Genomic DNA, 144,179 nt, shown 5'->3' with positions numbered 1-144,179 from the left:
CTTGTCTGTTCTCAACTCAATATTAACTGCACAAGCTTGGAGAGGGAGTCAGACTGGGACCACAGATCCAGGCTTCGGGGCAAGTTTTCTTCAGCCCCAGATGCTGTAGATCTCTGCAGAATTCAGATACACTTGATTGTCAAGGCATTTAATATTCCTGACAGGAGAATACTAAAAGCTAAGGAGGTGGATGCACGTTTTTATTAGAAGATTTTTAGCACAAGCATGTTCTTGAGCTGATGCAAGAGGAGAACCTTAATGAGAGCAGTTGTGCCTGTGCGAGAGGGTGAATTATAGAGGCTGGTAAGGAATGGCACAACCTTTTCTTTAAACTAGGAAGTGTCTGCAGTAACTTTGTCCTTCTACCCTGCCCCTGTGTAGATGTGTACATGAGTATGCATAGGAAATGAATGCCTTATTTTTTTTCCCAGGCAAACGTTTTGCAGAGCTTTGAGAGGAACAAAGCTAATACCTTCTCAAGCCTCCCTGAGTAATCCTAAATAGTGCTGCTCTCTGGGTTGTTGTTTAATGTGGGAAGGAGAAGGATTTTTACAACCAAACTTCAAAGGTTGGAACTAGTGAAGTCAGCAGGAAAACATGTGAATTTAACCTTTGGCTATATAAACAACTTAATTTCATAAAGCTTGCACTGGAGTGACAGAAGGTTTGTATTTTCTGCTTGTCAGAAGGACATAAACTCTGAGCGTGGGGAGGAAGAGCAAAACCACTCAGTAAAGTGTTCTTCAAAGGTCGCTTGTGAGCGTGCTTGCTGTGAGTTCATTTGAAGGCAATGCATATACAGTTATGCAGCCTTCTTCAGGACTCCCTCTCACGTAGGATTCTGCTCCCATCCTGTTTGCTGGCAGGGCAGCGTAAGAAGTGGAAAAGTCCTTGGCTTTGTGCAAGTGCTGCTCTGCAGCAACTAAAACACTGGCACGGTGTCACCATTGATTTCGTAAAAAAATCCAAAATGTGGCATTGCACAAAGAAACAATACAAAGAAAAATAACTCTCTCTGTGCCAGAACTCTGACAGTCAGCCATGGGATAGTGTGGTTGCTTTAGTGCATGTAGACAATAACACAGTTGTTGTTGACTGTATTGCAGCGGTAGTAAATTTAACAGGTGCCACTGAAGTGGTTAGAGTGCTCTGCTGCAGCCATATCGCCAGTCTAGCAGCTAAAAAACTCCATCAACAACTGCAGGTCTGGTTGCTGTGACCACGTTATTTTAGGCAAATCTCAGCTTTCATTAAAAAATGAAAAGGTTAAACTATCGCTTTCCTGATCCAGAGAAAAGTTTAAAATGTTAACCAAATACGACCCTGGATTTCAAAGATCAGAAGTCAGTTCCTACCCAGAGAGCAAACGCCATCCACAAACAATTAATGCTGTTATTGTTTATGGGATTTTTTTTTTTTAACTTCATGATTTTAAAGGCAGCCCTGTGATGCCGGGAAAACCGCAGTCAAGATTTTGCTCGCTGAAGCTTGGCAGCGCTTTGTAAACTGTTGTGCAGTCAATGAAGATGCTTCACGGCAGCTGGGAATATCAAGAGAGATCTTGAATTAACCTTGCTTAATTAGTGCTAACTACAAAAAGCATATGCACAGAATGCCTTGCTAAATTTTCATATCTAGATAAGGGAAAGTGTGCTGCTATTCCTGTTGCTTTCTGTTCTGCTTGCTGCCTCTGTGCTACCAAAGAAAGATAATCAAAGATACTGGTGTTTGTGCTGATTATACAGATTCTCGTGGTGTGTATTTTTTATGCAAATGATTGTATTTCCTTATCCTTGCTGCCTGCATTCGTATTCATAGGGATGGAAGGTCCTCTACGAAGCTGAAGTTTCTAAAAGGGCTTGTTGAGGGATGTGGGTGAGAACAAGATTGCGTAGATGTGTCTGGGACTGTGGTTCATTGTTAGGATTTATACATTCTGCACCCTATCTGGAGGTTACTTAACCATGTGGTTGTCATCGTTGCATTCATTGAATAGCAAATGGGTGAGATGTGACACAAGCCACCTTTGCTTGTGTGTGTGTGCTGCCCCATGGCAGAGCCTGCAGCAGGCGGCTGCAGCTGGAGCAGCCCTGGCTCCGGGCAGTGCTGGCACGGCTGCATGGCTGAGCTCCTGTCATTAGGAAGCGGCAACTTTGGGGAAGCTGGGGGTGGAATCGTACCATGAAACCGCTGACACGCAGCTGAGGGGAGTGTTGTCAGGAGTGTTGGAGGTGTTGGAGGGTGAGGGCGTCTTTAGAGGAGATTTGTTTTGCCAAATAAGCACTATTTAGAGTCTCAGTCAAGTGCCTGAGATCGGATAGGATGGGTTCAGGCTGAAGTGCCAGAAATACCCTTAAAAGCGGGCACTTCTTTGCACTGTTATTCCTCTGTATAGCGAAGGCAGCACAGATGTACCTGCCTGACTGGAGAGTGGGGAAGTTAAAGCCATTCACATCTAAGAGTCTCATTCTCACCGCGCATTTGGGCACCTAATGTCTCTCAGCATCTCTGCACCTGAATTGCCTCATTCATAACTCAGAGGTGTTTTGAGGTTCAGATGTTCCACTGTCCTGTACAACTTCTGCATACCGCTATTGGTGAAGAGGCTGTGAGCAAGTGTTGTTTTTTTCCGTGGTGCTTAGAAAAATGAACCCACGCCCCGACCACGAGACAAATTGGTTGTAACAATAATTCCACCAATGTAATGACAGGCTCAGCTTCTGCTGGCGTTTGCACTAGCGTAACTAATAGTAGAGCTTGCTCTTCGCTCTTCTCTTGGCTGTAACCATTCAGCTATATTGCTGTAGGGAAGGGAAGCAATTCAGGATGGCTGGCTCGTACAAGGACAATAATGATAGCTGTAATATTTTACGTGTCTTCTGTTAACAGTGCTTGTTGGCAGGAGGGAAGAGGGAGGTTGATTTCTTTAACTGATACCTTTTGAAGAGGAGAAGTGTAACTAAAAAGTGAGTGAAGCTTACCAACAGCGAGTTCGGGTTCATTATTAGTGTTTATTAGTTTTGTTCTTTCAGGTTTTAGTGTGTGTGGCTGAGTGATAAGGGACATGCATGAATGTTTATTTGATTACAGCCAGCAACTAAGTCCAGAGGGTGGTTGCTTTTGCTTGGTGTTTTTAATAACCAAATAATTTCTTTGGTATGGTTTCACAGACCGCCAATATGAGTCGCATCGTTTAAGGCTATCATCTACCTCCTGGGGTCATTTCCAATGATGTGATGATGCTTTCCTGGCTTAATTGCTCGTTTTTCTTCATGATGAGAAGTGGACTGTTGCCCTCTGACTGGAAAGCATCTCTGAAATATCTGGCTCCAGCTTCTTTAGGAGATATGTAGTAATTAAAAGCTGGCCAACCCAGTTAGGCAATAGTATGGAAATGTTTTACTCTGATTTCTACATGAAATATAGCAGATTACTTTGTGGCTGAATTGAATGGTGAGATGCTGAAAATTATGCTCCTTCTGGGGTAACCAGTAGATCCCTGTCTGCAGACACTTAATGTCTGGCTATGCAAAGAGAGCTGCTCCCAAAAATGGGGTTTGGAAGCAAAAGCTTGACAAGACGTGACTCCCCACAGCTGCATGCAGTGAACCATGCTCCTGGAGGGAAGTTACTGTGTCCGTGGACTTCAAGATGCACTCTCATTCAAGGGAATTTGTCACGTGCTTGTCACACTCCCCTCCTTTCCAAAATACATATACTAGCCCTTTTAAGATATATTCTAAGTCCACTGCTGTATGCATATCAGTAATCACATTTTCTTCAGCAGAACTCCATGGCTAGATAAAATTACTTCTGTATGTATGTGGAGGATTTGGATTGGAACACTGACAGAAGCTATATGCTCAGAACAGTTCTACAAGGAAGTCTGTTTTCTATTCTAGAAATGGGGTTGATTGTATCCTGGGCTGGGCTATGTCTCTGCACTCAGATATGGTTTTTGAACCTTTAGAGGTTTGCACGTTTCCGTGTCTCAGGATGCTTGCACAGGTTGTCTTGTCAGCTAGAGGCAGAAAAGGCACTTTGCAATTGCAGAGAAAGGCAGAAGGATCCAGGTAAATTAGAAGAAGAATGCATGTACCTGGCCCTTGAAGATAGCTGTCATTTGCTGGGTGCTGCTCTGCTGGGAGCCTCTCTTCATTTTGCCCAGGGTCAATAGTTCTGATTTCATCTTTATTCAAAATAACACAGGATGGAGAAATTGAGATAACCTAAGTAAGGGTTTCCCCAGCATGCAGGGTTAACTCTCATTGTGGATATCCCTCTGTACAGATGTTTCTCAGGTATTAAAAAAATCATTTTTCGTATGATTTTGAGTAAAAACAAGTTGTGTTTCAGTGTCTAATGGGGTTTTCTCTTGGGGCGCAATCCACTGCTTCTTATTCACTCTTCAGTAAGATGTACCAGATCCTTCAGCTTCTTTAAGGTGAACACTTCTACATCTCCCTTTTCCTTCCATCTCTTGAAGGCAAACAAACCCTCTCGATCCAGTGTCTTCCCATGGTCACCTTTAGCCATGGGATTGCTGTGTGTGGTTCTGTAAGCATGGAGTGCCCACTGCCATCTCTGCACTGCAGAGATCTCTCCTGATCTCACGCTGACCTCTGCTGCAGCTGTGACACTTGGATCGTCTGATGGACAAATCTGCAGACTGTCATCATTATGTTTGCTCATATAAAGTGCTTTATACTTTAGGAACAATTTGGCCGAGAGAGCAGGGATACTTATGTGTAAATATGTCAGGATTTCAAGCGTTTTAATGTTCATAAAAAGACAGGATGTCAATTTAAAGTCTCATCTGTCCCACGTATCTTAGATCTGCTGATTTATGAAGTACTGTAAATTGCGATCATAAAAGTCTGTAACGCTCTGGCAGCTATTTAAATAGCAAAACTTTCTTCCAAAAACATGATATATAGAAGACATAAAAGTTTCAAAGGAGTCTGTCTTAATAGGAAAAGAGCATTAGCATTCATTTACTGACAGGAAAGCTGATTATCTTTACAAGAAACGCTCACTCCATAACCACCTGATAGCTTGTCTACTGTCAAGACCCTGGGTAAAATTCTGCTTCCAAGAGGGCTGGAAGAGGTTAATATTCTTGGAACGCCTCTGTGACAGAGCAACCAGCACGAGCGATGAACTTCTCAACCCCGGTAAGACCAAAAGCCAAATGCTCATTTTCCTGGTGAAACCAAACACGTGCTCACAACAAGGAGTGGAGCAGAATGGCAAAATTAATCAAGCTGGAAAATCCAAGGCCCAAAATTCAACCTGGGCATGCTGCCCTTCACGAGGGCGTTCTGCTGAACCCCGTCTGCCTCTGGCTGTTGTTCCAGGCGCTTCCCGTGGGAGCAGGATGCCAGCAGGCAGCGGTGCAGGCGCCTGCCAGGTCTAGGTGCATTAGATTGGCACTTCTGAGATGATAAAAGACACACGAGTCTCATGAGATGGGAATAGGGGATTCGAGCAGTCTGGCTAACTTGCTCAAGTTGGCACAGAACCCTTTGTTTGTGAGTAAGCTGAAGTCTTCAGCATTTAAAATAGCTCTTATCTTGAAGGCCACAATGAGAAGGAAATGACTGTTTATGGGCAGCTGTGCGCCAGGAGGCAATGAGCAGTAGCAGAGCGCAGGGCAGGAGTGTGCACTGATGTGATCTTAACATCAGAGGGTAATTGCAGCTCAGAATAAGAAAGGGAGCGTAATGATTTCCTATATAACAAATTTCATAGATAGTAAAGATATTTATGGAGAGAAAAGCATAACTAAAAGGTAATTCTTGCTTCTTAATGCTTCACTATAATTGGTCCCCAATCAATGTTGAAAATGAAATTATTCTACTTGACTGGATCTTGCTTGGTTCACTACATCAGCTCATAATTTTGAGTACCTGAAGATGGAAAGGGTATAATTCTTGTTATTTTATAGACGAGCTACGTGTGCTCATCATCCTAAATGGCTGGCCCCAAACTGCACGAGACATCTGTGACAGAGAGCAGAAAACACACCTCTCAATATAGAGAGCAATGTGCTGTGGTTGTGGGGTCATTCTGGTCTAAATGAGACCAGCAGGCTGAGCTGTGTCATAAAAGGATGAATGGGGCTGCTGGAACCTCTAAAATAATTGTTCACTAACAATGCAAGGAGCAGTGTGCATCTTATCAAACAACAAACCTGTCTCTTTTATACACATAAGATTTGCATTTAATTTCCTTTAAGCCAAAGTCCCTATTATAGCACTGTCTTTCCAGTATAACACGAGATAACATGCTGATTTTAGGACTTGGAAGGGCTGCCGAGAGGCCTCTTGAAATCATGCTTTGAAGGAGAAGGAAATATCTAATGCGGGGAGGGTCCACACTTACTAGCTCAGCATTTTGTATAGGCAGGTATCATCAAATTCATTAAGCCTCTCACTTACTCTGCTTTCTTGTGCTGAAGAGGAAGGAGCTGTCGTATATGGAAGTGTGCTTTATTTCACACTGGCTTTGGATGTTTGTAAGAAACCCAGCTGCAGGGAAGACACACCTGCCTGATGTGGTGTTCCTGGGACCTACAGCAGTGCTTGTTTGAACTGCGGGTTGGCTGCTGGGCTGCCGGTGTGCACTGTCCCATGTGCCACGTGCACGCTGCACCTTATTTAATTCTGATCTTAAAGGTAAGTCCAAGATCCCTGAAAAGGAGTTGCAACACGTTAGACTGAACATATGGTGCTCTCTGTGGAGTCTGATTATTTCTACATCTCATGGCCAGATTTTCAGTGAATATTAATTTCTATACACCATCTTAACTTGTGGATGTAGGAATTTGATTCCTGAGTTTGAACTTCTGTTCCAGCCTGGGAATTCTGTATCAGTACGAACCATCAGTGTTATTGGATTACAAAAGTTGAAGTGTGAATTTTAAATGGATTTCTACTCTAGCAGTATGCTGCAGAGTTTAGTAAGCATTACCATGTGATATGCAACAAATCTTTATCATGGTCATGTCAGTACAGGCTCCTGTGCTTTAGGCAGGGTTTGGAGAAGAGCCCATCTCCTGCGTGGGCATTGCACTTGGAGCCAGATCTCACCAGTGGCCTGGATACATGTGATGCCATGGTACTGACAGCACCTGTGAAGCCTGGCCCTAGGCAGTCACTGGTGGGCTTATTGTACTTCCAAAGCTGGTTTTACCGAGATTATTGAGATTTTTGTGCTGTAGGAGGTGAAAATTTACCAAAAGCCTGTCTGGTCGTGTAATGTTTTGGTTGTTTTTCTAATCTTTCTTGAAATATGTTTTCAGTTTTTTTATAATGATGATCCAAATCCGTCAGAATACTAAAGAAATATTTTCAGAAGCTATTTTAAGTTTGTATTGTTACTGTGTACTGTCAGTACGAATCCTGATCCCTGCCATAGACCCAATCCTGAAGGAGCAGGTGGACCACTTTAACAAAACGGTGGTGTTTCCCCTAGATTTGTTAGGAACGAGAACACTGTTTTGGTGAAGTGGCTTTCTTTTAAATCTGTAGGACAACTTTTAGTGTTTCTTTTCTCTCAGAGGATTTATGTCTTGGGCCCTTTCAAATTTGTACAAAGGTCTTCCCATCAAAATGAGTGGGCTGAACGTGGAACGGTTTCTGAGGCGCAGTCTTCTGAAGCTTTGCATTTTCTGCTTTTTGAGCTGGTCTTCCAGTTGGCAACAGAAGGCAGCACAATAGTGCTTTAACTTCACTGTCACAAGAAATAGCATCTCTTAAAAGCCTGTTCTCACAGCTAAATTCCCAAGTTGGAGGCTTGGATAAAATATGAGATTTCTACATTTGGAGCCAAGTACAGTGTCATTGTTTGCAAATACATTTTAGTTACTAATGTATTGTTTGTGCATGAGAATGTATAAATTAGACCATAAAGGCAAATCAAAGTGCTTATGCTTGGGTAGAACTATAGCTTTGCACTGCAAATCGTAAGTTATCACATAACTTTACTGCCATTGGTCATGTTGTTGGCTCCCTGACGTTCTGAGTTTTGCTGTGGCAGCAAGTGAAGTTTTGCACTCTGGATCCTCAAGCCTCTAACACTAAATCAAGGAGCGCCTCTGGTAGCTGAGACAGCAAAGGTTTGTGACGCACAGCTGCGCCTTGTGGCTTGATTTTGCAGAGATAGTGTCTGTGAAAAATAAATCCCTTCACGCTGGACAGCGTCAAGCTATGTTATACACACAGCCATTACATCCCAGGAGTTGGACTCGATGATCCTTATGGGTCACTTCCAGCTCAGAGTATTCTATGATTCAGCTCTGTTTAGGTGTAGTGTTGGTTTCAGTTGGTATACACTGTTAAATTTAAAGTTTCCTGTGACTCTGAGCAATAGTTGGGAATGCCAGTGTGGGGACAGCTCTCAGCTGGCGCAGCAAAGTTCGTGTGTGTGCTAGTGCAAGACGCTTGCTTACGTAGCAAACAGTGTGCGCTGTATTGGAGTTAGATGTGGGAGAACTGCCGCCATTAAAAACATGTCTAGATGTTTTTCATTCCTAGGTAGAGCCAAAAAAATGCTTCAATTGAAACTTGGATATTGCGAGTTTGTACTCGAGATGCTGAAAATCTCTGTTAGTAACCATAGAGATAGCTCAACTTGGAAAGGATTCACTGTGCTTCAGCTTAATCATTCTTATGCAAAATTTGGACCCACGGAGAAGCTGCTCTGCTTCTCTCTGCCTCAAAGCTTATGGTGCTTTGGACACATTCTAGAAATGTTGTTTTACAGGTAGTCCAAATCCCTCTTGGCACAAACCACAGCCAGGATGGCACCACTGTGATACTACTTACAGAGAGCAGAGCCTAAATTCTTAGAAGAAAAAGAAAAATTTCCTCGGGGAGAAAAGTGTATCACTTGCTCCATGTGAGAAAGTGTGTTTGTTAGGAAAGGAGCCTGATGTTGATGTCTCCAGCAAGGACGGGGCTATTTGTGATGCTTGACCCTTTAGCTCATGATTACGCTACAGGATAGCATGTATCCCTGTGATAAATCTATGCCATTGACTTTGCTTTCAGGTTGTTCTGTGTTCATCCAAAAGGGAGGATTAGTATGCTGCTGTACTGCTCTAGTGATTTACACTGGACTTGGAATAATAAGACTCAGAGCAAGGTGTTAGGCAGTTCTTAGTTGCTTTCAAAACCTGACAGAACTGAGTAATTCGTTTGCACCATGGTTGCTTCGCACATCGGTAGCTCAAGTCACACGCTGGGTTTGTGCTTCTTCTAAATGTGAGCATTGGTTTGTATCTGGACTCCTGGCATTATCACATTCTCTGAAAGACCATTCTTGAAAATTCTTTTGCTGTTTTCCAATAACGCTTTGTTTGCATTCATTTTCAGCCAGCTCATTCATTTTCTGTCAGTTTGGAGTTAACAACAGACACATCTCCCAGAAGATAAGCTGTCCTTGGGCTGTGACAACCCTCTGAGAGGGAGCTGAGGATTGTTGCAAATGAGTGGTCTGGGGACCACAGCACCAGTCAGTGTATGTGGAGCAGCTATTGGTACTCAAGCAGAGTGAGACAGAGAAATGATTTGCTCCCAAGTCAATGCTGGTTTATGCTTTACCTGTGCTAAAAACAAATCTTGAAGATTTGTTGGGTTTTGCTTGTTTTTTTTTTTTTTTTTATTTCATCAGGTTTTTATAGCCTTTCAAATAGTATTAGTTCAGAGGAGGGGAAGGCAACATGCCCTCTCACCAATGTGATGAGGACCATTATCTGCAAAGTCTGCATGGGATGTAAAATGAACACGGTGCTCTCAGCATTCAGGGGTATTACTGCTTGGTTAATAGGCCTGATACTGAGACATCCTTCACTACTGTATGTAGTCTCTCTAGATAATATCAGATCAGTCAGAGGATGCAAGCGTTGGCTTTTCTCTTCTCATTGCACACGTGTTCAAGCAAAATCTGCTGGATTAAGAGTTTGTGACAAGTGTATCTGCCGAATGGCTCAGGAGGTTGGTTAGTGACCCATGTGCTAAGGCTGATCAGTTCCATCAGTGCTACTTAGAGGTTGTCTAGCAGCCTTAAAGGTATCCAGTGAAAATATTACAATTCTCCTAGCAGCCTATTTCAGTGTTTTATTTTTCCCATCAGAGAGCTTCTTAACATTCAACGTGAATCTGCTTTGCTGCGATTTAAATCTATTACCTCCAGGTCTATCCGCTGCAGCGGAGACTCTTCTTCAGTGGGGAAAAACTCACACAACTCCTTCTTTCTGAAATATTTTTCTTCGACCCTTGGTCATTCTGGCCTTCTTCTGACCTTCTATCTGTTGTTATCCACGTTGTGAAATTCTGGACACAGTGCTCTAGCTGAGACCTTACTAATGCTGAGCATTAGTATCGAGAGGAAGGATTACATGGAATACAGTTTGTACTGTATTCTCCTGTTAAACCCTTCCAGTAAGGTGATTGCCTTTTCCAAGGCCCATCTTCAGCTGGTAGTCCGCAGCTTTTCAGCTTCACTTCCTTAAATAATTTCATAAGTGAATTCAGCAACTGATTATTCCCACCTAAGCTTAGGAGCAGTGTACTTCTCTTGATTGAATGCTGAATGTCCAGACTGTTTTTTCCATTTCTTAAAACTGTTTTGAATTCTGCACATGTCATTTGGTATCACTGCAGTCCTTCCAAACTTCATCTCATTTGAAAACTTAATAGCACAGTCCCCATTCCATCACTTCAATAATTAATGGAAATACTGAACAACAACAACCTGCAGCAGAGCCCCGCAGTACGTCTGTATGTACTGAGATCATACCAAGTGTAATCACTCTTTGGATACAGCCCCTCCATAACCATCTGCTTCCCTATCCCATGGAAAGAAGTTAGAACAAGATTTTTGCCCTGTTTTGTTTCTGGTGAGTAAAACAGTGTTGAAAGCCTGACTTTGTCTGAGATCAGTAGTGTCTGCTGTTTCTCACCCCCAGAAAGTTTGTTACATGCGGTAGAAGTAAAATATATTTCTTCGGCATCCTTTCTCTTAACAAATCTACCCCCAGCTGCATCTCACCTCCTTGTTATCTTACTGATCCTGACAAATTGTTTGATTTGTTTCTGCAGGATCTGGAGTGAATCTGATTGATTTACAAATCTCCCAGCTACTCTCTTTACAGAGCTGCGCTACGCTGCTCTTTTTTCAGTTTTCCCGACTCATACTCCTCCTCTGTAGAATCACAAAGACGAATGCTAGTAGTTCTTCAACTGATTGAGCCAGCTGTTTCAGCACCCTCAGCTAATGTTCATCAGCTCCTCTCTGTCTGAAGGTTTGCTCTTGAGAGCACTGATCACGCTGACTGTTTACTCACAAGGTGGCATTTTAAGATTGATTCAGAAAAGCCACCAAAATGGTGGGGCTCCCCTCTTTAAATAGCTTTCTGCTGTTCATTGTTGGCAAATCCTTTTTCATTGGTCTCTTTTCTTTCCCAGCCTTTCTGAAGCTGTCCCAATTTGTCCTCTTCCCACGCTTCTTTCAGCCCACGTGGTGCAGACATCTTCCTGACACTTTACCCTCTATAATCTTTCTTCTCCACTCCCTCCTTCCTCTCCACCAAGAGTCAGAAGGTTCCAGTCATGGGCAGCTGCTAAACTGGGCAACTGTGGTGCCTGTCAAATTCTATATTTTAGTGATCAGGCTTTTCTAAAAATGTCTCTCTGCTTTAATTTGGCAGGATCAATTCCCTGAACTGGGAGTGAATTTATGAGTAGCTCTGTGCCCCTAAAGCCATGCTCTCTAATGGTTTTACTGCTTTCTGAAAAATTTCACCCAGATCTAATTGCGTTATTGGAAATGGTTGAAGCACTGTAATATATGGGGGGAAGTTTTGTGGTCCTTGAGAAATCCTTTATTCATAAAGAGCTAAAAAGTCCATCTAATGCTTTCAGGAAAGGAACTTTGAAGAGATTTTTCTGGTTCAAGAGAGTGGGAGTCATGCAAATACTTAACTCTAGGTGCATTCAAGGGAGAGATGCGGGCTGTGGAGGTGGAAACTGTGCTTGTTGGGAGGCAAAAAATAATTAAAGGTCAGGAAATAATTTGTAGTTCAACAGGAAAATCTCTTGAATGCTCTTCATTCCTAGTGTTATTGCCCTCTGTGAAGCAGGCATTAACGCTCCGTGTTGCCCTCATTAGTTTATTAGGCCACGTGTTCCAGGTAAACTCTACTTGCAGTTGACCCGGTGTGATTAACGTGGCATTCAGATGAACAACTGAATGTCATGTAAACACTGCTGCGGGTCAGTGAATGTCAGGAAGCAAAGACAGGGTGGGAGCAGCAGCCAAAAATAAGGAATAAAAGTATGAGCTGTGTGTGAGAAAAGCTTTGTAGAATTTCTGGCCCAGATGAAATGGGTATGGAAGCAGAGAGTCTAGTCAGGAACTGTAACTTAAAATATTAATACTGACAAAGAACAGAAGAACAACTCCACTTACTTTATCTCAAGCCATTAGCTTTGATTTAGTGCAGCCATGGAAGCCTTTCAGTAGTTTCCTTGGTATCTTCACACTCTGCCTTAATAGCATTTGTTTAAATGAGGAGTGGACCCTCAAGCAATATTTCTCTTTAACAGGCAAGTTCCAGCGCAGGGTAATAAGTAAACTGGGAACAATATATTTTAAAAGAAGAAATAGATTCTGCCAGCTCAATTTAAGGAAATATTTATTACACATAATTTCTCAACTGTTTTCTGAGTAGGCAATAGAAAATGATCCTTACGAGCAGCAAAATGGAAGGAAGGAGAAAGTCTGCATCATTATGGAGACTTTAATCTTCTGTGTGATTGCTTGTCATTGTAAGTGATGTCTTTATGTACCTGAACTGAGGGCATCAGAAATCTGAGTCCCCAGAAGACCTCTTTTTAAAAACACTAGCATGCACCTGCATCCTCCCTTTCATGTGTTAATTGTGGACCACAGGCTCCACAGATGTAAGGAAAGGGAAACATTGCTGCTGCGAGGACATTAGAACAAACGTTTGAACATCTCTGTGTGTGGGGGGGGGGGGGGGGCAGGGAAAAAGGAAAGATTTGTGTGAAATACAAAAAGAAAAAGTAGTTGTATAATGTACACATCAGAGTGTGAAGAAAGGACTGGTCCAGAAACTAACCAATGAAGGAGAAAGACACAGGTGTAAATTTGAAGCTGGCATTGCTTTTCATGACCTCGCATAGGTTCTTTTTTGCGGTGCTTTTCTTGTTTTTCTTTCCTCTTTTCAGTCCTTTTCCTTTCTTCTCTTTTTTACTTCTCCTACAGATCTGCTGTTTGTTTATATAGAAAGTGCTGCTTCTAACTTTCGAAGCCCTCTTAATGTTTTTTCTTAATGCATGTTTTAGGGAAAATAAAAAGGAGTTGCTGGCAGAAATAGTGCCCTGTTAGGAAAGGTAACTTGATTGCCTAGAGATCTGTTCTTTCTCCCTCTCCCTTTCTATTGGGCTTGTCTTGGCAATCCAAGAGCTGCCCCAGTGTTTTCTGTCCCTCTGAGCTGTGAGTGTGCTGACACTTGGCAGAGTGGAAATGGACTTGCTCCATTTTGTGTTTGCATTACGACTTTGTTCCCAAGTGAGAGCGTCTTGTTTGGTGTAGCGTAATGAAACCCACCGGCACCAGTTCCTTGGAGATCGTGATTCCTTGCAACTGAGTGTGCTGCTGGTGATCTCTGAGAAGCAAAAGGCTGTGTGCAAAAAACATAGGCTTAAAACATATTCGTCACATAGAAGTAACATACTTCAACAACCCTAAAATAACTGCTTTTTTTTCTTATCACATATCACACTGACACTGAGTTTCAAGGTTATCATTTTATCCGTAGCTAAAAAACCAAACCAATGTGCCACATTTTGGAAGACTTCTCTCCGCAGAATTGCTTATATAAGAAGTGTGTCCTACGTGCATCACAATCAGTGATTTTGTTTGGCATGTGTCACCCCATTGAACCAAAACACTCTGCTGTGGAAGGTGATGTCTCTTCCTCCTCTCTTTCCTGTCACTATGAGCCTGGTAATCTCTTTGCAGACCCGGATCCAGATATTTTGCAGCTGCGTTACTAAATTATCATGGTGCTTCCTTTCTCTTCCCTCCATAGAATTACGATAGAGTGCTCCCTGTCTTGTTCCTTTTTGTATAACTTTTATTAGTCACAAGAACTTAAATGAATTGATAGTCACAATTTCTAGGAAATCGATACGGTATTTTTTTTATTTTTTAATCCAGTTACCTGTGGCATTAAACTTTATTCTTTTTGTTAATCTGATCAAGCATGCTGTTTGCTTTATTTTGCTTCTTGGAAGAGCGGTTGCTTGCACTGCTTGCATTTTTTTTCATCTCCTTCTTTTATGGGAAGACTTTCCAATGAGCTTATCTTTCTTAGCTTAGTTCTTTGCAGAAGAACTTGAACAAATTGTGTAAGGACAAAGTCTGGTCCAAGGTCTAAAGGTGAATTTCACTCACTTTTCTCTTACTGAAAATGCTTTTCCAGTAGAGAACAGCACTGAGTCATTTAAATAAGGAAAGAGAGAGTAATGCATAGAAGGAAGTGTTCTTCTGGGGAGTATTTGAAGCATTTTGCATAATGATCTATCAAGCAACGAGCTGCAGATTAAAGGGAAAAGAAAATAAAAATGTTCACATAGTTTGCCCTTGGTATTGCAAAGAAGCTGTAGTCATTACACTGGACGTGCTATAAATACACAACAGAAAACATCCCATTGTGCCTGAAGAACCTGTGGTAGAAGGCAGATGAGGATGTGATGGAAAGTGGGAGAGCTGCTGCTGGCAGGACAAGTGGTATCCCAGCCGGGCTGGATTCCTGGTCAGCGGGAGACGAGTGGGATGTTGTAGGATGGGAATTTCAGGAAGGAGAACATTGACGCAGTTTTGCAAATACATTCAAAGAAGTGCAGCACAGAAGGAGCCAGCGATCTCTACTGACTTTTACTGAGTGAAGTGTAATAGAAGAGACTCGAGTGTTTTCTCCTCAAATGCTGGGTTCTCAGGGAAATGTAAGAGCACAGTGCATGAGCTAGCAATGGCATGGGTGAGAGAGGTGGGAATACAAGGCTAAAATGAGGATAAAGAGTATCCTTGTATTGCCAGAACTACATGGAAGAAATAGAAACTGAGAATGAAAAATTTGGGACTGGGTAGTGCAGTTTCCAGATGAAGGTCCTGGGCCTGGATCAGAGAAGGATCAGCCCTCTAGAGCGTGGCTGGTGCTTCAGGATTACAGTGTTTGGGATTCAAAAGAGATGAGGAGGAGGCACTTCAGTAGAAAATAACAAATTGATTGAATTAACAGTTCAGGAGTAGCATAGAGTTCTGATCAAGAATGTAGACGGTTGAGAGGGGCGGATTGTGGTTTGGACAGGAGACATCCTAGATTGCTGGAAGAATGATCCTGAACTTGTGATGTCTGTTGCATGGGAGATGTCTGCATCTGTTTCCCTGCTGCAGTAACAATAACAAATGGATTTTTGGACCCCAGGCTAGGGACCCAAATTGATTAGGAAGGACAACATACATAGACTCAACTGTGGTGCTTCACTGAAGAGCTTTGCTCATTAGAGTGATAGGTTGGTAGCCACAACTTTCTGCTGTTTGTGGTGAGGCACTACAAGCTCTCAGCACAGTGTAGTTGGGAAAACACAGCAGGCAGTGCTGTGCTGGAACAAGTCAGTGCAGATCCAGGGTACAAAACCAGGCACGTTTTGATGTAGAGGTGCTCATGCGTTTGTGCTTTAATGAAAGGGAAAATAGAACCTGAAACCACTCAAATACACGGTTTTGGATAGTTTGCTTTTGTCTGGGCTAAGCTACTTTACTGAAAAACAAAATCAAACGAGAGCTTTGGCAGAAGAGCATTGTACATATACAGCTTCCAAGAGGAGCACTGAGGGAGCTGACCTGCACAACTCTGATGTAGCTGTCCTGCTCACAATTCTCCCACTGGGTTAAGTAAAATGGACAGTGTAAGGGAAAAGGTGGTTTTAAGCCCGCTTGAATTCATGTTTTTTTCCCCTATGTTGTTCTGTGCTGGCCTGGCATGCAGTGACAGAACATAGAATCACAAGTTAGAAGAGACCTTAAAGATCATCTAGTTCCAGCTCCCTTGCTACAGACAGGATTGCCGTCCACTAGATCAGCCCAGGGCCCCATCCAACCTGGCCTTGAAGGCCTCCCAGGGGTCAGGCACCCCCAGCTCCTCTGGGCAACTTGTTCCCATGCCTCGCCATGCTGAAAAAACTCCTCCTGAAACAATGTTTTGGCCTGGGATTGAACTATGTTCCTTTCATGCATGAAGCAGTTGTGGCAACTGCTATACTACGGAAACCCGGCTCCTATTCACCTTGGGCTCCACTGGCTTCTGAGTAGCACAGGTATGAAGTGGAGATGTAACTGTGCACAGCTTTGGTGGTATGGGGCCAAAGCAACATCACTGTGCAGAAATGCAGTGGTTTTCTTTGCATCCCTTACATCTGACTGAATGTCAGACATGATGGAACTTGCCATTCCATTCTGGATGATCCTACCAAAGGAAAAGCCTGTATCCAATGCATAGTATGTTAGGTGAGAGATTAGGGGAGAGCAGATCAATAGTTTTATAAACAGTTTGGGGTTATAAGCAAGTTGAGGACATCTTCAGTAAACTTCTGCAGAGAAAAATGTTAAAAGCACATAAGAAGCAAGGGCATTCAGTACTGTTATGTGACTGCTTTAGGGTATGTGATTTCTGTAAGGCTTGATGAAAGTCTCTGCTGTAATTGGTATTCAGCACAGAAGTAGGAAAAGTACTTGGAGTGCAAGCAGTCTGACCTGTGGAGGAAACCATATGTCATGACTTGTTGAAGGTTCCCTTGAGTGAAACGCAGGAAGAAGCAGGGTGCATCCAGTATGTCACTGTCACATCATCTTTCTGCCCTGCTAATGTAACCAAGAATCAGCTGCAGAATGTCTTTTATGCTCAGTTAAAGAATTATTGGCCGTGGCCTAAGCATTTTTTTTTTTTTCTGAAGAAGCATCGTGGGTTGAAATGTTGACATTGAAGGTTTAAATTCCTATGCAGAGTTGGAAGTGCTTCCAAACGGCCCCTGATGGATTCAGGCCTATGTTGTTGTTGCTAATAAAATCAACATTTTCCCTGACAGAGAGACCTCAATTTCAGACAAATCATCTCCATAGTAACTGGTGATACCGCAGCAGCAGGATTTCCCTGACATGCAAAATGTGGTATGTGTACTCTCAAGTTGTTTGGTTCTATCAGCTCGATTTAAATAACTTGAATTATAAAGTAAAAAGCATCTTTAAGTTTGAAAAGTTAAACATCCAGATGAGAAATCTCAGAACTAAAGATGCACGTGAAACTTCAACTCCTACTTCCTTGTGCTGTCTCTGGTCTTCAGTTAAATCATCACTTACTGCCCTTTCTACTCACTTCCATGTCATGGCTTTCTCTGGGGACTTAGACAGTATTTCCTCTTGCTCCCCACAAGAAACTGACTGCTAGCTATGCAAATGCTGCTCTGAGTAAAACCTGACTTACTTGTGGCATTTCTTGAGTGCTTTCAGTATTTTTTTCTAAATCTTTTATGGATATAAATGAACTGATCTTCATATAACATTTTTCAGAGTATTGGGTGACATTGCTGCTTTATGTCAGTGGAACCGGAGCCCAGAAAGGTAAAGTTTAAATGTGTAGAAAATGTCACCTAGTCTGGGCTGACATGGAGATTTTATTTTAAAGACATCTTAGCATTTAAAGCTCAGCTCTAATTGATCTCAGCTGCAGCTGATGGCACTCAGCAAGTCCTGCCAATCTGCCTGCAAGTGCCCAGACGCCAGCAGCTGGAAAGTAGAAGTGATCCCACTTGAGGTGATTGCTTGCAGAGAAGTCTTGGGTCAGGAGATGAGCAGAATTCCATTCCTGGAGGTGGTATTTAAGGACTGAACGGGGAGAGAACCATTTTTCCTCTATCATCCTCCTCCTCATTCAGTATGTCCTACAGTTAGGCACAGTGCAGATTCTCTGTGTGGGCAGAAGGTTTTGTCACATTTATTTGTGTTTAGGAACTATTAATTAGAGGGGGTTGTTTTTAAAGTTTTTTTTTTTTAATTGATCTCCAAATACTTTATTTTCTGAATTCAAAGGATTTGTAAAAGTAGGTGCAAAGCATTTCCCATTTTCTCTCTTTGCACCAGATTAAATGACGTTGGCTTACTGCATTGTATGCTGGAGTAAAAGCATCTTTGGGAGCACCTGTCTATTCATTTTCTTCATTCAATTAATCAACAGAAGTTGTTTCAGATACGCTTATTTCTTTCAGTTTCCCAGGAGCTTTCTTGTTCTTTCCTCCATGCTAGCTGACACGAGTCACATGAAAAATCAAAAACAAACCCCAAAGCAATAGTGAAGCTGCAATCACAAAGGTAGAACAACAATTAAAATCAGGCTCATTGCAAATGACGAAGGAGACAAATAAGCCATGGAGAAAAACAACACTTTATACACACCTGAAACATCGCCAGAGGCAAATCTTTAAATTATGTTTTTAGAAGGTAGCTTTAAAAGGCTGTTTCAAGTCTTTCTGAATGCAGTCATCCAGGCTTGCTTGATGGTTTAATTGAAGATCCTGCATAAAACCTTTTCTGTTGATAAGTGAAGGTACTGGGAGCGGGGCCAGCAGCATCTCTGAGCAGAGGCCTGCATTGCTTACTAAGTCTCATAACTTGCATGGTAATAGAAGTTCTGGGAAAATCTTGTAAAATGTGCATGTGCTGGCATGAGCACACGCAGGTGTGTCTGAGTATGCGCATCTATTTGCTGTTATTGATTTTATTTTTTTTTCTGATGGTGTAGCAGCATCTAAATGTGGAAGAGAAATGGATGAAAACTGCTATTACATGAGTTAAATTGTGCTGAAAATTTTAGATCTTCATTAGCAGACAAAATTCTGGAACATCATTTTCCCTGATGGGAGTGGGGAGGTACAGTGGCAATTAATCGAGGGACAGGATGGCACTGAGTACTTGCTTGTGCATGGTCTTGGTCCACTGATTCTCTAAGGAAAGAATGGTCTCAGTATGTGGCAGGATTACAGTACACAGGATTGTTACGGTATTGAGGAACACAAGTTTTTCGGTAGTGTTTTTTCTTTTCTTTTTTTTTTTTTTTTTTAGATTTTAAAGCTCTCCAGAATTTTTTTTCTAATTGGCAGTAAAACAATAAGGCACTTAAAATGCAAACTATAACCATAAACAGGGCTTTGTTTTATATTTATGGCTTGTGAATAAAGATTGCACAAAGTGGTAACTTTTAATTTTGCATTTACCCAGCCTCGTTCTGCAGTGAGCGAGGCTCTGAGGTGGTGTGATAGCTCAGCGAGGCTCACGTGCAGGGAGAGGTGAATCCATTACTGCCTGTGCTTTGCACTGGGTCGTTCCCAGTGAAATAACCCAGGCCTGTCAGGTGGCGACAGCTTCCTCTGCCTGCACAAATAACACCATTTTAAGAAATCAAGGACTCCTGATAGTGCTGTAATAGATCTTAAAGTTCACGCCGATGCGATCTCCCATTTCCTGCAAGATGGCATTTCAAGCTGCCAGTTTGCTGAATATTTCTGCTGCATCAGCTGTCATCTGAGGAACGTGGGTCTGATTTTTTGGAAGAGTTCAGCATTGAACAAATCTTCTTCTTGTCTAGCTCTGATACTTCAGTTCCTAGTACAAGAAAACCTGTAAAAAACCTTTCCTACTTTCAGAGCCACAGCAGGCTTAAACAACTGCCTGGAGAACATCCTGGCATATCCCAATCCTATGTTGTACTGAAATGTTATGTCCTCATGCTCTGTTACAGCGTGTACGAGTCTATTGGAGCACTTCTCAGCTTTCAGAGTCCTGAGAGGTTCCCCGAGCACTCAGCCTTATCCTTTGTCTTTGAATAGAGCTTTGGAAATCTTTTTTTTTTTTTTTTTTTGCCAGGGAGGCCCAAATGAAAACTGAAGGGAAAAAACTCACTTTGGACCAAAGCAACGTGGCTGTCGTTGGTGTTTTTTAGTTTTGCAATTAACAGAGAAGCAGTATTTGGAGAAGGTTTGCTTTGATTAACTTGAAGCAGTTTGTTCAGTGCAAATTAAGTACTTAAATTTCGTGGGAGTTTGGTTTAGTCCTTTCTAACCATTAAAAGAGCTGTATTAAATTGGAAAATGCCACATAAAAATAAAAAGCTGACAAATCTGATTTTGAAGTATTTTGAAAAACAAATCCATTTTTCTGACTGGCATTATTTTTCATTGTGACCACATTTGGCAAGTAGATTTAGGTAGCTGTGTTGAATTGCCATTTTGGGATGAATTCACTTTTTCTCAAGGTGTTTTTTGCCCAACAGAGCTGATGAGAGATGGACAAATGTTGCTCTTACTGTCCTATTGAGAAAAGGATCATAGAGCCTTTAATACCTTCTGGTTTTTTTTTAATATTATGCAACAGATGAGTGAAGGAGCTGTGTTTTCAGCCAAAACAGAATATGCATTCATCAGCTTTAAGGGGACATTGGCAACAAAACGAGACTTAAAGATCTGTGAAATATCTTTCCAAAATTGTCCTTTCTCATTACTTCTTTTTATGCTTTGAGCACAACTGTAAATCCAAGGGAATGTGTCTAGTTTTGTCTTGCTCTAAATAAAGTGCACCAAAAAGTGAAGTTTAATTTCTCCTTAAGATCTCTTGAGACTTAAGGTAACATTTTTAGAACTTCTCTGGTTGCCCCGACCCCATGGCAGTAGCCAGTGGTTTTTTTAGGGGGTCATTTTCTTGCTTAGAAGTGCACCTTGATACTTGCTTAGTTGACCTTGATACTGCAGTGGTCTCGCTAGGAAAGGATGGTTGGACTACGTGATCTCGGAGGTCTTTTCCAACCATAATGCCGGAGGGTACAATGATGGCTGACATAGGATGCAAAGGCAATCTGTAAAGCTAAAATTTCATCATATTTAGCATTCTGATAAATGTGGAGAAGCAATACTAAAGTGAACGATCTGCAAAACTGAGGTAAAGAGTGAGCATAAGCAAGTAAGGAAATGTGTGTTGGGTCATTGCAGCCTGCCTCTTTGAGTTACAACGTGTTGCAGCCCAACAAGGCTGCGCTTCTACCGCACTGTGTGTTGCTCTTGATATGGGATGAAAGGCTCTTCCTTGAAGAATTTATCATCTCAAATGACAACAGGCGGAGCTAATGCGGTATTTGTCTTCACATTTGACATGGAGCTTTATCACAAAGGATAGAACAACGTGCCCAGAGCACGAATGAGGCAGAGATGGAAAATGACCAGATTTGTTGAGATTCAGTTCATTGCTTTTTATGCCGAGGTAATCTGTCTTCCTGTTTGACTTATGCTGTGCATTTAATCAGGTGCTGAGTGAATATGGTACTTTGAAAATCTAAACTAATAATGGACATAAAAATCCTGGTAAATAATAAGATGCAATAAGACAGTCATATCTTCCCTAATGACAACATAATGAACTGAATTTAAAGTGAAATCCTATCACGAGCAGTCACGGCCCATTAGACAAAGAAATTTCATGTTAAACTGACTTTTTAAAAGCTCTTTACAAAAACTGAAAATGAAACAAAATTACATGATATTGTAGGAAGCCACTTGCAGCCAGATCCCAGTGATCTCTCAGGGTAAAAACAAACAGTTTCAGTGTCTTGCTTGAGCAAGGATGTAACCTCTAAAAATGTCAGCTGTGAATTACGTGTCATCCAAATCATTTCTGCAAGATTTAACAGCTAATATCATCATTTATTGTTTATAATAGTATTCCCAGCAAGAAAAGACAGAAAGAAAGAGGGAGGGAGAGATTCTTTGCTGTGATGATTGCTGCTCTATATCCATCAGATAGAACAGGGAGAAACATGAGGTTTTCGGATGTTAAATACTACAAATTTTGAACAAAACATTTCAAAAACAGCAAGTGGGATGACTTCCCAAAGACAGCCAAAAGGCAAAAGGAGGTGCAGGGAATGGAAACGAATGAGGAGGGGCTTGTTTTAGTTGGTAAGTGTTCCAGAACAACCCTGTATTAGATCCCCATGCTGTTGTATTTATCCTCTTCAAAGCAAATTAAACACAGCTTTCTAATCAGCAATGATATTGCAAACTGCACTTGGCATGGAAATTTAAATTGTAGGAAAATAATAACTGTAAAGGCCCAAATTTTATGGAAGACCAGCAGGATGTAGGTTCCCGTGTAGGTTCCTATCATCGCTCACTTTGGAATCATCTATATGAAGGTGATTTGAAAATGGAATCATAAACTCAGAAGTCCCCCAAGCACTTGAAAAATTGTGTTATACTTTGTATTTCCTTTATTTGAAGTTTGAATGTTCCATGTTGTTTTGACTTCTTCTATGGTAGGTATTACTGATATTTTAGCTATGAGAGAAATACATTTCAATACCTTTTTAAAAGAGTTCCTTTGCTTGCTTCCTTTGGAGAAATAGGTGCATTTCTAATGAAAGATTATTATTCTAGCAGTTTTTGCAAAAATAAGGTATAGAAACAAAGCATATTACATTATAGTACAATGTGTTTTGTTGTTTCCTCCCCCCCTCACCCCTTTTCTCTTTAGGAAGTAGCATCTGTTCTATGGTTATTTCAGTGCTTGGGTAATTCATCTAACAGTTACATAGATGTTGGCTGGAAGGCAACACAGTACATTGTAGAGGAGGCTGTAGAGAGGCTAGTAAACACAGGCTTAAGTAGTTTTAAGGGAGGTAAAAACAAAAAAATGCAGTGTTCTGAATGATACGCAATGTTGGGTATCATCAGTCTGCGTTTTCAGAAGAGCTGCACATTTAGTTGCTGTCATTGTTCCCAGGAGGGGCTCTCACACTGACTTCTTTTGAAATCTGACCATTAGAGATTATTTTGATCCATCCTTGAGTGAGAACACAAAAGCTAAAGTAAATTGTTTCATCAATACAAGTTTATAATTTTAGTCTAAAGATGTCTAGGGCACTTGAACACTGAGAGGAGCTCTGAATGGAAGATAATTGTGTGTCTTATTCAGTGTACCTATCTGGCATATGCAGTTTAGAATTGATTGGCTTGGGGAAGTAAAACTGAGATGGAGAGGATGTTGTCTGGAAGACACATGTGGTTATAAAAAATTGGTTAAATTTTAACTCGTATTATTTGGACCGACATAAAATGGGACAGATGGTTTTTTTTCTCATTTAAATGTGATGAAAATAGACCTTGATTCAGGTGTTTCTCTTCATGCTAATCTGCTTACTTTACTTTTGTTATTCTTGGTTTACAGCAAAGGAAAGAGAATTGGTGCAACACCACTTGTGTCAGCTGGTAACATGGGCTCATAGTCAGAGAACATTTTACTGGTCAACCATAGCATTTACCAGTAAATTATCAAATGCTTAGTTCTTTGGACCTTGAAACTAGTTATTCAATTTCCATAGTGAGAGCTGTGGAGCAATGAAAGAGCAAATTGTCGTTTCATTTTGCTATCAGTTACGGTTTAAAAAAAAAAAAAAAAGGTAACCGTTTTCCACCTTCAGCAGATCTTAGGAAATAATGAGCTGGTACTGAAATAAAGCTCCCCAGCAGGGCTAAGGACACAATATCAATGTGGTAATAAAAACACGCTAAGCATGTTAAACAAAAGCAAGCTCTGCTTTGGCAGGAGTCCTAGAGGTAGTGAACTGTGCTAGGTCAGCCTTGGCTAAAAGACCAAACGCAGTCAGCAGTATTCCCTGTAAATAATAATCCCTATTGTTCCCGTTGCAGCCTTGGAGGGAGCTTTTAAAACCCTGCCTGTCCTGTAAGTATCTTCCTGCTCACGAGTCGAATTTCACTGAGAAAGACTGAGCTTTTAAAACAAAGAACAAAAGGGCAAATAATAAAGAATCCATAAAAGCCTATTTATTCAGTGAATTTTTGGTTGCATATTACAGGTTAAGTGGAGGGAAATGAAAGAAGGACCACACGAGCATTTGCAAATGACAAGGTTGTGCATGGAAGGAAAATAAGTCACAATTAGGAGACAATCTTCACTGTATTTCTGCAAGTACTCCCTCGTATAACATTGTGTGTAAGGTGTTGAAGCTCAGGCTGGCATCTTTAGAACAAGCTATTTGGACGGGTCAAATCCCAGTGTGCTTCATTCATTAAAGCATAAAAAAGTAATAATGGTATAGTTGTGTGTGGCTGTGTGTATGCTTTGGATAAGAGCCTTAACAACTGCAGAGCGGTATCGAAGGAAGCAGCTGATAAAAGATTTTGCAATAACATACTAGCTGATGTACCAGGTAACATGGCAGAATCACTTCAAAGCAGCTGCTGGGAAGTTTCCCTCACTTATCTGTGGCCACCAATGATGTGTAAGGAAACCCCAGATCACCAGCGTGTTGTGATTTTCTTGTGTAGCAGTTGTACCCCTGACACGGGTGAAGAGGCAATGATTGTTAGTGGGAAGAGATGACTTTTTCTGAGGGATGTATGAATGCGTTGTCAAGACGGGCAGGCTATGAAGGAGAGCACCATGAATGTCTGATTGTGCTTGGCAGGATGGGAGTGGGGAAGTGGAGTTCACGAAAGAGAAATTGGAAGATTTCTTTTGAATAGACTGAATTGAGTAGAAACTTGATTGAAGAGGAGTAACAGATTTCTGAGAGAACGATTTGGAAGTAATGGGGTTTGTGTGTAGAGCTAAATAATTGGTAATATGTATCCGAAAGCATGTACAGTCAGCTTTCAAAAATGGAGAAGAAATGTCAATGAAGTCAAAGCTATTCCTCAGGCTTCAGTAGCTGCAGAGTGACATGGGGTCCAGTAAGTGGGATAAGTGAAGAAGGAATTAGCAGACCAGCCGGAAATCATTTAGGCAGCTGCTTCATCCCTTCACCTGCAGTAATTCGTGCAGGGAGTACTGCTGCCCTTATTTCCCACTGTAGAAATCTCAGGAGGCAGCAAAATTTCAATGAAGAAGTGATGACAGCTCTGGGAATGGAGTTGATAATGGAAGCGACAAAGCAACCTCATCTTCAGCACGTATTTGTGCTCCCATAATATAGATGTCCTGTTTCATTTTATCTACATTACTGAAAAATAGTGTCTGAAATTTATTTTTAAACTAGTTCCTGAAAGAAACAATACATGTGTGATTGCTGAGTCGTCTTCCTCCCCAGTTAGCAGCTGGCAACTTTTGAAATAAAGATAGAAAGATAATTATGCTCCTACAAGCTAATTGTAAAAAATTGGCATCAGATGGGGAAGGAGAGACCCAGATTAGTCCTGGAGGAAAAGACTCAGCTCTGGCACTGTACGCTTTGGCTTAGCACGGCTGCAGGGAAGTCATTTGCTGGGGAGCGTTTTTGTCTGTAGGCTGGCTGCAACAGAGATTGGTTCTTACCTGCAGAGTTAATTCCCGGGGCAAGAGGAATGGGGGACAAAAAATGGCGCTGTTGCTAACAGGGAGTGTCATAGGAGAAGAGGCACTAATCTGTAGGGAACCAGGATGATGGGTTCTGCTGCTTGAGGAACGTATTATTTACCTGTGGGGTAACACCTCAGAGTAAATGTGTGTTTTCTCTATGGAACAGGTGAAAATAGAAATGACTCCTTTGGATTTCTCCAGAGCCCAGCATAATGTTACTGAACCAACTCTTTATGCTCACCAAAGGGTTTTTTTCAGGTTAATATTCTGTAGCCAAAATGATTACATCTGGGGGCCTTGAGTTAGTCTCGATTTGAGCCTTAACTTCTAGCTTGGCACATAATGAACTGAAGTCAGCGGAGATGATCAGCATATTTGAAATTTGCATCACATTTATATGAAAACATAGTCTAGCCTGATGGCAACAACAACCATCCTTTTTATCTAGAGTAACATTTTTATGGTATTTATCTTCTGGCATGTCACTCCATCTAGTTTGAACTGCTGTAAATTGAGGTTTACAAGGCTCTTTCACAAGGCTATCGCATAGTCCAGTGTCTGAGACAGAAACCCTCCCCTTTTTGATGTCTCTCTGCTGAAACTGGACCAAAATGTTTTTCTCAGTTTCTCCCACTATTCTGTGTTTATATTAAGCTGTACATCTGATTAATTCTCTCGGTGCTGAAAAATTTCCTTTGCCTGGGAAAACTTAAACATGACTTTGTCCTAATTATTCCTTATACATATACTTCATTTCCAAGAAAATTCACGTAAGTTTTACTGAAACAAGTCTATTTCTGTTATTTTGCTGGAACTTCTGGGGAAAGGGAGCTATCTCACGTAAACACTTTCTACTAACTGTAGAGTGAATTTTTAACATCAGGATGGTAATAACAGATTCCTGCTAAGAAAACATCCCTCCATCCTCAGCCCCCAAATGGCTAGTAACTAAAATGTTTACATGCCTGTTATTGCCATCACTTATACAGTCTAATTCTTCAGTGCTGGTCCCATCACTCTATAAATTTCAATTATGTTATTAGCAATAGCTCTTCAGTGCAGTAATTGGTACACTCACTTTATCTAATGGAGTATTTTTCATCTAATTGACTTCAAATTTATCATATAAATGTCAAAGCCAAATTTTTCTATAATAACCTATTATCTCTGCTGTTCTAGCTCACTGCACCCGCAAGAAGCAGAGCAATAATAATCTTTGGGAATAATGAAGGACAGTAGTTTAATTCACAAGGTGCTGAGAAGAGTGACAGCTACTTCTTACCTGTCAAAAACAGAAACTTTTAATATATTCATTTAATTAGACTGCAGGTCCTATTCAGATGGTATTTTCATCCCACTATGGATGAATCTGGCTTTTGCTAGAAAATGAGAATATCTATTGTTTAGATGATGGACTTACTATGAACATGTTTTTAGACATGTATTCCCATTATCAGAAGCTTTCAACTTTCTCTTTCCATAGTGCAATCAATTTTAGCACAAGAAATAGGCTATTATACCATGACACAGAAATGGCAAAGATACAAAGAAAGAGGCTTTTTAATGTGTAAATGACTTTTTGAGAATAAATATGTGGGGGAGAAATGATGCCAGAGTAACCATCAATCCCATAGATTTTACATAGGTTCAGCTAAAACTGAATTACCGTATCAGGTTCCAGAATTGAGATTTATTGTTAATTAATTCTGGAAGTTGAGGCAGCTGTATGGAAAGCCTTAATAGTGAACCTGAGTAACAAAATCGTAAACTTGGACTTAGAGCTGTTTCTCTTTTTAAATTTCATATCTTTTTTAAGACTTTTAAGGACACTTTCTCTAAGATACGTGGCTTTGATACTTCTCGTTCTAGCATAAGGCAGGAGGAATGCAGTAGCAGGGGCAGGATGGCAATCTAGTGAGGACAAACTGCTCCCATAGCAGCTATTTATGGGAGTAGCATGCCATTGTTTACCAGTATTGTTTTCCACCACTGGAAAGCAGATACTGGTGACAAGCTTGCCTGCACCTTCTCCCTCAAAAGGAGGAACCACAGAGAGCAGTTCTCTCTATTCCTTTTCTTTATTACCTTCTTGTGCATATGGATGATAACTGGATCTTGATGGATTCATTTTTGGATATGAATTGATGAGATGCAAACTCTTCCTCCTAAGAAATTCATTTATGCTGCAATTATAAACTTTTTAGTTTTGCATGCATCAAGCAACATAGACAGTGAATTAAGTTCAGGGAAGAGGCTAAGCTTTAATGTTGAGAATTGATGGGACAACTTCCCAGCTTGCCCCTTTAAGATGTAATTAAAATTACCATATTTCTCATTGTGATTTTTTTGGACAGAAGTGTCACACATGAACAGAGTAGCAGAATTCAGCATGCTTGCAGAACTGAGCTATACGTGTCAAAGAGTCTTGAAATGTTACTAAGGCAGAAGTTCCAGCAAGAAAAAAAGAGAACAATCATGAAACTGGAAGCCATGATACACTTTGATGTATGCCATATGGCAAACATTTACATGGCTTTACTTGAGAGGTAGGAGTTTAACCCACATAAATTGAATTTGTTGCCTAAAAATATTTCTTTACAGAAATGTACTAGGTGTAAGCAGTGGATGGATTCTTATGTGGAACCGGAGAAGGAGGTATACTTTCCTAGAGTGGGTTGGAAGCGTAGGAAGATTAGTCCTGCAGGTGTGATCTTGACCATACAAATGCAATACCGAAGAAATCAAGAATTAAGTAAGACGTCAAAGTGTTCTACAGAAGTGTGCCCCTGGAAGGTTGCACCTTCACAGTGTGAGGAGAAGTTTTTTGGTAAGGGCAAAGTAACTTTCCCCAAACTTCTCTCCACCATCTTGGCAGAAAATCTAAAGAAGCTGCAGAAGCACCGTAATTCTGCTAAAGGCTTCAAGGGGAGGGACGGGTGACCAGATAGCTGACTGTGGCATGTGGGTGGCTGTAAATCATTTGCAAATGGGCTGACAAGTGACTCTTCTATCTAATCAAGTCTTTTATTTGCTAAAACCTGTGAGAAGCTGACGATAGTCCTTTCTTGAATGGGTTCCACTATATAGCATGTATCTTAACTAGCTTGAATTATATCTTTTGTACTCCGTACTTCAAAAAGTGAATAGTTATGCCCCAGGGAAGCACAATAAGATTTTAATGTTCACTGTTATCAAAAGAAAATCCTAAATAAATGCCTCAAATATTTTAGATAATTATGTACAAAAATAAAGATGAGTTGAACTCCAGGAGCTCCCCACTGAGTCTGTTTCAAATATTTTCAGGAGCTGTATTTTCCTATATCCCCATTATTTTACTGCATAATGCATGTCTGTCACTCTAATGATATGTTAAAAATTTTAAGGGAAATGTTCATCAACACAATTTCTTTGCATTGTAAAAAAAAAAAAAAAGAAACTAAAGTGCACGTTGATTTTTTTAAATGGTAAATGTTGAGAATATTTTTCAGAGTGCTTGAAAATATAGAAGGAACACTTTCCATGTATTCAATACATAAATGTCTTAAAGTTCAAAGGTTTTGTTTAATGTGGACTTGTCCAGATATATTAGGTTGTGGATGGGAGGTTTACATGATCTTTTGAGATCTCCTCCTTCACTTGCCCTTTCAGCCTTGGCTCTCTTGGGATTTCATTGTTTCATATTCTTTATAAAACCAAGAATGGGGTGAGGGGAGCTCCTAGCAACCTTCTCTAGAAATATAAATGAGTAGTGGAATTATTGAGGAGTTGGTGTATGGTGTTCAGAGGAAGAATTTTTGACGTGAGAAATGGGGGGGAAAAAAGAAAAAAAAGGTAGGTGTAGGACATGAAAAACTTTAGAGAAAATATAATAGGAAAAAAAGAAAGGCAAGGAATGAGGCATCCCTATGAAAATGGTTTCTAGCTTCTCCAATAAATCTCTGTAGTGGTTTAAAAGCAATAAATCTCTGTAGTGGTTTAAAAGCCACTAGAGAAGACAGTTTGACAAGTAGAGAAAAACGTTATTTGTTAAGAATTTAACAAAAGTAACTGTGCAAAGCCTTGAAAAAACACGTAGCATGACTGTACAGAATGAAGGCATGTAACTGCTTTGTGAGTTCTGACTGGTATACCCAGGCTGGAATCCGATTTGTCTTTGAGGTAGGTATCCTGTTCCCAAATGCCCTCCCTATTACCAGTTAACAGATACTTGTTACAAGGCCTCATAGTCACTACTGAGGACTAGTAATAGGAAAATCATGATTTGGCCTTTTGGTCATGTGTTGATGCTTGAAGTTCCCTTTTGGATTCCGACCAAAATATGATAATAGTTTAACTGAAAAAATGTATAGAAAGCATTCATCAATTTTCCTTTCAAGGAACAGAAATAAAGTTATCTAAGAGTTATCTCGCGGTTCTGAAAATGTAAATATATGACACAACATCAAAATAATTTAAACCTCTGCTCAGAGCAATGTATTTACAGCAGGGCTGGACTGATCATTATTACAGATAGCTGTGTTTTCGTACAAGGTCTGCTCATAGCTCAAGGATATGCTGTAGGTTTGGCGTAGGTTTTTTACTTATTCACGACTGTAGCTTCAGATAAATTAAAATGGAAATTGTATACCTAAATGCTTCATGCAGCTTTAGAAATATCAGTTGTCTTTTATTCTTACTTTGCCAGAGGGCCAAACGTCTTCCATCAGTAGAAAAATGACAGTTTCTCAGTGTGGGTTGGAAAGACAATTTGAATTGACATCTACTTTCTTTAAAGTTTCAGCTCCTTAAAATAATTGTCCTTTTACAGAAAGAGTCCTGTCTCAAACGAGTCAGAAATGAGAATTCCAACTTCTCACATTTAAAAAAAACCTAAACACAAAGTCAAACCGAAACAAATAGCCCTACAGAGAATGAATTAGAATTGTTGCAGCTGAGCCATTCTGATTTTAGATTACCTTACTGTTTGTGGTGCAGTAAGAGGTATCACTGCTCTGAAGTATAAAACATAGTCTGTCTTTTCAGGCTGGTTCAAAGAACTTTGGTCTGCTTTGTCTGCCTGTGCAAGTACTGCAATGAGCATATGATGTAAGGTAACCAAATTTAATACATCTATTTTTTCATATCAATGAGTTTTCCAGATTAAAGAGACCTTATACTTCAAAAAGCTGCATAGACACGTGAGAGAATAAAAAAAAAATCCATTTCTGTGCACTGAGGAGGCTGAATTAAGTTTATGCAATTAAATAAAGGAATCCATTAATACATTTCCTACTGTTCCAGTTCTGTATGCATTATTAAATGCAAAACCCAGTTTTAGAAAAAGTGGTTTACAGGTATCTTTTTATCAAAGATCTTCATGAAGAGTGAAATAGGGAAAAGTTCTTCAGAAAAGATGTGTCAGATAGCCAGTCAAAACACTTCCTTTTTATAGTGCTGAAATGAAGAAGAAATTACAATTTTCCACGGAAGAATGGGAAGTATACCAGGCTAGATATCCAAAGGCTACACATGTACACACGTAAGATCTTACCTAATCTGGGAGAAATGTGCACAAGCACAGCTTTTGGAAGTGTCAGACAATTGAGATTATGTGGAAGATTTTACCAACTTTTGGGAGAGAAAGGAAGCCAAAAAGGAGTATGTGAATCTGGATAGACCCTGCAACTGTATGGTACGATAGGGCTTTCCTCCTGCTTGTTGTCTTCTTTGTTCGTGCACGGATGTTTCAGCAGCCGGGTAAGGAGTTGAACTTGGTGATCCATGTGGGTCCCTTCCATCTCACGATATTCTATGATTCTATGGTTTGCCATCAGAAGTGCTTGGTCAGATTCTCTGGCTCACTAGAAAATAGCAGTGTTGGGTTGGTGTTGCCGTTCCTGGTTCAGGATATTCCTGAGTAGTTTTGGTTCCAGCTGTGGCACTGCTGATCACCTCATGGCTTCTCTGTTTTGGTGAGGCTCCATCCCCTCTTGGGTCCCATACTCTGCAATCTTGTGCCTATGAGTATGTTTACATAAGTATTTTTCTTTAGCAGCGTGAAGAAAATATACTCTTGTGTAAGTATTTGCCAGATTGAGCCTTAAATCTGCAGTGTAGTATTTCCCTGTGCTGTTAAATATTCATCATGCTTTACCCTAGAGATGGCTGCATCCAGAACTTCGCTATGATAGTCCTACTGAATATAACTGGGCTGCAACAGTGCTAAACTTGCTCACCTGGGTAGCAACTGATGGATCAATTTCTATTTCTACGAATGTTCAAGGAAGGATATATTAGATTTTAAAGAGATTTTGTGACGAAAAGAACTCACCAATTACCTAAAAATAGTTGTAAAAATTACTTCCCAAATGAATGAGAAAGCAGTATCTGAAACGGTTGGAGTTTCCCAGCGTGTGCAGATGTAGTAGTGTCCTGGATCTATCCGGTTCCTCAGTCATCTGCTATCAGAGCCAGGGTGCAAGATAGACCTTTGTTCTTATTCTCTACTTGAAATCCTTTGATGCTTTTTTTGAGTGTAAGTAAATGCCTAAACAGTGAGGGAACTTTCGTATCTCCTCATTGGTTCTCATCTTCCTAATCAAAATACTTTGAGGAGAGAGCTCTTGAACTCTAGGAATCAGTAGAAAACACGCACTGACATGAGCAGTATTGAATCAAGTCTCAAATGGCTGTGTCAGTGATACCATGAGTAAGAAAAGGAAACTGTACTGTGCTGGGTTTTTAACTGCCCGCAGTGATAAAAAATACTCAGTATTTTTCTCTTCCATTGACTCTCTGAGTTGTTTATGGGCAATTCCAGTTAATGATAAGCGGGTTTCAGATATGTATTTGAAATGTGTATGTTTCCAAGTATTTATTTAAAGTTTTATACTGATTGCATAGAAATCTAGAGCAGAGTCTCCAGATGTTGAATACGCTGCACAATGCAATGAAGTACTCGTGTATATTAGCGTCATTGTCAATTGTTATGAGCACAAACAAATTCAGTCTTTCATTGCCCATTGTGCTCGAGTACTTTGACTTAATGAACCCCATCCTAGAGAGAACTCTATTAGCGCTTGCAGATGTCGCTGTAAATGTAGGGGTGAAAAAAAAGCTTTAGGATGTGAAATAATCAGGCTGTATACTGCCAGTCTCTTGCTGTTAGTGGAGTATTTGAAATTCTCAAATTGGTTTCTTTTGAATGAATACTGAATTTTAAACTCCTGCTTACAATTCTTTGTCACTGAGTTAATAAGACATGCTTGAGGGTGACTAAATTCCATCTCCAAGAAACTTAACCGTTTTTAGAGATTCTAATCTACATCACATAATTAGAGTATCGCAAGGACTCTGAAAGGGTGATAAAGCTCTTAGAATGCTTGATCAATAACATTGCACCCTAACTGTTGTGAAGAAAGGACTGCTCTTTGTTAGCCCAGGTGTTTTATGAACAGTTGCCTCTTTTTAGGATCTACGCTGGGCGCTATTTTTTTTTCCTCTTTGGATACAAAAATCTGTTATAAATTTTCATTGACCTCATAACTATCTGTCTGTTCCACTGAATGGACTGAATTAATGGAACTATGATGCTCAAGGTCGAAATGCTGTAAATAGTAATTCAGTGCTCTGTAGAGTCCTCGATGATGTCTGTGTGCAATAAGGCGCAAGGAAACTCAAATGATGACATTTTGCCCAAACAATCTGCTCAATTCTATTACTTTATCAGGGTCTTTTGATGTCTCTGCAATGTCATCTAAAGTTTCCTGCACTGTTTTAGAGCGTTTTTTTGTGTGTGTGTTTCAATTATAGCTTTTATTCAGCAATACCGTTTAATTCCTGACACTTACTTCAGTTTGACAATCTCTGATTTAGCTGTTATCTTTTTTTCTGCAGTGTCAGGAGTGGCATGATAAACTGGGCTACTTTGATTGACTATAAACAGGATCTGGACAGTTCAATAAAAGTTCCTTGCATGTTTAATTCCTTGCTGTCACAGCATCAGCAAAAAGCATATAAGAAGATTTAAGGTGATCTTAGTTCACTTCCTTTAGCTCACCTAAACACAGTCCATTAATGGGTTTATGCTCTGTGCATATTAATTGTGATGCGTGCTATTTTTGTGTGGCAAGACAAATTAGAATTCAGCTGAAAAATTCTGCCATGCTTTTGCGTTATAAGGGAATTCTCACTACACAGAGGGCCCAGATGAGCTCTGCATGTAACTGAAATTATAACTACTCAAAGCCAAGTCAGTTTGCTGAGGTTGTCATATTATCAATTATTTCATGTGTATGATGAGGATACAAAATTAACTTGTTCTCTTTATGTCAAATGTTTAGACTGTTGATATCTATGGCCTCTGAGGAGAGAAAGTCTGAAGTTCACATCTCCCTCCATTCATATAATTTAAATTCACTTTTCAATAATGTAAGTAAAAAAGAAAAATCACTATCCCACACAGTTACCCATGGATAAATGTTTTATTTAAGTAGATGTATACAGCATATGCAAAAAAAGCCCTCTAAACTTCTCTGTGAGCTCTAGCTGTAAGGTTTCCTTGAAGATATAGCCTGTGCTGTTACCATTGTGTTCTTTGTTTTGAACTTTATTTGGCACCATTTTTGAGTTAACTCTCAACAACAGCGGGTGGTAACTTCCAGATCTTTTCTTCTGTGTTGTTGTTATAGCCTTAATGGGAGATGAATTCCTGTTTGTTAAAATTTTCTGGTTTTAATAGCGAGAAATGCTGGGATCAGTCAACAAATACAACCTCCTAAGCAACATGGGCACAGTGATAATTCCAGACTTAACTAGCCTGCTTGCAATAGCTGCTTAATGAGAAGTTACAGCTGCATGGAAAGGGGTTGGGTTAAATGGCCAAGGTACAATTTTCATTTCCTTGTGGAAACCAGACCGTGGCCTATGTTTTCCTTATTACTAGCCAGTATGGAATGAATTTTGAAGACAGAATACTTAGAAAGTATGGAAATCCTGGTAGAAGTATGACTTAGAAAGCAATGTGCCCGTGAATAGTCTTGGAATGCTGCTGGACTTTGGAACCAAAGAAACGAACACCTCTATACTGTCATTTTTCTACTGGCTGCGTATCTGTTTCTCTCATTTCATGGGATGTGCTGCCACTGAGGAGAAATGTCCAAGGTACAGAAATATAAAATTTCTGCATTCTGTTCTTACTTAATTTCTCCTTCAGTAACAGTAGAAGCTTATAGGGTTGGATTTCAGGCTGATAACTCCATCTAAATCCTGTCCCAGCAGGGCTTAATTGTAAAATAATCGCAACAGATGCATTGTTTGATCTGTTAGGCATATAATTTTCATTATTTTGTGTCCTTGTTAGTGTTTAAATACGTGGGCCTGATGAAAATGAACATAAGCAATAGGTCTTGAAATAAATTTTAATTCTCTTTTTGCTTAGTCAGCTCTTTATTTAAGGCAACAAAGTTACCGGTTGATTGCAAGTAGATTTGAGAAGTCAGTTTAAAGACCTTTTCTCTGAATTTGGCCTTTTCTTCTTGCCTTCCATTTTTAGCTGACCGCAATCCATGTTGCAAACGAGCTCGCTGCTGGGGGGGGGGGGGGGGGGAAGGCAAATTCAGCCTTAAAAAAAAAAAACCCAAAATTAACCTGGGAAGAGAAAAGGCTATTGCAATTTTAGTGAAAAGTAGAGCTCAAGAAATGGATAGGTAAGTCTTGAGACACTGTCCTCTAGGCACACTGTAGCTTAATAGCCAGCATGTGTCAAGGTAAGTAGTGCATCAGAGAAATGTTCTTAATGGGAAAGAGTAAATCACCTCCAGCTTCAGCAGAGCTTACTCAGAAAAGAACAACTATTTGTGATTAACTTCCTCCAACTTTAAAAAAAACAACAAAACAACACAAAAACACGATGGGCCTGATTCTTGTCTCATCTCTCTTTAGAGTGGTTTAAGTCCATTGTCTATGAAGGAAGTTGCTTCTGATTTCCACCAGAGAGCTAAGATGACATAGGCTCACAGCCTCTGAGCACAGCAGTGGTACTGACATGCAGAAGGCTCCCAGGATCACAGCTCAGAGCCTCCGTGCTTTCCCCTGCTCTTGGTACATTGTTGAAATGCAGAACTGCAGTAAACTGTGTCGGAGCGTAGTTCTTTGTTGCTGTTCTCTCGTTACTGACTTGTAGTTTGGCTGCAAAGGAGAGGAAATAGCTATTCTTAGAGTACTTAGACCATCATTTCAGCTTTACTTGGACAGATAAAATTCCCCTTCCTGTCTCCCTCTGGACTCTCCATCTGTCTTTGATATTGAACTGCCTAGTAAGAACCTTGGTGCCTGCGGGGTCATGTATCCTGGGACTCAGTGTGGTTCAGGATCCAGCTTCAGTGATGGCAACAAAAGCTATTACTTGAAGCAGGTATATGAACCGAAGCACTTTGTGCAGTCCAGTCTCCTTGTACATCCTCAACATCCACAGTCGTGAATGTTGATACTCTTTTTAGTATCTGGCTTTGGACTTAATGACCATGAACTTGCTTAATCCATTTTTAAACCTACGGATACCATTTGCTTTGATAGACTCACGTCAAAAGCAGTCCAGTAGTAGTTTTAGCTTGTAACCAAGTACCTGCTTTGGTCTGCATGTCTCATGCTGATTTGAGTACTTCTCATTATGCTGTTGCAGAGTTTGGTGAACAACAGTTCCAGTTTCAGCCGTACCTGTCTCCAGGACAGTTTGGAATACTTTTTATTTTTTAATTGATGTTACAGGCAGTGGTATCAGGGCTCGTTAGATGACAGATTTTAACTTTCAGCAGCTCTTACTTTAATTCAGTAATTAGAAGCAAGAGTCTGGCCGAACAGTCCACTGGGCATCAGGATGGAAAGCTTAACAGTGATGTGCAAGGGGACTTGTTTGTTAGAGAAAAGTTCCTGGAAGAATTCCTTAACAACCATGCCCAGCTAGAATTCAACCTGGACAGGGAAAACTGGCAGCTCAGCAGTTTGTGAAAGTCGTCATCATATAATTTTGTGAAAAAGGCTTAACTGATGTCTGATTAAACAGTTGAAGATCCGCGTCTTCATTCATACCTCTTCCTCTGCTCTTCTGGTCTGTCCTGGCAAGCTGCATTTCTCTTTGCAGAATCCCCTTCCCGTTGATACTTGGTCTGTGTGCCTATTGCCAACCATGGACCTAGTTTCTCAGCAGCAGCACTGAGTAGGAAAGACAGAAAATAATGAAACAAATAGCTTGGTAGCAACGAGAAAGAAGGTAGTTAGAAGGTAAGAAGACATCATTTTTTAAAATCCTTCTTCAAGTTGAAGGCAATTCTATATTCAGAAAGGTAGAGAATGTGAGGAAGCAGTTAAAATCAAGTGTTATTAAGGGATGAATAAGGCTGCACGATTTCTTAAAGTTTGTTACAGAGAAGTTCTCCATCTGCAGCTCACAAACCACCTGTGAAATGTAGGAGGTTTCAGCTGAGTTACAGCCAGAAGCTCTTGTACGCTGAATATGATGTACAATACTCCCACTCCTAAAATTGTCTCAAACGCTGTGTCAAAAAATTCATGAAAAATAGAAAAGCAATGAAGCCTCCATGGCTGCGTTTATGCGGTGACAGAATGCAGTCAAAATGGGATTCCTCTTCACAGCAAACCTCCCTCCAAACCACAGGCCTGGCATCATGGGAAAGGGTCATCTCATTGAGATCCAAAGGGATGGGGCAGGGGTTGAGTTTAGATAACGCCCTGGGATAGCAATTGGGATGTGAAAAGAGTTAAAGAGGGTGAACAGAGATAATGAAAAAGCAGAGGTAGGAATTCATCTTATTTGATAATGGCATTTGAGATAAGGTTGAAAATCCTAAGAAGAGGAAATGAGGAGCAGGGACATGCCCCAGAGAGGGGCAGAGACATGAAGGTGAGGCACAGAAGGATACTTCCAATACCATGAGGCAGCTCAAGAGAAAAGAGTTCATTGCTTCTATTGTCTGCAAGTATCTGTGAAACCTGAAAACAAATATTTCTCGTGCAATTTTAACAATGGCTCCCAAGGAGGACAGCAGGCTGCCACTGTTGTAACTATACTGCCTCTCCATGGGAAAGCTCTGCATGGTGGAGTGGGGCAGCAGTCCATATGTGAGCCTCTGCTGGTTGTCACTTCGTAGTTTAATTTCAATTTGCTTTAAAAAATAATCCCAGAAAACAGTATCAGAAGGCAATCAGTAAACCATTAGAAATGTTAGACAGTGACAAACTCATGTCTGTCTTCATATGAATATTATGGTACAATTATGAACAAAGTGATTATGCTTTATCATTATTTTGTGCATTTTGCTGACTGACATTCTGTAAGACTCACAGTCGACAGGGAATATCTTACCCAAAGCCTCAAACTCAATTTCTGCTGAAATGCAGCAGAAGATGCTCATTACATCCCTCTGTCATCTAGCCCCAGTAAAGTGCTGGCTCCTTATGTATGGATGCCGCTGCACGAAGAGATTGCGTCCTATCTGCTGGAATTCATACAACTATATCTGCAGTTGGAAATGATTTTCCAATAAGATTTAATAACTAGAGGTACAGGAGAGAAGCTGCTGGTTGCATTTACATGTCTTACGCTCGTGTCACATGCTTGCTCTGACAAATGCAGAGGATCTTCCTCGTGCTGTCAGCTCCTAGTTATGTGCATTTAATAAGATAAGTTACTCTTGATCTCCCCAACCAACCTGCTTACTGCAGCATATGCAAAACATTAGGTGGAGGAACACACAGAGTAGCTGAAGCTACCAAACCTTTTAAAATGGATGCCTGTCTCTTGGTTGTTTTTTTGTGGGTTTCTTTTTTTTTTTTTTTTTTTGATAGTCTTTTGCTATGGCCGTATTTACTATGAACTAATGAAGGAGGTGTTTGTGGCTGGGGAAGGGATGTCACGACAACGCAATCACAGGAGTCTGCCTGGGTGACAGCTCCATCTATTTGCTTCTCTAAGAGTGTCACATGAGCTCTAATGAGGGAAAATGCCCATCAAACTCCGCAGCTTCAATTGGACTTCGGGAAGAAAATGAACGTAGGTTCACAGCGGAAAAAATATCAAGGTTGTTCAGTCATTCTACAAATTTTATTATTATTTATTTTTTTTTACTAACTGTATTAAGGCTCTTTTTTTTTTTCCTCTTTGATAGAATCTTCTTATTCTGTGCATTTCACAGCGTAACGCTCCACAAAACCCAGAAGGAAAAAAAAAAAAAACCCTCTGTGATAAAATTTTAAAGTGGAATGTTTTCAGAAGCCGGGGGGAGTAATGGTGGGGGGGAAGTGATGCGAAATTTCTTTTGACAAAAAGATGACAAGAGACGCGACTGAAGAGATTTATGCATGCTTTGGGAGGAAAAACCTAAACTGATACATCTGATAGCTGACTTGGGATGAGTCATTCGCTCTTTATTTGCAATGAAAAACTGCTTTAATGATTTTAACATTTACCCATTAAATTTTTTCTCCTTGATCTATAATTCAAAATGCTATACCGACTCCTTGAAGGTTAGGACACATTTATTTTAATGTGGAAGTGGATCACCGGGTTGTTCCATCACTGTGCTAATCTCAGCGCTGGGTGGAAGGTTTTAGTCGGGACCTTCTGTGGAAAAAGCTCCTGCCAAGGCAGTTCTGGTGGAAGATATTTAAAATAATGATTTCTGGTGCTGAGTCACAGTGTTGTCGTAGCGTTATTAATAATAAACTGGGAGAGCATTTGTCTTGCCATATGGGATGGAGTCTAAATAGTCCAACGTCTGCCTCTGGAATTGGATGGCATTATATAATGTTATGGCGTGAAGCACATACATTGCCACTTCCTTCTGCACTGCCTAAATGCATAAGACAGATTTTAACTATTTGAAGAAATGGAGTGTTGTTAGAGAAAGCTGTCTTGATTTCATTTGAAGGCTGTGGCAGTTCCTTCTCTGCCTCAGTCACTGGGAAGGAAATCTGGTTAAATTGTGTTAAATTCTGTGTACATGCTCATATTCAGAAATAAAATGTCTTCAATTTGATTTTAACTTAAATTGCTTTGGAAGTCAGGTAAAGAAATTGAATCAAGGCATTTTTAATTCCGAATACAAATATCTGAATAATGGCTTAATGCAATTTAACTAAACTACTTCAGAAACTCATTCAGATTAACCCTTTTTCTCCCATGCTGACAAACCTAGGGCGTGCTTTGTAGTCTCTCTATATGGCGTTTTAACAGGGCGGTAATTGGGAATTTGGTAGCAGTTTGGGATTAACATTGAATCCTGTGTACTTGATCTTAGACATCTTTTCCAGTCTTGATGATTCTATGATTTTATGATTCTGTGATACACACAGGAGCACGTTTACCTGCATGCTGATGTGTAAGGAATGCTTGGGGTTTAGCGCTGGCTAAATTTGAATGCAGTCAGCTGCAGTGCACTGAGCGCTGTAGGGATAACAGGCAGCTCTTTGACCTTAGACAGAATCTCAAACCTCCTGTCAGGCCAGAGAAGAGCACAAAGTTATCCTGCCAGGATGGGCAGTATGTGGCAGATAGGAAAAAGTCCTATTTTTTAGTGAGACCCACACCAGCTGTGCCAGCACTGAGCAAATTGCTGCACAAGCAGTTCTTGACAACTTGTATCACACAGCTGTTTAGGTTTAAATTAGGCTTTGGTCCCCTTGCAAAGCTCAAGGGTGCTTAAATGTGGTCAGCTGGCTTCTCTTTCCAGCCAAATGCCTCAGCAGTACATCTCTTTGAGTTTATTGTCTCCAGCAGTGTTTTGTATATGAGAAAGTAGAATTTCTGTGTTGTTTTATGCCATCTGATTTTGTCATCCTCACCTGCCAACAGGTAACATTACCTTGCTTCTCATCTCCTCACACGTCTCTTATCCTAGTCACCTTCATTGTGTCACCTTTCACTGGAGGAAGACTTGGACTTTTCCTTTGTCTGCTAAACTTTCTCAAATTTAATGCCCTTCTCAGGAATGTGTCAGTGCCAAATGTATTTCGTAGCCTTCCTGTCCCAAGTCATTTAAATACTACCTCAAAAATGAGATTGTATAAGGAGTAGGAAAGTCAACTACTAGTAAATATTCTCAGCGTCTTAACTAATGGGGAAGATACAAAGCAATGCAGTGACTTAAGCAATTATTTAATATATAAAAGCAGTAGAGTTGCTTTCTTACTGCTATCTCAATCAAATAAAATTGTTAAACAGCCATCCCAGCAAATTAAAAAAACAATACAGTGTATTCTTGTGCTAAGATAAGATGAGGGAAATAGATTTTAAGCTGAGGAATTTGGTACTGTAACTTAAACCATAACATTCTCCTTTTTTGGCTAATGTTGTCGATGTCTTTGTTTAGTTGAGGACTGGAGCATCACACTGTTGCCAGACATGAATAACTCTAGCTTGCCTGTCTGAAAACCGTAGTGGGGAAAACCATTAAAATAAGGAAAACTGAATTAGGATTTTATGATGTCTGAGAAGGCTGCAAACCAGAGATAATGAATTAACATTTTTTTATGAGCAGCCAGAACGTGCATCTCAGGACAAGCCTCTATGTTTGCTTCACTGAAATGTGTACTAAAATGTGTGGAAGGGAAATGGAAAAATATCTCCATTTCTAATCATGCTACTGTCTCATTAAGGATAGGCAACATCCTGATTCTAATTGTGAAACTATTATTTCTCTGTTACAGAAGTAAGAACCTCAGGCTGCCTGAATGAAGTTTTTCTTATAAGAATACTCCAGTGCTAATGACGACAACAATGAAGGAACCAGCAATTCAGTACTGGAGGATGCTGCTGAGGGAACACTGACATAAGGGCAGGTAATTAGTGCTGCTGTTTCTACTAAAATTAGGGGAAGGAAAAAAAGAAGTTTAGTCACTAGAGCAAAGGGATTTTTAAATTGCCAAGAAATCTTATTTACTGTGTGAATCCAGCTGAACTAAGTAAGCTAATCAGTATGGTGGGCAAATTCTATTAACAGTATAAAAATACCAACTGAATAATTAAATTGTAGTAAGGAAGAGTAAATACTTTGAGGAAAAGGGCAAAACTGACACAGCCTGAGTAGATCCATGGAGTTACTCCTCTTCAGATGTTTTCTGCCCCTCTCAAATAATCAAAGACATAACACTGTGTACTGGTTCTAGCTGTATAGAGCCTTTCACTATTGCCCGAATGAGATGAGTCATACGTGTTAGAAATGAGAAAAATGAATCTGTTTGAACACCAAAAAGAATTTGATTCAGCAGAAGTTGGAAGAAAAATTTCAGGTCAGATTTACAGATCCTTGATGAATAACTGAAATGGACCTCGGTGGACTCAGGTTTTGGTTTTGATGTAGCAACAGTGGAACCCAGTGAGTTAGAACAAGGATGAATTCGGTGCAGACTCCTCAATGAAGATATGTGGAATTAGGTAAATAGTAAGGTTTGGGTGTTAGGGTGTTTTGTTTGTTTGTTTGTTTGTTTTCAAATTCCAAATAGTCTTTTTAATAACAGAATGACTAGTCAGGGATGGGCTATTGCTGTTTTTATATAGTGCCTAGAATAATGGATTCTTTATCTTGATTGGAACCTTTCATAGCTTCAAATAAATAGAACTATTTTTCTTGCTTATACCTTTGCAGGGATTTGGGAGTTAGGAGTGGTTTTAGCAGTGGCCTGCATGCTGGGCAGTGAAGGAATGAATAAATGAGAGTTAATATGGTTGGTGAAGCATAGTGATTTCTCTTGCAGTGTTACCAGTTGCAGAAAAAAAATCTATTTAGTTAATCTGCTTTCTTTTTTTCTCTTCATACTGCAATCAAATAAACTGAGGGGTTTAGTTTTGTGTCAATATGAAAATTAATTAGCATAAATTGTAACCCACTCTCTTTCTGAGAGTGTTAGGTTTTCTTGTTATTCCCTTTTAAATGGAATCCTAAAGGAGAAAAAAATCAGATACCATGGCATAAATATTGCATTATACTTAACTGATTTATATTTATGAAGCTAATTCCACTTCTTAGCGCAATTCAAACAGGAAAAATGCTTCTCTGGTAAGGCTGTTGTAAGAGTTGGATCAAGTATGCCAATGCAATCAAAATGAACAGGGGCTTCTGGCCTGATTGTCTCATTTTTTACATGGCCTCTTCCCATTCTCTCACGTTATTTTTCTCAGTTTAGTAACATACTCTAGTGAATTTCTTCTTGGCTCAGAAAATAACTGTGCAAAATACACATCAGAGGTGACAGCTGCATCTGACCTTCATGTAAATTATATAAAAGAGCTGGTCAACTTGGAGCTGTAGCATATTGGAAATTTAGCCCTTGACATTGTCACTCTGTTGAGATGAGGATTCCTGGAAACTGAGGGGCTTTTCACAGGATGACAAAAATGGCAACGCAAGGCCAGTCCTTCATAGTCACTTTGGAATTGAGTAATGTCACAGGAGATCAGGTGTATTCTCTGATGTAATGCAAAGTGCATCAAGTTACAGAAGGGATTAATAAGGGCCTCTAGGAGCTCGGTTTTCCATGGTCTTTTTTTATTCTGAAAGGGATTTGGTTATTTGCTGTCAGAGATTAAATTAGGAAAATCTTTGATATATCTGGTATTTGCAGCAGTTGTTGAATATGAGTTAGCTATAACCATGCATTTGAAACTCATCATCACGAGGGAGGGAGGAGCTGGTTCGTTAAACTTCCTCAGAGGAAAGACAGGAAAGTGCAAAGATGAAATAATTCCTAACTGTTTGCAACTTGCAGAAGAATGAGGGAATAAAGATGGGGTCTGACACCTGACAGAGCAGCCTGTGCTGGTGAATTAGGGCCGTTTGTTCTGTGTGATGGGTTCAGGCCATAGTTTCAGGTTCCAAGGCAAGGCAACTCACATTGTTGGTTCTGCAAACGTGGATAGTGCTGTCTTGTGAAATAGGTGAGTTAGACTGAGAACTCTGAAAATTTTCCTTAACAGGACCTGATGAGGGCTGAACATTGCTCCCCATGTCTGCCACAGAGAAACAATGGCTCTTTTTTGTCTCTGGAATTGCACTTCCTACACGTAAAGCTGTGAAGCTGCCCACCTTGAAGGCTGCTGAGGGAAAGAACATTTGCTGGGAGCTGTCATTGATTAGACAGAGAACAGTATCGTTGTGCAGTGCATCTCTGCCATAAAAACAACTGTTCACCCAAAATGAAGGAAGTACAGTCTTTCAGGCTGCAGTATATGGGGTCTTGTTGTAGCCTGTTCCTACCACCTGTAGTTAAATGTGCACCCTGTCTCCCCACTGACCCATGCTGCTGTCTGGTTCTTCTGTGACAGGGAAGCTGCATATTCATTCGTGATAAGGCAGGATCAGGTGGAGCTGTGAATATCCAAACTCAGTCCATTATTTTTTATCAAACTGTAATGTCTCTGAGTGGGCGTAAATCTGAAGTCTTAACCATTGTAGTGTAGAGCCTTGTGTGCCTTGTTACAGCAGTATTCCTGGAGGTCTGTCTGGATGAACTTTTATTCCGAGGAGAGCTGTTTACATGTGGTCATGTTGTTAGAGGAGGCAGAGAATAAAGGAAAGCTGAGCACAGACATGCCTCAGCTTAAAGCTGCTAAAGATGTCAGAAGGCAGACAGGGACCATCTGTTACAGAGCAGGTTCTGCTCCCCACAGGCACTGAAAGAAAGGTTTCCTTTGGCTCACTGCTTTTAGGCTCCCTGGGGTTTCTGTTTAGGACTGTCCTTTTGCTCCTCGTCTGAGGCTGTCTTTGAACGCAAGAAGAGCAATCATGTTTTAAATATATGTTTTTTCTTTTTAATTAGCCATTCTCTCTTTCCAAAGTGCAGGTAGATACTACTTCATTTTCCTTGACTTTTTTTTTTTTGAGTCCCTTCTTTTATTTGACAGTTCCATGGTATGGCTAATACACTATCTCACGTTAGATAATTTATTTTCTCTTCAGCATAGAACGCCATTCGCCTTCACTATTTATTCAACAACATTTTTGTTCTATTTAATGATAACCAGTCCATCTCTGGGATTAGCAGTGTGAATGCTGACCAAACTTTTGCAAGCTTTTCCTAAAAGCCCTACCCCATAAGCTCCAGTAGAAGTTCAAATTTTATGTAAAATATAAATTGTAAAATGTAAGGTATTTTACAATTGCAATGCAGAGTTATTCATTGCTTGTTTAAGAACAGACGTAGCCTTAATTACTGCAATTTAACAGATACAGCCTACCTGCCCAAGCCTATATTAAATCATGGCTATCAGCCTCAATAGAACACGTACCATTAGCAAGGAGCTCAGTATATCCACTCAGAAGATATTAGAGTCATTGTTGGTGAAGCCAGATTCGGGTGAAAGTCGAGCAGCTTTGCTTACTGAGCTGGGTAGAACCAGAGATGGGTTCTTAGTGCTTAGGACTGTGCACTTTGGGAAGGCTGCATCAGATAAATCCAGCTCACCAAACCAACAGGAACAGCAGGAGACTGGAGGCTCCCTGTCAGAGCTGTTGGTTGCTGTCAAGGGGGTGAAGAATATGTGGTACAAAGGTCAGGCCAGCAGAAGTAGTGCAGACAACGTTCAGCCTCGTTTTTTAGGACATCTCTTGAGTTATTGGTGGATGTGCTCTGCCCTCCTGGTCTGTGTTGCTACAAAACGTGCAGTAGATGCGTGCTCCTGCCAAACCCCCCTAATGCTTCTTCCAGCTGCTCTCCCTTGTCTCTTCTTCCAGGCTAATGCCTGCAGCCCCATCCTAGCTAATAAATTATTTTATTATTATTTTGGAAGGAGCCTCGCCAAGGAGAAGAATTCTGAACCCACTGAATCCTGTAGATATCATGACTGAGGCTAGTGGGTTCACTTCCAGCTAGCCACTTGCTTCTTTTTGTTAGTAATAACAAAAAAACATCGTGGACAAAGCTACTGTGGTGACAAATCTCATCACTGTTGCAGCTCCCAGTACTCCACACTGAAGAGGGATATTCTACAACCTGTCTGTCAGTTCTTGGTCATAGCAGAGAGGATTTTTTACTGCCTTGCTCTCTGGAGCCTATAGTGTTTTTCCAGCTGCTTGCAACAGAAGAGTGAGCTGGGGCAAACTCAGTGGCAGGATAATGTATGAATTTGTGCCCTCAACATCTTCAGCATTGTTATAGATGCTGTCTGTTCACAGCTGAGCTCCTGACTTCAAGTATCAACTGCCATCAGCTCAGTCTGGAGTCTCTTTACAATCTTGATATCTTAATGCTGACAGCCCCCTGCTAGCAGCCTCACTGCTATGCCTAAGTATGGGAGACTGCTAGCTTTCAAATTGCAATAAATCAGCTTTTTTGCCTCATCTGTTTGTCTCAACTAGATCTGTATGAAGCTGTCAGAAGAGAAACCTGAAACTAGAACGCTCCTCTGCATTGCACCTTCCTCATTCTGCTTCAGAACTGCGGACTAAGAGTGTTGAAATAGAGTTGTGAACACAATTGATTTTCTAGTTTGACCACTGAACTGAAAAATGAAAATATGTTCAGCTTGGGTCAATGGGATCATTTATTTATTTATTTATTTTTGTTTTTTGGGAACTGCCTGTGGCTTCGTTTTCCCCTAGGTATAAATTAAGGCGGCAAAATCCATCTAGTGATTACCAATGACAAGAGAGCCACTGAAATTCAAGTCTCTAACTTTTCTGCATGCATAGTAAGCTTTCATCTCAAATTTGAGGTCTCCTGTATGTTTTATTCCTCCTGATTCTTTTCCCTTCTGATTTACTTTTTTATTTGATTCTCAAAAATGAAAATGTCTTGCAGCATACTCTCTTCACGAATTAAAGTCAATAAACACTTTTTCTGACATCAAAGATCACACTTTCAATCAGATTATTCCATTCAAGTTGCCTCTTATGACCTCTCCAGCATTTCTCCAGTTCTTATTGATTACTGTTTAATTTTGTTTTTCTTCCTTGTCACACTAAGAGAGATTTCAGTGAAGCTGCTGTAATTCAGGGCTCTTTGATAACATATCACTTCAATTTGTGGTGTTTCTTGGGGCACTTTCTCACCTAACGTAGCATGTGAGTGCTGAAAACATTTTCTTTTCATTAACAGAGGGCTAGATTTTGGGAAACCAGCTTCAGAGTTAACACTAGAAGACCAGCATCTCTAAATAAAATGGTGCAATCTTGAAAAGCACTGGAATTTAAAAAAAAAAAAAAGTTAAATAACTGGGTTAAACTTAAGCAGCTGCCTGAAATAAAACACTTCCTGTGTGCTTTTTCGTCTCTTTGGATGATGTCTTTAGCTCCTGCAAAGGGATATCCATGGCGTGTCTTGATGAATAGCAATCCATCCTGCATAATGAATTTTCAAAGCTGAGAAGACAGATCATAGAATCATAGAATGGCTTAGGTTGGAAGGGATCTTTAAGGTAATCTAGTTCGAAGACCCTGCTGCAGGGGTTTCTCAGCTTCTTTCTCAGATGCTGAGAATGACTTCTTTGAATCATCTGAACAATATAATTTCATATTTTTTTGTGTGAAAATGTAACTTATGTCAATTTCTGATGAGTAACTAAATCAGAAGCCCCTTGTACGTACTTGCTTCTTTTCGTCCTAATGAATAATTCAACTAGATTAAAGGAAATCCCATGGCTTTATAACTTGCTAGACAGTAGTAACTGATTTAATGTATTGCTTTTGTTGGTGAGCCATACTATTACCAGCTAATTTGTAAAATAGCAGTTTGTCACGCTGATCAAACAGGGCTAATTTTGGACACTTAGATTTTCAACTTCAGTGGTTTATAACCCTTGATGGTAAAATTAGTCTTAAAGCAACGCAGAGCTTCTGTGTGAGTCCTGTAGATGGCAATGTTACACTAGTGTAATAGTGAGTGGAAGCCACGCGTCAACAGCTTTGCTCTGTTAATCGGTGAAGAAAGGCATTAACAGCAATTCAAGATACAGTCTCTGATACTGCTGCAGAGGTAAATATCTATAAATACATAATTAGCAGTAAAATGGAAGTGATTGGATCACATTGTTTCTTGTTCTTATACAGACCTAGTGAGGAATCATGCTTGCTACGCTTTTTTTCCAGCAGCCGATTTGCCCAAATCCTACCTGGTTTAATTCCATCCTGTTCGACCAGCTCTAACCTTCTCTTGGCAATAATAACAACGGTTTTTTGAACAGCACAGAAAAAGGTGTTTTCTTACATCATGGGCATCTTACATTTCATTTACTTGCTTCTTCTCAATGTTTTGTCAAGTCTCATTTTGCTTGGTAGATAATTTCATCAGTTCCTGTGGATGTAGTGATGCTTTTTTGGAGATGTTCTGTGGTTTGGGAAAATATTTAGTTAGCATGCATGTACTGATATGCAAAAAAAGAGTGAGTTAGGAATCCAATCCATGCTCAGTGAATTAAAAGTCCAGTCACAGATCCTGCATAGCAAATATTTGAAGCACCATCCAGGACAGAGTTTATGAGCAATCATTAGGCAGAAATATATGTGAACAAACCATCTGTTCTGTAACTTCAAATAATGAACAAAGTGGCCAAAGAAGGCAGCACAAAGAAATTTTGTAAACCAGTAGTGGCCCTAAATTAATCAAATAAATTATTCACTGTGAAATGCTCATCCAGCTCAACGAGCACAGAACTAAATAAACATTTCTTGAGGCCAGCTCTCAAAAAACTTAATATAAACAGGCCGCTACCGTTCAGTAAGCCTCATCATGTCGCTGCTTTATTTGCCATCATAAGCAATACAGTTGTGGAACAGAGTGTTTTATTTGGAGGCCTGAGTAACAGTCTGCAAATCACATCATTGGATGCGGCTGTTTCATTTACTGGGTGTACGGATGATTGTGCAGAGAAAATTATAAGCATCAATTCTGACTCTGAATTAAAGCTTTTCCATGACAAGGTAGTCTACAGAATATATGCACTGTGGTGTAACCTGTGCTTCAGCTGGGAATCCCCTTTGTCTTAAGTGACCTTTTGCAAGTATCCCTAGGGTTTTCATTGCAATTTTGTTTGACCTTTTGTTAAAAACCAAGCTCTTCAAGACAACTGATATTTGGCGGAGTGATTACTTAAGAGGGATTCATGGGAAAATATTTTCAAAGGCACCAACAGGAGAAGGCAGCTGGATAGCCCGCTGTAGCACAGAGCTGCACTGTGTTGTAACTCAACACACATGCTGTATATCACTAAGCTTTTCTCTTGACAGACAAAAAATAAGTCAGTTTAATGATCAGGAAAAGAAACCCAGCCACCAGCTAAGGTGGATGGTTTAGAGAAAGGCACGCTCCCTGTTGCCCCACTCAATATGCCCCAAGGAGCTTATCAAGTATACAGGAAAAGGAGTGTGCACCATTCTTCCTTCTGGGCAGTGCACGGTATGCTCTGCTGGAGAAAAGGTCTCCTTCTGCAGATTCTTATTATCAGGGCTTGTTTCCACTAGTGTGTCCAACGCACCTGGAACTTGAAAAGGAAAGGCAAACCCATTCAATGCTTTCAGCAGATGAGGTTCAGAAATAGTGAAATGGTGGTGGAGTCACTGTCCGTGGAGATGGGGCACTTAGGGACATAGTTAGCAGGCATGGTGGGGATGGGTTGATGGTTGGACTTGGTGATACTAGAGCTCTTTTCCAACCTTAATAATTCTATGATTCTATGAGATCTGAAGTAAAACCAGCAGCTTTTTGGAGGTCGGTGGAGAGAGCTTGCATGCACTCAGCACGGAGAGCACAAGGGTACAGGTGAACACCTGGGTGCTGAAGTAACATGAGAGGGGAATTGTGTTTAGGCTTGCATGTGGATGAGCAAAGCGTGAGGAGAAAGCTGGGAAACAGCCATTACTGTGCTAGTGATGCTTTCGTTGGAGACCAGTATTACATCCAGTGTTTCTTTCAGTTTGTCAATTTCAAGACCAGTTCTCCTATCACAGTGTGCAGTCTTTACAGGTTTTTGTCTCCATGGCTTTACCTAAACAGCAACTTAAAAATAATCAGTTCCTTCCTTTTGGTTTTTTTTCTGAATGCTTTATTGTGATCATGGAAATGAGCTATTGTTGGACACATAAGAAAAGTCCAGTGTGATTCTTCTGCTCAGGAAAGTTCTAGTTTCCTTCTTGTCCTTGGCTGTATTCCATTGTATTCCAACCTCCCTTGAAGTGACTGGTTAAAAAATAAGCTCCCCGCCAAAGTGAATTTTTCTCTAAAGCCATTTCTCTGCTACAATCTGACTGTCTGCCTGTAGGAGCAATGCTCTGCTGAAGGCAGAGCCTACCACACTGACATGAGAAGATAGAGCACCACAAGAAAGGAAGAGGGTTGTTCCCAATGAAGGGATGATTTAAGATGTTTTCTTTCAAGCTCAGTGAACTCGAAGTGGAAAGTAGCTGCGTTCTGAAGGGAAAAAAAAAAAAAAAAACTTTTAAAAACCTGTATTTACATACTGTGTTTTTCCTAAAACTTTTCATTTTCCTGTAAGTGTTGTAGCACTAGCGAGCCTTTACATGCATAGGGAAATATCTGTTTTGCCCTTCAGCATCAGGTGCCTGGCTTAGCTGTAAGCCTCTAACACTGCACGGCTATGGTCTCCCAGGGCTCAGTATCATTTCACTGAACACCTTTTTCATGCCTTTCTAACACATTAACTTCAGCGACGTACAAAGATATAATGGATCTGGTTCTAACGTTTGTTTCTTGTGTGCTTATAATATGTTTCAGTGCTGATTTAAATAACAGAAAGTCTTTCTATTGTCTTGAGTGGTTTTTAACTGTGGAAAATATTGTGAAACCAGGTAAAGATGAAAGGCCCGTAACTAACAGTCTTTTGAATGCCCGTCTGCATTTTGAAATGAATTTTCTTATTTTCTTTCTGGAATAATTTGATTAATTTATCTCCTGGAGCTGAGCCACTAGTTCAGGGAACAACTGATGAATTTAGTCTTCTATTCATGGATGTTCCTTTGAGATGAGATAATGCTTTCAAACAGCTTATCAGTTGTTTTTTGAGTTGATTTTTTTCTTTACTCGTTTCGCTGTTTTACTGGGAATGGCTTGTTGTGATTATTTGGCAGTCAGTATTTAACATGCAAGACTTGTGGGCTCATTGTGATAAGTTACACAATGCTGCGACTGTTTCTGTAGTGAATAAACATAATGCAGAAGAGTCTGAAGCTGTCCCTGGGACTATGAAAGTCTCAAGGAGAAAGAGCAACTTAGAAAAGAGAAAGGGACGTTTAGAAAACGTTAGAACTACTTCCTTGGCTTCACCAGACAAACCTTGCCCAAAGCATAATTCCTTGAAAACTTGCTACTGTGAGGTTTATTAGGAGGATGCAGAGTTCACATATAATACCCACTTGTCACATTCTACGCAATAATTGCTTTAGGTGTGAGATACTAATGAGTGTACAGCGGTCAGGTCTTAATCTGGATCATTTAATTTCTAGTGTGATTCTGGCATGGGAGTTGTGGAACAGTGCACCCGCACACTTTGCTGAAGCTGTACCTTAGTGCAGGTCACACCTGCTGTCTGTGCCCAACTCTCTGTATGTATATCTGAGTTTTCTTGTGAGAGTTGTGGCTTGCTGTCTTCACCCAGGTGAGTATGTAATTATCCATTCTTTTGCTTCTTTGCAAATGGATGCAAATCTCAGCCTCTGAAGTGCACACCTGAGGCAAGCAAAATCTAAATATCTGTGACAAAGATGAGTTTCATTTTCTAATAGGAATGAAGGTTCCTAGAAGCTTTCACGTGAAGAAAAAAAATATTGTACAATGCCTAAACTTATATCCTCTCATAATGCCTAAAGATTAATTAGGTGATACCAAAGCTCCAGTAAAGCATTCCCATGGTTAACAGAGACAAGGGCTCAATTGCTGACTATTATTAGCAGATGCCCTACGGAAGAGCCATCTCTGTATGCAAAACATAGAGTTTTGCAACTTTTGTTTTATTTTTTCTAGTTCAGCAGCAAAGATGTTTAACATACTTTTTTAACATCTTTAGCTACAGTTCTGATCATGTGAAAAACCCTAGCCTAATTGCAGTGCCATTGTTAGAAGTGGGGAGACTTCAACTGTGGTAGACAAGTGTTACATCTGTAAGTAAAGGAAATTTTTTCCTTTTAGGAATGTCAAGTGTGTAATATGGAGAAAAGAGGTAAGGAGGTATCTGTGCTGAATCACCTACTCATTCCTGATAATCTTGAATTACTTTTTCAAACATGTTAGCACTCTACAGGGGCAGACTTCTTTTCACTCAACAGAACAAAGGAAAAAAAAAATTGCAATGTTTTATGATGCACTGCCATGCTACCCATCATGTGATGTGCTGGAGGTTTTTTGTATTTGAATAAAGTAATGATCATGATAACTTTATTTTTGTCAAAATAAAAATAAAACCAACCCACAACTCTTAGTAAATACACTGAGTTAAGGAGAGCAAAAATGTATTTCTTTTAAGCCAGCTCTTTGTGTTTGTACTTCATGTAAAATACAATGGCAAGTGAGGCGATGACAGTGTAAAAGACCCTAGTTTGTTATATGATACAATTGACTCCACATTCATATTGAAATACCCATTCATTTAACCTGATGTTAAGCATTGGCATTGCTTAAAAGCAGTATTTTTCTTAAGTACGGCACATGATTTCTTGAATGCTACCATAAAAAAATCTACTTCACAAACTTCTAGATGCTTCTTGTTTGTACTTCTCACCGCTGCATGGTTTGTACCGCAGCTTCTTCCCCTCCAAGGGCTCATTTTTATCCTCCTGAGTAAAAGCAAGAAACAAACACCTCCTTCTCTTCCCCTTCCCCACTTCTGACACTACAGAGATATCAACAAGAGCAGTACTCCTATTTAGAAGGCACCTCAGAAATAAAACTCTGTGCCAAACATCTTCCTACTTGCTCTCACAGATTTAGGAAATGAAGACCGCTCTTTGCAAATCTGAGGTTAGATCTAATCTAGACTTAAGACCCAAGGCCATGGTTATCTCTGTATTACCATGCCTATCTATCTGTCTGCTAATGTGTAATAGCAGATACTTTTCTGAAAGAGTGGTCAGGTGCTGGAATGGGCTGCCCAGGGAGGTGGTTGAGTCGCCGTCCTTGGAGGTGTTCAAGAAACATTTAGATATAGCATTGAGAGACATGGTTTAGTGGGGTTATTGGTGGTACGTGGATGGTTGGACTGGATGATCTTGTAGGTCTTTTCCAACCTAGCTAATTCAATGATTCTATATATACGTTGTTTTATAAATGACAACACTGTGCAACGTCAAGAATAACACCTGTACAGTGCAGGCCATTAATGCCTCTCAGATGACCCTGGCTTTATTAAAATTTCAGCACCTGAATTCCTTAACTCACAGTTCAAACTATCTGACTTGTCCAAATCTTGACTGCCCATTTCAAAAAGAATGTGCTTGATTTCATTTTAGATGCAAGTTTTTGACTTCTCTTTCTAAAAGCGTTGAGGGCAGTTTAATTTGAAAGCAGTTAGGATCAATTATGGTTCCTACACTAGCAGAAATGCGTGCATGTGTTAGATTCCTTTTTGGAAATTATGTTGTCAGGTATTTTAAGGCTAAATTTCATTTCTTATTTTCTTCTGAATGCTGAATTTTTTTTTTTGAACATTTGACTTTTTGATCAGGTTTACAGTTCTGTGCAATTTATTAATTTTGCTAAAATCTTTCTAAAGTTAGGTTTCTGTCTATAGTCTCCATATCCACATTTTTATCAAAAACAAATAAAGAACCTGAAGAGCACCAATGCATTTTCCACTTGTGGTATATGTATCAGGACATTCAGGTATCTCTGTAATAATTTCTGTGGATCTGGGCCTTTATATTCTGGACAAAACCAGTGTAATGCCTCAAGAATTACATTCAAGTAATTATAATAGCCCCAAAATTCAAAGTGTGTTTTCTCTCAAATAATAAGCTTTTCTCCCAATAATTTGGTTGTTGGCAGAGCTTACTTTGTGTGAGAGTGCTGAGGATTCAGGATCTCTTCTCATGTGTTCCATCATTCATTCAGAAGTTGTGTGAATAATTAATGTGCTGTAGACTAGAGGTCAGAAAATGGTTCGCAACACATAATTCATGCAGGAAACCTAGACTTATCTGTTTCCTGAATCTCTGCAAAGGGATGGCTGTTCACTCACCTAGATATTCATTGATTCTCTTGCCCCTTTTTGTGGTTCATTGTGAATTTTAGTGGCATAAGATGTCTAGAGGGCATACTAGGCAAATTATGGATGTAATAGTAATACATGATGTAGTTTCTTTACTGATTTAGTCACAATGACACAATCATTAACTGCAGTGAACATCTGATTTTAGTAGTTTACTGAAAGTAGTTTTGATCATTTACTTGTCATTTGTAACTCTTGAATAATATACAGAATACTTTGGCATGCTTAATAATATCTGTACAACACATTTTGTAGTGGCTATTGCTTAATGTATTGTCAACTTCCACTTGTACCTACTCTCTTCTCTTCTCCCTGAAATAAAGTATTTTATTTATTTCCAACACCTGGGGAGCTGGGAGAAGGATATTTGAAAAGCCCATCTGGGCAACTGAGCACTGGAAATATAAATTACAGTGCTGAAAGGCCATATGCATGAAGTAAAACTGGAGGAGCTTCTAGGTATTCGGTCATATATTTTGTAAAGATATCATTTTGTCTGCCTTGAAACAATAATGTTGCTAGATTGGTTATAAATGGTAGGTGGCTCAGAAGGGTGTCCCCTGAAATTTTTCATTTGTCTTTTCACTCAAATGTGTTGTCTGCAGATAGTTTGAGCCTGCTGTTAGAAGAGGTAAGCAGCGATTTTTTAAATTTTTATCAGTGACTTTGAATATAATTGATGGAAATCTTCGTATCCCATAAACAGTTAGTATCTCTTCAGTCTCTCTGTCCTCGCATTGTAAGACAAGTTCTACATGAGGGTGTTGAAGAGCAGCTGCTTCCTGTAGGTTTTGGTGCCAGCGGTGTATCCTTCTGCCCCTCTTCCTTAGTTCCTCGCTTCTTTAGGTATTCTTGTTGAACTCATGAAGTTCAACAAGGCCAAGTGCAAGGTCCTGCACCTGGGTCAGGGCAATCCCAAGCACAAATGCTGGTTGGGTGGAAAATGGCTTGAGAGCAGCCCTGAGGAGGATTTGGGAGTGTTGGCTGATGAACGACTCAACGTGAGCCGGCAATGTGCACTTGCAGCCCAGAAAGCCAAACGTATCCTGGGTTGCATCAAGAAAAGCGTGACCAACAGATCAAGAGAGGTGATTCTGCCCCTCTGCTCTGCTCTCATGAGACCCCACCTGGAGTACTGTGTCCAGTTCTGGGGCCCTCAACACAAGAAGGACATGGAGCTGTTGGAGCAGGTCCAGAGGAGGGCCACAAAGACGATCAGAGGGCTGGAGCACCTCCGCTACAGGGACAGGCTGAGAGAGTTAGGACTTTTAGCCTGGGGAGGAGAAGGCTCTGAGGTGGGGGGGACCTTATAACAGCCTACCAGTACCTGAAGGGGGCCTGCAGGAAAGCTGGGGAGGGACTTTCGATAAGAGCATGTAGCAACAAGATGAGGAGAAGAAGCTTTAAACTGGAAGAGGGTAGATTGAGACCAGGTATTAGAAAGGAATTCTTTGCTGTGAGGGAAGTGAGACACTGGAACAGGTTGCCCAGAGAGGTTGTGGATGCCCCCTCCCTGGAAGCATTCAAGGCCAGGCTGGATGGGGCTGTGAGCAACCTGGTCTGGTGGAAGGTGTCCCTGCCTATAGCAGGGGGGTGGAACTAGATGATCTTAAAGATCCTTCCAACCCAAACCATTCTATGATTCTTCTCATCCCCTGCCTGTCTGCCCACAGAATCAACTGTGGTTTTTCATCCTCAACTCAGTACTAGCACTTCTGAGAATTCTGGTCTGAATCCCATTTGGGAAGGTGTCTTTAATCCCCAATACAGTTCCATAACCCCACTTTTTATCACATTTTGCCTGGATTTTTAATTGTTTCTGAGGGTTCTCAGGACTCGAGACTGCTGTCTGGGTAATGCTGGCAAAACTTTCTTAAAGTGAGGTTTCTGCCATCCATTTCCGTTCCTGTCTTCTCCTGTTTTCTAGTTGGCAAACATTCTAAATCCCAAGTGAGTACTGAAGGCAGGCATAATTATGGTGTTTACGTGATTTTTAAAGCATGAAATCATCTTATACATTATGTTTTCAGGCTTTCTGCTTCTTTGTAGAAAATACTGCACTTTAACAAAAGTCTGCAAAGATGTATCAGTATATGGAATAGAGAGTGCTTTAGAACAGTCAAAGCTTCATCGATGCTTGAGTTTAAATAGCCACAGGAATCATCATCCATGTACACAGCATAGCACTTAAAAGTATGGTAACCGAGGGAATTGGAAATTCTAGAAGAAAAAAATTGGCAAAGAAACTTACTGTAAGGAAGAAAAGGAAGAAAAAGTTCTTTAAGTGCCAAAAAAAAAATACCCTATCTAAACCCAGAGATATTCTGAACTTCATGCCTCTAACTACAGCTGAATCTTCCTGCTACAGAGAAGAGAGGGTAACTTTTTTTTTTTTAAGAAGAAAAAATACTTAAGATCTCCCACATGAGCTTTATAATTTTATAATCTGCCTTAGAATATCTTGCTTCTTCCTGTAACTTTTCAGCTGATTAGCAGTGAATCCATGTGTTCTTACCAGCATACAGGATTTGTGTTAATAAAAATAGCAGCAGATCCTGTTGCAGTGAAGGGATAGCGTAGAGGTGTAGAATTCTTAATGGGGACATTTAATTGCTTTGAGAGTTTGTTTTTTTTTAATATATATATATTTTAAATGCAGTTGCAGCCAAGTCCCAACACCACAAAACTAACACCACCAAAAAGTCTTGCCTTAACACATTGAGTTTCTTCAGTTACATAACGTGCCAAACTTCAGTGGTAAAGCAAAAACTGTCTTCTCATTTCTCTTCCCAAAAAAGTCCCATTTTCAGTGCTCTGTTCTTGTCATTGCTCAAACTGATGCTGAATGTGCATCTGCTGCTTTGGGCATGTTTAAATCAGAACAAGCCTACACTATCCCTTTCAGAATATTTCAGATATATTGAAGACACACTGAGTTCATTATTCCTTCTCATATTTTTCTTCTGTTCCTTCACAGCTGCCTGTTCTTTGGTGACTGTGATTTGCTGTTTCTTAGTGAGGGTGTTAGAGCTGTTCTCTCAGACAGCAAGCAGATACCCATTCCTTATGCCTATATGGAATGATGTATATTTTATCAAGGTGATTCTGTTTCTTCCTGTTTCCCCAGCACCTGCATGTTAATAAATCAATATTTTTTATTAATTATTATGTTGTTTAAATAATGGTTGTTATGAATCAGAGCCAGGTTGGTTTCTTATGTCTCCTCTTGGACACCTTTTGAACCAGAGCACATGAGCAGCTTAAGGCTGGAATTAATGATTTTAGGAACTGTGTTCCTGATGTGTCCTAAACAAAGAATCTCTTTCACGTATCAGTTGGGGCCCTCACTCAGGATGTATGCAATGTCTCAGGAAATTCTTGAACGTTCCAACAGGTCATCACTAAAGAAAGAAGCTAAAGATTTGTGAAATACAATGTGTTGCTTATGAGAGCCTACTTCAAGCCTTACTGAATTTAAGAAAATATATAACTTCTGTTAGCTTTGGGCCTTCTATTTTTACACAACTAACTGCTGGGTTAGATTTCTGAGAGCTTTAACAGAAAATAAAAGCCTATTTCCTATGTCTATATTTGGTGCTATTATAAAGGTAAGGTTCTGCAGTTTCCTTGCTATGCTGGCTGCATATATCTTCACTCAGCAAATTGGCGTGGAATTCTTTACTTTTTTTTAATGCATCTTTCTGATTGAGTGAGCTCTGCAGACTCTACATGTATAGGTATTTAAAGACCAATGGTATGTGAACACTTCCTTGCTGAGAGCTTTTAATGTAAAATGACGTTGAGTTGGCTTCGGCACTCCTAGCCATTGCAGCACTGATGTCAGTGCAGGGCAGCGATGTAAATATTTGTTCAGAAGGATTTTGCAGCCCAGGTGAACTCTTTTTTTCTTGCAGCTATACTCCTCTCAGCTACTTAGCTGCAGGCTAAGCCTGGCTTCAGCCTCTGCAAGCAGCAGTGTAAGCAAGGCTTTCAAAACGATGTTTGTGAATCTGCAGTCACGTAACTTGACCATCTTTAGGATTAAGAGCACACCAGTCACTTAAATTCACTAAAATCCAAAATCCAACTATTTAAAACAATTTTTTTTTTTTAAACTTCTTAGTGTAGTTTGGGTAGCTTTTCCACTCCTTAAGTAATACTTATTTTGAAAGTTCTTTCAGTAGACCTTTGAACAACAATAATAAACAAGATGGCATTTATCATCCTAGCTTTTCTTTGAGTATGTGCCTGTTTTGACTGCAATCTCTTTGAACTCAATACATTGCTCTGCTGCTCCCTGCATAGCCAGGGAAACAGTGAGTGTGCAGCCACAGAGTGCTGAATGATGTGATTGTTTTGCTGGTACTTGCCATCAAGAAAACAAGAAACTGACTGAGCAGAGACGGTTAAATGTGCCAAGTACATACAAAACAGCAAAAAAACATAGACATTTTGAGAAGAAGAGAGGAGGGAATGATCAAGACAAAACAAACTCGATTATTTTTGTTGGCTCTGGGTTTATCCTACATCATCAAAATGAAGTTCAATTTCAAGTTGACAGTTTCCCCTTAATATCCCTTAAAATGCTCTGTGCGTCACTGCTGCATGTGAATGGTATTTTCCATCTTTTTTTTTTTTTAAGAGAAATATCTATTAATAGATCTCTATGACGATTGCTTACTGGTTTATGCTTATGGCTTAGCACAAACTGTTCTGGAGGATTTGCAGTAAAAGCTATGAAGTTTATGTAATTGCAACTGGAAGCAAAGCTTTTCTTCAGGGCCTGCTACCCTATCAAAATCCAAAAAGAGCAACAAATAACGATGCAACTCCAAAGCTTTGTTCTGGGGGCTGGATGATCTTTTTTGACCCAACAAGACAGTTGCTTTGGCAAGCAAAACAGCATGAATTCAGAGCTTGAACAGCTCCAGTGCTGTCACTGGTCTGTACTGCCATGTTCCTTTGATGTTATTCATGTTTTTTCAGTGGGATGTGATAATTACATTAAAATGATATAAGGAAATATTTTAACTTTTTTTGTGGTGTAATCTGGAGTTCTATTTGCATAATATTTCCAATGTAATATCACAGAAAATTACTACAGTGGGAAAGCAGCAAGCATCCAGAGTTATTAGCTTATGCTGTGAGACTTCAAGTAAAGTAGAACTCTTTGCTCTTTAGGAGAGCTGCCAGTCCCCCTGAAATTACCATTTTAATTGGATTGATCTAAACAGTTTGCTCAGGCTGCAATACTAGAGTGAGGAGATGCAAACTATTTAGCCATAGTGTGGGCACAGGGTTATCTTTCAGCCAGTTCATTATAACTGAAGGGTTACTAGTTTTTCTGGCTGGAGCTTGATGCATGGAAATACAATGTGAAATCTTAGTGTTAGAAATGATACTTCTATCTAAATATGTAAGTTTAGTTGGCAGACATACGTTTAGCTATTGTTTTTACTATTATTATTAAATAATTAATATGCAATTATTATAATTTATTTAGGATGTATTATCAATTCTGTTTTTTTTTTTTTTAATTGGGAAAATGAAAATGGCACACAAAAAAAATCACCTTGCTTCTAAAGGAATGAGGTGCTGTGTCTTAAAATAACAAGTGTCTTCTGGCCTCAACGTTTCCCGAGCCAGTCCTCTTTTCTCTGAACTGTGCTGTCTTAGAATTGCCAGCAGCCTAAACATTATGTAAGACCTTTTTGTCCTGCCAGCATGCCGGTCTCCTTTTGCCGTCCTCTTTGCTGCCTGTGGTCTTCATCAGCTCAAGCACAATGGAGAGCCCAAGCTGTTTCTCTCGGCCTAATTAACCCCAGTCCATTACAGGCATGTGTGGTGTTACACATGCAACCTTTTCTTCTTTTGTTATTTAAATGAGAAACCTGAATTCAGCCTTTCCTTCCTATCAGCTCTCTGAGAGACTGTGGTACTAGTAATTGTAACAACTTGCTTTCACATCTCTTCCCCTTTGTGGCTGACCTACACTGGCAAGAATACTGTGCTTTTTGCCTATCGTCTTAACAATTTTAATCAGACTTTCCTTTTACGTGAGTGGAAAGAGTCATAGTTAAAATGCAAAATGCAATTTTGACGTCTCTTTCGGAATCCTTGTAAATACAAAGCTAGTAGAAACGTTAGGAAAGGAAGATCTTAACGAGGAACAAATTAATGCCTCGTTCAACAGCTCGTGTCTGTTGATTTATCAGGATGTCTGCAAACAGAAGATGTGACATTTTGACAGCTCTGGATTAGTTTTCTCTTTGTTCCCATAAATGGCGATTCGATATTTTGTGTTTTATTTTTTCACTTCAAAAATTTTTGTGATGAATGATTTTGAAGATTTCTGGTATTGACAGACATGTTTAAGAGAAATAAAACATGCACAAAAATATTTAGGCTCTTCAAATTCAAGTATTGAACTTTTCCTTAAAATGTGCTTGCTTTCTTCTAAAATACAATGCAATTCAACAATACATTATTGACGTTGAAGCCTAGACCATAACTTGGACTGCATGGACATCATAATTGTGATTGATCATGTACTGCAGCAAGCTTTCTTCTTGGGCAGGAGTTCAGGTGTACAAAGAGTAAATACAGTGCTTTTTGCTTTATTTACTGAACAGAACATAGTGTGGAATTGAGGGTGAAGAATTGAGAGTATCAGGCAAATATTTGTTACATGCCAGCAACACTTCTCAAAACTGTGTGGTGATTCCATGAATGAGCATGAGGGAGATTCTGCTTCTGGGTACAAAGCTATCATGATGGATTGTCATCAGAGCTTCAAGAAGTAATTATATATTATGTCTCAGATGAGCAGACTGTAGCGCAAAGTGTTAATTGTGTCTTCCAAGAAGTTATACAATGTCTGGAAAATTTGTTGGATGAATTCCCTCTGATTGCTAATTGCATACACTATTAAGCCATAATTTTCTTAACTTTCTCATTTGCTTTATGCTTCAAGGTAAAAGATGGAACATGGGACTGTGACAAATTTTCTTTTGGGATCTATGTAGTGGGGCTTTACTTTGATCTTTCTTTTCTCATGCCCTTGGAGACCAAGACCATTTTTGCATATGGCAAATGAACAAAATGTTGGTGCTCAGAACTGCTGTGCTGATCAGAGAGAAAGGTCTTAGTTCTACATTACTGAAATACTGAACAGAGTAGTGGAGGCTGTTTCGGGCTTGTAGTGGATGTGGCTTCATGTCCTTGCCTAGAGGCTGTGAGTCTGACGTGGGATGGAAGTCCAGAAGGACGCGTTCCAATGTGACCTGTGCATTTGTAGCCTACCTGCTTGGATCGTCAGCTGCACGCCTGCAGGATGCTGTGCTGTGGGGCTAGGAACATACACAGAGGAGCCTGGCAGGATGATGCTTAACTCTACAGAAATAGGAAAGGTGTTTGGGGTGACACCAAGGTGGACATCTTCTATGCATGGGAGTGAAAAATATAGGCTTTGTTCCACTACAAACTGACTGGAGAATCTAGTAATTGTTTCGCTTGAAACATTTTTATGTAACTGAATAAACAGGGGTATATTTGGGAGAAAAAAGTGCTTTTTCTTCAGATCCAAGCTTGCTCTGTAGGATTGTGCAGTCTTCAGCCGGTGTTCTTCCATAGCTGTTTTTTCCCCCATTTTGTCTAGGGAAGAGAGAAAAGGCATCCTGAAAATGCTTTTTATTGTACACATTACATCTAGGCAATGAGGCCTTGAATTCACTGAAACCTGTGGGTGCTGTCATTATGGAAATAAAACGCATCGTCTCATTTGTAACAGTCATTGCATAGGTTTTTCAGTTTGCTTCTGAAGGCGGCCCAGTAACTACATGTGCTTTGTTGTATATAAGGCACTTACTGGTACCTCTTTTGATCATATATATTTTTTTTAATTTTCCATCTTTTTCTCTCCACCGCTCTCTTATTTTCTTTCTCTCCTGTTACTTTCATTCTGGTTTTTGGACTGGTAATGTGTTTTTCCAAGAGGAATGGCTCTTCTAATCACGGTTATCACCTCTGATGCGCTTCAGATAGGCTATCAGACTTAACACCTTTTTCATAAGCAGCAGTGGAAAACACAAGTTGTTAAAAATAGATTGTATTTTGTCTTAAGAAGGACATGAACGTGTGAGTTATCCCACCTCTCCAAAATAAAACATACTCCTATTAATATACCAAGAAAATTGTTAGGTCCAGCAGTTTCACAGAGATGCATTTTGCTTTTCAAGGCGTATGTCACTCCCTGATCCAATTATTGCTGAAAGTTTCAGAGGCAAAATTAATTAGCAGTCTGCCATAGTTCTCCAGATTCCTGGAGCTCCAGTAATGAGTTGGTTTTTGTAGAACTGTCCTTATTACGTGCAGTAGACAAGTCTGGACATAGCAACTTACTCTGTGAAGCTCCTTAAAACTTATTACTATTATCAGCAGCCTCTCTGCAACTGCAGAGGTGCCAGATGTTGGGGCTGTAAGCACAGAATGCAGAATTTAAGTTATACCTTGTTTTGAAGAAGGTCTTAATGATCTTCACCCATCTCCAGCAATTATCATATTATAAAAAAAAAAGATGGACATTTTTTAGGTTAAAGAAAAATTAGTGATGAGGGTAAATCCATGCTTGAAGCACAGGTAGTATTAGAAATTAATTTTCAGTCTTGGCAGCTTAACTCCGCAGAGAACTGTTCAATTTTTCATATGTTAAGGAAAACAACAGTAGGAATTTTTCTGTTGAGATGCACAATAGTTTTGGACATCCTAGGTCAGATCTGGAGATCTCATCGTTCTCAGCATTGTAAAACTGATCCGCATTTGCTGAGGTTCTTCTAACTGTTTCTGAATGGAGTGTGACGATTCCAAAGAATAGTAACGTGGGGAGTCTGCATTCTGCTTTTGGCTATGCTGAGCCCTGACACTAATCCAAAGCAGGAATTAGACGTTTATTTAATGAAGTGTTTTTTACTCTTTGGTAGCATAATATGTGAGTTGCATTTGTGAAGTGTTTATTGCTCTATGGAATACCCGGACACTTCTCCGTACACACAAATAAATGAGGGGGAAAAAAAAAAGCAAGAAAACAAAAATAATAAGCATTTAAACTGATTCTAAATCTTTAGAGTCAAAATGTAGCATGTTTTTAAGTGCTTTCACAAAGGTTTTAAGGATCTGTGCAATAACTCCGGATTACAATCTGTTATTTTTTCAGTTGCTTTGTGAGGAATAGCAATGCATTACAGAAATCTGATGATAGCTATATATTATTGCTTTCTTTACTGTGTTAATTAAATTAATCAAGAGTAACTATCAGTGTGTCCACTACCTAATATGCTTTGCTGCATGAATTTAGAATAGCAAAAGGATCCGAGATGAAAATGTGTTTCTGAGCAGTGGTTTACAAGTTCACTCAATGTCTGTACATGCTAAGAAAACCCAATCTGTTGTGTTGCGTTTCATGCAAACTACTGTATACTTTGTGTTTGGCATAAACTCAGAACGCACTTATCTGGAACATAGTATTTCATTTTCATATCACTTCAGAAGTGTATGAGCATGCTTCAGTTAAAGCAGGGCAACATATGGTTGTGTTGTATAGGTATGGATTAAAATCTTCTGCATGATAATCCTTTGAATTTTTCCTTCCTGAGTGCTTTTATCGGTGCTAAATATAGTGACATTCGCATGCAATGTAGTTGCTTTAAGGTAGGCTTCTAATGACTTTCTTCTGTGCTGCACTGTATCCCATCCGAGCTTCTGCTAATGGTCCAGAAGGGTGGGTGGAATGCAATGTGTGAGACTGTTCTCGTGACATTTGCTGCCACATTACAGGACTGTGCTGTGTCCATGTTACGGGTGTTTTGGGTAGAAGTATCTGCAAATAGGCTATTTAATCTTGAAGCAGATTCAATAGCAAATCGATATTTTATAAGTAGCTAGTATTTGTAAGGTATCGTGACAGACAAATACGGTGATGCTAAATCTACAGGGGGACTTAGACTTGTATAAGCTCTGTCCTGGAGACTCATACAAACATCAGCTTCCCCAGTCATCATGTCCCTGATGATACTAGACCTTATTGTTTGCTTTTTCATACCTCAGACTTTTACCTGTCTTTTCTTTTATGCTTGACAGGATTTTACATTAACTACATGTTGTACAGATTCATCCCTCATTTATTCTCATCTTTCACTGGAAAGTTCGTTCTTTTTTTTCCAAGGAGACCTTGACTACTGAACTTTTCAGTTTTGCGATAAAAAATAGATTACTAGGATGATCAGACATATCTAATATAAAACTTTTTTTAAACAATCTGGGAAATTTGACATGACCAAAAAAAAAAAAAAAGGTAAATTTTCTTGATGATAATTTGAAACCATTAGGTAGAGGGTACTTGAATCCTTTTTGGAGGCTGTTGGAGCCCAAGCAAATTATCATAATTGTGAAGAGCAGATAGTAGAAAAACTTGTTTATATCTTGGAAGCAGACAATCTACACATGCAGCTGTGTCAGCACACATCAAAAGTACTATCTGTCACTCTTCCAAAGAAGACCTGGGATGAGTCAATCAGCTGAAGTTTCTGTTTTAACTGCTTGCTCCCAGCTGAGGCTGTTTGTCGCTGCGCGGTGACATTGTATGCCTTTGTTAAAATAGATACTGAACTTTCCTGTTCGCTGTCTCTTTTACATCCTGTCATCTTCTTGCTCCCTCCTGATTCTCAAAACATGAGATGAGCTCAGACCAGCCAAAGCTGGTAATTTGGAGCCAGGCAGGGAGGGATGGAAGCTTCCTTGGGAGCTGTGAATTGGGCCTTCAGTGGGTGTGACAGCACTGGAAATGGGCAGAAGGAGAGATTAAATAGTGAGCGTTGAGGCCCCTTGCTCCATGAATACACAAAACAGAAATGCCAATATGCTACGTGGAGTAAAAGCCAAGTCAACAATAAAGACGTAAAGTAAGTAATAAGGAGAGGAGAAATTGATGGATACAGCAATAGCTCGCCCTGTATTTATATTTAATACTGGTTGAAAGTGTGCATGGGATGTAATGAATTGCAGGCAAATGTATGTTGTGTGCCCAGTAAAACTGAAAGGTTTAAATTATGCAGGACATGTCATCCTGTTGCCAAATATTTAACACCGTTCCTGCGGAGGAGAGACAGCTTAGGGATCCTTATTTAAACATTAGTAATCAAATCCTTTTCTCATCATGGGAAATGCTTTTGCATAATTTGTGCCTGCCACATCCAGAACTCGCACAATAACTAATTTGCAAAGAGACAGCCCAGTGTTAGTTGACAAAACTTAGTGCTTCAGTAACAATTTGTGCTGTACCATAACTGTGAGTAAAAATAGGTCTGTCTGGATCACCATTTGCTGATTATAATTGTTGCCTATGCCTGTATATTTTACAGTGACTTATGATTATTTCTTGTCCTGGGATTGAGAAAGAACATCTCTTCTACACAAGACTATCCATTTTCATTCAAAAAGAAAAATGTTAGAAATTCAATTTTTTTTCCACGAGATGCGAGTCACCCAGTGCTCCCCATAGCTCTTCTGAAAGTAATGCTCTTGGCATAAACTGGCTGATCTGTCTAATGAGTATAAATTGTTCCTGCCTGAAATGAATTTTATTTCAAATTCAGTGTCTTTGAAAATTTATGGAGGAGTCTGTAGGGTTGTTTTTCTTCTGTAGAATGCACAAAAAGAGCCAATCCAGCACAATGTGCCCTTATAAGAATTGTTCATTATTTTAGTCTTATTCCAGCCTCATCTCGATGACCTAAAAAGTGGTACACTGTGACCTCTTCTGTGTTTTGCCCAACTGAGTACATTTGGGTGCTGATGGCTTAATAATCATGGGAAAGTAAAGGATAAAGAGCTGCAGTGAAAACAGTAGGCAGCCAGTAGCTGTGTTAGTAGTAGGTGAAATTTCAGTGGGAATTACAAGTGAGGCGATAAGAGCAGGATTTGCAATAAAGATCCACTATGCAGAGCAAGTAACTGAACTCACGCCTACATTTTTCAAGCTTGTTTCTGCGGTGCTTGGAATTCCTTAATGTTAATGCTGACCTTTTACTATGGGGGAAACACAAAGGGGAGGAGGATGTGTCTTGCTGTACTGTGAGGGCACAGCACTTTTCAAGTGTGATGGGAAGCTTTAGGAAGAGACTAATTAGTCTTTGCTGTAAAGTCTGTTTGTGTATTGGATTGCAGAATTAAACCATCACAAATTTTGGCACGTTCTTTTGCTTTTTTGTTAAAATTTAGAATGGAAATAACTGATTATAATAGGAACATGCAGATAAAAACTATTATAGGAGTTTTATGTTTCTTTCAGCTCTGGGAGGAGATAAGTAATATATAGATATAAAAGATGGATTCAAGTTACGAAAACATTGTTGGAGGAAAATGTGCATCTGAAGGAATAAAATCTAGATTTATTTTTGCTCCTTTTTGTCTTGTAGAAAAGCATAAGCTATCAGCGTACCTCATGTTGGCTGCTGCATGGAAACTTTTAGGTTAGGGCCTGAGCCAGTGATTGAGCACCTGGTAAAGGGGCACAGCCAGCCCTGTGAGCACAGGTGGAAGCAATTCACTGGTGTGATTGGAAGGGGGTGGAACCAGGTTCCACCTCTCCCTAACCTCATTTAAGGGCTGGCAGCTGAAAGGGAAGCACATCTAGTTGGAGATTGCCTCCTTTGGAATGTTTGGCAAGCCCTGATCTTCAGAACAGGGTAAGCAATTCCTTCTTTATTACCGGATTGTGGCTTCTGCCTTTCTCAGGTGATCTGAAACTGGTTTAAAGCTGCTATATTTGCTATGGCCTATCCATACAGTGGCTAATACAGAGCATTGTAGAGCACATTGTGTTGTGTCTTGTATAAAACATCATATAATGTTTGGAGAATATAACATTAGAATAGATGTAGATCATTTCCTGGGACATAGCCTGCTGGCTTGTGATAGTTCTGCTTCAGGCATTACTTGAGCTAATGGCAGGAGCAGCAACCTAGCGCCCACTGTGTCTGTCCTCCATTAAATTGTATAAACCTTGTTTTTTCCTAATCTGTTTATCTTTTTGATCTTCTAATTGTTAAATACTTGTTGAAAACTTAAAATTGAGAAGTAATTCTCATTTCCTTTTCCGTTATTAATTTCAGTGTTAGTGTTGCATTGTTTTCAATCCCCAGGATTTCTTTGCCTTGCTTGATTCCTCACTTGTTTTGTTTTCTGAAGGGCAAATACATATACATGCAATGTTCTTTTTCAGCTTTGAAGAAATTGCCTTTGGGTCAGTGACTAGATCCCCTTTCCTTTCTACCATCTTGTCCTTTGCATGCTATGCCTGACATATTTCTCTTCATCTGCTTTCTGTACCTCATTTTTTACAGTTGTTTTTTATTGCTGTCATCATTTCCCATTCACCGCTTTGGTCTTTCCATTTTTCTTTTTCATCCTGTTCGTTTTGACAACTTTTCTCTTGTCCTGCCATAATTCCACACTTAGTTTACTTCATGTTCGATAAAGGGGAATCAGGCCTGTTAAATCTTATTTGCCAATACATTGGCTCTAATTTGCTACGGAAGCAGTGACTGCTGCGGTTTCTCTCAGAACTTTCCTCTTTTATCCATCTCCTTGGCAATACTTTCAGCCCTACATGTTAAGGCTGGAGTTTGCACAAATGCCTCTTGAATGCGGTGGAAGCTTCTCACCCAGCTCTGTGATGAAGCCCCAGATAACTAATTTGATGAATTACCAGCTGTGTGCAAACCTGAAAAACTGGGGTTTGAGAAGTAGCCTTTCCCACCACTTGGCAGTGCAGGTTTACTTGAGATTTATTCAAATTCCAGCTCTCCAGTTCTATCTGTGATAAAACCACACACACACACAAAAAAAAAAAAAATACAGAAAAACAAATGAGATCCAGCAGGGGAGATTGGAAAGCAGGAAACGAGCAACTTAGAAAAGGACTTCTTGTGCCACATTCTGTTGAAAATTCAGTCCATTTAAATGGGATCACTTTGGATCTGCAGGCTGCAATGGGAATTCAGTTCCAAGGGCTATCTACCAGTAGCTAAAGCTTCTCATGGTTTGCACTTATTTCTAATGTAACTTAAAGCACATCCAGTGATTGCAGGAATATTTTATTTTTCTTTCTTAAGAGATAGAAAGCATTATAGGATGGAGCTCAAGCTCCCACTGTGGAAAAGAACAGCTTTGATTTGCTGGTAATGAGAGTAGAATGAAGCCTATTCCACCTAATGGGTGTGAAATTCGCTCATTTGATGTGACACTAGTGCATTTTCTAGAGAACATAAGAAAAAATCTAGTTGGGAGGACTATGGCGATAGTAGTGGTCAATACAAGATTCTTGGAACAAAGAAATTTGCATGGTATTTGAAAAGCGCTTCAGCACATGACAATACTAACTAAAGAACCTCTCAATTTGATCCTTGGCTTGAAACAAAACCATTAATTGGTTATAATGTGGTGTTGATAAAGAGGTTAGAAGACTGAGGAGAGATGAAGAATTTCCATTGGGATCATTGAGCATTTTACTTATGCTCTTATTTTTAATATAGTGAATATTTTTCTTTCAGTAGAGTGAACCTTTCTGGGTTCCCAAATTTTTGTTCTTATTTTTTCTTGGAAGTAGTCTCGTGAGTAGAAGGTTGTTTTAAATGATCTTCTCAAAGCAGTGACTTGTTTTCTATAAAGACTTCTCTTATCTTCCTCTTTCTGCCATCACAAAACAGTCTTGATCAATTTAAGAGTCACTTTAGTACTAAAATATATTACTAATGTAGGGAGAGACTTCTGGGTAGACCTCCTGTTTTTACTAGTGGTCTTGTGTGTCTTCCTAACCCACCTCAGCTGTGTTTTCTGTGCTGGAGGACAAAGGCCACACGCAGGTGCTCACCTGCAGCAGATGACCAACAGCTTCCTTCAGATGTGTAGCTTCAGGACCAAATGAACTGCAGAATAGGAAGGACCAGGAAAATCCTTCTCTTTTATGAACACTTCTGTGCTTCTCAAGTCTGATATGCTCTGCTGTCCTCCTAAATGCTGTAGTTTTTTAAAACAAGACGCAGCTGATTCAGTGATGCAGTTGTGTATGTGAGTGCAGAAAAACGATCTGCACTTGCAGAGAAGCTGTAAGTCATTAGGGTAAATGGGACTGGTCACCACTGGAACCCAACAAATCAGTCTGAAGAAAAAAGTGTGCAAGTGGATTCATATCCACATTGTTCTGTTGTGTTCTAATATTCAGTCATGACTCAAATGATTTCTGAACAGGTATTTCTACCTTTTGGGCAAATAAATATCCATTCCTCAACCTGTCAGACTTAGTTTTGAAATTACATAGTATTGTTGCTTTGCCTGGGAGTATGAGCAGCAGAAAATATTAAATTCTATTTAATTATGTGCATACATACATATTGCACATTTCACCCCAAACCCGAGCATGTATCAGCCATCAGAAAAGGCAGGAATATCAATTTACCACAGACAGCGCTGAGGCAAAAGTGCCTTTTAAATTCTGTGAGTCACTTGCTTTTGACTTTAAAGAGCCTGCTGTGGCCCTGCATGTCTTTGACCTCGGGTATCTTTTTTTATTGTGGCTTCATTTCCTCATTACAGAGGTGCTCTCAATTATTTTTGCTTTCTGAGTGCTGTTCAGTGCAGTGAGATTTCTGGGACCATACCTTGTGTGCTGCAATTGCCCGTCACCAGAAAGATGAAGAAACCTGAAAGAGTTTCCAAAGTTTCTTTAGATCAAGTGCAGCACATTCAGCTAATAAACCAATTATTCTGCATATATAAAACAATCCCCCCAAACTGCACTTATAAAGTTTTCTTAAGTAGAAAGGTCCTGGCTGTTTGGCTGCCTATGTGCTTCCATGCTAGCAAGCTAACGCACCAAGGACATGTTAACCATCCCTGGAGGTTTTCAAGAGAAGGGTAAATATCACACACCGAGTGAGGTGGTCATGGTGGGGATGGGTTGATCATTGGACTAGATGACCTTAGTGGTCTTTTGCAAACTTAATGATTCTGTGATTCTAAGGGCGTGTGGAGGGAAGGATGTTTTGGGGTATGGTGCTAAGGAAACCTGTGCTTGTGAGGAAACATGCTGGGAACAGCTGGCTTTGGACAGTTTGTCTCTTGGCTGCCAGTGCTACCAAAAGGAGAGCAGAAGCGCTAAGTAGCTGTTTTAATTTTTTTTAGAACTACGTATTGCTTTCTGTAAACATAGGAATAAAAATTCAGTTCTTCTTAGAGAAGCTTTCAAAGAGAATGAGGGGAAGTATCTCAGTTCTGAGTGGACTATGTGTGTCAGGGACATCAGGTGCCTGAGGAGAAGCTGTGTGTGCTTGCAGAAGGTTTTGCTCTTTTGGTGGCAGGACCTTTAGCTTGTAGGCTTGCTTCAGCTGTGAGAAATCTCTTCTGAGTTAACTCAGAATGAGGAGAGATGCTAGTTCTGACATAAAAATGCTTTAAGGATTAAATCTGATCTGCTTAGCTCAAGATTAAGCATTTGTCTTAGTCTTAATTTGTTGAGAATATTGCCCTCAGCTCTTGTATTTTTTTTCCATGCTGAGAGTGCTGCTTGCAATGCGTAAATGGGAAGAACACAGTTGAAGCTCAATGGCTTCGAACGCAGTTTTTCAAGCAGAGTAAGCGTAGATTAGAAACATAAAGGATCTACTGAAAATTCCGCAAGGTCTCCAGAGACCACTAATAGAAGATGTGCAAAACCCATGTCCTAAGGCAAAGTAACCTCAACCACACTGAGTCTCATAGCTCTTATCACTCATGTTATGGCTCATGCTTCACAGCTTAAGTCTTGGCCAGCATCATTGGGGTTGAAGTTATTCCAATAGAGTTAGGTAGGTAAGGTACAAAATGAACCATGGCTAAGGTGTGTGCAGCACTTGGATTCTTTCTATGTTGTAAAAACTGTATGGTTTTAAAGGCAGCATAACCTCAAATCACAGCAAAGACACTATTATTGTACATCTGTGAACAGGGTGTTTAATGTTTGACATGTTTATTAAAAAAACTGAACACAGCGCATTATCCATCTGCTATGATTACTATATAGGTAGGCAGTTGGGACTTTGAATGTGAAAATCTCTGGGCTTTTGTGCAGCCCATCGCTGCAGCCTCCAAAAACTTCCTCAGTAATGTATCTGCACAGTGAGGCTTCTACTGTACTTCAAGGTGTTGGCTCTTTCCTCCTTCCTAATTAAATGAAACCATTTGACATCTCGGCCTGACCTTGTTTGATAAAGTCTCTTGTGTCTGTCAAATTTGCTGTGTGCTTTGGAATATCAATTATCATGAAGAACTGTAGCTGGTGAGCTCATTTATGCAGGAAAAGTGTAGCTGGCTTTCAGGATTAGGAGTAGATTTGGGCTGATGACAATCTTGGCTGCTGGTTCAGCCAAGTCTTTTCCTATTGATGGTCTTTGGGATTCAACTCCTTTAATTTCTGGAAGCATTAAGTTTCAGAATAAAAGTCAGTTATCTTAGCCTGCCCAGTGTCATTCCCAAAGAATGTAGTAAAGAGCTAAATTCTGTCAGTTGCATCCATCTTCTTCCTGCTTTATTCTGCCATACCTAATGCTTTCTCTTGATTCTCTGCCTTTAGAATTTTATCATAGAGCACAGCACAGGAAATGTTTCAGCTCAAAGATATATATATTTTTTTCTGAATTCCTTTATTTTTACCCTGTTACTATGCAGTATACCCACTTGTTGAAATACCAGACCTACCACTGTACATTGTACAGCGCCTTTGTAATTGTCTTACTCCCACTGCATCCAACTAGTGTTAGGCAATATCAAAGATTCACATCAAAACATCCAAAATTCTCAGGTTTTAGGTAGATAAAACAGAAGTAAGAGGTAAAATCTGCAAGATGAATGAGATTACTTATTTAGTAGTCCAGAATGCAAAGACTATTCCTCAGACTATCATCCATCATTTCTATAGCCTCAGGCAATGAGGATGCTTCAAGCTTGCTTCTAATTTTACTGAGTGTATTCAGTTTCCTGTGTAGCTTAAGATCATTACTTGTTTCATTAATTCATTGTGACTGAAAAGTAAAAGTCATAAAAAATTCAAACTTTGTTTTCAGCTGCAGGGCTGCATCTCATAGCAGTTGAGCTGTCACTCAAATAATTTTGCTGGGCTTTTCTAGTCTTGTTCATATGCAACTGTGAAGAAAGAAGTCCGTGTTTTTCTCTTAACTTACACTGCAACTTTTCATTATTTTTCGAGTGCTGTTACATTTTCTTCGATTTTTCTGATGACTTGTTGACAAATACTTACCTTTATTACTTCCCTTTCCTATATTTAAATTCTTTAATAGGTTAAAGTGTCGAGAATGAAGTTAACTTACTGTATCTCCATGCTGAAGTCCTGTAGCAGCCTTACCTTCATAGTTTTCTTGGTTAAGCAATGGTAAATTAGATGCTTTGTTGCAAACCATTTTGCAGGAGGTATCCCAAGTATAGTCATCTCAGTGTTGAGAACCAAGTGGAGAATAGCGTGTGATTCGCTCTTAGGTTTTCACTTCAAATTTAAGCTGCAGCTCTTTATAACTTTATAATCAAATAATGAAGCACTTAATCTCTTTTATTTTTATTACACAAAACGAGTTCTGCATATAGACATGGTCAGGGCTTAATGACTTTCTCCCTTAGTTGTTACAGTTCTAGGCTTTTATTAAAGTACTTTCTCAAACTTAAGAGACCTTTCATAAAGCAGAAGCTTAATTGTTCAGAGATCGTTAATGAACTGTCTGTCTTCCTTCTGAAAATGCGGAAGGAAGTTCATGATGCTGCTGTAAAACATGAACAGAGTATGTATATGATGATTTACTGTGACTTACTCAAACGGGAAAAACAACGTATCCTTATAAGCAAACTAACATAAAGCATCTCCAGCTTTTGCAAGTGAGGTTTGAACTGAAATTTGTGTTGCAGTAGAATCATTTTAGGAAACGTGAAGAAATGAAACTTAAGTCTCATCTACTGAGCTGCCTAAATATTTACTTACTGTGCTTCAAAGTCTTTTTTTTCTTACGAATTATTACAGGATGCTTTTCAGTGTAATCTCCCAAGGGTCTTAAAAGTAAGAGTAAAGTCTTCCTCTCTTCGGGGAGTTGCAGAAAATGGACCATTTTTTCTGGGGTTTTCTAATAGAAATTAGGGCCTGTTTCTGTAAAAGTAGATGAAAATAGGAATTTGATGAAAATAGTTTGACAGTATTAAAGAGGGAGAAGCTGGGTTGGAAAATGTCCCTTCAGATATTCACCCAAATGCTCCAACTGCTGATTTTAACATAATCATATATAATGTGTTTCTCTTTGCACTATTTTTAAGAAGTCCATCTAATGCTCTTGATATCTTTTAGTAACGCTAATAATGCAATGATTTCCTAGTAGGATGAGTATCTCCCTGCAAATCTGCCTTTCTACTCCTTCAGGATGTGGAATGAAACAATTCTAGCTAATGTTATTGGCTCCAAAGAGAGGACTTAGATGAAATTTAAAATTTGTATGAACCTCATACATTTGAAAAGCTGTCTGGAATATTTGTGAAATAGTTTTCTGTGTCGTATATAAAATGATTTGGTGGCATAGCATGCAATAAAACCGGCTAGCTTCAGAAAATACCCACTTCTAATTGGTGTGTTCACAAATAATTTGCATCCCTTGTACTTTGAAAATCCTCATGCTGTGATGTATAAATTAGTGTATTTGTTTATGCATGCTTATTGTAAGTATAGGAATGTGATTGCATTTTGGAAGGCTGTGGCAGTTTGTGGTTTTTCATTTCACTGCCTGATGGTACAATCTTTGGAGATGATAAGACTCTGAGTTTAATTCTGCATTTCAGTAGCATTGCTTTGTTCATTAGATCATCTCTCCTTTCATCCAAGTCTCTAAAACTGATTTCAAATGAACCACTGTTATCTTATTTTACAGACAGGGAAGCTGAGGTGCTGTGAGGAGGTGGTGTGAGATCACTGGGTGGGTGGCAGAGTTAACATGCCACTCTCTTGTTAGCCATTACTCTCTTCCACTGGTTAGATGTACTCTTCTGTAACAACTCACCATGCTGACAGAAGAGAAGCAGTTACTAATGGAGTAGCATGATATCACAAAAAGCTAATGCCTTAGCTGAGGGAGGATGCATTCATAACTAAACTAATGGAAACGTTGCATAGGTGTCTTGCTATTAATACTCTTAGGTACAATTTAACTTCTCCTTGAGCAATGACAAATTTTTCAGCGTTTTACCAGCACTGTATAACCGCAGTCATTTTTAGACGCTACCTTTATTTGTCCAGAATTATTTACATTATCTCATACATGTATGTGCCTTGGGCCTGATTCTCCTGTCAGATTCACTTTTACTGCAGATAGTGGAATTATTTCCAAACTAGAATGGTATGAAAGGAGATCTAAGACTTCTATCTCTGTTTTTCTTAAAGTACAGCACATTAATGTCTCTATAACCCATGCCATTACATGAACTGAAGCAGTGAAGAAGAGACCATCTGACTGCTGGAAATAAGAAAGTTGTCTTTGATTATTATTTAAGTTCTGTGGCTGATGAGTTGTAAGTCCTACTCTAAGGAATATATCATCTGGAAATCATTCCACTGAATATTTTCTTTTATTAGCAAGGCACTGTAAAGGGGCTGAATCTTTACTCAAAATCCAACAGTGTGTTTCTGATTGCAACACATCAGATAGTAAGGTTCAGATGATGCTGCAATAAATAAGCTTGCTACCTTGAGCTAGGTAGTAATGAGTTACTGAAATCAACAGAATTTTAGTATATTTACTCTGTATTTTTAGTATTTTACAGTAAGTTATTTCCCCTCAAATGTTCACCCACCCTCTAGTTTGATTAAAACATGCAGAAATTATTGTATGAAGAATGCTGGTGTACTCTTCTACCAGCAACAAGAAAATTGTTTTTTGCATATGAAAGTATTACCCTTGTATGACATCTTTTATATTCCCATTTTCACATTATGTCCATACCAGACGCTTCATTCCTTCCCTTTTCCTGAATAGCAGTGGCAAGACACACTGGAATGGGAAAGCCACAATCCATTTCAGTGCCATGGGTAAAATAATTGTTAATATCTACTATGGGTTTTGCCAGTGTGCTATAGGAAAGAGAAGAAATAATATATTTGCAGAACAAACAAAATCTCCTTTTTAAATCATGTTTTGTATAGAGGTTGAGGTGCTATCAATCAGAACAAAACTGGACTTAAAAAGAATTCATCTTCAGAATTCTGCAGACTGTCTGCAATCTCTAGCAACAACCTCCTGTATTTCAGCACCTCCCTTATAGGCAGATTCTGAGGCTAAACATGTGTGACTGAGGTTATTAAAACTGTACAAACTGTACATTCACATCAATCTGACATTAAGTTGTCTGATGTTATGTACTCTTCGCACTGCTCTAGGTGTTCCCTTCTTGTTCTGAAGTTCTTTTCAGTATCATCTGTTCTACCTATTATTACTTGTACTTCCATCAGTAGTTGCAGTAAATGAGATCTCTCCAACTTAATTTTTGTGGAAGTAGTTTAAACTAGTCTTTAACTGTTTGTGAGCATCTCTTGTATTTCTGCTCATATCAAATCCCCAAGTAAAAACCCACGTAGAGGAAACAATGGTTTCCTGTGTTGCGTTTACCAGCTACGTGAGAAAGATGTGAAAAAGCTTTCAAATTTGCTGTGCTGACAGTTGCTTGCAGTGGAGGTCAGAGCCTTCCAGTGATCTGCCAGCCTCCAATAGCTGTTCAAAGTGCTGCAAAGAATGCCAGCTGAGTGTCCATTTAACAGTAAATGCTAGTCTTACTCTTGCTCCACTGAACTAAAAAAAAAAAAAAAATACACTTTAATGGAATAGGGACAGGCTATGACCTCAATATCCAAATCAAAATTGATCTTTCAGAGATTTTTTTTGCAGTCTGTTGTATTAGATCATATCTATATATATCCCTTAATAAATTCACTGTCCTAGTGTATAATCCAGCTTTGACTGAAGAGCTGAATAAGAACAGGAACTTGGTTTGCTTTAAGGTTCTGGTGGTTTGAAATATCTCTCGTGTGTGTGCTTCCACAGCATGTTTCTGTAGTAAGAAAATCCAAGTGCATTAGTCCTTTCATGTATTTGCCCCTCTGGTCTGCATTATTTCATGCTGTAAGGCATAGCGTGACACATCCCAGTGCAGTATAGCAGCATAAAGCAATCACATCCTGCACTTCAGGCCAGGAAGTCCTCTGGGTATTTATAGCAGATGTTAACCCCTACCTGCTGGCCTCTTCACCCGGGAGCTGCATGAAATCTGATTTGCTCTCTGGAGCTCTTGAATGCGGACTGAGGGAGCTGGCTCTCCAGACAAAGGGCTAGGACAAAAGGAGTGATGCTCAGAGTGCAGATCTTCACTGCGGATGTCATTGTCTTGTATTTCCGAACTGCATTCAGATGTGGAAAGGCAGAAAGAGATACCAGGCATCGGAGTGAGAAGAATGCAGAAGATTAGCTGTCGGAAGCCTTTTGGGCTGTCTTTAAGGCCTTTGACGCAGCTTTGGCTTTGGCCTTTAAATCTTAATTGTGGTGAGGTGCTAAGTCTAGGTGATAAGTCATAGTTTAAAAAAATATATGCTTTGTCATCACTTGTATGACAGCCTAGTCCAAAATACAGCAATGTTTCACTTTATTCTAATGATAAATGCTGACTTTATCCAGCCCTATAATTAGAAAATTTCCTTTAGACTTAACAGAAAGCTAGTGACCTTTAGTTTTATATTCCAAATGTATGTAATGGACTGCCTCTGTTTCTGTGTGGTTTCTCTGTATGCAAATAATTACATTCAGTGCCTCTTTCATTGCATTTAGTATCTTATGACTGATAACCCTTACATACATTAAATGGCATTTCTTGCTATCATTACGTAAATTGCCTCAACGCTTCTTTGTGCTACCGCTTCTTTTTGACTGCTTTCTTATTAAGCACTGCTGAGAGCAATCCCTCAAGGAGCAACTGTTCTATGTGCCCCGGCAGTGGCTGGACCTCGCAGTGGCAAACTGACATAATTCTTCTTAAATTGTACCAGCTGAATATCTGTCTTGTCATTTCTAGTGCAGTAAGATCATTTCAGAGCATTATTTCTCACGAGCGCGGGTCTTGTACTGCTTAAGAGGGGTTGGAACTGGATGATTTTTGAGGTCCCGTCCAACCCAAGCCATTCTGTAATTCTGTTGAATAAAGTCGAATCACGATTAAGTTCAGTAATTACCTGGTCTTTGCACTACTGCTTGCCCTCAAGTTTCCTCTAGAGAAGGGTAAAATCAAGCTATTTGGATTCTTGCAGGCTGGGGGCAAGTAGCAGTTGATGTTCAGAAGGGCTACACCTAGGGAAAAAAAAATGTGACATTTGGTTGGATTAGATTATGTACTTTCAGAACTAAATTTGAGGCTCATTGCTATTAAAAAAGGAACATTTCTGCAGAGTGGACTTAAATCCTGCACTGTAAAGTGAAATGCATTTTGGGAGGAATTTTATGGAAATACAGTCAGTTTTATGCCATCCTGTTCCCTTTGAACAGTCGTACATCTCATTGCTCATGTGTTCTGTTCTTCTTATACTGCCTGGGCTTTCTGGATGTCTTTAAAATGTAAACCAGAATTCTACAGATTTCAGTGCAAAAAACATTGAAAGACTTCAGCTTTCTTTAGAAACAAATGCTTCCTCTGTATGAAGTGCTGACTTCTTGAAACTCGTTTTCTTTGGAAGCAAATGAAAAGTTTCTATATATGAAAAAGACATTAAAAATACTTGTACTTGGGAAAGTCAGAACCAGATTTCAATGGCAGTAAATTTCTTATTTGAGGCTAACATAGAACCATAGAATGGCTTAGGTTGGAAGGGACCTTGAAGATAACACAGTTCCAACTCCCCTGCTGTGGGCTGGTTGTCCTGCACTGGATCAGGCTGCCCAGGGCCCCATCCAACCTGGTTCTGAATGTCTCCAAGGATGGGGTGTGCACAGCTCCTCTGGGCAGCCTGTGTCACTGCCTCTCCACCCCACCCTCATCTACCTCGAATTAGCATTTTGAAACAATGGCTTCTGTATTGATTTTTTTTTTAAGTATCGTTGACATTTTGTAGACTTTGTTTTGTGCAGAAGACTTTCATACAAAGCATTTCAAGATGCTTTGCTGGAGGCTAAAAATCAACAGGTTACAACTGTAAGTTCCATTTTAATATAGGACCGAGAGTGTCTGAATGTGTATTCTTTAAGGCATAAAAATAGATGTGTGCAGGTAGACACCAGGATTGAGCATTCCTTTATCTCCAGCTGTGGAGGACATACACTTTTGGATGTCAGAAATCTTTATCCACGAGAGATCATCCACTTAACTGAAACTCACTTCTCTTTAAATTCTAATGAACAAGACTGGGACGCGTATAATTTGTCTTTCATACACAAGCGAGACTGGTTCTAGGAAAAAGAATCATTGAAATAGATTATAATAATAAGTTGATGTCTTGATGCATGAATAATTGTTTTGTGAAGGGAAACATAAAGTATAATTCTCTGATAACTTATTCCTGCGGGAAAGAGTCTAACGAAACCAGGCAATTGCACTAATGCATCATATCTTTACAATAATATTTATATGGGGGTCACATTTTTTCCTTTGATCTAACACAAACAGGTTGTGCTTAATTCCAGTGAAAGTTGACAAGAATTATCGTCCACAGCAAAAGTACAAGAGTTCCCATAGATGATCGGTTTGATTTCAAAATGGCTAACAGCATCCTCATTCTATGCCTTTCTTTTGGACAATTTAAACCCTTAAGAATTAAAAGTGTTCTAATTAATTTTTTTTGTAACTGAAGGGAATCCAGGCAACAAATTCCCATTTAATAGTGGATATTATTGCCAGTAGAGAAGTAATAATTATTTTCAGGATTTCTTGACCTATTTAATCAAGTTCCTACCATTAGGGAAAAGGTCTCATTTTTGAGTTGCGGACTTCTCTTTATTTATCTCTTATTATTTAACAGGTGATTAATGTTAAATATGCGGCTTATCCCTCCTTAGAAAAGAGCAATATGGATTTTTATTCACAGGATAATTCAATTTCCATCAGTATTTTAACTTGAATAGATTCAGAATTTTTCTTGAGGAATAGAAAGACATGGTTTAAAGGAAAGGAAGTCTTGGTATTGACGAATCAGGAAATGCCATGCATTTCACTTCGATGGCATAATTAACTGTAGCCCCCTGATGAATATGGATCACCGTTTAAATTCATGCTTCAATTTACAAGAAACTCTTATAATTAATGTATTACAACTAGATGTTTTAAACACTTGATTCTTTGTGGATGAGTGGGGAGACACTTCATGTATGTTAAGATGTAAGAGGGAGTATACAGGTTGTAGAGAAATAGTGTGTTAAACTCTCCGGTTATTTTTTGCCATAAAGAACTTCTAGCTGTTTAATTTCTTAAATGTTTGCCACTGAAACCTTTAACAGTAATATTAACAGAAGATGACTTTTACGTGGAAAGAAGTAGATACTTAAGCAGGATATGGTAAACATAGGTGAACACAGCGAGGGCAGGACAGCAGACGGCATTACTTGTTTACGTTGCTGATGGAGCCCTACTGAGCACGTGCATCTGTCATACAAGATTTTAAATGTGGGTCAGTGCAGCCTAATAAACTTTAACATCTGGGAGTGCTGGAAGAGCAGTACCCTTCTATAAAAATGGATGCATGTGGTGTCATCAGAAATGGCAGGTTGGGGTGGGCTCTGCAGAAGATTCCCTCTTTTTTTTATGCTTGTTCCTAAGAAAGCAATTTTTACTGGCAGAGTTCGCGTAAGTTTAAAACGTTTCTGAAATCTTTTATTGTATGTACGTATTTTCCTTTTGTAGCACAAAAAAGATTTTTTCTAACCTGGCAGACTTACTCCAGAAAGGATATCCCCTGCTGATCAAATCTCCTTGAGTTTAAACCGTCCGGGTTGGAATTTGTTTTAGTGCTCGATGAGAGTGCCGCCTAATCTGAAGAGATAAATTGCAAACAATACTAAGCAGAACTGATGTCATGCCGTCGCAGTCTGTGGTGCTGCGAAATCTTGAAAGAAATAAAACTCTGGGGAGATCTCAGTTTGAAAAGTTATATAATCTTGGAAGAAGGAAGAAAACCTCTTGTCCTATTTAAAAAAAAAAAACAAACCCTATGCAAAATCTCTGGTGTTTTGTTCTGGAAAATATAACTCTTCCTGCAGGAATGAGGGAAGGGAACCAGTTTTTACTTTTTTACTCCAAAGATTCTGTGCTTGTAGATTAAAATGTGATTGATTTCTTAATATTTCATTTGCCAGAGTGTTTGACTGAAGTGGCCAGATTCACATCGTGTCTCCTTGAACGCTTTATTCTATGAGCACTTATCGGCAGTTGCTGTCTGTAAAATGTATTAGGTGTGTCTGTTAATGCTCTGACAGGTAATAAGTTCTCAGTTGGTTCAGGGGCTAGAAGTATTTGTTCACGTTTGAAGATTAGTAATAGCTTTAAGTTTGTCATTTAAAGGAAAAAGGAATCTTCCCCTCTGTTTATTCCAGTCTCCAAACATAATTCTCTTTGGTGTGATATAGTTCTAAACTTCTATGTTAATGTACAGTTTTTAAGGAGTATTTAGACTAGCTACTCCTGATCTTGCAAACTCGTAGCTAGTGCTCAAAACTTCACTAACTGAATCAGTTGAACTTAAATTTAGCAGCTGATTGTGATGCAGGTGGTGTCTGCACACGGTGCTGCTGTACAGTATTTAGAGCCAGGCTTTCTGCAAATGCCCACAGCAAGTGGCACAGTTTTACACTGAGCTTGCAAATGAATTGGTCTCTGCGAACACCGCTGGTACAGGAGCAAGGCTGTAGCTAGCTGACTGCCCACTGATGCTGTTTGCTGCAGCACGGGGATTGCTGCATCCCTCTGGCCTGAGTCATGGACATGCTGGTGTGGCCAGCTTTGGCTACAACATGGCATACTTAAGACAGATACTAATGGCCTTAAGTTGCACCAGGGAAGGATCAGGTTGGATTTTAGGAAAAATTTCTTCTCATAAAAAGAGTCGAGGCATTGGCACAGGCTGCCCAGGGAGGTGGTGGAGTCACTGTCCCTGGAGGTGTTCAAGAAACATGGAGATGTGGCACTGAGGGACGTGGTCAGTGGGCATGGTGGGGATGGGTAGATGGCTGGACTTGGTGATCTTGGTGGTCTTTTCCAGCCTTAATGATCCCAAGTGTCTTATTGGTCACGAGTACCTTCGCTTCCTTCATGTATGCATGTGGTTTCTTCTCCTGTGACACGGAGCTACAGGTCTGTGGATATTTTTATAATTCATTAACACTTATTGAAGGAGAGTATCAACTCAAGAACATTAATATTAAGGGTTACTTGTAAAATTAGGTACCGCCTTGAGCAAGAGGAGTTTATTTCTCCAGGAGCTGCTATATGAGGAAAAGCCTATTAGTTCTTAGCCTATGAGAAGCAGATCTAGAGGTTTAGATCTTTCTCCTCTCAGCAGTTGTTTGTAGCAAGTCAATTGTTAGTCTCTGCTTTTTCTATACAGATTACAGTGAAACCTCAAGGAACGGACTGAATTTGGGTGGGGAGGGGCATGGAGAGGAGTTTGAATATTAATACAGTCAAGTGGGAATCTGTGGCAATAGTGATACAAAGGTTAATTGATCTCTTTTTCTGAAAGTGATCACCAGTAAGATCACGGCTTAGCAGCCTAATTTAAAATATTAGTGGTGAGAGTGATCAGACATAGGATGTTTGAGTCTCATTCTTGTGTCTTTTTACTGAATTATGCATTCGTCTGTGCTGTTTTTCATGTTTCATTTTAGCCAGCAGTGGACGTAATAAAATCATTTCAATAAAGGTCTTCAGATGGAATAAATTTAAGAAGTTGTGCCCAATACAAGGTAAACTAATTGGCAAGCCTATTGCTCCCTAGGACCGGACCTTATAATATTTAGAGTCCATCTGTAACTCACAGCTCATAAACAGCTCCATACGCTTCCAAGAGTCTAGACTGTGAGCAGTTTCCCTTGAGCTATTTCTGACCAGAGGAGATGGAGCAGCTTTGGAAACGTGATGAAAGCTTTTGACTATTTGCAGACCACAATCAAATGGATGATCATGAGTTTAATGAAGCCTTTGATTTGAATGTAAAGCAGGTAGATTCTTTCCACCAGTCATCTAATCCTCTTCAGAAACTTTTCAGTTAATTTTTACTGTCATCTGCTTGCTTCCCCGCTCTCCTGTATGAGATGGCTCAACAGGTGCACATCCTTTCTAAACATCCATCTCCTGATTCCTGCCCTTTTATGTCCTGTTCTGTTTTTTTTTAATTTCTTCTCTCTTTTCATCTCTTTGTACTGTCTTAGCCTTCAAAACTGCTGTCATGTCTCTGTCAACTGCTGCTCCCATCTTCTGTCAGAATTCTTGAACAAAACTAGTGGAAATGGCTTAACTCGCCTCTGTTAACTGAAGTGGCTTTAAAGCTGTGCTTACTCCATGTTCATTGACAGGAGTAGATTATTAAACACAATTAGATAAAATTGCAATCCAGGGTGCCTTTTAATCAGAAACCTGAGATCTTCTGACATCTAATAGTATACTTGTGTATTAAATTACATTATTCATCCTTAATTTCATTCCCCCAATCAGTTTTTCTTCTGGTTGTAAGCCACTCATTGTTCATTGTTGTTTGTTCATTTAGCTGGGGTTCCTTGTTTCAGGAATCTACTGTAACTTAAAAAAAAATTGCTCTCAGTGTTTTGACATTGGCTGTTGCCTTGGTAATCCCATTGCACAGGTACTTCATGATTATGTGTTTGAGACTTGCCTTGTTCATACTGCGTTGCCTCTGCTACGTCTGATGGCAACTAGGGAATTTCCTTCTGTTCTGTGCTTTGCCATTTACTTCAGAAGTGTTTCTGAGGTCAGTGATAGCTACAGAAATAACCAAGTTCTGTGTTGGGATCTCCCTACTTCACGGTCTGTTTTCCCCAAACTAAATGATGGAGAAAAAGAAAGCCATACTTCCTTTTGCAGTGTAGATTTAAAATTTGAAATCAGAAGTAATAGAGTGGGCTTGTACTACCAATCCTGAACTGATAGGAAAAGTTTTCTTATAGGACTGTGCATGCTGTAGATGTTGAGAACCAAGCAATATTGTCTTTTGCCCTAAAATGTCTTTGATCACTGTATGGAGACTGCTGAGTCATGGCCTGAACCACTGATTGAGCACCTGGAGGAAAGACCCAGTCAGCCCTGGGAGCACAGGTGAAGGCAATTCACAGGAGCCTGGCTCCACCCCTCTTAGGCCTCATTTAAGGGCTGACTACCACTGAGGAAGGATCTCTTTCTGGAGATCCCTCCTTGGTGGAAGCTTTTCCCTGTGAACCCAGAAGCTTCTGATACGGGTGAGCGATCTTCTTCCTTTCCTTTGTAGCACCGTGATATCGTGCTGGTCCTTCCACCTCTTTTGTAACACCTTTTCCATCGTGTTGGTCCTTCCGATCGCTACAGTCACCCTCAATATTCTTATGTCGGGGAACATCAGTACAGAGCTCTGAGGTTATGCCTTCCTATTTATGTATTTAATCATCTTTCAGCTTCATATAAGCATTCTGCAAATGCGTGGATAAATACAGAATAATCACTTGACCTTAACTCCTGTGCCCGTAACCTCATTTCCACCCAGAGTATCAGGTCCTGGCTGAGGTGGAGGTCCAGTTTGCTGTTTCAAGGTGGTTTTGTATTCTGCATTTCACCATTGTTTCTTTGTCAAGGATGACACTAAACCTGGCGGGTGTTAATTAATCATTGCATCTCTAGCAGCATGAAAAACAGAGGATCCTGAGAGAAGCCTGCTTTGAAACTTCCATTTTCTTGTGTTTCCGTCTGGTTTTCTTAAAGTTGATCCATTCTTCTTTATATGACTCTACGGAAACAAAATGTGGGTCTGACTGATAGTAGAGAGAACCAATCTTAGTTGCTTAATAGTTGTGTCACATTGTGCATGACACAGCTTGATGCTTTCTGGAATTAAAAATTACCATCAGTAGACTTTCTGAGCAATTGGGTTCTCCGATGAGCTTATGTTCTGAATGAATTATACTAACTACGTGAATTCAGTATAAGCCAAAGTAGTCATTGAACTTAACCTGTAGGAGAAAAAGGATATGAGTAAGGCTCTTAATTTGTACAGTAATTCAAATGATAGAAGAAGCCTAATGTGACTCGTAACAAAATGAGTTATGACTTTAGGAATTGACTAAAAGCTGTGGCTCAGTCCCAGAGGTTTCAGTTTTCCCATCTCTGCATATCTTCACTTCAAGCCATCTTTAATCTTTTAATATTAGTGATGGAAGACTAAATTGTGCTATTCTGTGGTTTCAGAATGGAATGTACTCAATGATACATTTACATGTGATCTTTGGGATGGAAGAAAAATTAGTGTTTTTTACCTTTTCATGAAAAGGGACCAAAAAAAATCTCTTGAGTTGTTTGGTTTTGTTTTGGTAATACAGTCAATATTAAAGAAATAATTACACTAATGTTTTCAAGTTCTGATCAAATTAGATGCTAATGTGGATTGGTTTTGACTTAAGAAAAGTGTTGTGTTTGTATATCTACTCAGCTTTTTGGATATTTTGTCATGCAAGATTGAGTAGGCATTTCTTTTTATATTTAAAATACGCTCTTACATATAACTATTTTTGTTCAAAACTTTACAACTATATTTTTCTGCTTTGTTTTTCTATTCTCAATCTGAAAGAGAATCAGATGTAATGTAGTTGTCACGCAGGTTAGGATTACGTAGTGCCTGCCAACATTTTGAATGTGCAATAACAGAATGAAGAAACTATCCAGACAGTGGGATATACATTTTTGTTACCTCTCTTGAAAAAGTTAATGTTTATACTTGGGCATTGTCATGACTCAATTCTAGAAAAATCTGGAAGGAAGAATATTCCATACATGAGTACTGGCTGTGAGGATGAAACATTAGTTCCCTTTTTCCCCTTCCTGTAAGCAGGAGATATAAAGCAAAATAAAAAACAGTCCTCAAAATGAAATATATGTTAACTTGAGTCATAACTATCAAACAGTTCTTTCCTCCTGATGTTTGAAATAATTGACTTTGCTAAAATGAATGTTCACAGAGGTGTTGTTATTGAAAGTTCAGCTCGGTTGCAGCACTAAAGCAACACACCAAGGCATAAAGTCAACTAGGTTTAATAGGTCACAGTTTTTGTCTCTCCCTCACTTAAGCATGAGCACAATACCAGAGAACTGGGCACCATCTAATACATTTATTTTATTTGAGGTTTGTGTGTGGGAATTCTGAGCAGCTCCTTTCTCCAAGGTCAGGGCTCTACACAATGAGCTTAGAAGAAAACCTGTTTCGTGGAAATCTGTGCCTCTTACAAATCTAATACTTGATTTCTACATGCTTTAATTCCTTTCTCAGAGCCAGATTTCACCTGTAATGGTGTTTATCTCTTATTTAATTAGGAAATACACTGGGGACAGGAAAACGTAGCCCTGTTCTAGTAATCGCTCCCAGAGGTTAACACTTGACTTCAATGGCAAGGCATACACCCTCCAGAGATGAGGGCTGTTCGGGCTGGAGTTCTGGCACCTAACAGAATTATTTAAACGGAGCAGATCAAAGGGTAGAAACTGAGCAAAGAGATTCTGCTATTAAACAACTGATGGATTGCCTTATTCGCCTACAAAAAAGCAGGCCTTTAGTGAGCACCATGGGGAAGGCATTCCAGTACAGTGTGAAAATCTGACAGAATTACTGAATGAATGGCCCTTTTACAGTCGTGGGATCTAAAATAAAGCCTACAGCTGTGCAGCCAGGAACTTCTCTGTATAGCAGCAAAAAACACGGGACAATTCAGGGCATCATTTCATGCCAGGCTTAATCCAGTCCAGCAGTGGACTGGCACCCATATATCTTGCCTCCAAATAAATTAGTTTCCCGTTGGATCGGTGAGTCACATTCCATAGACGCAATGAATGATTAACTCTAATATGGGGAAAGGGTGAGGGACATGTCAATGGAGTTAAGAGGGGAAAGGAAACAGAACTAAACCATCACTTTTAGCAGCAACATGCGGTTTGATGAAATTAAGCACAACGTGAAACTGTGCCTTCAGAGAGCTTGGGTAAACTGGAGATAAATTAGAAAAAAATAATTGGAAGTTCCTTGCTGTGAGGAGTAAGTAGCACAGTGCACTTTGAGGTATCTGTACTAAGGAGAGCAACATTTGAGGGTGTTCTTGTGAAGAATTAATTCTCTCAAAAATGAGAATTTATCTGTATTGGACTTGGTTATTTCCAGTTGGATTTTTTGCAAATACCTGAACGGTTTGGGCAGTTTACTTTTCCTGTCTCCATAGGCTGACCCTGGAGTACATCTGCAACAGCTGCTTCTGAATTTTCTCAGTTTGATTTTGCAGACGGTGAGCGTTAACCCATTCCAGTAGTAAACAAGCTGAAGCACCAGCTCAGGCAATCTTGTAACGTCCTGTCTGCAGTCCTTTTCTTCGTCGTCTTCATTCATTCCTTTTCCCGACCATTCTTGCTGTCTGAAGGACCGTCGCCGTTCAGTTCGTGTGCCATCTTTTCCTCGGGGCACTCGGGGGTAGCAGAGTTCTTTATAATCCTGCTTTTTTCGTGCAGAGGGACAGTGCAATCCATTTGAGCCCTCCATCCATCTGGTGCAGCACACACAGTATTTGACATTGGGGCAGGTTTGTAAGTAGAGCGCTGAGAGCAATTAACATTTGAATTAAAGCTACCTGTGGATAACAACAGGTGATTACCCTATTTAACAGCTGTTAAGTGGTGTTATTTGCCAGCTATAGACCACAGACCGAGTGAATTGTATGCATACAAATAGGAGTTACTGTGAATACAAATGGACGACATTAATTAAATAATACATTTTTTTAAATTGCACTTGCGATATGTCGGTGTTGGGTTAAAACAGGTAACTGGTAGTAAAAGGAAGGTTTTACGTTGTAGGGCTCAACATCATTAAGGTTAAAAAGCAATGTATGTTTTGGCAGCCAGCGTTTTGTTCTAGAAGTTAAAAAATAGTAATAACAACACCAAAACCAACCAACAAAGCATGCTATTTACACTGATTCAGCCTCTGGCAAACAGAAAATAGTAAGAAACTAAAGCACGTAAGATTCTATTCTCCTGCTTTGGCTCTGTTTCCAACAAGGCTGAATCAACCTCGGTGCTCTCTGGAAAGCACAAGGCGCTCCCGCAGTACGTGCCCGCTTGCTCCTCGCGTATTTGGAGAAGCTCTCTGCAGACTCGCTCCCTTCTGTGCTGGGATGGATTGAATGTCTTTTTGGAACATTTGCTTAGCAGATGGCTGTGCAGCAACCTCTTCCATCCACGTGGGGTCTGTCCCATGGTTGTGCCTCTTGTATTGTTGCAGAATATCGGAGGCTGCCTGCAACTTTTTCAGCAGACATCGCTGAAAAGCTTTTCCTGTTATCCTCTTCTCCAAGGGCATGGATTTTCAATGCCTTTTTAAGACCTCCCAAGGCATCTGAAGGGAATCTGTCCTCTGAGAAAGGCTGATTAGATTTCTGCCTTAAGTATTTGCTTGCACTCTTCAAACTAAATGATTTTATCGATGCTGATTGGTGTCCTTGCTAGTCCAGAGCTGTCTGAATTTTGTCTAAGTGCAACTGTTGCAAATTACAGCATGAACTTAAATTTTTCCCTATGGCATAATTATCTATTCAGTTACAAAGCTCCCATGATTTGCATGTGTGTGCATTCTCGTTGAGTTGCTGTGAATAGAGATGTCCAATTCATATATGTAGAGGCACATTCTGTACTCACTTCCAGAATGCTGGAATGCAGCATCAGTGCTACTGCTTAGAATCTGTGGCTGTAGATTTTTTTTTTACTAATGAGAGATGCCCGATTAAGCCATTTACTGGACTATGTATTTGAATTGAAATTAAATGCCTATTAACCCTCTGAAGTTAGCCAACTGTGTGCTACATGCAGCCAGGAAATTATTGTACTGACAATCTTATTTAACTGCAATTTGATGCGGGTTGGAAATGAATCCATTTCTTTTAAGATGCTGCTAATGACTCAAAGAAGTTTTAGCTAAAGCACCGCAGCCCTTGGTGGTTACGATGCAGAAGACTTGGACTGATCAAAATAAGCAGTCTGCCATTGAAACAGTTATCTGAATAAAGATCAGTAAGGTTTGGATCTATAAAACCCTCAAGTATGTCTTCTCTCTAGTGTTATCCAGGGATCATTGTTCTCTCCTAACCTGAGGCCAGAGACCAACTCAACTTGTGGGCAGGCTGGCTTAATACACCAGCCTATATATTGCTCATCTTTTCTTCACTGAAGCAGGAAATTATATATTTTCTGTAATTAGTGTCCTGCCTCAAGTACCTCGAGAAGCTGGTTCTCCTTCCAAACAGAAATTTGCTGCCAATCAGTGTTTTCTTAAGTCGCCAGCCCTAAAGTAATGCCAAATTCTACATTTGTACAGGTTTCTGTTCAGATTGTGCTGAGCTTGTGCCTTAGCCAAGCTTAAATAGCTTTCTTTACTTTAAAACCACAAGCTACTGCACTGTGCGTGCATTATCCTTGCTATTAGCAGGCGAGCATCTTAATTTGTCTCAAGATCAATGTGAAAAGCAGTGTGTATGCTTTTCCCTTTGCTTCTGTGGTGGGTGATCAGTCTCTTGGATGAACAGGTACAGGACGAACAGCAGCATAACGGGAAGAGCTGGGCATATAACACAGAGGCTAGCTAGTGAGGGAGACTGGAATCCCAAATCTGAAAGGGGAAAGCCCCAGGAAAGCATTGCTGAAGCAGCTCTCTGCAGAGAGCTTATGGCATGTGGCCCCACATCCTGCTGCAGAATGGGGAGACTGGCTGAATTCTGCCCTTCTTCTGCCTTCCTCCTGTTCATCTGTATCCGGTGGGATTATTTCGCACAACACAAATCCAAGTGTGTCTATTTAAAAGATAACCAACCAAAGTATAAATACAGAGATCTAGACTTTTTTTTTTTAATTAAATAAGAACAGTTTAAAGTGCAGAGTGGATAATGTGGAGCTAACAGCATGTTCTTGACCACCAACAGGCTTGGATATCTTGGATATCTGCTGAATCACAATGCCTGAAGTGAGAATTTGGTGTTCTTTATTCAGCAGGAAAAGGCGTTTGTCTCCAAGTTGTGAGACAAAGCAACTTTCAAATCCAGTGTTATATAACAAAGGTCTTTGAGATCTTTTTTAGAGTGTAGGATTGTAACAGTGACTAATAACTCTTGTGAAAACTGTAGTTTAAATAAAGCACAAGTCCACATGAACTACCAACAAACAAAATTAATTCATAAGCGTAGCTCTTACTTAATTATGACATTAAGTTGTACAGGAAATTATAGTATGTTGTAAATATTTTGATTTGCTCCCTGTTTTTGTGTTTTGCAGTGACATACCAATCTATCAGGACCAAAATATAGAAAATGCAAATGCACATTAACTAACAGATTACTAATATATGAAAGAAATATGGAAATTGTGGCACTTTATTAGAGCTGCAAATCTTTTTTTCATTTGTGTGGCCTGAAAATCTAATAAATAAAGGATGAAGGAAACTTCATTTAATTAAGCCACTGCATTGTAATGCTAGCACTATTGATAGAATAGCTATTTAACAACATCGTAATGAATGTTCAGTTGTCACAGCTTGGGAAGGTGTAATGCAGTGAATGAATGCCATGTTATTTCTTTGCTTTTCTCCTTGTTACTTTTAAACACTGTTTAATATAGTCATGTTTGTGTTCACTTATTTCCAATCTATTACAGAAAAAAACACTGCAACGTATTTTTCATTGCTTAAAAAGTTCCATCCTGATCAGTTTAAAAGGCAAGAAAATAAACCGTATTTAGCCATTATTATTTCTTTCACAATGCTGATAGTAACTAATTCTTGCAATAAACTAAACTTTGTTAGTAAATAACAAAGTAAATGTGTCAGGCTGGGAAGGGCGATGCGTTCCTCTCAGAACAGTGATGCTCTCCAATGTTCAAATACCTGAGGGTAATATTTAATTAACCCACTAAGTCACAATTCGTGCAGACTTTTCTTTGTCATCATAAAACCCGTAGCAGAGAAATCCCTAGAAATTGTTCTATCTCAGCTGCTTACTAATATTAAATTTACAGTTGTTTATTCAGAAAACCATTACAAATGGTGATGTGCTCAGGTGGCCCTTGGAATATTTTGGTGTTCATTTGCCACTGGTTTACATTCTCGGGTCTTGTCAGACAGATTGTCACCTTGTCTAAACTGACCAAGGAGTTCTAGATACAGATCAGAGCTCTCGTCCCGTCTCTACACGTCCTTCCTCCCTGCTCTCTCCTTGTTCTGCTTTTGATGCATTGTACTTGCTCTTCCCAGCTTCCCCAGCAGTGAGGTATTTGCTGTCAGTACTCATGCTAGACATGGCTATCGGTGCTGGACTTTGCCACAGGAGAACAAATGGTGAAATAGCGTCCAAGTCATGGCTGTTTCATACTTGTTTTGAGCGTATTTCTGACATGTAGGACTATATTGAAGTAATTGCTATTATAATTATCCTTTGATTAGTGTGAACTAGCCATGATATGTAGCTGTTAAGTCTTCTTGCAGTAGGTTTGTATGGGAATGAGGTAGACAGAGAGGATTGTTCTTGTGTAGCTTTTACATTTCTGAACTCCACAGAGGCCACTGTTTAAATAAAATCTAAGCCAAGCTGGGCAAAGTGCTTTGGTGTGTTCCCTGTTGAAACCTCCCAGAATCCTTAAACCATCAGCTTTTGTGGTTCAGTGACTACCTGAATGAATTATTTTCAACTGATTTGGCACATCTTCAAAAGCACAGATGGTCCCATCTTTACTGCAAAAACAATAACTGCAGCAGCGACAAAATAATCTGTGATTCTGCCTGGAAACTCCTTAACTACAAGGGAGAGTTTGATGACCATCTTACATTTCTGACAATTATCTCACAGAAGAAATATATTTAACAAGAAAATCACATTATAATTTACTAGGCAAAGCATCACATCCGTGGAACAGTTGTTTGAGGTTGCAGGGAGACTAAACTGCTATGCATGAGTTTCTAATAGGACCTCCCCTGCAATACAGCAGCTGGGAAGAGCAGAATTATGAAAATATGATGTTGAGAGGCTTCTTTATCAAAGCTAAAAATAAACTAATGTGCATTACGAGGAAAAGCACAGAAAAAGAAAATGGGGACTAAAGACAGGGAAGCACAATGTTGCGATCAAAAATGTGCAGCAAAAGCATGAGGGATTTCAAATAGCCAAAGTTGTCTGCATCACCGTGGAACATCTACAGAATAGTTTTTAATGGCCGTGATCCAGGAGTTCTTGTCAGAAAGAGGTAATCCAGTACTCCTTAGGAATGGGATTCTCCTGAATTTGCCTTTTAGTTTCTATTATTTCAGCATAGGAAAAGCAATATAATTGACACAGTAATTTTCTTCAATTACTGAAAAGGAGGTAATGAGATACATGGGAAAGATTGAAATTAGGGAGAAAGCAATAAATAGTGCTCACTGTATTAAATATACACTTTTTTTGGATAGTTTTTCAGGATAATGTTACAAAGGTGACACTTATTGAAAAGAAAACCTTTCCCTGTGTAGTCTGGTTGTCAAATATTAATATGAAATCTTTTTTTTCTTATTGTTACTTGCAAGTATGTTTTCCAGGATACTAAATATGTTAAAGAAGAGATATTTGACTACATGGAGGCCTATGCCAGTGTTAGTTTTCTGCCTTTCATAGGGAGATCTAATTGTTGGGAGTATGCTATAGAAGAAATATTTGGGGAGCTGCTTTAACCACTTAACCACTGAGTTGCTGTACTTCTGCATTTTCAGCTGTTCTCAGATGAGGCTGTCCTCTCCGAATCACTGTTCAACAGGATGGGAAAAGGATCTTAAATACAATGCACTGCAAACTTAGGCCCCAAACATCTGTCCGACTGGGTGAACAGCTGGAATCCAGCTGTGGCCACTGTTGCTCTTACAATTCACATCTCATACCAAATCCCATGGGATGCTCCTGGTGGAAAGCACTTTAGTTGTAGGTTAACATATTGCCCTCAGTCTGCAGCCCGGGTCCCTGCTTAGTGAGGGTTTCTGTTGCTGTTTACGCAGTGCCAGCAATAACCAGGGAACATGGAAGCACACTGAGGTTCTAAATAATATTTGCTAAGTACACACTCAGTGGCACTCTGCCCATTGAACTGACTGATTTCTGATGGCTGCTTTACCCTGATCTGTCGAGATCATTGTTGGCACTTACACGGCTGTTGTTTCTACCTACGTGGAAAAAAAATGATGGCAACAATTAGCAATCAGCAAACAGCCTATGGCTTGATTACAGACGCAGGTATGTTGTTGAAATAATTTGTGTGCTGAACAGAGTAATTTTATTTTGCTCAAGTGCTGCTTAAATATACCTTACATTCAAATGTTCCTTGGGGGGAAAAAGCCATTACATAAGAAGAAGATTCCATTTGTTCTCAGTGAGATCAATACAGCTCATCTGCTTACACGGCTCTAAGTAGGATGTGTTGGGTAACGTACGTTTGGGAAAACTCCTCTTCGTGAATTCCGCGTGACCAGACTTCTTTTTTCTTAATTAGTTCATACTTAATTACTGTGCTATGAGACCAACATTTAATCTTAATTTAAGAATCTGTTTTTCCATGGATTACTTAGGAAGGATTAAGATAGGTGTTCAATGTGTGGGACTTGAGCAAAAAGGTTTTTCCAGCACATCATAAAAAAGTTGGTGCAAAACAAAACATCTTTTTTTCCTCCTTTTATGCTCAATGGCTGGCAGTTCTTAGGTCTTTAATCTGTATCTTCTGTTTTCTGACATTTTTCTCGTGTCCCTAAATGAATTGTAATTCTCAGCCATTTTGTTGTCCATCAGAATTGGAAAACAGTGAAATTTCACCAGTTGCCACCTGGATTTCAGTGCTGCCTGTTCTGTCATTCTCAGTTCAGCCTCAGATTTAGGATCTCTCAGTGAGAGATGAAACTTTGGTGAACACTGACTTTGTCGCTGTTTGACAACGTTTTGTTATACGCCTTAGGTTTATGGGCTTAGATGTTTTATGTTGATTTAGTGGGTAATAAGTGGAAAATTCAAAACAAGTTGCAGTCAGAGTTGTAGAATGGCTTTGTTGTGGACTTCTGCACGTTTTAAAGCCCTTTCATGAGCTGAACCTTTTTTTCCCTTTTTTTTTGAGAATTGAAAAAGCCAGCTGTGCACGTGCAAGGGTTTTCCATAGTGCTTTGCCTGCAGTCTGTCCTCTCTCCAAAACTGTCAGGCTCTGAAGGTTTGTTCCTTGCAAATGAGCACTGGAGGAGAGGATTTTGGCTGGGAAGGATTTGCATCAGCAGCAGAGCCAGGGCAATGGGATGTGTGCTGTTTTATGTCCTGTGGCTGGATAAGCTTATCTGTGCAGATGCGAGATGTCCTGCTGTGCCTTCAGATGCTGCTGATACACACATCAAGTGTGATGACATGGCTGTTTGCTGCTTGGTCCAGAGGGCTGCTCCCAAAGAGGCAGCAGAAGCTGGGGCTGCTCTAGCCAGTACCTATGGGCTTGTCACATTTTGTAAAGTGATCTTCTGAAATATTTCTTTTTTCTGTCTGAAAGTGAGGAGTGCTTACCGTGGTTCTGATCAGTGATATTTTGTACTAAAAGAAATAAGTAATAAGTTGCTTCCTCTTACTAATTCTACAACTCATTGCTTGAGCTGTATGGGCTTTTCAGTTATTGCAGGTGTTTTCATGTATCTGGCTGATTTCTATTATGATGTGGGGTCGTATTTAGGCAGTGAATTGGGTCAGTCCCATTTGTTATTTGATATTCTGTCCAGATATAAAATGGGGCAATGACTTTGCAGAAAATTAGCAGGTACCTTTTAAAGATCCGCATGTACGTGCAGGAAGCCTCAGGAACCTCATATGAAGATTATGTATAATTTACCATATTACAGCTTCCTTGCTGAAGGAACTAGAGGGTAGGAAGGTGGAAACTTCCTTCGATGGATGCTGCTGCTTCACCCAGGTCTGCCTTATTTGTGTCTTGCTTAATTAGTTTGTATTTAAATCTCTTGGAGCAAAGTGTTCCTGGCTGCACAGTGAGAACTCGCTGGAGGACTGTGGGCCCTTTATGGCTCCAGCAGTGATAACTGGTTTCGGTGTGACTTTTTTTTTTTTTTGAGTGAAAGTGAGCAGATTAAAGACCACAACTGAGATGTTTACAGTTGCAACATGGTGAACAAACAGATAAGGTAATTTTCCTCCTTCTGCTAGTTACCAAAGCAACGCTATAAAGATACTTTTAATTTAGTTTAGTGCTGTGAAGATTAAAGCTTAATTAAAAAGCTGATATTAAAAAAAAATAAATTAAAACACTGGAACAGCATAGGAAAAATTGAAAGACATAATTACGGTCCAGTGAATGCTTATCACTTATTATGAAGCTTTGGAGCAGAGATATTTTTTTCTCTCAATTGAGAGTAATTTTATTCTGATCATAAATTGGAATGACCAGAACAACCTAGGATCGTGGCTGTTTATAAATTAATAAGGACAGTTGGAAGGAATGTGCTATTCTTCCCATAAAATGCAGAATAGTGAGATGTTCTTTGCCGAGCCATTTCTTTAAAAATTTCTCTTGCATAGCAGTCAGGGTGACTGACTTTGTGAGGACAGAACAAAGATTGTCTTCCCGTATTTCACATGGTTTGCATAGAAATTCAGTTATATAATATTTAAAGATGTGTTACTTTCAAATTCATTTTCAAACATATCCCTGTTGTGAACTGGAAGTGGTCAGATCTTCACGTGGGACAGCTGGGACAGTCTTTTTGTTCATCAACAGAGCTGCAGCAATGTGTGCCAGGTGAAAAGATAGGTGGGGTCTGGAGTACCAAATTTATCCTAACGAGTTTAACATCGCTGTGGAGAGATCCTGTTGGCCCAGCATAAGGCAAATCAAGACATGAGATGATATTCTTTCACTGCAAAATTCCAAGTAGTAATCTCTGCCTGTGACAAAGCAAGAGTGCTAGGGAAGGTAGCTTCAGTTTATTAGCTTTGTTGAGAGCTGTGTTGCTGGTTTCTCCAAGAACTTGCTCATCAGGTACAATCTATTATGCTAGAGAAGCGACTCTAAAAGCCACTCAGCTAAATATGCCCTTTCACTGACTTCTCCTGTTCATCTTGTTGAAGCATTTTAAACCCACCTTTGACCATACGTGGCTAATAATTGCGCGGAAATAATATGCTAAATTAGTCATTTAGCCTTTCATCAAAGCAGCGTTACATTTATTACAATATTGTAATGACTGCTGTGGAGGCTCAGTCCTGTGACTTCTTGCCCTAGGATGCTGAGAAAGCTGAAAGGTTATTGGATTTCAAGGACAAGCTTATGGAAGTAAATCCAGTGAGGCTGCTGAGCAGAGTAGAAACTGCCTGCCCAGGATGTCTATGAAGTGCAAATGGCTGGAGGCTGGGGAGCTGCATGGCTGGAGTATTTCATCCCTGTCTGCCCTGTTCTGGGACTCTTTCCTGGCTGTCTTGTTTTGTCCATTGCTGGAGACAAGATATTGCGTTACCTGGAGCTTTGGTCACGCCCAGTACAGGCACTTTATGTCATTAAGTACTTCTGACAATATATATATATATATTCAAGTTTAAGAACGTTATTTTCTTTCTTTTTCTTTTCTTCCTAATCAAGACACAAGTGAGTTTTCTGTTTTCCAGGCTAGCATATATGCATGAGCTCCAACAGGCCTACAGCTGACACTTCTTCCAAGCTAAATTTCTGACTGTGTTATCTAAGCTGTTAAGAAACTTCACGGTGTAAATCTCTCCGGTGATGTTTCTGCAAAACTTAAAAAAAGCTCAAAACTTTTAGCACAAGCCGTGCTTCAGGAAACTCTCCCACACACCCCAGCTTGGATCACTCTTTCAGGAACCATAGATTATGACACATTAAAGGTTATGTAATTTAATATCACCCAGGAGCACGTGCAGTTAAAAACTGTAATCGCTATCTCAAGAAAAGTACTTTTCTTCAGAGACTTATTAGTATCTAATATCTGCTTACAGGAAAAAAAGCCATGTGAATGTATTCTAGTCTGCCATTGTGCAATTTACCCTGCCAGAGACTCGGGCTATTTATGTGTGACTGCATTGTCTTCACTAAACTTTAAAAAAAAAAAATAATAATAAGAATTTCCATGGTAACCACTGCATCACACAACAAAGATGTGTGTACACCACTTAGATCTTTAACGAGGCAGAGCCTGGGATGAAATATAGCCTGCAATTGTTTTCTTATTTTCATTTTTTCCAGAATGATATTCTTAGTAAAATCTTGATTTGTTGATTTTTTTATTGAAGAAATTCTAATTTTACATTAAAAAGCAGCATACAAACAGTGTGTCTAAAATGGCACGGTTCTGGTATAAAGCTGTTAACTTTGAGAGCCATTCATGCAGATGTGAGCACTGAGCTGTAAGAGAAGAGGGGGAATGGGTGTGAGGTGACAGCGTTCTCTAGTTCTGTCTTTGTGTTATTTCTGCTAGATGTTATTTTGCTATATTTCATTTTTTATCACAGTAGAGTGATAAGGTCACAGTAAGGTCACAGTGTTGGATTCTTAAAAAAAATATATGGATATGTATAGTAACACTTTCAAACTGAAAATGTGAAAAAAGTGGAGGCTGTTATATTTGTCTCTAACTTTTTTAATGAAACTGACCCTATTCACACAGGAGCGTGTGTCACTTCAGTAATGCTCCTTGTTTTTCTTCTTTCTGTTCACAGGCAGCGCTCAGCTCCCAGACCTGCACTGTGATCCATCCATCCTGCAGAGAACTGGCTCTGCTTCTTGACAAGTGCCATTTGACACCTGGAGGGTTATGGTGAGTAGCATCAGTGGGATATAATTTTTTTTCTTGGTTCAAAATTTAAGACAAAAAGAAAAAACCATACCTGATGTCTGGGGGAAAAATTGATCTTCTGTTTGCTTCTGGACCGAGGAGCTGTGAGCAATGCCTGTGACTGCAGCGTGTGGCTATGGGCCTCCTGGCACATCATGCAAAGGTTCTGGCAGAGGCTGCCTGTTGGTACAGACCTGATCACGTTAGACTTGCTTTCCCAGTGAAATAAGCAGAGGTGGAGACTCTTGCCCTCCCTCCGCGCTGTGGAAATGCTTCATTTTTTGGCAAGCAGAGCTGCTCGCCAATATTTAGCCCTCAGCAACTTTTTATGATTGAGTTATAAAACCTGGAAATATGAGTTTATAATGAAAATGCCAAGACCACATTAAAAAGAGCGGGAGCAGTGAGCGCTGCTGTAATGATATCTTTGGTTTGGTTTTAATTCTTCCTCCGTACCGGCTCTACTTCCTTCATTGCTGGAAGTGAGAAATGTTCTCAGTACCTGCTGCTCTCAGCGTGCCATGCGTGGGTGTGCAGGGTGCAGACTCCCAGAGGGGCTGTCTCAGCACACTGCCAGTTTTTGTGCTGCATCATTCCAAGATGGAGAGGGAAAGCAACAATCCAAGGGATGGGATGCAGTTCTCATGGGAGTAAATGCTCCCTTTCTTTATTTGGTCTTCTACCTAGGAAGCTGACTTGAGTTGCTTCTTGTTTGCACTCAAGTAAAGGAATACCAAAGACCCTTGATTTCACAGGAAAGGGAAAGAGCTTTCTCTCTCCTTCTGGTGCCAGCAGCCTTGGGATTGTTCTGCATTCCTGTGTAGCGCTGTTTTCCTGTTCAAATCATCTGAGTATTGCCCCCCTCCTATTGAAGGAACTTTTCATACCAGTTGGACATGGTATAATCTCCTGCAGCTTGGAATACTTCCATCTAACTGCCGTTTTTGGACTTAAAGTAATGGCATCTGGCTGAAACGTTGCAGTCTGGGATGGGGTGGATGGAGGACAAGCGTTAGTGATGCACTGGGGGAGAGCACTTTGAAAATGCTGAAAGCTTCACCTCACAGTTTGTTCTCCTTTTACACCTCCTGTTTCTCTCATTTCATCTGCGTGTATCTTCCTTCTGTCATGAACTAATTTGACTGAATGCTGGAGTGGAAGATGAGGTAATTAGTAAAATAATGCTCCTTGACTATGTATTATAATAAGAGTGTCATGCATCCAAACACAGAGCTGAGACTTCATCATGCTAGTCAGTGTTTCTGAATGTGCAGCAGATCTCCATGTCCACCCAGGCAATCCTGTACAGTCATTCTTGACCAAAAATTGTTGTTATGATAACTGTTAATGAGTTACATTTTGAAAGTCGTTCTGGTTCTGGGGGGGCTGTGAGTGTAATGGAAAAGTGTACCATAATGAAGCCCAGCAACTATTTTGGTAAAGATTTGTTGCTGCTTTCACTGATCTAATTCATATGCAGTGAAAATCTTTGTGGATATGTGCACCCTAACTTTGTTTCTGCACTTAAATATGAGATTTAAGTTCTTAACGAAGTCCATAAATGCAGAACATGAGTGTATGTTTCTCCAGGGCTCAGTTGGACAAACGCCGTTCTTCAGACAGCTCTCTCAGTTGCAGAGTTCTGAAACTGGAAGAGAATAGTGGAGTCAGGGGAAATAAAATATCCATGGATTAAGCTGGATGACAAGTGGTAATAAAAGTAAAATGAAGGCAGATTGCAAATTCAAAGGAGTGTTGAAAAGTTGAGGCATGCACAAAGGCGAGCTGTATGCTGAGGGAAAGAAAGCAGTTATATTTCTTCAGCAAAACTTAAAACTTTCAAAAAGGGGGAATGGGAGGACCTATTTGTGCAATATACTGTTGCTTAGAGCCTTGGTTATGCAATTTTCCCCAGCATTAGGCCTATACTTTAAATAACTGTTTACATTGCTATGACAACCATGTAGACTGGCCATTTCTTTGCTGTATTCACAAACTAAAAGAGCTGAAACGTTTTTTCAGCACTGTGTAGTCCTATAACCCATCTGTGAACTAGTTCACAATGGCCACAGTTAAGAGAGTCTCATTTACTCTTGCCACTTGCCTATTCTACTTTTGTTTTCACCTAAAATATGTCCTTCAGGGGCAGGATCTCATTAGTCACTGTCTTTCCCCAGTAGTATAACTCTAGTGATTTTCAGAGATTACCTGTAACATGTAAGCAACACATTGATGAATGAGCCCTTGAAATTTCATGTTCAATCTCTCTGCTAAAAGACTGTTTCTTCTAATATTGCAGTTTCTTCATTTTAGATAATTGCACCTTTCTCGATTGTCAGATACTCGGAGAAATAAGTGGGAGGAGAAGAATGCTGTAACGGAATCACTTGTGAAATGACATCTCCTTTTTTCTCCTCCTCCTCCTCAGTTCCACCATCATTTAGGCACAACCTAGAGAAAAGGATGCTCTGCTATCCAGCAGAGACGACCAAGCTGTTTGGCATAGGGTTGGCATTAGCAGATTCAGTATCTCAACGCAGAACGTGCAAACTACAGCAAGCCCCGATCCCTACGTGGATGGCCTTGCACATGTTTTTAAATCTAATAAGGAAATACTGAAGGTATCCTTTGAAGATGTATTAACAAGTAGTGGTTTTAGAATTGGCCAGCATTTGTTCTTGCTTAGGATCACGGATCCATGGTGAGCCAATGCCCAGAACAGTAACTGCTGTGGGTGAAATGAAACTTTCTGGTTAACGCTGTAGCAGAACATTATTGCGTGTCCAGTCTTTTTTAAAAAGATGGACACCTTTCTGTAAATTCCGTGTTTACATTTACACAGCTGCTGAATCTTTTATATGCAATTTCAGTGAAATAACGGCTCCTGCAGTGTTAGTCTGTCAGCTCCTATTCTATTCAATTAAAAAGGGCAGTGAAAGCAAGCAAAAGCACTCCATTTTTCTTGAGATCTAATCTTTGTAAGAAAAGAAAAAGAATTTGAGATGCGAGCAGCAGTGCATTGTGGTACAGCAGTGCATAAACAGTATTTTTTTGTTCTTTTCCTGATTAGGTGCTTCAGTGGTAAGTGAGGTAACAATTTAAAAGAACTAACTCATTATATGAAATGACTCTGTCTGCTGTGATACTTAAAATCATCTTGCGACACTCTGGAGCTCAATGCATAAAATATTAGGTTGGTAAGTAACTCTCCTGCTGGATAGAGCCTTTTTCTTTCAGAAGTTAACCTAAGGATATGAGAAATCCATCCCTGCATACAGCGTCTGATCTAGTGCCAGTGCCTAAGGATGTCCTTGGAAAGATTCCCATCTTTAAACATTGGATCAGGGTCCATGGTGCAGTAGCTGAAGTGCTGAGGCTTGGATTGGCAGCAGTAAAATGTGACATTACTGTTTTTAAAGTAGAAAAATAGCTATGAGAACATAGGTTGACTGTAGAAATACTGACAAGAAAAAGGGAGACTTACATAAAGGCAGAATAAGGTAATTTGTAGAGGGAAAAAAACTTGGGAATCAGGAAGAGCGCAATAGGTGTTTTTTCCAGTTCACATCTCCCATGACACATACAGGAGAGTAAAACTAGACGTTTTCCTCCACGCAGATGGGTAAATATTATCCTTTTTTCAAGAATACAAAGGGTAGGACACAGAATTACATCACACAGTGAAATCGGGGCTATTATTGTGGAATGGCTGAGGTACGAGTGTGAAGATGTCCTGCTCCCCAGGAAGACATTATTAGCTGGCTGCAAGACTGGTTGTCTTTTGCCCAGAATTATGGGACTAGCAAGTCTGCACATGATCTTGAAAACACATTCAGCAGGGAAGGAGACAATCCCTGCAGGGAGCTGCTGTAGGTTTTTATGGGCTTTTGTCCTCATATTTGTAAGCCTGAAGACAGCAGACCTTAGAGCGGCAAAATGGTAAGCACAGCATGGAGCAGAGGTTTTGGTGATAAGCCCAGGGTCACGTGTATTGTTTTGTTAACACATTATATATAATGGCTGTTTTTTTCTTGTATATATGCACAACGGTTTGTGCAATTAGCTTTTGGTCCATGTATCCTCATATCTCTGTAACTGTACTCCGACTGAACAACAGCACGTTATTAAAGCTGACATCAGGATTTATGAGGCCCTGGTGCCCAGCCATGTGCTTTGAAGAATAAAGCATGCACGAGCAAATCTACAAAACCAGTAACCTCTCTGGTCATGTAGGAATGGTGATATTTTGCACTGTGTGGTAGCAATACTAGGAGCCAACAAAGGGGCTGGTTTCTCTCCCAGAGCTATAGTGAATTTGATGGCATTGCACAGACTTGGACATATATTAAACAGAGCCATGTTTACTTGTGCTGCATAAGAATCACAAGGGAAAGCAAAATCAATGTTTTCCAAATGGAATAGAAAGAAGCCGTTAGGGAAAGAAATGGTATTTTCAAGCTTCTTTGAAAGGTAGCACAAACAATGCATAGAGTTTAAAAAAAAAAAAAATCCTCCAGGAAAAATCATTTACCAATGTCTTCTTCACTATATATTTAACTTGCTTTGGAGGTTAAGACATGGTAGGTCCTCGGTATTACTTTAAAAGTGGGGTACGTGTATGAACAAATAGGTTTTGGAATTGATATTTTGAATTGCAAGCTACACAATGCATTTGTACAACTTGACAGCAACAGAAGACACTCAGATTCTAGAGTGGCACTCAGATGACACTGAGAGTGCATGATGCAGTGGTATAATGAAATGGAGATCAATGTTAAAATGAATGTAACACCACTGAGGAGTACACACAGATCAATACTCTTGTAAGCCATGGAGTATAATCCTGCTATATAGGTCTTGTTAGATAGTACAGTCAATTCTGTTTTTCTGCATTTCTCAAATGTGCCTTTCACTTATCTGTCCCAAAGACTGTATTAAAATGTCCTCCTTTTGGAAAGTAAGGGCTTGAATGTTTGTCGTCCCATCCCTGCACGTTAAAGAAAATATGCAGTGAATAATAGTAAACTCCCAATCCTCAAAAATGTGAAATGGAAAGATAAGATGAACAGTCAGCACTGATCTGTGTGTTTCAGTAAGCCTTTGAAATATTATTTTCTCTTCATTGCCTCCCTCACTGCCTCCTCCTTTTCTTTCAGAAATATATTTTAAGCACAATTACTGAAAATGCAGTCTCAAGGGAAAGGGGGAGGTCAGTCTTGCAGCCCTCACATTGTGCAAAGAACTTGCTCACGGTGATTTTCCACCTTCTGATTTTTAGAGCTTAAAACCATTAAAAAAAAGATCAGAGAGCTTCTCTCCTTTCTTGATGCATGGATAGCCTTGGAAATAGAATGTGATTATTAGTGTAGACTAAAGCGTGCACTCTCTCTCATATATATATATAAATATATATATACATATATATATCAGCATGTATAATCCCTAAAGAGCTGAGGATATCCACGTTTCTTCTCGTGCCACTGTAAACTTAGTGACTCTCGGAATCCCCATGCTATATGTTTTATAGTTGGGTGATTTGTAGGAACTGATGACAGTCAAGCTGCTGTTAATGACTCCAGCATGTCAAGTCAAACTGTTTCCTGAAAGGAAATAGCCAATGTAAATATAAGAGAGTAGTCAAAGTTTATTTCCTTCTTGACAGGAAATTTAGTACTGGAAGCAGTGAAAATGGTACTTGAATCTGCCTTCAGTTGATCCCCTTTTACTGATTACAACACGCAGAGATAACAGGAAAGCATTATTCATCAATGCACGTGCTGTTGAGTAAGCAGGGATCAGGAAGTGCATGAACCAGCACCAGCAGCAATTAACTGCAACACTCATTACTCTTATACTACATGCATTTGATGTGCAGTGTCACTGAACTTATGTTTTTTGAGTTCTAAATTTGCCAGCCCATGATAGCAGTGTCCAAAATGTGTACTGCTGCCTGGTTGGATACTGTAAAGTGATTTTTCTTAGGTGTTGATGGATGAGTGAATGGCTCTGTGGGCATAACAAATAAAGTAGGGTCAGGGTATCATTTTATGATTCTGTAAAACCTGGTACCTCATCATGAGTGAGGTGGTGGAAACTGCATTCTCCTTTTATTACTTGTGTGTTTTTAGTCCTAGGTTTCCTTATGCATGCTCGTCTCAGCCCCTTAGAATGAGCAAATTGTTGTTTTCTTTTCAGCTGAAGTTGTATAAAGGATAATATATCTCAGTTTCTAGTTTGTATTCATCTTCTCCTTCTCCACAGTATGGGTATTTGTATTTTTCCCTGCCTTTTTCAAAGGATGCTACCAATCCTATCTGTTCACTAGTTAGAGCTCGGATTTTGTACCCATTTCCTCACTGAGATGATTTTATAATTTTCAATAGGAAGCATGTGTATTTATAAAGAGCGGAGAACAGCTAAAGCAAATAAAAATAAATTAATAAATACATAATTAAAGTGGTCCTTCAGGGAGAAGTTTCTAGGCACAACCTAATAGCAGTGACTGTGGATACCATTAGCACTGCGTGTTGATTCCAGATCTCCTGGGACAGTCTAATAATTCAGCTTGTGTTTTCTAGTTCCTTTTGGCCTTAATAGCTATTAGGAACATTAAGTGTAATCTGCCAGAGTCTCCGGATTGTAAATGCCTTTGTGAGTCTAAGACTGAGTCTTAGTCTTCTTATGAGGGTACAAAGCTGATGAGAAAATAAAGTGAGCTCTAAGGAGGTCCATCAAGACCATTTGCTCACTCCCATTCCAAGCTCTATTTTTCCTCCAGGTATCTACACCCTGCCACTTGTCACAGCTGTTTATGAGCTTCAGTTAATCTTCACTCCTTCTGACACTGTGGCAGCCCTAAAATACCTCTGCCCTCTCCCACATCTATCATCTTTGTGTTCAGGTTGGCAGTTGACCTCATCTACCGCAGTGTTGGGTGTGTAGCTGGTAAGCGGAAGGAAACAAACAGGATTGTCACCACTGTAAATGCTGCTCTGAAGTAGACACTCTTCCTTCAGGTTGCATATTAGGAAGCGTTTCTTCTCAGAAAGACTATTGAGGCATTGACATAGGCTGCCAAGGGAGGTGATGGAGTCACTGTCCCTGGAGGTGTTCAAGAACCGTGGAGATGTGGCACTGAGGGATGTGGTCAGTGGGGATGGGTTGATGGTTGGACTTGGTGATCTTAGAGGTCTTTTCCAACCTTAATGATTCTATGTTTCATGATGCATCCTTGGCTTAAAAAAGTTCAACATTGTTCTATGGGAAAAAGCAAACACTTGTTAAAGGGGCTGGTTGTCCAATGTCATGTTAATTGGCAAGGCTGACAGTATGGATGCAGTTGCAAATAAAGGATATCGCTTTGTCGCAGAGAGAAACACCACAGTATATAGATAAAGCACAAGCATTTGACTAATCTGTTACTCCTTGCTGAATTTGTCTGAAATTTATTGCCAGTTAGATATCATTTCTCTCTGTTTACTGATTTGATTGAAACGATGATTTACCAAGGTTCAACATCACATTGAAAACTGCCCTCTGCTCCAAGGGGTAATGAGTTGTAGACGCATCTCCTCCTTCCTCATGCGCCTGTGAGTGAGTGCACAGCAAGGGGAGGACGTATTGCTGCTTGTGGGGCAGAGTGGCACTTCTGGTGGGTTGTCAGGCTGCCTTTGGGGTCAGCCCGTTCCTGGCCTCTCCCAGTAGGAGAGGTGATATGTTAATTATATATATATATATACACATTAATGCATATATATGTGTGTGTACATATATACACAGTTTCAGCAGCAGAAAGACAAAAGGGGAGCATAGATGAGAGGGAGGAAGCAGAATAGGGACTAAAAATGGGTAGGACAACAAAAACAGCAAGAAAATAAAAGGATTGTAAATATCAGAACGTGAAATGACAGACCATCATTGTCACTGCTATCACTTCATGATGTGACTTAGCAGTGTTTGACATTGTCTTGGCTGACTACCACATCACAGTCCCGCATTTGTCTCTCATCACAATACACTAGAAACTAAAACACTGCCTTCGCTCTGAGTGCATATCTGTTTTGGTTATGGTGGTTTTTTCTTAAACAGCCCTGGTATTTGTTTCAATCTCAACAATACCCATAGTCTCACCTTAATTTACAGAGTCATAACTAGCGGTATTTCTTTCCAGCATAAAGAGTGCATTGGAACAAATGCCACTATTTATCAGCTGTAATGCAGTTCTTTGTAAAGGTCTTATGTGAGCAAAGAATAAAAATGCAATGAAAGTCTCACAATAAATACCCTAAATCCTTTATTGCCTATTTATGGTGTAATCTCTCTACAGTTGTACAATATATGGCTGTTTAGAAAAAGCCTCAGAATACAGTTATATGGTTTATTTACCAGGAGATGGCAATGGTGATCTACTGCAGTATTAACTTACATACATGGGGCCCATGTAACTCTTCTGCAACACAACAAACTTCAGTGTGAATGAAGCCTAAGTGTCCCAATACTGGCTTTGCCTTTCTCATTTCTGACTTACTGCAGTTGCTGCTATTTGTTGTATAAAAAAAAAAAATTCTTTTTTTCTCATTTTTGATTGAAATTGCTGTCACTAGGTTGTTTGAAAAATGTCTAAATACAGTCCTACTGGTATTCTGGAAAACAGAATACTATTTAAAAACAGGGCCCAATGCCATTGAATTAGATGTGCCACATGTCAGAAAAAATCAGATGATTGATGGAAGTAAAAGCTTTAAAGAATGTGCTTCGTTTTACGGTATCAAAATTTAACTTGAGTAGTTACTGAAATATAAATTATAGGTTATGCTATTAAAAGTCACTTCATAATTTTCTATTAAGCTGCTTGAAGTATGGTCTTAAACTATGCATATGCATACCATTTTACAGACCCTGAAGTTATCTGTGGTCTGCAACATTGTCAGAGTTGTCACGTTACTTCAACATACAATAAAGCGTGCCTCAACTCTACCTGAATTGATGCAGCAGAAATGTTCACATGCAGAAGACAACTGCCATAAGCAGTCTTCACATCCACTATGTTTCATATCCACTACTGTCCATTTGTTACTTTTCCCCCCCCAGAAAACTTGTGCAAGCTGACCAGGTTTGTGTGTGTTTACTGGCTCTTTGCCACCTTTCAGACAGAAGCAGCAGCAGGTGGTTCCTTTTTGCATTTGCACTGGGGGCATGTACGTGGTCCCTCTGCTCTCCCAGCTGTAAATGATCTGGGGACAACGCTGCTCACTGATGCTATTCTGAAGGAGATCTGGAATCACGCAGAGCATTACTGTCTTTCATACTGGCTTTCACCAGGGAACTACTTCCACAGTTTTTCCTTCGGTATTCTGAGATACGCAGTCCATGTCTTACGGCTGTCACTATGTGGCTCTCAGTTGAGAGGTTTATCCACCCTCAAGTTAAAATATAAATGTTTAAACTGCATCTGCTCCTTGTTATCATGTCATACACAGTACGACCAGTTCAGATGTACGGTTTTACAAGAGACCATGCAGCCTTGTCATTGCCAGTCCCACGGTGCTTGATATCTGAGGATCCCTTCTGACTGCCACCATATACTTACGCTGGCTTCATGCTAGCTTGCTCACATGCTGCTGACAGTGACTCTGCCCCAGCATGGAGCTTAGTGAAGAATTTCCCCATGCTTTCACGCAGCATCTCACATGAATGTTGCGACCCCAGTGAGTTTTATCTTGGCTGTACCCAAGCTGGTGCCTTAAACCCAGCTTGTGTGTGTGTTCTGGTGCTGCGTAGTCACAGCAGTGAGTGCCATAGAAGCGTATTGACCAAAGGCAGGTTCCTCTGTGCACATGCTTGTCCCAAGGACCAAAGGCATGAATCGTGCAGAGGATCAGCAGTGACCATGTGGTTATTTCTGCTTCTCCCTGCCCCAAGAGCAGTATTGAGCTGTCACAGTCCTAAGAAAGTCCTTCTCCAAAACAAGGCCATTTAAGTATTTACTGCTCCACTGAAAGTAGCAGCTCAGCTAATTTGAGTAACAGCAAATTTAAATGCCAGCGTTATCATCTCTCCGCTGTTATTACTGCAGCATTCCCAGGGGGCAATGGCCAGGACAGTGGGTGTGCGAGTGTGGAGTTGGCAAGGAGTGCTCATCTGTAGCAATAGATTGCATAAGGGGAAAAAACTGTTTTATTGTGTGAAAGTATCAATTTTGTACTATTTCAAACATGTTCAGTTGGTTGTTGTTTTTTGTTTTTTTGTTAAGTTCTTTGTCCCCACAGTATCTAACTATCAGTACAACGTCTTTACTTTTCTTCCTCTGTTCTGCATTAGGTGGCATTCACTCAAACCGTATCTGGACAAGGAAGAAATGGCAAACTTCGGGCATGCACAGTGTTCTCTCCACACCTTTATGTCAGGCCACTTCTGTGCTAGGGTCTGCCAGCTCAACACTCATTATCTACATAAAGGAGAGGTAAGAAAAATCTTCGTTATCTTTTGTCTTTTTTTTTTTTTTTTAATAAGTGATTTATGGAGCAATATGAACTGACCAAGTGAAAGCTGTAGAAGAAACAGAGCAGTGTTCAGTGTTTGCTGATTGCTTGTACCTTGTTGCGTCAGCTAGACAACCTTCCCTTTCGTATGTCTTATCTCTTTCCACTTTGGTAGCAAACAGCACAAAGCCAATCAGTGCTGCTGCCTTCCCTGGGCACCAGGGCAGCCACATGTTCCGCCTTATGGCAACATCCTCCAGCAGCTTCCGCATCCAGCAGGGCTGGGAATCACTCTGTGGTGGTCCTGTCTCTTTGAAGAAGGATTTCTCAGGAAGGGCAGAGTTATGTTCAGACTGACAGCTTCTTGCACTCGATGCCTTGTCTTCTCTGCTGGATCTCTTGCTGTGAATACCACGTTCACGTCAGCTGTGTGGAGGGAGGAATTATGAGTTTCCCTTTTCCTATCACTTATTTAGTACCCGTTCTGCTCTCCCTTGTCTTACCTACTTAGGTCGTGCTTACGCTTCTGTACGGAGAAGGGATATGAACGTTAGCTTGAGATGAATTAGCTCTACTGTCCTTTTACTTCACTAAAATCTGTACTGTAAACATAGCAGACTGCAGGCTCTGGGAGAGGGGGAATTATTTACAGCCTTGTTTTCACATTGTTTAGTAGAGCAGGGCCCAAACAAGAGAGGCTCTGGATGTGACCGTCATGCAGATCGTTTCACGGTGACCCAGCGGGAGAACCAAGGCCAGACTCAGAGGTTAGCAGTTCATAACGGGTAAAGAGAAGTTTAAATTTCTGAATTATAAAGTTGTAAAAAAGATTCAAAGGGAAGTAAGGGCATCCTCAGCCCACTCTTTGATAGTACAATACATAAAAAGCAGATTTTGTAGGAGTATAATAAAAGATTGTATAGGAGTATAATAAAACCCAGACACAAGTCTGAAAAATTCATTAGTTTCTGCCATGACTAAAATAAGCACTGTCTATGAAAACTACTTTGCAATGGTAATGAAAAGCAAGTGGAAAAGCAAGTGTTAGCACCAGTGCTGTGACGTGAAATAATTTCTGTATACTCAGATCTGTCATTGTGAACAATGTTGTTGATTATAAACCACATCAAATTCTCAGTCTCCCCCAAAACATGTATTTTATTTTGCAGTTTTTCTGGTAATTATGAAATCAACAGAATACTATCTAGTTTTACCACAATTAAGCTAAATACATACTTTAAATGATACAAAAAATACTTGATAATTGTAGTGTCTCCATAGAAGTAACTTCCTCCCTAGAACAACCGGCAGTGTTTCTTACGCATTTTTTTTGAGGTGGCATTTAACAATAATGGTGATTCTCAGCTTTCTCGAGAGTTTTATAATTTAGAAGGTACTTGGATGCAATTTAGAATCAAGACTTGACCCGCAGAGCTTCATTTATTGTTATTTGGTAAGAGGAGCCTCCAAGATTTGAATGAATCTCGTGGCCCCTTCAGTGCACGTGAGTTTGACGGAAGGCACGATGACACAGACTTACGGCACCGCAAGCAGCTCTCTGAAAACAGGTTTATATCCCGTCACTTGTGAGATAGTGTTTGCTCGTAAAGCTGTTACCATGTCATTGTGCTGAAGACCTCTGGGCTCAAGGAAATTGAGATGCTTGTCCTAGGCGCTCCATGCAAGAATGGCCGCGTGGTATTTTGCTTCAACCACTGCTGCTTGCTCAGGACCGAAGGTCTGGGCACCGTTGTGTCCACGGTGGGCCTGGGGGCAACAGCTTTACATCAGCACTGTTCTCCGTTTAGTCAGTGATCAGTTGCTGCTGTTCTGGCCTCCAGAACCGAGTGAATACTCCAAAGTTATGTTTACAGATACTGAAGTAAATACCCTGACGGTTTGGAAGAAAAGGCAAGACAAGCTTTAACCGCTAACTTAACGCTTGTATTTACATATTGGTTCAGAAAAATAAAAAACAATTAGGAAAAAGAAACGTTGCAATTTAATAGAGCCCCTAGTGACACAAACAAAATGTGGACTCAAGAACAGCAAGTGGCCTCTAATGTAATGGTAGAACTGCTTCACAAATAATTCACCGTTTAGAGCATCTTACAGAATGAGTTTGTATCCCTTTGTTATTCGATATAAAACTGGATAAGCATTTGCTATTCCAAAAATTATTTACAGTCCTGTAATTCTGAACAAGGAGCACCTGAATTTTAAAATTAGATTTGTTAAAGCTTTCCATACTGCTTAGGCTTTGACTGGCTTGAGTCAGTGGGAGCTTTCCTCCAACTTCAGTGGGGCTGTTGAAAATCTTACCCTTCACTGATTGTAGATAGACCTAGTGCTTCCTACCTCTTAAATATGCCGTTTCACTTCTGTTTGACCTTTCCTACTCTGTATGATACCATTTGACTGAGTAGTTTACTATCTTACTGAATAATAACTTTTCTGCCGTTTGCTTCAATAATTGCCTTTTTTATAGATTAGACAAAGGCAAAGATTGGATGAAGCAGAGACAGATTTCATCTACTTCAAATACTGTCTGGCTAACTGTAGTCATAAACTATGTTTAGTTAATGTTCAGAATACTACTGCCTTCTTTCCTATGCCTTCATAAAGAAGTATGTCATAAGGAAGTTATGATGATCATATTTAAAATTATTTTTCTATATTGAAATAGAGTTGACAAGTAAAGGAGTTTATATTGAAGAATTTAGGGTTTGGGTTTTATAAATGTAATGGCACTATATTTTTTAATGTTAAGCTATATTTGTTATATAAGCTATATAAGTTGATATATTTTGGAATAAGTGAAAATGTTCAAATTCCTTTCAAAATGTAAAATCGTCACCGGAGTTTTAAAAGCAGCTCTTTGCAGGCCCAAAACCAGGAAAATAAAACTTTGGGAAAAGTAAAGGAAAAGGAACATCAGTCTTTCCTCAGAGACTTTTAAGCAATAGTAAAGAAAAGCAAAAACATTTAGTCTTTCACTTTTTTTGGGCAGTCTGAAAGCACAACAGCACTCTAGTTTGTGGATTTACATTTGTCTGTTGCCTTTTCCTGCTACAGTCAGCACAGTTAGATGGTACGTGAGGTCTCTTGGGCATGGTATGGTGAATATAACCCTCGGAAACCTTTAATTTTCTCTTCTCTTTACGAGACAGTGCATTCTCTGTTCTCAAGATCATCTTCACGAAAATATCCATGGGATGTCTGCTAAAGAAACAAGAGGGACTAACAGAGAGAAAAGGTAATTATAAGAAAAAGTGAATTGCTGGACCACAATTGCGTTGTGGATGCAGATTTATCACACTGGATGTGTATTTTTCAAACTCTGCGTGACATAGTTTTCTCAGCTTAACTACAGAGAAAACACAGAAGGGATTGATTTTGTCTGTTGAAAGATTTCTGCTTTCACTGGACTCTGAGATTAGTCTGTTGCTTTCCCTGGGTGGCTTCTTACTATTGCCTTTCTACATTGAGAGCTCCTCTGTCATATCCTGTGCAATGTCCAGACACCTCCTCCATTGGTCAAGGTTAGGCAGTCTTTTAAGCCTTTTTTTTTTTTTCCAAATACTTGCATGTACAACCAGTGCTGAGGCTCAGGTTTCTTTCGTTTATTTCTACCATTTTGACCCTTCAATGTAAATATGGCTGAGGTTTTAAACCAACGGGAGCAGCACTGAGTGCAGCATAGGTTAATCTCCTCGATTTTTCGACATTCTGAATGGATTTTGTTGCTTGAACTGTGCTCTGTGCTCCTGAAGACAGACTGCTACCATTGCTGGATGTGACTGGTTTACATAGTGTTTGCCTACAGCCCCGTTACACAGCACTCACAAACAGGCTAAGAAATGGCATACTAGGAGTACAGATACCCACGGTTAGGGTTAACAGCCTTTTTGAAGATGCAATGACTAGTGTTGGGGAATGCTTTCCATAGATCTGCCTAAAACAAGTTTTGTGATAGAATTTCAAAAAAAAAAATCCAACACTTCAAATATATAGCACAGTCCCCTCTCTCCTGTCTGCTTATCTTCCTTTCCATTGACGTGAAGTTAGAGCAGAAGCCCAGGCTCTATGTCATACAGCTTAATAAATTTAATAGATCGTATTGATCAAGAAAAATCTTAACTTACTGTGTCTTCAGGACAATTGACAATTTAGGAAGTCAGAATCTCAGGCTTTTAAGTCTGTCTCCATTGAACAGAATTAAACATTAACCAATTCTGCTAGTGTAACATAATTTTTATAGGCTTCTTTAAAGCCCTCATTTCTCTGCCAGGACATATACTAGACAAAAGATTGCACTTTGCTTTGTATCAAGAACTCAGGTACTCCAAGCCAAGACTCCTACAATGAGTTTGTGCTGTGCTGTTCTTAGGTGGGAACATTTCTCTTTTGAACCAAACTGACTCCACTCTTCAATCCACTTACTTTACAATGGAAGTTGCTCTGTGACAGTAAGCAAAGTGAGCTTCTTCCTTCTCTGTCCTGCACTACGTACAGCTACCAATGCATGTGCAGACTTTGAAATGATATCACCAGGTTAAGCAGAATTTTTTGAGAGGTGACAAATACCTGACAATTTCTGGTTGATTTTTTTTTCATCGTGTTTGGGAATGGCAAGCAAACTAGAGTGTGCTCAGATGAACTGCCCACAGAGAGAAGGGATGTTTGCCTGTTGCTGTCTGTATTAAGGTACTAACTTGGACTACAAGAGCCTCCTTCTGCTCTGCCTCTCTCAAGGCTGGATTTTTCTGTCCTAAGAGTCCCCATTAAGTCCGAGCAGACAGCTGGCCTGCCACATCCGACACCATATCCATCCCGCATATGCTGTTTCCATCCTCACAAGTGCTTTTTAGAATCAGCAAAGTAAGAGAGGAAAGAAAAAAAAGAAAATAGAGTCTTGGTGGGAATAGTCCAGCTGCTTCAGTTTTGACCGACATCTTAAACAAGTGTAAATGTCAGTATGAGGGGTAAGTTAGTGAGAAATGGGCCTGTATGTGCTCTTAGTCACCTGAGAGTAGTAGGGGTAGGTCTTGAAAAGTTGACTTTAGAAGAATATAACCATAAGAACATGATGGGTCCAATACATTTGTATTTAGTGTGACCGCATAACTGTGAAATAAAGGGAATTCCTCAAGGAAATGTTTTTGTCACATAAACACTGAGCCACGGCAAACACATCTGGCAAAGCTGAGCATCCAGCTCCCTAGACTGAGCATCAGAATACCATAAATAATGTCAAGAGGCAGAAATGGGGCTGTCAGATACTGCTACTGTCATTATCCTATTACACTGAATAACCATGAGCTTTACTAGTTTACAGAAACTGTCAATTGATATTTTAATCCATAAGTGAAGAAAACGTTACTATTTTACTATATAATCATTGAAGCTAATCTGTTTTCAGCAAGGTCATTATTTATACTACTTCCTTTGTAATCCCTCACGTACACACACAGAATAAGGCTCTGAAGCTTAATCTTTTCAGTGCTGAATATGAGACTTCTATGCAAACTGATAAAAGTTCTTTGTTTGATTTATTTGTAAACCAAAATAGTCTGGTAGTTTGCCTTGAAGTTAAAAGAAAAAAAACATACTCTGTCAAATCCCGTGTATTCCTTTTTATGTATTTTGTCATTTCTCCTCTATTAACTCTGTCCTAAGGTAGAAAAGAAGAGTCCACTCTAGCTTACATTTGCATACTGTACTTTAGCTTTGACTTTTTAGGTTGCAGCCTGTTAAATTTATTGACTATAAGCCCCTTGAGCTATTGAGGAGTATGCAGCTTACATTGTATATCTTTTGAAAGACGATTCTGGTAGCCCGTTATCTCTCCAGATACAATTTGTCTTACATATTCATGGGTTTTTAGTGCCAGGACCAGTTCCTTCGTTGTAGCTATTGTTTGGAATTCTTGCACAGATATTAAGGCTTAGTAATTTTTCAGTGCTGCTCGAGGGATCTGAGTGTCAAATGGAATAACGAGTGGGAATTTGGGCAGTGAAAACCCCTAAGCAGCTGGCTTTGGAGATCTTGGTAAAACAATAAAGGAAGATAATCTGAGACTGCATGAAAGAAACTCTGAGGTGTCTAGGATATTTTGTATGTACAAACAGAGCTGGCCAAAAAGCAATACTTTCCATTCATTAGCAATTACATTTCATTTTAATTTCAAGATTTTATGCCTGAACGTCAGAGAAAATTTCATTTGAGAAACATCAGTGCAGGGACCTGGGAAAACAAAATATGTTCCCCTGCATGCTACAGCTGTTTTTCTTAGCGGTAGAGCTGACCAGAATATTGATTTAATTAGGAAAGGGCTTAAGGTGGAATGATCTGTATGCAGGTTAAAGTCAGGGATTTCAAGTCCTTGGTTTCATAAGAGAGACCCAGAGCCATGGTTACACTCTGACACTTTGAGGCCTCTGTCCCCCTGGGCTCACCCATGGGGTCTGTCCGGAGTGCAGGAATATGAAATTGCAGATCCCATGATTCTGGCTTCCCACTGCTTCCCCGTGCCCTGACAGAGCAGGGTGATTCAGAATCTGAATAGCTGCTGTTCTGCAGGGCCGACATTGACGTGTTGGCCAATGCGGGCACATTTTGCCCAGCTTTGGAGCTGACAAGGTTGGATACCACAAACTGCACAGATTTAAAAGTACAGAAGGCTGGGGACTGAGAATCCTACGCAAGGATTTCCAGCTATAGGTATCCCACCTGGTTAGCTTGAAAGTTAGCCAGAATATATCTACATCAGGAGCTATCTTGCTAAAATCTGTTGTGCATCTGTGACAGAACTTGGGCTTCTATTCACATCTTCTGCATCTTGCTCCAGATATGACTGCTCATCATTTGATCCCGAGATCAAAATATGCAGCAGTGTACTTTCATCTCCAGAATAAGCATACCAGAAGTCAAATTCTTCTCTCTTTGGAAAGCCACGAGAACAGCCTTAAAGCTGCAAGTCATGAACTTTGCCTGAAGTGAGGCACAGGTCAGGTCTCTGACTGCTGCAGTCCGTGTTCCATGCCATGCTGCAAGACTGGCATCAGACTTTCAGGTATTCTTCCCAGGTGCATGTCTCTTCAAAATCAGGTTTTGCTAGGAGTATCTGTGGTTTCAACAAGTACAAAAAAAAAGATAATTCATTCAATCTTTCATTATGACAAGCACTACTAATTTTATTTTGACTTTCTGTGGAAAAACACAGGGATGTGATGGTGTTGCCATTTACTGGTTTAAATCTTTCATGGCACCACCATCAACATGAGGGAGATCTTCCCTTACATGCGAGCTAGGATTGCCCACAACATTTGTAGTGGCCTGAAACTTGAACACAGAAAGTTCCATATAAACATGTGGAAGAACTTCTTTATGATAAGGGTGACAGAACACTGGAACAGTCTCCTTTGAGAGACTCTACAACCTCTCTGGGCATATTCCAGACCTGTCTGGACACCTACCTGTGTGACCTATGGTAGGGAACTGCTTTAGCAGGGGGGTTGGACTCAATGACCTCTCGAGGTCCCTTCCAACCCCTGCAATTGTGTGATTCTGTGATTTCCAAGGCATTGGCTCACGTACATATCACCTTACAACTTTCATAAGCAGAGAAGTGGCAGCTCTTAACAAGGTTTAAATTACATTTATTCTCTATAGAGAGGATGTGTAGCAGAAGAGGGGTTTATTTCTGACTTACAGTGTACATGTCAAACAAATACAATTATCTGAGTCATTATAGCCACCATCATCATAATTAGCTTAAGTGAAGCTGTTTTTAGCTTTCATATAGCCTCCATTTGCTGCAAAGCAAATCACCAAAATAAATCAATATTTTACAACCTAGCAAACGTAGATTTATACAAGCAAAAATTAACAACAACAACAAAGCACATAAAGCCACACACAAGAATTCAAGCTCAACACATTGTGCCTGGGCATTTCTGAATGCAGCACAACTCCCCGCCTGGTTTCCCTGTGCTCGCTCTGACAATTTCCAACACCAGACACTTTCATTCAAGCAAACAGGAAACATGTAAAACCAAATAAATAATGACACGAAATGAAGCTTTGATTAGGAGTCTGTGAATAACGATCCTTTTCAAATAGTCAGCGTCTGGGATGTTTAACATGCTTTACGTTTGGAATGTATCAAGCGAGTTCCGCCGATTAGATTTTTATATTGAGAGAAACACATTTTATTAGAGAGGGAGCTTGTCAGGGCTTGGTGCCAATCGGCTTCAACTGGTTGTGCTGCAAACACATCCAACACCCTCATTCTGAGGACTGCAAGAGGGAACATGTTTCATATTTTCCTCTTTCCTGTTCTGCTCTACAAATTCATAAGAGGTAAGTGCAAGAGGTCCCTTGGGTCCTATAAAAAAAAAAAACAGCCAAAAAAGCTTTTCCACGTCATGAGGAATTCATCCTTTTACACAGTTGAAAATTGCTGTGAAGTTCAGGTGCATTTGAACAAAAATTATTGCAGTGAAGTAAGTATTAATTAGATGCATTTCTTAAGTGATCATAGTATTCAGTGCATTCAAAAAGTGGAAAAAAGACATTTTTATATAAGCTCAGTTAGATTGTGATTTTCATTGCCAGCAATATGACAGGGTCTAAAAGCGTAGCAAAAGCCTGAACCTTGGGGCTACTATGAATAACGAGAAAATCCGCAGGTGAACGTTTTAGAATGAGTTTTGGGGCACGGGATATATATTATTAATTCCAGTTTCGGAAAGGGATAAAACTTCCTCATGTTTCACAGCATGAGCCAAGTATATTTTTGATGAATTGTGGAAGGGCATTTAAACTACAGCTACTCAATCCCACACTTACCGTGTGGATTTCACATTTCCTCCACATCTGGTTCTGGCTAGCACCAGAGATTGGTTACTGGGTGAGATGCACACTACCCTAGCCTGTCCCTTCTTTGTAGGAGGGGCACTATTATGTCTTCTGCATATTATCCTTTGGTCTCCTTTGCATAAATATTAAAGAATTTGCTGCAAGAAACTTCTTAGAATAAGTCTGGGATATTCTTACATTTATGCTGAAGTCGCATGTAGTATCACTGTAATTACTGTGCTTTTAGCATGTAATTATTTCACAGGCTAGCAGTGTTAAGCTATATTGATGTTTGTGCATATAGCAATAAAAAGTTGTATTTTAGAATAAGGCACGTTGTTTAATTAGTTATTTTATGCACTAAATGCTAATATCCAGAAAAACAGTAGCTGCATGCTACCTCCCTAAGTCTGAAGTTGGAATGTAACTGTGTATCAGAAACTGAAAATTCCACTCTTAGGTTAAAATTACACTTTTTCAAACAAAATTACACTAAAAATGTTTATATTTCACTTTTTTAAAAAGTCATGTTTCTCTACACTTTAGAGAAGAAATAACTATTGTGTTTGGTTTGGAAGGAATGAATATAATCTCAAATCTTTTGTTTGCATCACTGTGCAACATACCATTTTCTCAAATGAAAGCTCAGTGTATTTGCAGAGCAGATGGCAGAAGTGTGTGTGATTACCTCTCTGCTTCTTTGTACTGAGCAGAGATGGAGAGGCGAATTAGGGCCCATCAGCAGCAGGGGTGTTTGTTTTCTTCCCAAACAAACCATCAAAGAATCCCCGAGCATGTTTTAACTATTCAGACTGAAAATTGGGTAAATTTTGTCTGCCTTGATTCTAGTAAAGACTTGCGTATTACTTATCGAGAAATTCTTTCAGGAAAGTTGCTGGAAACTGTAAACACCCATGTAGGAGATAATACTCGGTAACCAATCTTAGGCCTTTTGTGCACTGGGAAGCTTTACTGAGCAGAACTGTAAAAAAAAAGCTGTGTTGACAAAAGCCCAGGCACAGATGAAGTTATACAAGCAAAAAAATCTATTTGCCAATACTTTCTTGTGTTTTCTATTGAGAAATCTGTATGATGCTTTTGCTAATACAGCCACTTTCCATGCGAGGTTCCCAGTGTGTGCTAGTGCAGCTCTACCTGCAGCCAAACGTTCTGAATGCAAACAAGGCTAAAGATGGCTAGTTCATTATATTTCATGTCTTGGAGTATTAAGTATTAAAGTTTCAGGTTCCTTACCATTCCTGTTCTAGAAAGGAAGTTATACTGCAAGAGTTAGTTCCTGATTCTGCGATTCTAATTTGTGTCGGGCCTCAACATTAAGCCACAGCGCTGACTGCTGTCAGGTTACACAGTCTAAAGCTGAGCAAAGCAACAGTGAGCTTGAAGAAAGGATGCAGCCAAAGCCACCTTAGTACCAGCAGCAGTCAGATGCAGAGCAAGCTGCTGTGAATGCTCAGCGAAGCCAGATTTAGTGTGTGTGATATCCAGCTCCGTGCTCCTTGTGGTCCAAGGCCTGGAGCCCTGCAGGGGGATTTCTGGCACGGGAGGTGACATAAAATGGAGCCGGAGCCATTCTTTGAGTCTACCAAAGGTTATGGGCAGCTCGACACTTTCTAGCGTTAAATGCCAGAAATCTGCTCACTAGAACAATTTTAGGCAGTGCTAATTAAAAAGTGATAGCATAACACTTCCCAAGACCCTGTTTTGAATTCTGGGGGTATTATCTGGCCTGTAGCAACAGCTCTATCATCTGTCACAGTTCACTGAGACAGTCATTTCCAATGGAAACACATCGGTTTAGACAGAACTTTGCCAGAAATGCAATTTAAAGGGAGAGACAGGGACGTGAAAATAAACAAGGATGGTTCATGCTTCTCTCTCTAGTTGAGTTGGTTTGGTTTGGTTGAGTTCGGTTTGTGTTGGGTTTGTGAGAGTTATTGGCAAATTCGTGATAGACCGCAGGATTATTTTAAGTCTTTATTAACTGTTGTGTGTGGGAAATGCTGCTGTTGCGTGGGGACGGTGTCATTCACATGCTTTATTAGACATTGTCCTATTCTCTGTCACTTCTGTGCTGTAATGGATAATTTGGAAAGATGCATAACAAAATGTGTTACTGCTTTTTTTTTGTCTGTGTCAAGCTGGAAGCTCCTGTTTGACATCCATTTCTGTGGAATTAGCCAAATGGGGCAGCAAACAGATTTGGTATTTCTGCTCAGTGTAGCATGGAAGGCAAAGGTTATCACCACCACAGGACACAAGGAGGGGCGGTCACTCCTCCGGGCTGCCACTGGAGCTGTGCTGATGGTGTCCGGTGAAGCAAATCTGCTGCAAATTACAGCATGTGGTTATGGATCAATTTACGCTCCTGCCTGTTGCCAACAATGTGCTGTGCACGAATGGAGCTAACTTGGTAAACATGCTCTCTAGTAACAGAAAATAACCAACTGCTGTTGAAAGGAATAATTAATTAATGTTTGCAAAGCATTTAGAAACTGAAAAGCATGGTATTAGTGCTAAGTGTTCAGGGCTTTAGCTTTCCCATCAGAAGTTGAAGTTTTTCTCTTTGTTAGTCTTTAACCAAACAAAACATTAAGAGTGCGAAGTCTTTGTGCCTAATGTCCCCAGTCAGGTGGTTTTGTGCCTGGCAGTTGTTAAAATGCAGTAAGTACACAAGAAGAAATAATAAATGGGGCGAATCAGGTCATTTCTACTGATGCCAGCAGAAGTGAGTTGAGTTACATTAGCTGGAGATCAACAGCAGGCTCTGTAGCACAGTTCTTCCACTTGCCTGTCGGGCTCAGACAGCCAGAGCCAGTAACTGGCTTGTTCCCTGCAGCTCCCACCTCTTTGAACCCAGGTGCCAGGGATGGATACAGAACAGTGTCAGGGCACAGGCTTCCCTGCACAGCGAGGCAGACAAATTGTATGGCTCGGAGCTGCTATCTGAGGCAGCCAGCACGCTAGATGAACAGCCCAGTGGTACCGGAGAGCAGAAATCCCATTTATCAGCTGTGCTGTGCAGGGCTGAGAGGTGGCACTGATGTCTGACCCCTGACTCGAGAACCCAGGGGGACAAGGAAGCACCTGTGTCTTTCCTTCTAAAGAGCCCTGGCGGCCACAAAAACAAGTCTTCATGATGCTGGAGTCCCCAGCAGAAGTGTGGTTTTACCTGGGAAGCCAAAAGAGCTGTGAGCCACCTAGCAGGAACTGTTTTGGACTGAGGTGAGGGTTGAGGGTATGCACTTAGATGGCCCCAGCCAGTCCCCCATGCCCATATCTGTGTGTGTGCAACTGCTCCCTTCTCTGTTCTGAAGGCTAATCTGTACCTCCAGACATTTGCAGTCAATATTCTTATCTGCCTAGCAGGGTGTTAATCTGTATTTCAGAAAGGGATGAGTGGGAAAACAGTCTTGTTGAAAACAGGGCACTGTGCAGAAGGCAGTTTAAGGCTAATTGGCTGGAAAAAGCATTGCACTGGTCCTTCAAAGCACCTCTTTTTAGGGTTATTGTATGACTTTCCAAGCTCCCTTTCTTCAGCCAGGAACTTTGTCAGACTAAATTTGATGATGCTGAGCATCTGTTCCATGCTCATGAGTGTCCAGCAGCTCACGCTGAGCTTCCAGATTAATGGAAATCCAGATATGTGCCCACATCAGCTGTGCAGTGCCTGAGCACTGCGCCCAAGTATACATCACATGTATGCTGGCAGCAGTGCTGGGAGGCTGAACCCAGTCTTTGATCCGAGAACTGTTTCTATGAATATTGTTGGTGTAACATTTACTGTCTGTTTTTTAGATGCTAGTGGAATTTTCGAGACAAACATGGAGGCCCATGTGCATTTTAAGTACTTTCTGAGTAAAACAATAGTTTAGCAGAGGTAGGGAAGGATGCAGGATTACATATTTAGATTTAGGTAGCTCACTGTATTTTTTGGATCTTGCCTTTTTTGGATCTGATCGATGCCCATCTGATTCATCTCTTAGGTGTTTCTTCTCTCAGGAGATCAGTGACTTGTTTTCTGCTGGATTAACTGGCAGAGTGAAGAAGGTTACCTGCCAAGCAAATCCAGTTATTCAGCCCTTGCTGGTCTTGAATAAAGCTCCATGGTTGATAAAGGGTCACAGTCAGAAGGAATTAAAATAAGCCATCAGGACAACAGACATGCTGGTTTCTCAGTTTCTGCACCAGCCTAGGGCAGAGTGTGTTCAGCTCACTTCAGTAGCAGTGCTGGTATGCAGTGCCAGAAAACCTCTACGTGACATTTTTGGCAGAGCTAAGTATTACCAAGATTTTTTAATAGTTATCTTCATAATTAGCCATTTAAAATTCATTTATTGAATCAGAGAGGGGCTGGAATCCTCAAGGCCTCCTTGCTCCTAACTTTGCTTGAGTTCACCATACAGAGCTTTGTGCAAAATCCACGAAGAACTGAAAAAGTGTATCTTTGAAAGAGCAACGCAAACATGTGTAGAATGTTCCTGGCTACATGTAACTGCAGGTAAGTACTGACATTTCTGCAGTTCTGGACAAATGTATTTATTTGTTACTTTATTATCCCACCTGTTCCCTTCAACATGTGTCTCTCCTTCTCTTGTTTCCTAATATTCCCCCTGAGTATTATTTATCTGATTTGTAGAACATATGAGGATCGCTTATGTAGATCAAATCAATGACACCAGAGTGTTATAAAGAACTAGCCAGGGTGTTATACTGATTTTTTTGGAAGGGTAGAATTTTCCTTTCTTATTGGTAGTACTTCCTCAAGTCAGCAGTGCTATGAGAGCTGTACTCCCTTCTCCATTCTGTAGCTACCACTGATATTCTGAGACAAATATTCACTGTTCTTTGCTGCGCTGAGTATTCTTTCACCCCTCAGAGGAATGATTTCATTAATTTAAATAGGAAGAAAAATGTACAAAAATGACCCAAAAGCTGATATATACCTGCTGGTATTGACTAAATCCTTATCCTGTGAGGGCAGTGTCAAGACATCTATTGATTGTTCCTGAGTAAACATCTTGTTGAAGTGGCACTATCTGTGAAATTGAATTACATAAATTTTAATGCTTACACAAAAGTTCGTCAGAACTAGTATAGAGACTCCTCTACTTCACTGGAGGTTGACTCAGTTTATGCAGTGGAGCGATTTATCTCCCGACTAGTGATGGTACAGGTATCCAAATGAAGCATCAGTAATAAATACGGTATTTGCACTGTAGCTATCTAAATTTTGAATAAAGAATTAACTTGCATGTATTTTCAGAAATTGGGAGAAAACACGGCGAGTTCCCAAGGGTGCAAGTGGGCCTGATTGTATTTATAAGTAAGTCAACATCAAGCTGATGTGATTAAACAGTTACTCTGTCACTGAGTTGGCCCAGTTCTTTTCTCCATCTGGTAGGCGGGCAGGCAGATTAAATTTGTGCCGTGTGTTTATTTTCTTGAAATAAAATGAGTTTTGTTTATATTTCTAGGCAGTACGATGTGGTAACAAACATAACAAATGTATTAACTAACTTACAAAAAAAAAAAAGATTCAGACAAAAAAAGGAAGACATGCCTTCCAAGGCACAATACTTTATTTAAAGGAAATGGAAATACACCATTGTTTTTTTTAAATGATCATTTACAGACTTCAAAGAAAATTAAATTTATAGTTTAGACTCTGAGTTCTGGAACTACCAGTTGTTTCCTGAAAGTGACTTTGTAATGAGTTTTGGGAAATCATTTTAGTATTGACTTGGGCCGTAATGGTTGGCTGTTGCTTTTTTGAATAAGATTAATTAAATTACTCTGAACAAGCTCCAAGTCCATGTCCTTCTCTGAGGCCAATTGTGAATATGACCATAATAAACTTCCTAGAAAATATTTCAGAAAGTAAATAATCTCCAAACCTGAAGTATGTCACTGTGCTCTCACAAGAATAATGAACTGCATTTGATTCCTTGTTTCAACACATATCACTCTGCTTTTGTACCTTGCACCTTCTTCAGTTGTAAAAAGCTTATTTGTTTGGTTAATTTTCTGTACTACAACAGGAGATAATTTTGACTATTTCTTAAAGAAAGAGACAGATAAGAAATAAGTGCATAGGGACAAATAAGGGCTGGCAGTTGTACTTCTGATTTCAACTCTGAAATGCAGGACTCCTCTAGTTATTTCTTCATAGTTTGGTAAGCTCAAATGAAATAAAATATAATATATATATATATATTTAGATATAGCGTTGAGAGACATGTGGAAGTGAATGCTCTTAATTTACAGAAGCTTTGAAAATCAATGCAAATATGCAAAGATTCCATAAACAGGTGAAAGGATTTATCCAAAGCTGCTTAATGTGCCTTGGCTGATGACAGTCGAAACCAGGTCTTCAGAGCCCCATGCCAGTGTCCAATCCAGTAAGCACTGCTGCTTCTTGGTAAGTTGGACTGAGCTATCTCCTCAAATGCTGCTCTGATTTTCCATAGAAATGGTACGTACTTCAAAAAATAAAATTAAAAACCAGTAAGACATACCCCAAGGGAAGCCACTAAGAAATGACTGGTGTATGTCTCCCACAGAACCATGGGCAAGTTAAGGTAGACAACAAGAAATGGTGAAAGAATAGGAGCAAGAGAAAAGAAAACAGTAGAAGTTTGTGGAGTAATTTAGTATGAGCAGCTGTACAAAGTATCCTAGTGACAGACCATCCACAGTCCCAGTAAAGAGAAACATCACCAGCTTGTGTGGTGCAGGCTTCCACAGGAGAGTCTGCTGCACTTCTCAAATTTCCTGTGAGTTCTCCTCTGAGATGGAGTAGGTGAGTTGGGGAGCATAGTACTCCTGTTAAAATTTGGTTCCGTAAGGATGAAGGTTGCTAGGGAGCAAGACCCTCTTATGCTTTAAGGAAGGATTTCCATTTTTTTCCTTGGCATTAGTTTCCTTGCTAGGAAGTCTTGCTCTCATTCTTTAGGCCATAAGATCTGGGCAAGGCTGGTTTGATGGGCAGATGAGGTTGGCTGGCAAAGGCTGTGAATTTTTCTTCTTCCTTGTTCTTAACTGTCCTTAACTCCTGCTGACAAGAGTAGTATAGAGACTTGGAGGTCTTAAATAAACAGGAATCCTGCAGGGTACAGGTTAAACTAACACTGAAAGAGGCAGTAGCTGCAACATTCTGCAGTTATTTCCATGTTTCCTTTCTATCCAGTGCTCTCTTGCTCAAAGCAAAAAAGATTTGGGTACCAACTTCTCGAAAGAGAAATGTCAAAGTGTTCCTGCATTCCCTGCTCTGCTGTTGTTACTCTTTAGATGTTTAGAAAGAAAACTAGTTTGCTCCTAAAACTGACAAAAACATGAAGGATTTGGTTGAGTGTGGTAAGAAATGGCAACCTGTGTCAAGTTTTTCTTGTTCCTATTTAATTTATATATTTGTGCTGATTTTCTACCTTCGGTAGAGATAAAAGTTTTGTAATTCAGTGCCTCACATTTGAGCTCTAATACTATTTTTTACCTTTTTTTTTTTCTCTTTGATTTCTGGTATCTTTGAGCTTCAGAAAAGAAGAAATGTTCTCCTGGTAAATGTACTGGTTTACTTTGTTTTTATTTGAATACGTTACTGATAAACTGAATTTACTGCTAGCTCACAAACAAGGCAGATATGAATGCTCAGTTCTCACTTGTTTTCTTGATGAATTTTAAACATGTTTTGCTATAAATGGAATCTCAGTATTTCTGTTTGTTTCAAATAGTATTTTAACTAGCTGTAGTTAATCTTAAGAATTGGAGAGTATTCCTTCAGGTATTAACATGTCATTTTAGATGTTATACTTTTAAATACCTAAATTCACATTATTCTCCAATAACCCCTGCTTGGTGGGATGGCATTCAATCTCTGAGTGGTGCTGACGTTTCTTACACCTTAAGAATGGAAAACAAAGCAGTCAACTGAGCTCTTAATTTATCAGCTAGTATCTCACTACACGTAATTTACCTGAAAAGCTGATGTGCTAAATGACTGATGTAAAGCGGGCGAACATAAAAGAATACTGGACACAGGACCTTGAACCTCCAGTAGACCAAGAGAAGGAAGTAAAAACCCTTGCAAATACTGGGCCAAATACAGCCGTATCACAGGCTAAGTCAAGTCTACACATGCCATTGGACAGAGCTGAGAAGAAAATGAGCTTTAGCCGCTGTGTCTTTCCTCTGTTGCCTGACAGGGCAGAGGTTCTGGCAGACAGAACTTACCAGATTCAAGAAGGCGAGTCTGACAGCAATTCACAGTGAGTAGACATTCATGAAAGCAAAAAAAAAAAAAAAAATCTGTTTGCTTTAGATAAGGTATGGACAGTTTCAGTGCTACTGCTGAGGACAAATTGCATTCAGAAAACAGCCTTGTTTTCCTTGCCTTGTGTCTTGTGTCGAGGCTGCTGCTGTACATGGACTGTGAAGTTTATGGCTGTGGGGATGTTAGAACTATAAGCATCTCTGACAACCCAGCTGCATTGTTGTTTTCTCTATTTTAACAGCAGATCTTCTTTTTCAGTAGGCGGTGTGGAAAGAATTGTTTTCAATTATTCTTGGCTACATTTTTCCCAGATTCTGACTTAATTAGACTCATTAACAAGACCAAGCAACATATTGTCTGTGGGAAAAAGATTTGAGATGAGAGAAGATTGTTATACCATTTTATTCAAAACCTTCTGCCAGGAAAAAGAAACTTGACCAAAACAGGGAGGCTTCCAAGAAGTGGCTACATTGCTCCTGAAGCTGTTTTTGGAGAGAACAGGGTTTATTTTTGCCAAAAAATGTAATTGTTTTTGTTAAAAATATCTGCTTTGCTTTCTAGAATGTACTTTGTCCACAAATATTGCTACTGGTAGGTCTACTCACAGTGATCCAGCTGGGAAAGACAGATGCTTCAAGGTAATTCTTCAGATGTATTTTTTTGGTTAGTGGGGAGCCATATGTAGAGACAGTGCACTGGGCAGCACCCTTTCCTCAGGGCCTGTCCCTGCTATGGGAGGCCACCCAGCTCTGTGACAGTGGGGAGAAAAGCAAAAGGAATAGAGGAAAGAGGATGCTCGGGAGAAGGATTTCTAGTTCTTTAAGGGATTTTCAGCACACAGTCTATAGAAAATTTTTATCCACATCCAAACTGGGCAGAAATTTCTTTCAGGAACTGCCATCGCTAACCTTGAAGCAGCTGGCAGCAGCAGCACTCTTCAGGCTGCACCAGAGACCGGGATCAGGAACCCAGAATACACACAGAGACCCTTAAAATTAAGGAAGGAGGGCCTTGCAGAGGGCTCCCATGTAACACAGTGAATACCTCCATTTTAGTGTGTCTGGCAGTGCCCTGGTATTGAACTGTAGCACTGATGTAACACACACGCACAGCATAAAATACCGACACGTACCTCCCTTGTGATGCACGAAGGAGATAAATGATAGCAGTTTAATTTCTGGCTAAGCTATAGTCTTTTCCTCAGCTAAAAAAGCAAGCGAGCAAGTGCATTTCAGATGGAAACTGTATCCTATGCTTTTATTGTCTTTTGCCATTTCTTTGACTTTTCCTGATAAAATCCTATAATTTTATTTTCCTAGGCAAAGATCTGTGATCACAGAATCACTCCCTGGCCTTTTCTCTTAACAATTTTCCTTTCTCTGGACAAGGGCTTCCCAATCTTTTTGGTTCATAAACAACAGGACACTACTCAGTTGGAGACGGAGCTGGACAAAATCAAGGTTGCTAAAAGAATACTCACTTTGCATTTAGCATAATGATGAATTTGAAAAGATTAATTTACAAGGACCATGAACTTGTTCTTCTCAGACAGTTTTGTAGAAGGCACTGAGGCATCCTGGAGAGGCTTTTTAAAAAAATCCTACCAAAACTAAAGGATGTTTCCAGATGAATGGCCATTAGGTACTCAGCCCCACAGTTCTTCAGTGAGCACAAAATGCTGAGATGCTATCTATCCATTGGGACAGTCTATGGAGGATTCTATCTATGATTCTGTGTGGCCTTTCAATTCTGTCTGCCTTAGAATTCATTGGTTATGGCCACCACTGACACAGATATATGTATGTCTAATACTGAGTTCCCAAATCCAATCTAAGTATCCAATTTAGAGATCCCATAGAAATTTTGTTAATTTGCTTAAAGATGGATACTATTTTCAGCATTGAGGGTATAGATTTTCTGAATGTCAGCCAGTGCCACCATTAAATACATAAATCAGACCTTTTTGAAAAATGAAAAAAAGTCCCCAACCCTGTAATGTCAGTTCAAGCATTTTTTAAAAGTCTTGTATAGACTGTCTAACCTAATAAAGTGTGGCTGAAAATGCCTTAATTTATGTCAGCAGAGTAACTTAGTTACTGTGGTTAACAGCATTATATGGAATGCAGCACCTAAATCTCTGTCTGTATTGTGTCTCGGAGGTGTGGGAAAGGATGGCTGGAGAGAACTGCGTGGAGTTCACTGTTTGTAGGAGGGTGGATGCTATCATAATTCTTGTGTCTTGTCCTAAGCAGTAATGAGAGAGGCTTTGTAGGCTGAATCTTGAAAAAGAAAGATTAGTTTGATTGTTATGGCAAGTGTAAAACCTTGTAAAATGCAGAGTACTTTTGGACATTTGAAGTGGAGAATAATGTTCTACTTCTTCTTGTTAGCTTCCTTATTGCTCTATGCAAGTGCCATTGCATTTTTCAGTAGCAAACATTCGTTGAGAACTATGTCCTGAACAAGAACTGGATTACTGTTTTTATCTTGTGTTCTCTGTGGTTTAAGAGCCTTTCTAAGCACCTTCTAAGCAAAATAAAGAGATTATAATCTTCATTCTTCCAGGGCAGAGCCTAAGCAGAGATCTGTCCTCAGCTGCATCTTTCTTTAGATGCTTAGTGCAGTGCAGCTTAAATACATACATGTACTCTCAGTATCTCAAAAGTGTTATTGATCCCAAGAAACATTTGTTGGCTTTACTTCAGCATGATTATATTCATCATTTTCCCCCTAGTCTATAGGTTGCAGGATATGTTTTAATCTTGTATGTGCTCGCGGAATAATTGGGAAGGGTGTCAAGAATAGAGTTAATCTTACTGAGAAAGGACTCAGTGTACTCTGATTAACCTTGACTAATGTCTGTTTAACCTTGTGTTTTACCTCATCTTTAAGAAACTCTGTTCAGTATGTATTTTCTTGGTGAGCAGTGAGGATATGGCATCTGAGGCATTGATACGTCTGCTGGTTCCTCTCACCTGCTGGATGAAGGCACCTCCTTCATCTCCCCTACACTGTCTCACCTTGGAAGTGCTGGAGGTCCCATGTGCAGGTGAGTGGGAGCTGGAAGGGCCAGAATCTTTTCCTTCAGCTCTGCTTGTTCCTGTCTATAAATATACAAAAGAAGTTAATTATGTCCTAGGTCCTTTTCTGATCTGGACACTTGGTGCTGCCCCATCACTGCCACGTGCCCTTTCCCCTCAGTCACACTTACTTAGTATTTTGTCTATCCCTCTATTCAATAACCAAAGAAAGTTAAATTTCTTGGATACTTTTAGAGTTGAAAATATTTGTGAATTTTCAACTTCAAACTTTCTGAAAGTCACAGTGCTATCTCCTTTCCCATCCTCTACTGCAGACAGTGGAATGTAAAGGACAGTAGCAACCTTTATGTACCAATGGGCAGTGACTGTTGGTGCCCATCCAATTCTTTGGATGTACCATATACGAAATTGCTGTTAACATAGAGCCAGATGAGATTAGTGCTTCTGTCCACTTCTTTTGCATGTCATCTCACTGAATTCTGACCAGCTTCTCTATTTATCAGGACCATTTTGAATCTTAATTCTGGCTTCATGAATGGTGTTACACTTCATAGCTCAATGTACACTGCAATTCATGCATGAGTACAGTCTTACATCATTTAAGTTAATGAAAGAACTGACAGACCGCTGTCTGAGAAACCTTCCTACCTTTAGAGTATTAAATTTCTTAGGGAAGTGTATTTGCAGCCACCTTGCTAATAGTGTTGATTAGTACATATTTCCTCAGCTTGCTCATACGATTTTTATGCAGCTTTACCAGGGCAGATATAGATGCCCTCTTCTGCTTCACTTATCCGCTAGGCAATTACTCTGCCAAAGAACATATTGAGTTGTTTTTTTTTTTTTTAACTTTTCCTCCAGGTGCTCAGGAGAAAAACACTTTAACAAAATCAGACTATTTTATTTCCAAAGTTTTCTCCGTAATTTCTGTGCCATGGATGCAGCCAAGGCTTGAGGATTTTATTATTGTGCCAATGTGATTGTAGATATGAACAAGAAAATTTATCAAAGCATGTATAATCATCCGCAGAATAGGTTTAATGCAGACTTCATTCAAGCTGGGAATTAATTTCTGAGTATTAATTTATGTATTTTTTTATACATTTGGGTGTCTTGCATGAAAAGGTATTTTTAATGATTTTTAATACAGTATTTTGATGAGATCATAAGGATTTACTTTGGAAGGAGTTATATTTTTGCATATAGGTGAGGTATCATTCTACAAGCCTAAAATTTCTCCTCCATAATTTTTCATGCAGGAGAGCTAAAAATAACACAGCATTGGGGTCTTTTGGTCTGTTCACTCTCTGCCTCATGACTGCTAATAAAAAATTTTCAGTGGAAAATCTGCGAAGAAGGGAAAAGAGCATGGGTCTATTTAAGAAGTAAGAATTTCATTATGAAACAAATTCTGGATTCCATTCACTGTGTTAAACTTCCTTTTGTCCTTTCCATGTTAATTTATATTCCACTCTGTCCTAGATACTATAGCTCTTATCCTAAAACTGCTTTCAAAAATACAGAACATTGTTTGGGGGAAGATTTTTATTCTTCTTTTCTGCTGAATGTATGATGAGAAACTCGAATAACCCCTTAAGGAAACGCATTTAGAGGGAACTGTTTCTAAGGTCTGGAGGACAAGCACTGGAGCAGCTGCTGAGTCATCTCCTCCTACCAAGAAGGCATCTTCATTAACCCAGAAAGCACATCAAAGTCAAACCAGTGCTTCACTGGCATAGCACATCTATCTGGGATATCATCAGATGGCTTCCTGACAAATCTTTGGGGGAAGACAAGATAATTAAGGAACTGACTGTAGAATGCGAGCTGTTAACTTGCGTACTGAGCTCAGCGGAGCAGGCAACTTGTAAATGTCACCATCAAACCAGATATTTATTGGTTTGAACTGACACACTCTAACTTCTCCCTAAGTAGTGAGAATATATTCCCCATCACTTGAGACATTTTAAACTGCAGCAGATTGAACACAGCCTGAGAGAAATGTTCTCTTGAGCTGATTGCTCTTATGGCGGCTAGGGGAGTGATGAGATGATCTGCTTTGTCTCATCTTCCTTCCCTCCTCCTTTCAGCTTTTGTCCTGTACTTTCCTGCCACCACCTCCAACTTCTGCTGTTTTTCTACAATTAGATTTGTTTCCTTAGCACTAAAGGGAAAGTGGGCAACTTTTATATGGAGAACTGGATGACATAGTGGCCAGAGTACAAAACATTCAGAACATTTTTAAAAGCAAATATTGACTTTTTTCCTTTCATGCTCACCAGCTGCAGACTATTGAGAGAAACCAATCAGAGACTCATTCCCAAACTGTCCAGATGAAAAAGACCCGCGGGCTACTTTGCTTATTGCCATAACTCTCTGGAATTGCTTCGTGCCATATATTTAAGTATTATATTCAGGCTAATTTGCCATAACTTTTCACCAGAAAGCTATCCCATACCATGATAAATCCTCCCACCAATCCTGTCCTTGAAAACTCATTCCATGTTTTCATTTGTCTGTTTTCATTCAGAGCCAGAGATGCTGTCTGAAATACTTAAAAGTTGAAGACCTCAGGCAGGCACCAGAGAATGCTGTCCAGGCTTTCCCTCTCCTTTCCTTTGTTCTCTGGAGGATCTGGCATTGTAATAAAAATTCCAGACCAGCATCCATATGACAGGACTATCTTCTGCTTTCATCTCCTGGAGATAAAGACTTTCTTACCTCCAACTTAGGAAAGGATTATTTAACAAGCATGAAAGAAGAAACGTCTAGGAATACCGCTGGTTCTACCATAATGAATTAAAGAAAAGCCTTTATAGAATACAGTGAAGAAACAGAATTTTAAAAGAATCGTTTCACAGGTGTGATCTATTCAGGTGAACAGGCTGGCTCTTGGGCCAAGAGGACCCTGAAATAATTCAGGCCTCATTCTGCAGCGTAGAATCCAGCACAGTCTTGTTCACCCAGTCTCCCTCTTTGCTGTGCCTGCAAATTGTCATTGCCTAGGGCACAATGACTTTATGAATATGTTCATATCTTGATTCTGTAAATGCTCAGTCACTTGTTTGACCTTGCCCATGACACCTCACTTGGCCCATTAAAAATAATGGAAAGTTTTCTGTCATTTACAAAGGAGCAGATGCAGATGTGAGATAAAATGAAATTCAGATTCAAAGCTATTAAGAATAGAAGCATGAAAGTTCTAGGTTGGAAGCTATTTTGGAACTTACTTCTTTCAGTTCAGCTTTAGCTCTGGATTGAAATTACAATCCTTTGCCTTTCTCATCTAGATATTTGAGATAGCTTTAATATGGGTTGTCAGATAATTTTCAAATACTGCTGCCTCGATACAGGAACTGAATCTTGACTTTTTACATCTTTTAGTCAGAACCTTTGTAAATGTCACTAAAAATATTTAAAAAACCACTACTATTTCCATAAGTGATTATAAAAGTGTGCTGCACTGGAAAAAAACAGCACTCTTTCAGCTGTGTGCATTATCAGTTTTGAGCTCTGCAAAGTAAAATCTTGGTTATCTCTCCTCATGCCACACAAGCATGGGATTAATAGCCTGGAGCAATCTCTGTATGCTCTTTCAATCAGAAAAAAATGTCTTGATTTGTATACTTACACAGCACAGGCCAAGCTGAAGCACAAACTTATTTATTTCCTAAGGAAAAGAGATTTAATGTAAAGGTTGATCTGCAAAAGTTCTGGTTTTAGTTACCTTGGGTAAGCACCAGGAAACGTAGCTGCTTATTCAAGCGGGTCTTAGCTGAGAGCTTCAAAGTCAAGGATGGCAGGGAGGAAGGCAGACAATATTCAGTTCTCCGCTTCCTTTCTTCAAGGTCAGGGTACATACTAGGATTAAAGTAGTATTACCACGTTAACCATCAAGCCCTGCTTTACATTGCCTCGTAGCTCTGAAGCCTGCCCAGCTCAGAGCCCTCGCTTCCTGTTCCCCAATAGTTCTGTGCCTCCTCCACTTCGATTCAGCTCTGCAGTCCTCCCTTTCTGATACCCCAGTCCCTCCAAATTAAAACCCCTCAGCTCCTCCTGAACTTCAGCTGCACACTTGCTTGTCTAGGAAAAAAAAAAGAATAAACATAAAAATGTTTAAAAATATATTTACCAGTTTGTTTGAAATTATGGCATTCCTAATCTTAATCAGTGTAATTTCTGAACCTTGAAATGACTGTAAAAAATAGAAGACGCAGTGAATAAATAGCATAGTCATCAGCTGCTTGTTCGGAGCGCAGAGAGCTGCCCACAAAGTATGCTGTGCTGAGAGTACCTTCAAAGATGAAAAAGAGGCCCATAGAAAAAAATATCCCAAGTAATCTTCAGCCGAGGATGTGTCTGTGAAATAACTTTTGGAGACCTTTGGTAATTCAGTACCTCAACCTCTGGTCACCAAAGTACTAGATCAGAAAAGAGATGTTCATAAACCCTTTTGAAATTCCATTCTTCCGTAACAGCAGGGCACTACAATGTATGGTATGTGGCAAACAAAGCATGGATTAGTATGCGATGACCTAATGATTATCAGAAGAAAAGAGGGGGGGGAAAAAAAACATTGCATCATCTTTCTGTAAGTGTCATTTATCCAGGAAACAACAACTGCTTCCGTATTTGCATTTCCATTAGACAGAATAGCCTACCTTCTGACGCACCAGCACAATGGCATTGTTTTATTTATTTGGGCTGGTTTGCTCTTCACAGTATGACCGGCTGGAAGAAAAACAGGATTCAATAATGCGAACATTTCACAGTAAATAAATTGCATTATTACAACAGTATAAAAGCTGTGCTCAGCAGTTTCAGTAGGACAAGGTCTGCTCTACAGCAACACGTGCAGCTTTCTTAACAGTCACTTGGAGAACTATGAAGGTTACATTTTTTTTTTAATATGAAATATTACAAGGAGTTTTCTGTAGAATTTCCGATTAGGATTTTGTTTATTTACTTCTCCTCATGGAAACGAGTTACAGGTTCAGCTGGCTGCTTTCAAGAGTGGTTCTGTGGCTCTATCTTCTGGCTCATATTCACTGCTGTAGGCTCCTATGTAAAAATCTTACAGTGACTGAGGACTACACAAGGAACAGAACAGCACGGCCATTAACTAAGCCTGACAGTCACTCCATCCATAGATAATCCACACCTACCTTTCAAAACTAACTAGCTAACTAACTAAAGACTCTTTGGGGATTAGATCTATTCACTTGATTGCCTGACAGATCTAAGATTCCTTGTGCAGATTCCCAGCTCCTTCATATGTAGACACAGAGGACAAATGTTCTTTGCTTCACTGTTTCAAGCTATAAGAGATACTGGGCCTCCTGTCCTTCTTCTTTGATCATCTCTGGTTATAAGATATCCACAGTCTCAATTAAAAAAGCCCTATCTGTAGTTGTCTATGGAAGCAACCAGCAAACACTCTGCTTCTAAACCCTAAGCAGAACCTGTACATGGAATGTGTTCTAAATCTCCATTCAGCACTGTCACCTTTAATACTGATGCACTGCTCACAAAGGAGCTATAAACATCTGACAATGAATGAGACACACAGTCATGACTTTGCCCCTTATGTCAAGTGATAAGAATTGACACTTATTTATGTCAAGTGATACAAATTGGCTCTGATGTTGTTATAATAGAGTCAATGGTGTGTCCTGTAGCAAGGGAGACTTTCTACAAGATGGTCTTTGACTTTGTATCTATCTACCTTCTCTGTCTCTCCTGGTGTCTCATGGAGTACTCTAGACACACGGCCCAGTTCAGTGCCACCAGTCATTTCCTGTGTTCTGCTGACAATCTGTGTGAAATTCATGCTCTTCAGTAACAATAAGTCCATCAGAGAGGGACAGTCCATTATTTTGCCTCGTTTGGCCATCGTAAAACATCATAATATTTTACATATTGCTTAAAGAATTATTTTAGCGTTTTGTTTGAGCCTGATAGAAACCCTGGATTCATTCGGTATGAATAGAATATTGTTGATGAAGGGAAGAATACAATGAGGTTACATTTTCCTCAGTTTGAAGAGAAACAACAATAAAAAGGAAAATAATAAAAACACTTGCCTGCTTTTAATGCTCCCAGTTGTCCTCTTTCTCCTTGACTCCAACAACTGAAATCTTTTTTTTTTTTTTTCTGATCCAGCATCGAAGAGAAAGAAGAGCCTCTTGAACATGGATGTTTTTCTTCAGAAATTACTTGATTATTTTGATATTTATAAAGGTACCTTAAAAACTTATATTAAAAAGAAAAAAAGTGATCATGTTTTTAACTCTTTGTATCAGTCAGTACTGCAGTTTAGTACTTTAGGACTTGCCCTTCTTATCTCTGAACATGTCTCACCAGTGTTATTGCAACCTGCGAGTAGTAAAATTACAGAAGAAGGTAAGGTGAGATTCCAAGCCTTTCTGGACTTTGATAGGAAATACCATGTAAACATTTACTGTTACGTGTTTGTCCCATTTGTCACTACTTTACTGTCAGTATTTTCGCTATAATGGATATGCACCATCCCAAAGGAAGGTGTTCTAGAATCAACTTGATAGACTTACTGTGTCTCCTGTATGCTTGTTTCTTTTCTAATTACACACTTATTTATAAAAATGTTATATATATACATAGATATAGATAGATAGATGTACACTCATGTATGGGTATTACAGTATTTTATTTTAGGGTTCGTGCTAAAGTCTTTCTTTTTTTCTAGATAACACTTGACACAAGGTAACCAATAAAACATTGTTTAAGTCAAACCACTTACTTACGCCTCTTTTTTTTTTTTTTAGAATATATTTCTTCATGCTTACATAAGCATCTGAAGCACAGAGCACAAAGCCATAACAAAAATCCATAGCAGAAAGTGATGCAAGGCATTTTTCTATTTTATCCCTCAATAAAAATAATGTGCATACTTACTTTCTAAATGCACTCATTTCTACAGTGCACAGACACTGACAAGCTCCCATTGTTCTTTCTTTGCAGATACAATTTACACAAGGTAGACTCCGAGTGAACTAAATAAATAAAATGAAAATACTGTTGCTATATTTGTATTTATCATTAACAAGACAACTGCAGCCTACATTCTCTCTTGATTATAATTAATACGGAAGGGTAGGAATTATAACAAACAAAAAATTTCTAGCACATTATGCATGAGATTCGAATTGATTTTATTCTAATCCTCTGTGACATCCACACAATAGTCAGAAAGCTTGAAGCAATTAAGTATAATAAAGATCTAAATATGTTACATTTCTTTTTCAGCCACTGCTAAATTATAACCTTAAAAATGATGGGGTTTCACCAGTGTCACTGTCTGCTGTTCATAAAGCAATTATGGAATGTATGTATCCAGTTTTATACATTATACATGACCTGTAAGTCTATTTTTATGTATATTTGTTGCCTTTTCTGCATAAGGGCAAAACGCAGAATTTGCTCACGATACTGTCTTTGAACACCAGTTAGGAGAAAGCAGAATGGGTGCTTGACTAGATCCTTCAGCCAAGACCAGCACACCCCAGCTTGGCTTGGCTCTCCTTCCATAAAAGCTGCTGGAAGTGTGATAAGCAGCCCCAGGTGAGGATCTGACCTGCAGTTTTTGACCAAGAACTTCCTACAACAACACAGCAAAAATTTCAAAGCATTCCCTTTGAAAGTCTGAGGCCTTCTGCAACAAACACTTCTTCCCTTCCTGCCTAATGACTCTTCTGCTGACAGTAAACTAAATATTGAACGCCCCTTCAACGAATTTGCCTTTCTTACTTCTGAGCTTTTGAAAGAAACTGATAAAATGTCTAATTATTTGAATAATCAAGGGAATGAATATTTGATCATTAACATCAAAGATGCAGACAAAATTCCAGAGTTGAGGTGTGTGTTTAATATTGCATCACTCGTAACTCAAAAATTTATAATTTCCTTGAAAATGTGTTTGTTAAAGGTGCTTTTCCTCTACCACTTGGAACAGTGGAATTGAGAAATATTGGGAATTTAGCCACATATGTTTAATCACCCGAAAATTCTAACTGTGCCACTCGACAAGCTGTTCTATTACAGAAATCAGGGAACGATTAAGGAAAATAACCTGAAATTGGGACACAGGTTAGTAATGGTCTGAAGCCAGCTAGGCACGGAGGTTAATATTAATTAATTGCTACAGAAGCATGGAGGATTGTCCTCTGTGAACGGTTCTGAGTGAGAAATTATCCTTGTCCCAGCCTGGGAGTTCCTGTTTGCCTTTCTCTCCCTGACAACTCGAAGATGTGCCAGTTTAGTCCTAATCCCTCATTCCTGTCTCATCCCTCAGGGCCCGGCATTACATCTAGCTCTGATCATGAACAAATACACTTTGACTTTGACATGACCTAATACTCAAACTAGCACTAGTAGGAAAAGAAGACAAACACTTTTTTCATGAGTTTCAAACACACCTTAAGCAGCGCTGGGACCTTCCCTCAAGATAACTTCGTAAGCCGTGTCCATTTACCTACCTTGACAGTTGTTCAGATGTCATGCTATTTTGGTTTTAGATTATTTAAATTAATACCTGCTCTCTCAAGATACAGGTGAATGCAAAGGCAGAAAGCTCATCTAATGAAGCCTGAAGTGACCTAGGAATATGGGCTTGGCTCCTCTGCATTCCCTGGAATAAAGCTTCAGTACAGAAGATCAAACATGAGATTCACCTACCTCTGAGCACAGCCGTGTTTCCAGACAGTCTGACACGCGGGCTCCTTTCCTTCTGCAGAGCAGTACGTGACAAATGTATCACCGCACAGTGACATCCAAGCAGCATGCCACAAGGTCAAAGCCTGGTTCATAATTCACGCTATTATCTGTTTAATCCATTCCTTACTTGTTTTACTACATGCATTTCCTACTGATTATGTATCTTGTCATGCATCTCCAACTGACTTTTAATCTCCGTGATTTAATCTTTATTATGGAAACACTGAGTATGACAAAGTTTTACTTATTAGCAAAAACACGATGCATTTTTTAGTGTTCTGTCTGGACTTTCTCCAATCTGAATATCCTCACCGTGCTCTCAGGTATCTGTGTCATCTCCAGTACTGTAGTGGACTGCAGACATTCTGCTCGTTAATCTACACTTCTGGTATAATATTTAGGCTTTCTAAAAGCAATGTAACAATATTTCAACCGATAAACCAATCCAGATTTTTAGACAGAATATACATCTACTCTGTTGTGTTTACCTAAAGACATTTATAGGTGTATGGTACCTGTTAAGTCACAGCCTGAACCACTGATTGAGCACCTGGGGGAAGGACCCAGTCAGCCCTGGGAGCACAGGTGAAGGCAATTCAGTGTGAGACTGGAAGGAGCAGAACCTGGCTCCACCTCCCTTAGACCCCATTTAAGGGCTGCCACAATGGAAGGATCTCCTTCTGGAGTTTCCTCCTTTGTGGAGTTTTCCCCTGTGGGCCTAGATCTTTGGAGTCAGGTGAGCAGTCTTTCTTCCTTCCCTTATAACACCTTTCCATTGCGTCAGTCCCTCTGCCGTTACGCCTCTTTTATCGCCTTTCCGTTGTGTTGATCTTTCTGATTGTTACAATAGGGTATGTTATCCCAATACTCTATTAATTAGTAGAGTTGTTTACAAAATATGAAAACTACAATTCATTACTGATTCTGAGTTCTGACTCTAGAAGCCTTTAGTTAGTGGTTACGTATTACAAAAAGCTCCCTGCGTTATCTCCTGCTTGCTGGAAAACCTGATTTCTTTTATGTTTTTCTTTTAATCACAGAATCTTCTTAAACTAAAAAGAAACTAGAACAAAAGATCTTTTTATTTTTAAATGACTTTTCTACAATTTGTTCAAGTACATTCTAACTAAAGCAGATATCCATAGCCCCCTTGGAAAGGTAAAACTTCCCCAGGCTTCTAGAAATGCACAGCTAGACAGAGAAAGTGAGCAAATAACCTCCTTGTTTTCAGTAAGATCAGTCTGGTGACACATAGCAGCATCATTCAGTCACCCTCTAACCCTATCCAAAACAGAAACAGAAAGAAAAGATGCCACCTGTGTTATGTTAACCTGATTGTCAATTAAAAGACTGAAATATTGTAGGCTTTTCATCTCTATGATTATATCTGTAGCAAATATATGATCTAAGTGCAAGGACAAAGAGATTTAAAGGAAGATTATTTACTCAAATTGCTCTCCAATTTCCTGATGGTAGAATTCACAGGGGAAAAAAAAAAAACAACACAACTTACACCTGAGGAACTTCAGCTGAAATTGCAGATATCCTCTAGAGAGAGAGAGAGAAAGCTGCTTTAAAAAAAATGGCAACGCCACTATTATTGCAATTTTGACTGTCAAGAAATAATTGCAAATTGTTCTTGTGCCTGGTCCTCTGCTTGCAGATCACACGCTGACTATAATAAGAAATTATCCCTTAAAAAGAAGAAGCCCCAGAGGAGTAGCAAAGACCAGCATAAAATAGACCACAAAAATCCTAACCATAGAATTTGAAGCACTAATGTACAAAAAAGAAATTCAAGATCACTTAGATATACCTTGGCCAAAATACAAAGCAGGGAAAGCAGCCAGCAGACATTTGAAGGATGTGATTGCATGGGAAATTCTTAGGATTGAAATTCACAGAAAAGAACGATTAAGGTGTGGGTAAGCAGGACTGATGAAATCAAAGGAAAAGAAAAGAAAATGATTTGACAGCAAGTAAGTGCTGTATGGTGGTTCTGCTATATTTTCCCAAGGGAAACAGTCAAATGTGTTTCACTGGAAACACTGAAAAGAAAGCAGGTTGGACAGAAGTGCAGAGGAAGTGCAGTAGTCAGAGATGAGACTGGAGAGCACTTCCACTCCTGAATTACCAGTTTTCTGGCTGCTGTTTCATTGTGATTCTTTGTTTTTCCTTCTGGAACCTCTAACCTCTCACACAACAATCCCAGTCAATGGTTAACACTTGCCGTGCATGAAGACCTGCTTAGAGGCCAGATCCCAACTTACCTACTGGTTGCTGTCATTCAGCACTGACATTTACATCCAGAGTCCTGCCTCTGTGAAGAGCCAGCACCTGTAGTCACATTCTGCTGTCACCAAGGAAAAAGCCAGAAGTTCACTGCTCCTCAGAGCCAGAAGTGCTTCAGAGCCTTTCCTAAGGCTCCCAGCCTCTCCCTTTTGTGGAACAGAAACCACTGCTTCGTGAACCAGGGCCTAGAACTGTGTTTCCAGATGCGGAGGTGCTTTTCTTGAGATGGAAACCTCAATTTCCAGAAAATTGCAGGGTTTTTTCTTTTCTCAACAGAAGTCTGTTTTGTCTGATGAAGTCTGACCAGTCTGTTTGCTGCCTAGTTTCTGCAACAGGGCTTAACAAAAGGGGCTTTAACAAAATTAACAATTTTTTTCTTAAAACAAGCTTTTACTTCAAAAAAAAAAAAATTAAAAAATTGCAAAGCTGACAAGGGCATACCCAGCTATATAAAAGCGAGAGAAAGTCTCAGTGCCCTTCAGATACCATGGAAAGAGGGTCTCCTTACAGCCACTGGATCCAGTCTGGCAGGGCAGAGCTCCTCCAGAATCACCAGTGTGCGTGGATAAAAAACCTGGGCAGGAGACAGGTACCTTTGTTTGATGCCTCACTGCTGTATTTGGCCAGTCTAATTCACAGGAACCTGCCTGACTGGTGGGGCCAGAGGTGTAAATTGCAACAAAAGATGCTCGGGTTGCAGAGGTAAAAAGCTAATTCTAGCCTAAACCTCTCTTCCTGTGATGAACCATGAACACCTGCTCAGCAAGCGAACTCCTACAGAGTTCACTGATTTCTCCAGGCTTTGGAGCACTTTTCTGTAGCCGATAAGCAGAAATTTTATCTCTAGACGCTCGCCTCTTCAAACCACAAAGACACGGCAAGGTGAAAAGCTATAGTTTCAATTACTTTTCTTAAATTGCACATGTGTAAGAGAGGGAGCAAATAAAATAGACAGAACTGCTGTTATTCGGAAGGCACCCTGAGAACCAGGAAGCCACTGTAAGATGAAATGCGACAGGGATTCCCTGGAGGGCTTTACAGGAGGGAGGGAGGAGGGGATTGGTTTTTCCCCACCACAACTGAAACTGAGAATCTCGGGCAACAAAGAAACGGTGTTTGCTTAGAAACAGGTAAATTATTTATTCTCAGTTCATCTAAGAAAGGAACTAGAGAACTACTGAGAGCACAGAGGAGCATACAGTAAGTACTTCCTTGGACAACAAAGAGAAAAGATGTGAAATGCGAGAGGTGAAGTTGCTAGAGAAGCTCACATCCTACTGCAGCCTTTTGCTGACTTCTTCATAGTTGCTACAGTTGTAGAATGCATTTACGTGCTTGAATAGGTGCTTGAATTCAGGTATCCTGCTAGTCACTTCTTCTTACCAGAAAACACACGCCTCAGAAAACATTCATCTGTGTGACAGGCAGCATTTAATCCATGCTGGTAATAAGATGTTCATGTTGTTTAGCTAACAGTACTGCAGATGCAATTACAATACGGATTCATTACGGGTACACTTGTACGTGTGATGTAACATTTGGTCTAACAGTGGTCGACCCAGGGGAAGAGTAAGACCAAAGCCCTGCTTGACAAGTGGTGTCCTGGCATGGGGGTCTCGGGAACCTGTGCTCTGAACCTGAAGCTGGATGGCCTGTCATGATCCTCTCTCTCTCTCTGAGCTTGGAAAACTGGTCGTGGAACAGAATTTCCTGCTGCTTTGGTCTTTTCATAATGAAATGGGAAGCAGATCCTGCTTAACATCAGAAACAATATTTAGCGACTTCTACAAATTGACCTGATATTTACACAGTAATGCTTCATAGGACTGATTCCAGGTGACCTTGGCAACCTTTCGTTCAGTTGATAGTTTAAGAAATGTTTCTGCTTAGTTGCCATTTTGCTTGAAGACCGTTCACTCTTGCAAGAAACAACTGGGAGGTTTTGTGTTGCACCATTCCCACGTGGATGGAGAAATGCATGAATTTTTCTTAATACTACTTGACAGTGAATTTATTTCATTGTGTTGGTTTTGACCTAAGTAACTATTTTTATTTCCTGTCCAGCTGAGTTACTACTTGATTTGATGAAAGCTAAGGAAGCAGAGCTGTGAGATTAAGATTTCAAAAAACCATGCTTTTGGAGAAGTTATTTGGCTGAAACAAATGCCCTGCTTTGGTCTATCAGAGCCATGCGTCCTGCCCCTCTTAGCTAAACTGTATCAGGAAGCAAGACAGTCATTGCTGAATGCTGCTTCTTGGAAAGTACAAGTATTTCAAATGGAATTTCCAATACTTCGAGTTAATAAAAAAACTTTTCAAAAGTTTTGTTTTTTCTTTGCTTTTTTCTTATTTTTTTCCCTAAGCTTTTTCCTTTTCTTCAGCAGTTTGTTAAAATGATATAGTAGTTCCTCAGAGCTTGACTGACTTCAGTGGGTTCCTGGCAATGGAATCACTTGAGCTTCTAGACTTGTAATTTAGAGCATGAAAAGAGCCACATCAGGGCTGGTCAACACCATTAGCCACTCTCCAGTAGTGACAAATAGTGTATCCCTGGGGAAAAATGTAAGAATGAGACTTGGAGACTGAGGCAGAGATTATACCTTCAAAGTCCATGACGGATTCTTTTCTTTCTCCCACCAGTTCAGCTGCTGGCCTTTTTACTTCAAAAGCATTTCTGGCTCATAGCCATGAATTTGACTAGCTGTCTAACTAACGAGTTTACCTAAACTTATATGTTAATTAGATGCTGGAGAATAATCTCCTGATTGTTTCGAATCTGTCAGATCACTTTTGTCCCCTATTTCCTGTAGCATGAAAAACAATGAACAATTTTTTGCTATTAAAGTCTTCATTTATGACTGCACACACCTGTGCCACAGCAACTTGAGGCATCTCTTTTCCAAGAGATCGCTCTATTTTTTTTTCTCAGTGAAGAAGCAATTCAGCGTGTTTGCTCATCCTTCTCCCTGACTTGTGTTCTTTTGTGTCTCAAGACAAGTACAGATCTAAATAAGTACTACCCAGAGATCCCTCAGCTTCTTTGAAATGCAGTGATTTTCTTAGTAGTGCTGTGTAAAAATGACATATGTGAAATACAATGAAATTTGCTGGAGACTTCCAGCGCTGAAGATTAAGTAAATACGATTTTACTCCACATATGAAATCTACTGATGAAGAAGTTAAGTTCTCATCACCAGCAGTTACAGTAACTAACTTGTCTGCTTTTCTCATGCTGGGGATAATTCTGCCTTGGAGATCTTACTTGTTGACATCTTTTTTTTTTTTCCTATGACAGATGCTTAAGCTGACACTTCCTCATATACTGAGTGAAAACAGACTTCAGTTACCCTTGATGGAAACACCCCCTAACATCAGCAGAAGTGGTACAGACCACAGGTTCTTCATCTTACCTCTCAGACAGTGATTTGGCAGCCCTGTATATGATAATGTAAGAATAATTCCTTATTGCATTTCTGCTGTAGCACACAAACATTGCGTAGTACAGCATTAATGTCTGACAACCCAGCTGTCATCTTTCAAAAAACACTTGCTAACTACTGTAGCTGTAACTGCTTCAACTTCAAACCAAAGGAAGAGATACTGCTCCAGGGCATTCTGACAGGGTGTTATCTTTTGAAAAGACAGATGCTTGCGCAGGAACTGTCGGATGGTTTTAAGGCTTATGCACGTTTCAATAAATAAGTGCTAAATCACTTGCCAGGTCCTGAGTTAAAGTCCAGGCTAGAAGGTCTTCTAGAGAAATATGTCAGTGACACATAAAACTAAGAGCAGCATGTTCCCAGCAGAAGTTTCAAATCACCTTTTAAACAACAGAAAAAGCCAAGAAGCTCTAGCTTTAGGGCTTATGAACGTGAGAGGACATCGAGAACGTATGAAATAGATGGAGTTGCCACTCTCTGCCCTTCTCTCTTTCATTTCCCAAGAGAAATACTTTAGAGAGAGGGCAAATAATTCTTCACCTTATAAGGGATTTCATTATTTGAAGTGGTATGATAGCCCTTATTGACCCAACTTTGATTTGTAAGCTGCTGATGAAATTAATTTGGCCTTTGGTATAACCACAATTAACTTCTCCGGAAGGGAGGTGATACGCAGTCTAGCAATGAAAAACGTCTCTGCAAGGAGCAGCACTGGGCCTTACGTGTTGTTGGAGGCTTCAACAGACTCACATCAGACTGAAGCGGGTCCTCCTCTGCACAGGGCAGAGTTTCCCCTTGGGGGATAAATCATGGAAATTTTTTCACATCAGAATGACTGACCAACTATTATCTGACGCAGGAGTTTAATTCAGAGTCCAGGATAATGGTCCCAACAAAGAACTGGAGGATGACACTGACCGAACAGTGTTTAACGTTCTTTGTTTAGAAAGTCTAGTTAACCTGTCACTGCTAAATGAATGTAAGTGTTGTGTCTGTGTGTACTTCAACTCTCTTTTGTATTAATAAATAGAACTAGAATAAACTACTTGAGCTTTAAAACTGTTTACAAGGGAATACATGAAATATTCCCTCCTTCTTTTAATCTAGTAATTGCTTACTGAATGAAAAGAAGGGGAGAAAAAAGAGAAAACAAAAGCAAAATAGGGATCCCATTTTTTTTAAAATATTCTGAAAGCCAGGAGCTGATATGAAAGACCTTTTCCTTTTACCTTTATCAGAGTACACCTTTGAAGACTCTCATTCTGAGAAACTTGCTCAGTAGACCACTTACATTTACTCCGGGATTGCAGATAAGCATTCACAAAACAAACACGTCAGATAAATAAACAGAGAGGTGGGGGGGCAGCAGAAAGAAAAAAATACAATGCCATTTACAGAAACAAATAGATGTACGTATGCATATGTACACACAGAAAAATGCCACCCCCTATGCAGATGCCTAGGGCTACATGCCTCCTAAATGCTTATTCATTTTTTCATAATTGTGGTCTGTATTTCCAAGCAAGGAAGCATCAGCAGCAGACAGTTAGCAGGGCAGTACAGCAGCTAGCTGTAGATCAGTTTATTTCCTCCTTTTCCCCTGACTGGCTGTACAAAGCATTATGAAAGCTTTCCCTGCTGAAACCCAAAGCTTTTCCCTGGGGAGGGGGAAAGAAAAAAGGAAAAATGTGAAGCTTTTCAACATTAGAAAAGTTTGGCTTCTTTGTTGGTTTGAAATAACTTTTCATAAATGCTCTGTAATTTTTTTTTTCAGAGCTCATACTTGTTTAAAGCAAAGGAAAAAAAAAAAAGAAATAAGATGTATCTATTTAATTTGGATTAGGCGGGCACTCCTGAAGCGATTCTTACTCATCTCCCTCAGTTCCTGCACATGGACTCGTTGCAGAACGCTCCTCCTGCGCAAAGCAGACCTCTGGTTTGAGCCAGAGATTCCTCTGAAGGATGCGCCCTGAGATTCCGAAACACACTCCACTCACTGAGGAGTCTTTGTCTACAGATCTAATGCAGAGTAAACCCCAAACGTGCAGGATATAGACCTCAGCACCACCTGCTTTGTTCTGCAGATCTCCTGTTGCAATACAGTACTTGTCAATGGAGACAGAGGC

At 39.8% G+C, this 144,179-nt stretch overlaps 1 protein-coding gene across 1 annotated transcript; it reads left to right on the top strand.

The window, feature by feature from the left end:
• Positions 66,384-134,193, top strand: LOC110398167. The gene is made up of 6 exons (XM_021395595.1): positions 66,384-66,429; positions 96,784-96,881; positions 107,220-107,361; positions 110,551-110,636; positions 127,457-127,578; positions 133,733-134,193. Exons 3-6 carry the CDS (start codon positions 107,257-107,259, stop codon positions 134,083-134,085), a joined length of 666 nt encoding a protein of 221 aa, XP_021251270.1. The 5' UTR covers positions 66,384-66,429; positions 96,784-96,881; positions 107,220-107,256; the 3' UTR covers positions 134,086-134,193.

The sequence above is a fragment of the Numida meleagris genome, chromosome 4 (genome assembly GCF_002078875.1).
Source record: "Numida meleagris isolate 19003 breed g44 Domestic line chromosome 4, NumMel1.0, whole genome shotgun sequence".
In the NCBI taxonomy this organism is placed as follows: Eukaryota; Metazoa; Chordata; class Aves; order Galliformes; family Numididae; genus Numida; species Numida meleagris.
This window is presented reverse-complemented; position numbering and strand designations above follow the sequence as displayed.

What these genes read in the sequence shown, in the direction of transcription:
- LOC110398167 (XM_021395595.1), top strand. Translation starts at nt 107,257, where the DNA reads ATGGCAAACTTCGGGCATGCACAGTGTTCTCTCCACACCTTTATGTCA. An exon ending in ATTATCTACATAAAGGAGAG is followed by an intron (nt 107,362 to 110,550) that starts GTAAGAAAAATC and finishes TTTACGAGACAG; the next exon opens with TGCATTCTCTGTTCTCAAGA. An exon ending in GCTGGAGGTCCCATGTGCAG is followed by an intron (nt 127,579 to 133,732) that starts GTGAGTGGGAGC and finishes TTTCTGATCCAG; the next exon opens with CATCGAAGAGAAAGAAGAGC.